Here is a 144,179-nt window from a genome sequence, read left to right as displayed (position 1 = left end):
GTTGAGGAGGAATGGTGGAGATGCCCCCCCCCCCTTTCTACTGAAGCTTCCAGAGAAGAGAAGGTGGTATTGAACTATTGCAGTGGTTTGAGGAAGGTCACAGCTCAGAGACAGGTGAACAGAAGAGTTGGGAGGTGTTGGGAGAAGGGAGGGGGGACACAGAGCAAGAGCAGCCAGCTGACACATTATCACTGGAGAGTATTTCTGACCCCCCCCACACACACACACTTTCTCCCAAAACACAGCGTTCATTGAGAGTGCAAGAGCAAAGGGCTAAGAGACAATTAGCCACTGACAGCCACCGTAAGGGGAAGTGATGTTGCTAGGAAGGGGGAAAGGAGGAGCTCAGTTGGAGCAATGCCATTAATGGGAGGCAGACTGCATTCCTTTGTCCCTCGCTGTGATGACTGAATAAACTCATTAGTAAGAACTCTTCCTTGCTTTTCTCTGCTCCTTGCTGCCACTGGGGGAGGGATAGAATTCCCCGAAACTTGATATTGTCTATATACATTTGTACAAATTTCAAAATAGTGTCCATCATTTAAATGGTAACACATTGCCTTCATGCAAATTTTAAGCCACAAATGATTTCTTGTGGGTTTGAATGCAGAATTACAATTCCAGGACAATCCAAGCTAAAAACAGCTGGAGAATAAGAGAGTCCTGACACACCCATAGGGGAATATTTCAGTTTAGTTCACATTTAAAGGCAAAACCTACCTAATTCACATGTTCTAGAACAACGCAGGAAACTGAACCACAGCAATCCTTGAAAAGCTGCACTTTTCTGGATTTTGCAATGCAGTTCGCCAGGCATGTAAAGTGTACTAAAATGCATATCCTGACGCAAAGTGTACAAAAAACCCCAAACATAATTAGTAAAAACAGCATACAAAAATGTATTCTGTTAGCGAAATTGCATTACAATGCAAAAACATGTACATATGTTAAGAAAACTCACACGGAGACATGTATATTAAGAGAAACTGGCACAAAAATGCTGATGAATTTTCATGAGGTCTTTAAAAAATGATGTGGAAATGTGAGCTGAACTTTCCTAACAGAAACTGAAATTGACAGGTTTGCCCATTTCTATGGCAGCGCGCACATTTTTTGGTTATGATGTATAATTCCTCCGCACCCTTAACAGTAAAAAAGGTTCAGTATATATTAAGTGGCACATGTCATATTGGAAAAATTACCTGAAGGGGGGAGGAACTGAGCATTTAAACAGTTGCGGCAACCAAAGATAATGGCTTGCATCTGTTTTTTCTGGGCTTTCGTTCCTGCAACTTGGCTTCAGAACATAGATCTTACACCCGTCGGAGGGAAAAGCCATCTGGCCTAGTCTGACCACCCACTGAGTTGCACTGGTTCCATTGCAAGGCAGACCTGTGATGCGGCCTCACCCTGTCACTCAGGAAAGAGGACCAAAATCTGTGTAGAGGTAGGAAAAGCCTTCTGCAGAACATTTTCCATTGTGAAGGAAGCATTTATCGTGCACTAATTCAGGAAGAAACAGCTTGCTTAGCGCTTAGGCTGATGCTGACAACTTACTGTGACTTGCAGCCGCCGTGATTTGTTTAGCAGTAATTTACCTCATTGTATTAATATGTGCAAAAGGGGGAGAGGAAAGACATCACTACCAGATGAGCTGCCCCTTTGCCCATGGTGTGCACAATCTTGTTTTCAAAGCAAAGGCCATGCTAAAAAAGGCCAGCCTTGTATTCCAAAAAACTCACAAAGCACCCACTCCGGAAAATGGTGGCATTGCCAGGACAGTGCCAATTCTGAATGTATTGGAATTGTGACCATTAAGCTCATTTGCCTTCAGTCACAGTAAAGCTCTGCTGGATGAAATATTAATTGCCTCTGGTCTATTTTTTGGGAATCCTGCAACGTGTTTAAGTTGTTACTCTGCTAACTATACGCTGGAATCTGCTCTGGATCAATACTGAGTAGAATTTCATGACAATTAAGTTAATTAGAATGGAATACATCTTACTTTAAATGGGGAAGACTGTGACAAGGTGACCTGTGTTCCTTCTCAGTTTGCAGGGCCACTGCAAAGAGTCCTGCTTTTCCTTCATTTGGCACTTTATCCTTATACTTAACTTGGGATTGTCCCCTGGCAGCACTATAAACAAAAGATTGTCCTCTGCAAAGTAGGGCACATGACCACCCAACTCTTGGCGGAACTCCCTGCCCACTAACCTTTCCCTCAAGTCCCACAGCAAGGCAAATGTAACAAATGTATTTTCCATTCAAGGGTTGTTGTCAAATGTTAATTTAAATACAGTGGTACCTCGGGTTACATACGCTTCAGGTTACATACACTTCAGGTTACACACTCTGCTAACCCAGAAAAAGTGCTTCAGGTTAAGAACTTTGCTTCAGGATAAGAACAGAAATCAGGCTCCGGCAGCGCGGCAGCAGTGGGAGGCCCCATTAGCTAAAGTGGTGCTTCAGGTTAAGAACAGTTTCAGGTTAAGAACAGACCTCCGGAACAAATTAAGTAAACCTGAGGTACCACTGTAATTAAAAACAATCAAAATGTTGCAAATGCATTGAGGGGATGAGAAAGATGGGCTTGTTCCATCTTGGTCAATTCTGTGAGCAAGAAGAGCAACAAATGACCAGACAGGACAACAAGTGTTGCGATGAAATCAGGCCAAATCTTCATTGTTGGCAACAGGCAGAATAAGAACTGGCCTAGCAGTAGGAGCAGGAGCAGTTCATCATTCCGCTCATCTCATGCTGGTGGAATGTGATCTGCTGGGGCTGGACAGTGCCAAACCTGTTCCATGGGCATTGGCCAGTGTTCAACCCTGGCAAGGTGCAATCCAAACTGGCAAGGTCTCAATGGACAACCAGGGTGAGGATTCCAGCCAGACAGAGACCCCCCCAACCCAAGCTTTCTTATATCTGTCTCTCCTGCTACCTCCCAATAGTTTGACTTTGCCCCCGAAGGCGCACTCCTCCATTGTTTCCTGAGACAGATAGATGCCAACAACAATAAGGCTGCAAATCCTAATCCCACTTATTTGGGAGTAAATTCCATTAAATTCCATAGGACTTACTTCTGAGCTGACATGGTTAAGCTTGCACTGTAAGCCAGTGAAAACATACATACGCAAATGTGTGATTACTAATTTTTCAGGAATGTGTGTGTGCCACCTAACCTGCTTTTGTTAAATTCAGTCTGTTAGGAGTCTGAAATCATTGTCAACAACAACAATTGCATATGTTAATTGATTGATACAGAAAAAGTCTCAAACACAAATTGATTAAATCAATTAAAAGCCAGAAGATTTTAAAGCAACAAAGAATTCAAAATTCCAAAAACGCTCAGCCAACAACACAAGAAGGGCAGGTTACACCCCACTCCAATGAACGTGGAAAACTGTAGTAGAGGCTTACTTCACCAGCAGAGGTAAACTAGTAAAATGGTTTAGCCTGGCACCTAAAAACTGACAATGACGAAACCTGGTGTATTTCTCTGGGGAGAGCATTGCACAAACAGGAGGCTGCTGCTGAAAATTACACATTAATCTATGGTAATACCCAGAGTAAAAAGTATACACTTTATAAGCTTTTGTTTTCAGGTTACATATTAATTACTGTTTTTAAAACATCTGCACACTTGCTTAGAGGGGATCTGGAGCCACTGGGTGATTTTCGTATGGAAAATGTGCTTTCAGAAAGGGTTTACTTTGTACAGCCTGAAGCCAAGCAGTTACACTACTAAAAATAAAAGCTAAAGTCTCCGGCTGCCATATGTGTAAAACAGATTTAGGGATGAGTGACTCACTTTCATACAGACTGTAATTTCCCACCTGAACTGTCAACCCATCACGTCATTGTTAAACTTGCCAGATACCACCAACTTTATATCACCAACCTGTGCTCTCTTTGTATAAGAAAATCAACATGAGAACACAAGAGCCCTGCTGGAAAAGCTCGAAGGCCATTCTAGTCTAGTAACCTGTTCTCACAATGGCATGCCAAATGTCTAGGGAAGCCCGCAAGCAGGATGAGTGAACCAGAAATAAAGGCAAACATATTTGAAAAGTGTACCAGTCTCACTTCAGCAACATCTGAACATTTAAAGGTAAAGGGACCCCTGACCATTAGGTCCAGTTGTGGCTGACTCTGGGGTTGCGGCGCTCATCTCGCTTTATTGGCCGAGGGAGCCGGCGTACAGCTTCCAGGTCATGTGGCCAGCATGACTAAGCTACTTCTAGTGAACCAGAGCAGCTCACGGAAACGCCGTTTACCTTCCCGCCAGAGTGGTACCTATTTATCTACTTGCACTTTGATGTGCTTTCAAACTGCTAGGTTGGCAGGAGCAGGGACTGAGCAATGGGAGCTCACCCCGTCGCTGAGATTCAAACCGCCTACCTTCTGATTGGCAAGTCCTAGGCTCTGTGGTTTAACCCACAGCGCCACCCGCGTCCCTCTTAACATTTGTGTATGTGCAAATATACACCTTATTTTAAATTTACAGATTTAATTTGCCTTCATTGGTTTGTGTAAGACGAGTGAGTCATGAAAACAGTTGAGACTATGCCAGGCTGGATTTGAGACATAAGACCTTTTTGCACCTTCACTTGAACATGTGAAAGGGAGCAGGATTGCACCTACTGACCTCAGCCTCAGTCTCTGTGCATTCAGTAGAAAGTGTGCAAGAAGGGGTGGCTTCTACACAGCATGTGATTCTTTTTTCCTGGTATACATTCAATATAAGCTACAGTTTTAACCTTTTCACTGTTATTAAGCACTAAGAAATTTTGTGTTTTCTTTGTGCCTAAAGGAATAGGGTTGTGCATGTGGTAGAGAATAGCATCAGAGTTTAGGCTGCAGTCCTAGACACACTGGACTGGGAGCTGGTTCCACTGAATTTAGCATTGCTTAATTGTGAGTAGACACAGACAGAGTTGTGTTGCTAGCTCCAGCTAATGAAACTCAAATTCCCTCATGTCTCTACCTCTGCAATGTTAAGTATCAGTATAAGGAACCTGACACCTATTTCACTGCCATTGTAAAGAAGAGCATAAGATACAGCTGCAAGTCTCCCAGATTCAAGCCTGAGACTTCCATCTGATCAGCAAGACTATGCATGCAGGCACCTGCACAGTTAGAGCATTATTATTACAGTCGGAAATAAAGAGCAGAGAAAGAAAAAGTCATTTTCCTGGGAAAGCAACAAGTGAGTTGCGTGTCTTGCAAAGACTTAAAGCTTAGTTTCTTATCACATGATCTCCAGAGACAGATATTGAAGAGAGTCATTTAAAAGAAAGTCATCGACTTTCATTCTTCCTTCTTTCACCCTCCAATGCCATACCCTCCAGCCTGTCACGATGAAAAACTGGGATGCCATCTTCTGGGGTCCACACTCCCAGGCAAGGCACATGACCCCTGCGAGATCACAGTCCCGAAAAGTGTTTTTTTAAGGGCCAAAATTGCAGTGCTAAATTGTGCCCTCGTGAGGAAAAAATGGGGTGTCCTGCTTGTTTTGGGAGCATTGAGGGGTATATAATGCTGCACCTGCATTGCACTGAGCTCCCTACTGCCTTCCCCTCCCTTTCCCTCTCTCAGTAACCAGCATGGTATTGGGTTGCTAAGTTGACAAAACAGTCCTGCCTAACAGCAGCTATTGGTCATCTCCAGCTAGGGAGAAAAGTCTGTCTGAAACCTCGGAGAGCAGCTGCCAATTTGTGTGTGTGTGTGTGTGTGTGTGTGTGTGTGTGTGTAAATAGGTAGCTAGATAGATGATAGATAGATAGATGATAGATAGATAGATAGATGATAGATAGATAGATAGATAGATACCCTGCCCATCTGGCTGGGTTCCCCCAGCCACTCTGGGCGGCTCCCAACAGAATATTGAAAACACAATAAAACTTCAAACAGGGCTTCCCTAAACAGGGCTGCCTTCAGATGTCTTCTAAAAGTCAGATACTAAGCTAGATGAACCAGAACTTTGTTCAAGGCAGCTTCCTATGGTCGTATCAGTGCACTAGACTTGCAAAACAGTCTTCTATTAAATGTACCATTTGACTTGAACCAGTGAGAAGCTGCTGAACCTCGGCAATCTGGTTCATTTTAAAAGCCACAGGTAGCAGCATCTCGAAATAAGTTCTGCAAGAGATTTTAGTACTGCGCAGAGTTAGCCACGTATGGCTAAACATTCATTCCAAGACAATGCATGAGCAGCGGAGAATGCTGTGAGACTGGCCTTTTACTGATTAGCTTGCTAATATGAAAAAAAGAGATTTTTAATTAAAGCTAGAGGCTTTGATGGCCAAAGATCACAACCATGAGGTCCCTTTAGTGCAAAAACCAAAGTCCTTTAAAAGAAAAGGGAAACACTGTATCTAGCATAGAGAGAAAACAAGGAGTTTTGAAGTCAGTTCCCTTTTGACACTGAAAAAAGAAAGATAAAAAAATAACAAGCAAAAGCTCTGATGGAGGAGGATTTCTGGCTGGTGCACCCAAACCTAGCTGGTTAACGAATAGTTGAAGGAAATTAAGGATTTTTCCTGTTTGAATGTGGTGAGTAACTCACTCTATTTAGCTTTAAAAAGGAAGTGAACATTGCTGAATTCCTCCCCATGACCACATTGGAGAAGAGGGAAGGGAGGATCGATGTTTTCTCTTGCTCATCCAGGTGACAATAAAGTATGGCTATTGTCATATCCAAAATGGGCCACTGTATTCCAGCTGTCAATTTCATAACAGCTTGCTACTGGTCCTCCTTTTGAAGGGCAATCTGGTCCACGTCCAGTTTGATGATGAAGACCATAAGAAGGGAGAGTAGGAGACTTGAAGCTTCCCATCAATAGTTCTCACCTGGACAACAATCTGAGTAGACACACAGATTGTCTGGCCATGGTCTTCTCCATTCTGATATGATATACTGTATTTATAGGGGCAGATGCTGCCTTGTGGGATAGGAAAGGCTTTGTGTGTTGTTGCCCAGAAATGCTGAGAAATGCTATATTTCAAAGAAACTGCTGGATCCTTGTCTGCAGGCCTCTAGTTTATATATGTTCAAATTATTTGTCTCCTGCTCCATTTATGAGTCCTTTTCTGGTAATAACATTTTATTTTTTAATAAAAGGAAGAAGAGCGCCTGTCCTCGCTTCCTCGTTAACAGTCTGGTTTCTCAGAAAATGAGCCTGCTCTCCATTTCGTTCTGTGTTAAAGGAAATTTAACCTGAATCTTTTTTATTATGTGCTTGCAACTATGTTAATATTTTAACCAGAAAATATTCCACTTCATAATTGCCCATTTAGTGGAGCTATTTAGAAGAGGTTTCTGAAAGCATCTGAATCATTAGAATTTCAGAAATTCATTATCTTTCTTTTATTCGTGCAGCCTTTTATACTGGAGACAATCTGTCCCTAAATCTGCAATCTAGGCCTGGATGAGAGCTGAAAGAAGGTAAAATGAAATCTATGAATCTTTATTCTAATCTCAATATTTTATTAGAACAGATTCTTTCCTCGCTGGGATGCGGTCATCAGTGCCAAAGCTTTGCCAATACGTTGCTGTGTTTTCTGTCTCCACCGCTTTTAGGATAATGGTAACTATGGTAAGTACATAAGCAAAGAAGGAGATAGTGGAATTTAATGCCAAGCTTTAAGAACTTCTTCTTCTTCTTCTTCTTCTTCTTCTTCTTCTTCTTCTTCTTCTTCTTCCTCTTCCTCTTCCTCTTCCTCTTCCTCTTTTGCTTTATTAACAATCTCTTATATCATATGACACATTTCATATAGCATATCTCATATAACATATACCACCAAGCTTTAAGAACTTCAAGACCTTAACATAATGAAGAACTGCTAATCTTTAGAGGGCCAGTGTGGTGTAGTGGTTAAGAGCGGTAGTCTCGTAATCTGGGGAACCAGGTTCGCGTCTCTGCTCCTCCACATGCAGCTGCTGGGTGACCTTGGGCCAGTCACACTTCTCTGAAGTCTCTCAGCCTCACTCACCTCACAAAGTGTTTGTTGTGGGGGAGGAAGGGAAAGGAGAATGTTAGCTGCTTTGAGACTCCTTCGGGTAGTGATAAAGCGGGATATCAAATCCAAACTCTTCTTCTCTTCTTTTGGGAAGCTGGGTAGAGTGTTGCATTTCTGGCCTTTAACTTTAGTTCCAGAAAATTCATAGACTCCATAGAAATGTATAGAAAAGAAACCGCCTAGGCAGCTGTCTTACAGTGTCAGACCATACTTCCATCTATCTTCCATCTGTACTGATAGCAGTAGCTCTCCAGCATTTCAAACAGGGGATATTTGCAACCCCACCTGGAGAATGGCAGGAATTGAACCCAAGACCTTCTGCATGCAAAGGCAATGCACTACCATTGTCTTGGAAGCATAGTACTGTAGAATTGGAAAGGACCACAGGGATCATGTAGTCTAACCCCCTTCAATGCAGGAATCTTTTGCCCAACATGGGGCTCAAACCCACAACCCTGACATCATGAGTCTCATGCTCTGCCAACTGAGCTATCCCACCTTGCAGCTACCTTACTGGCTTACCATTCTAGGGAGTCTCACTTACTTGACTCCTGCTCCATGCACTGACAGAAATTCATTGAGAATTCTATACATATCTATTCCATGGCGGTCATCTGATCCTCGGGGCCACATTCACAAAATGCATTTAAGGTACGATGATACTGCTTTAAACAGTAATGGCTCCTCCCTAAGATTTGTAGGAGCTGTAGTTTGTTAAGGGATCTGAGAGTTGTTAGGAGAACCCTATTCTGCTGCCAGAGCTGTGATTCCTAAAACAGTTTAACAAGCCATCTCTCATCACAGGGTGAACGGGAAATACTAGCTCTGGGAGGTGAATAGAGGGTCTTTCAGCTCCCTTAACAAGCTAAAGCTCCGATAATTTTTTGGAGGAAGCCATAACTGTTTAAAGTAGTGTCACCACTCTTTATGCTGTGACTTGGCATTATGCTACATACTGCTGCTCTTGGTGGGTTCAAGAAGAAGAAGAGTTTGGATTTGATATCCCATGTTATCACTACTGTCAGGGAACTGCCATCAGCTCAGAGGCGAGAGGGGGAAGGGCAGATGGATTACAGAGAGCCTCCAAAAATCGTGGGAAGCAGCACTTCCTCAGCGGAGGAAGGAAGCCACGCCTCTAGTGGGGAAGTGCTGCAGGGCTTGGAGGATGCAAGGCAGTGCCAGGACACCTTGCCTGAGCAAAGCGGGGAGGAGGGAGGTCCCCCTTTACCCAATCCTTCCTTGCGCAGTAAGCTTCCGCACAGAGAGGGGAGGCGCAGACTGGGGGTCAAGAAACTACTTTGCTGGGGAAACTTTAAGGACTGCCCACTCTCAGATTCTGCTAGTGAGTGGGCAAGACATGGAATAGAGGCGTTCTGCATTGTAAAGGTTTTTGCACCAATAATAAAGCTTTTGAAAAGACCAGTGAGGGATCTTGCCTGATCGCTCTCGAGCAACCACCCAATAGCCGTAACAACTACCTTTAAGGAGTCTCAAAGCAGCTAACATTCTCCTTTCCCTTCCTCCCCTACAACAAACACTCTGTGAGGTGAGTGAGGCTGAGAAACTTCAGAGAAGTGTGACTGGCCCAAGGTCACCCAGCAGCTGCATGTGGAGGAGCGGGGATGCGAACCCAGTTCACCAGATTACCACTCTTAACCACTACACCACACTGGCTCTCAAGCATAGATGTGTATATATGTAGCAACACACACAGTTGTCTGCAATTTAGACTCTCTGTGGTGGGGCAGCAATGAGCTCCAACACTTCAAAATTTGCCATTAAACTACTTCCCATTTCATCTACGTGCCCGTACTTTGCTATTCAAGCATTTGCTCACGGATGCTGACAACTGAATCCTGAATGTAACAACAGATGCCCACAGCTGGTTTGTCAGAGGATGAGAGCTAGCATCTACCAGCTTCCTTCTCCATGCTGCTATGCATCCAATAGTTGCATGAATTGACACTTAGAAAACATTTGTGAAAAGTGTTTCTCCAACTACTCAGTTCCTACCTGTGGGACTTGCAGTGTTGCATGTTGTTCAAACTTAAAAGGACAGGAAAGAAACTAACTATACTAAGGTGTTTTTTCAATCTGTTGTGGCTCGTTTTCCTTCAGAGGTGTGTATGGCCTCTTCTATAGAGATTTTTGGAAGGTTTTTTTAAATTCTTCTTTTCCAAAAGGCTTTTTCCACAGAGTTGTGTTGCAAAATACAGCTAATGTGGCTGCCTTATTCAATTTTGATTGTTTTGGAGCATTCTCTTTATTGCACTGCTATAATTTTGTGAGCCACCTTGGATGTGCCATGCCTAAGAAGGCAGCTTATAAATAATGTTTAAATAAATAAAATATAACAAATAAGATAAGCAATAGCAATCTCTCTTTTTTGCTGTTTATGTTTCATTCAGCATCTCTCCCTGTAAAATATATTTCATGCCCACCCCTTCCAATGAAATAATTGAACTTTTGCTAGACATTTAGCTTTATTTGACTCTCTACATCATGCAATTTGCTATTTCTTATTGACAAAGGTAATTTGAAATAATTGAGATATTAAGTCTAAATAGATACCAACACAGGAAGTTGGCCTGGATGCCGACTGGCATGGTATGAAATATCTATAAAGAAAGTGAAATGTTTTATATTTAACTCTTTTGTTTCCAATCATTAATTTTTAAATTAATCAGTCTACACCTAACTCGACAAAGCCTTTGTCAGCTTTCAACTGTAGTTCAATGTTGCCCTCTTCTGGATTGACAGAAGGAATAACTAGAATGTTCAAACCCTTTTAAACCTTAATTTAAATTGTAAATGTGTGTAGCTTGTAATTTGTGTTTGTGACACAATAGCTTCAGAGATACTGTGATTACAGTAATCAAATTACTTTAATCCATTTGTTCAAATCTATTATTTCTTTTAATTCCATTACATATTCAATACAGAGGAGCTTCTGTGGATTGCTTAAAAAAAACATTTTCTGTGGTGGCTAATGGCACATAATTGGAAGCACATAACATTCTGTGGTGATTGCGAATTCAGCTACATTTGAAGGAACTATTGGGGAGACCCAGCCAGATGAGTGGGGTATAAATAAATAAATTGTTGCTATTATTATTATTATTATTATTATTATTATTATTATTAAAGCCAAATCAAACAGGTGTTGTGATGGTGATCAAACTCAAGGATTCATACCTCACAATTGCTCACTATTTCCAGCAATCATGGCGCTAAAATAACTTAGAGCAAGGAACTGTACAGTGGTACCTCGGGTTAAGTACTTAATTCGTTCCGGAGGTCTGTTCTTAACCTGAAACTGTTCTTAACCTGAAGCACCACTTTAGCTAATGGGGCCTCCCACTGCCGCTGCACCGCCAGAGCACGATTTCTGTTCTCATACTGAAGCAAAGTTCTTAACTTGAGGTACTATTTCTGGGTTAGCGGAGTCTGTAACCTGAAGTGTCTGTAACCTGAAGCGTATGTAACCTGAGGTACCACTGTACCTTGGATGGCAAAATGTCACATCCAGTAACAATATAATTAATAGATAAGATAGAAACATAGTTGAAGGAGGGCCTTCCTGAAATCCACCCTCTCCTCAAACTGAGAAATTGTTGGGTAAAATGTTTCTATTTAGCCTATAGGCAAGAATATTGCTCCCATGCTGGATCTCGACACATCAAAGAAGTGTTTCAGTTTAAAGCGTTGTAAATTTAAACAGGGAAAACAGGTAGAGAAAAACAGGACTCCACATCACCGTCTGGTGGCACAATGTTATATCACACATACAACACATATCCATCGCTTTTTCTTTACCAGTCTAGCTGAGTCCTGGTTTGTGACATTGTTGCATGGTCCAATCTGGTAGATTTTGTGGAGTCATCAAGAATGATTTCTTTTGTTTTGGCTTTATGTCACTATGTGGCCAAATTAACTGGTTCTGTGATATTGTAACATCATTATGGTGATCCATAATTGTTTGAGATAATCTTAGAAGGAAGTCCTTGTTTCAACTAAGTATTGAATGGGGAAAGCAGCAGCTGTGAACAATTGGTGTCCAGTGTATCAAAATCAAAAACAAGGGTGTATGTAAAATTTTCTCCAGACATCCACCTTTAAACCCCCAGATTTGATAGGTGATATTCTGTGACAGACCTGCATTTAATGAAATTAGCTGATATTCTAAATGAAGCTCTTAGTAAGGAAGAACATGTCAAATTACTTCTGGTGTTTGCCAAATTCACATGAGTTCACATATAAATCTATTTCATTTCTGCCTAATCTGTGGGTTTATTTTTATTTTTTTAAGGAATCTACATGAAAATACATATTTAAATAGCACAAGAATATATGCAGATGCATATTTTGAATGCTATACAACTCCCTCATCCCATCAGTGCAAGGATTTCGGCTTGTGCAGCAGAACCTCCCCTCTTCTCTGCCTGTGTCCACCCTGCACCCTCCCCAAATTTGACCCAGAAGTTTAGAATTGTACCCAAAGGATAATCTAGTCAAACCCCCCGCAATGCAGCAATCACAGCTAAAGAATCCCTGACATGTGGCCATTCAATTTCTGTTTAAAAACCTCCAATGAAGGAGAGTCTCTGAGGTAGTCTGTTCCACTGTTGAACAATTCTTACTACCTGAAAGTTCTTCCTAATGTTTAGTTAGAGTCTCCTTCAAAGGAATTTTAATCCATTGGTTCAGGTCCTACCATTGAATTGGCATAAAAAAGCTGGAGACATCTTCTTTGTGATAGTCTTTCAGATATTTGAAGATAGCTATCATATTACCTTTCAGTCTTCTCTTCTGCAGGCTAAAAGATGCAGCTCCCTCAAACATTCCTCTCAAGGCTTGGTTTCCAGAACATTGATTATCTTGGTTGCCCTTCTCTGCACACGTTCAATATCCGTCTTAAATTGTGGTGCTCAGAATTTGATACAGTATTCCAGGTGTGGTCTGACCAAGGCAGAATAAAGTGGTACCATGAGTTCCCTTGATGAAGCCTAGAACAGCATTAAGCCTTTTTTTTGCTGCTGCATCACACTGTTGACTCATGAGAAGTGGGTGGTTTAACTAAGACCCCTAGATCCTTTTCAGATGTATTACTGGCAATCTTATATTTATGCTGCTGGCTCTTCCTGCTTAAGTGCAGAACCTGACAATTGCCCCTATTGAAATTCATTTTGTTAGTTTTGGCCCAGTTCCCCAGTCTATTAAGGTCATTCTGAATCCTGATTCTATCTTCTAAGGTTGGTAGAACCTCCAGAACAGACTAGGGAGTGGGGTGAGGAGAATAGGGACAAGGGAGTTAGCATTATATTGGATCCCACACTTTATCACAAGATATGCATTTCAAAGCATATTTTATCCCAATACATTTTGATACTTTTTTGAGCTCCAAACAGTATTACAAAATTCAGAAAAGTGCAAAATCACATTATCACATTACTCCAGGAGGTTCAGATCAGGGAACTTAAAATTGGAACTGACAGAAATTGAATTTGTCGGGAATCCCTAATATGTTAATCCCATAGCAAATGTTAACTCCATAGTAAAAGATGAATTGCAGTGATGACTTTACAGTAACTCCTGTGTGTGCCATAATCAGGCACCCTCATGTTAAGCTAAGGTAGTGTAATAAACTTCAAAACAGGCCTTTGAACCAAGCCTGAATGCTGACAGTCATCTTGTGATATGTAAAAATTCACACATTGTTTCACTGAGCACCATGTTCCAAATGCAAATTCTTAAGCATTTGTGAACTTGAGAACATCTGCAAATCAATCCACACACTCATTAAGAGAATAGTTATGCTCTCCCTTCCAGTGACAATGAACAATTTGGTATGAAGGAATGTCAATGAGAACAAAAATAGAGCTGAAATCTTTAACCCCCCCCCCCCCAATTGTGGAAAAGAGAAAACAAAAATACTAAACCAAGAGTGTGAATTGTTTTGAGCATTGTTGAACTTCACATCTGCATCCACATCCAAATTTTACCGCAATATATAAAGCCAAAACCTCATTCCCATCAATTTTAAATTTTGGGAGAAGCATAGATATGAAATTAGGGAGTTGGAAATGTGTTTTCTAAAGGCTTTCCTTTGAGGAAGATGGGTGTTAAAAATCAAGCGAATAGCCCAGTGCAAACAGGGTCATAGGGGAACCATCCAGGGGAAACATCTGGAAGTAGTAAGGAAGGACACTGAAAAGAAAATCACAAGACGAGGCCAAGTGCTCGTTTGCCAAGGATGAAAACAATGTTAACAGTAAGAGAATTTCCTCCTTCCATCACAAAAGGAAGATTTTGTAACTAATACAGTTGTGTCGCCAAAGAAAGACGGCCCTCTCCCAGCAAATGTGTGCACAGCTGCTTTAAAAAGGGCATTGGAAAAGAACTAGTGGGAGCGGGAGGTGCAGTGCTGGATTTATGTATAAGCTAACCAAGGTATAGCTTAGGGCCCCACTCTCTTGGGGGCCCTCCAAAAAATTAAGAGTACTTCACTATTAATATACTTCCTCCTAATTGTATTACTTTTACACTTACTTTGATAAAATACATATATTGTTATGTGCAAGTGGCTTTAGATACCTATGAGGTCCATAAATTACCATATAGCATATATTCAACACAAAAACAGCGACAATTTGTTGTTGACAGAGGACAGCTGGACAGATAAAAGGCCCCATTACCTTCAGTAGATTAGGGCCTAATCAAACCAAAATCTGGCCCTGAGGAGATGCATCTTTTAGGGTGCAGTCTGTCTGCGACAGGCTGTCTTAATTAAATAGGATTGTCATATGGAAGGATCGTCATATGGAAGCACCTGTACCTCTATCTCAGAAGATGGGTCTTGCTTTCCTGGAAAGTAGCATGAAAATCCCACATTCGTAAGTGGCGTCCATTGGCAAACTTCCCTCCCCTTGAGGGGTGTGTGAGCTGTGATGCTGCAACAAACACGTTGAAAAAGTTCCTGAGCGCAATTGCAGAACCATCTCAAAGTCACCAGAGTAGCATATTTGGCACACAGAAGAAGCTTTTAAAATTCCATAGTGGGTGGAGCGAAACCCTTTTTAGTCTATACAGAAGTTTTAAAAAACGAGATGTGATGAAAGAGACAAATGGCTTCTATAACCGGCATCTTGAGTCTGATGATCTTCCTTCACAATTTGTTCATGAGCCAGTATTCTTAAGCTTTGTAGGGAACAGATGATATATCAGCTTGCACAAAAGAGGCCAGCTGTAGATTCTGAAGTCAAAGACGCAATTATGTATACTTCAAATGCACTAGGGATCATTACTATACGGTTCACGAGAGGCCCCCTGTATAACATTTTCAAGAAATCTGGTAATTTAAAAGTTCTGTATACTCCAAAGGGGAAAAAAATAGATAGCAGCAGAGTTTAGTTGACAAAGTAGTTCTATTCTTTTCTTTTTTCACATCTGTTGAGAAAGGCTTGCTTCATCTTTATCAGGCTGACCAAAGCTAGTAATTATTATCTTACCATTTGTTCTTCCTTTTCTCTCCCTTCTAGAACTGGCATAAATGCTCCCATTTAAATGTAATTCACTGTAGAATTTGTTTTTGAAGCTATAAAGCTACAAAATCATGATTTCTGAGAGCAATTCTATAGAGGTGATGGCATAAATGTGAAGCACCAGTTATATCTTAACACAAACTATGGTTCTCAGGGCAGGATGCCATTTTCTGATTCGCCTCAGGTGGCAAGATGTCTTGGGCTGGCCCTGGGTGCAACCACCCTTCCTGACCATTGTCCATGCTTGCTGGGGTCTGATGCCTGGGGAGTGATGCTCAGAACATCTTGGGATCAAAGGGTGAGGAAAGCTGGTGTAGACAGACATGTCACAAAGAAAAGAAAAAGATGAAATTCTTATTCTTATTCTTATTCTTATTTTGTAATTTATACCCTGTCCATCTGGTTGGGTGTCTCCAGCCACTCTGAAAAGACAAGATTGTCCATTTTCTCCAAACATTGGGGGTGGAAGATGGGTAACAGAGAACTGGCAAAAAATGAGAAGAAACAGACAACCAGACAGTGTGTATTTGTTTATAGCACTTCCTTTTTGCCAGGACTTAGTGTCAAAACTAGTGCTTCACTTTCACTGAAAATGTATCTGTTGGCTCATTCCTCCCCAGGCTTTGTTTAGATTTGTTACATAAGACATGCTAAATCAATTCTCTGTCATGAGATACATTAATCTGCTGGATGCATCTAACCGGCCGTTTTAAGAAGGGCATGTAAACCAGCTAATCGCCATTTAGGAGCTAATGACTACGAGGACTCCTGCTTTCCATTAGCATGGATTCCAAAAGCAGCTTTTTGTTGTTGTTGTCGTCGTCACAAAAAAAGTGGTTTCTCCCATAGCTACAAAATTGCTGAATGGCAAAAGGCTGCATTTTCTGTCCTCTTATGACACTGTCTGAAGGATCGGCCATGCCGGTTTCATTTTGCATTTCCAGAAATGGAAATGCTAGCTCAGCTCCCCACAGGAAAACCTTTCCAATCCTTGCTGGTAAAAGTGCTTAATATATTCAAATTTACAACCACAGCAAGATTTTCAACATGCAGCTTAAATCTCTCTCTCCCTGCCCCCACCACAGCCACCCCCCCCCCACCACTCTGTTGGAAAAACAACCTCAGCTGATTCCCTTTACTATCTATAACAAGAAGCACAGGATACCTTCACTGCAGAAATGTTGTGCTTTGTTCACATGTAGTCTGAGACTTTTTCTTTAAAAAAAAAACATTTTAAAAATACTGAAAATTGGATATTAACACTGTTGCTGTCTTTGCTTTTTATGTGACTGGTTACTTAGTCAGCATCCGAAACCAATTCAGCTTGGTCACATAACCTGGCCACCAGGTGTAAGTTAAGCTAGAAAAACGGACAATGTGAACCTCAAACTCTATTTTAAAACCTTATTTCCCCCTTCCAGGCTTAGTCTGTCTCAGCCTGAACTGGTGTGCTTTACCCTAGCTTAATTTAAGGCAGCATAATTTATGTTAGCTTTCCATTTTTAGGATTGCTCCCTTCGTGTGCACCCATAGTGCGCACATTGAAATCAGTGGGCATTACTAACTTAATTAATTTGAACAAATCTACTATAAATACAACTTAGTTGAATACTAAGGCTAGTGTGCTAATGTGCAAATCACTCTGTTCTGCCAAGGGGAGTTGTCCTTATGCATCTGGAGGTAATAAGCACACTTTGCAGCAAAATTTTACAAGTTCTATTAGCTACACAGCAAATACTGGACATAAAATGTTCATACACAATAACTAAGGCAAACTACTAAACGTTTATTGGATAATAACCCTTCCCAGACTATTTCATTCATAGGTTCCATCTCCTGTCAAAAGTTCTATCGCTCTCCATCACAAGATTTTGTCAGGACCTCCATCTAGGATGAAATCGTTACATGTCTCTGGTCTCTGATCGCTTCGGTGCTCCAGTCTCCTGAATTCATATTATTTGGGCATGAGAATTTGGCAGGCAGCCATCTCCCTGTGGTCAGCCAGGGCAGGTACCAATGGCATCATCCCAGGTACATCAAAGGCTTGGCAAGATGCCCTCCCCACTATCAGCATGGAAATCACTGGCTCCTGTCATTCCCATGGGCTTGATCCTGCAAATCCATGAATTAATCATCAGTCTTGGCATTCATCCCAGACTGACCTCATGTACTAATAATTCAGGTTATGCCACCACCTTATCTTTAAAAATAAGCTCACTTTCCATTATATGGCACTTTATACACTGTTATAATTAACTCCTTAAATGATGCTGCCTAAAAGGTCCAACGTGACTATTAAGCAGATTCAAGGTCTTTCACAGCCCCTAAATAAAGCCTCAAAGAGATAATTGTTGGATATCACATTATCACAGTATCCTACTGGTTATTTCCATACACGCTCTTGCATCATTCAGAAGATGTTTGTGAACTGACTCTGTGAACACACTCATAGTATAGGGTGATGTTATGTTATTGCGGTGATGGAGATGATACTGAGCCTTATTAGGAACAGCAGTTCTGTTCTGAAACTTATTATAATACTAGAGGTGTCTTTAGTCAGTTGCCTTAAGACAGGAGATTTCTGACTTCACTTGTATTCTAGACAAATAACAAGCTCTTTTAAATAGGGACAGTTTTAGACTCTTTAATAAGGCTAAGAATCTCATACCAAGGGAATAGCAAAAGAAAGTGTGAAAGAACTCTGAATAACAAGATGCACAGAACTGACCACCTGAGATTTCTTTTTCGTTTTTGGCTTGAATGTAAACAGAAAAATCTTTGGGGGCCTCCAGCCTGTGGAACAAATTCCACACAGTAGACAGAGCTAATGACTCAGAATCAGAACTGGGAAGCTCCAGCACCACTCCAAGTTTCAAAATTCACGCCAGTTTTCCAGAAACTTTTTGATGCCTGCAAACCAAGTGTCTGCATACGCATAATTTGCACCTGAAGGCAGCCTTGCCACAATTTACAGCCAACAGTGTAAATATCCCTGATCAAGAACACATCTGGCAGCCCAACGATGCCTATAAACAAGATGTCCTTAGCCAATTTTGCACAGAATCCGTATTTCACACAGAGGAATGTATATACCCCACAGAAACATAATCAAATGGCACGGAGACAATGGCTTGTTCCAATTGCACCACAAACCACAGAAATTGGTTTCCAGCACTGGATCCAATCTATCCCTCAAATTTCTAAGAATCCAATTTTTAAAAAAGATTGTGCTATAGTTTCAGATTGAAACTGTGGCATCAATAACAATTCCAGACATTCAGCCCCCCCCCCCCAATTAGAATTGCATGAAGGAGAGAAAGGACAGGCCGGCTGTTTTGGTGCTCATGTTCCACACATGGTTTTAAATTGCATGGTGAACTGCCATACCCAATGGAGGCCAGAGATGACAATGTAATGGAAGGGGGTGCAGCCACCCTCTTCTTCTCTGATCTGTCTCTATCACATAAAAAGAATGCTTGAATAATAATAATAATAATAATAATAATAATAATAATAATAATATTTTTATTTATATCCCGCCCTCCCCAGTCAGGACTGGGCTCAGGGCAGCTAACATCAAAGTATATAATACATTAAAACATAAAGTCAATCAATCAATTAAAACACAGCTTAAAATCAAGTTAAGATCACAATGAAATCAGATGGCAACCCACGAATTATATCTATGGGGTTGAGGCAATTAAGTGCTCACCAACACTTTTAGAGGATGGGGTCGAACAAGATGACCCTCTCAGTCCCTCCCAACTCTACAATTCTGTCACACACACACACACACACACACACACTGCAGGAAAATGCAATGGAGAAACCACTCTAACCTTAAAAAAAACTAATGAATATCAACATTGTTAAGTCCCTCTCTGTAAGTAAGACTCTCCTTGACCCAGCATTTCAGTTGGGCAATGTACTTGTCAGGAGAAAGAGAACTGATGAGTACAATAGATCGAAAAACCAGATCTAGCCTATGACCTCCATCTCTCCTGCTGATACAAAATAGCCAGGGATTGTATGGTATGGTATGGAGTGAAATACAAAACATTCCAGTTTTGTTTTATAAGGGACCTTCTCTGCACTCTTTCAAATATATATATTGTGGCAGCACTACTCACTTAATTGCTGACTCTTTTTTCTTTTAAAAAGTTCAGCAGGGATGAATTGGGAAACATGCCAAAAACAATCCCAGTAAAGCAGAAATTCTGTTTGAGCAACAGTTCAATTGATGCAGGCATGTACAATGAAATGAGCAACAGCCTCCAACTGAATATTCTCCAGTTGACTGGTGAAATTCCTGGAGAAAAGCTCTTTATATCAGCCAGGTTGTAATTTGCAAAAGTGTCACTGACAAGAAGACATGGCCATGATGGTTTATTCCGCTGTTGCTGATATATTGTGAAAACTCTGGCACCTCCTAAAATGAGAAAGCCCAGCATTGGACAGACAATGTACAATGTCTACTGAGGCAGTCTTCTCAATATATCAAGGCTTCTCTTATTTTCCAAAGCTAAATGTGGGCCAAAGACATGAATTTTATTCATGTAGTTCAGCCTTCCATGGGCAAGAGAGATGAAGGGAGAGTGAACCTTTTGCCCTGAGTCAAAACTGGGGCTCTCTGTGTCTTCTATGGATTAAGGAAGGGAAAAAGGCTCCCATTGGTACAATCCACTCATTGAGAAGAACAGTTGCACGGAGTCTCTGACTTGGATTGGGACAATAGCAGGAGCAAAGAGTTCAAGACTCCATCCTTCATGTCATGATTTTGAACTGGGAGGCATCCTTGCTAGATATTTGTTGAAAATGAAAATATCAGCCATGCAAGGTCAGACAATAGGAGTAAAAGCACACCTAGTTGGCCCTAGAACTGATGGTCTGTTTGCCTCTTCTTCCATCACCACCACTTCTTCCTCCCACTAATACTCAAGGAAGGCTGTAGTTCGGTGGTAGAGTACCAATTTTCCATGCTAAAGATCCTGTGTTCAATCCCTGGTATCTCCAGGTAGGTTCTGGGAGAGAATGCCAGCATCCTGTTCTCACTGTGGCCAAAATGATGCTTGTGGGAAGACTGAAACTGGGACATGAATGCAACAGTGAAATGGACTGCAAGAAGATCAAACCTATCCATTCTTAAGGAAATCAGCCCTGAGTGCTCACTGGAAGGACAGATCCTGAAGCTGAGACTCCAATACTTTGGCCACCTCATGAGAAGAGAAGACTCCCTGGAAAAGACCCTGATGTTGGGAAAGATGGAGGGCACAAGGAGAAGGGAATGACTGAGGATGAGATGGCTGGACAGTGTTCCCAAAGCTACCAGCATGAGTTTGACCAAGCTGTGGGAGGCAGTGGAAGACAGGAGTGCCTGGCATGCTCTTGTCCATGGGGTCACGAAGAGTCGGACACGACTAAACAACTAAACAACAACAATTTTTTTAAAAAAGCAATAAAAATACAATTAAAAACCATACAGCATCTAACACTGGGTACTGAAACTGTAACAACAACAACAATTTTTATTATTTGTACCCCACCCATCTGATTTGTGACTATTATGCTCATTTGCCTTCAGTTAATAATACTGGATGAAGCTGATTGCCTCTGAATTATTTTTTGGAACCCTGAACCATATTTACTCTGCTAACTAAGTGTTGTGACTTGCTCTGGATTGTTATGGAGCAAAACCACGACAGCCTCAGCCACTCTGGGCAGCTTCCAACAAATATAAAAGCGTAGTAAAACATCAAACATTAAAAACTTCCCTATTTATTTATTTTTTACAACAGGCAGAAAAAAAATCATTAGGAGATCCACCAAGACCCCCAGCAATTTACAAGTGGTCTGTGGGGGCATTTGGGAACCACAGGACTACATGATCTTTGAGGTCCTTTCCCAATTTAGAATTGTAAGCATCTGGAATCCCAACCTCAGAACGTAGCTTGATGGGGTTCCTCTGCCAACAGAAGCTTTTTTAAAAAAATCAGCTTGCCAATTGCAGTTATCAAGATGAAGGAAAGAGCTTTCTAATGTGCTGTTTTTGAAACCGTGTTTTATGGCTCCAGTCAAAGAATTTTAAAAAGGTAATGGAAATCAGATGATCCACGGTTAACAGCAATTTCCAGGCATGACCCCAAAACTGATACTATTATTTGTTTTACATTGAGCATATTATCTTTGTTGTGGACAGGCTACAATTACTAGTTGTTTATTTTACACTTAACAGAGCTTTTCAATGCTTGCCATGGTAATTTTTTTAGCAACCACTAAATGAATTAAATTAAGACTATTATTGTAGCATGTTTTGCTTGACGGCTGTACCCAGTTTGCATTCTTGACGGCAAGATCAAGCTAACCCAAAGGGGTACCAACATTGATTTTATTTTATTTTATTTTATTACACAGCTCAGTGTGATAAAAAGAACTTTGATGTATTCCTTCCCACTGTTAAAGTCACATTAACAGTGCCCCCCCCCCACACACAAACCTTTGGCATGTCCAAGGGCTTAGTGAGCATAATTTTGACTATAAAATCCAGAACAGCTACAGAGGGAAATTTCTCAAGAAAAAAAATCCATTCAACAGAATATTAATGTGCTCTTCTTTGCATTTGTGCTTAAAAAGACAAATAAACAATGTTGGGAAGTCACTGAAGAAAGACCCAGGCATTTTCTTTGGAAAATTAGATGGGTTTTCCCTATGGAACACTGGTTAGAAGACTTCTAGGTCAAGAAGACAGTGGTAGCACACATGTCCTCAGATTCTGGCCACATCTACACTATACATTTAAAGCACTCTTATATCACTTTAATAGCCAAAACTTCTCCCAAAGAATCTGTAGTTTGTTAAGGGTGCTAAGAGTTGTTGAGAGATCTTTCACAAACTACAATTGCCAAGGTTTGGAGCTATTTCAATTTTTACCTGTGCTGGACATGCACATGATATCACACAACTATTTCGTCATTATTTGTTTTATGTTCTATTTTGAAGAAAGTTCTGTGAGTAAAGCTTTTGGAACATATTTATGGATCTGGGCAATTTTTGTTCCAAGAGGAGTCAGCTTTTATTCATCCAATTGCTTCAAGCTACACATTTTTAATATCTGAAATAGTTTTATCCTCATGGAATAAGACCTTCTCATGGTTTATTTCGATGCATCTTAACCTTTAATCCAGAAGCCACCATTTCCTTGATTTGAGCATCTCTGGGCACATGCTTAAAAAAAATGCCTTAAGTCAAAGCTTTCATATCCTAAAGGTTGTTAAATGGCCAGCTGCCCTAAACTGGTGAATGTAGAGTTTCTCTTTTGGAGGTGTTTCACAAAGAGTAGTTGGGAAAAGATTTGCTGGGGTCATACAGAATGCTGTGCTTTGAAGCAGATGGTTAGACTAGATGATCTATTGGGCAAAGATCTGGGTTAAAGGAACAACCCATCATCAAATGTTAAAAGAAAAAACCTCTGACAATTATCAGCAGATCTGAAGTGGACAGAGGGTTACTCTTGTCAACCCAACATTCAGAGCAATTGAAAGCAGCGGGCCTAACGTATAAAAAAGACTAATGCCTGTTAAATACTGCAGTCAATGAAATAAGATTATCAAATAGAAAGTAAATGAAAGAGAAATTCCAGTGGAGTTGATTTTAAGCATCAATGACAAATCCGAAGAAGTGTGCTCAAGCCTGGGGAGAAGGAGTTGCTGGCAATAAGCCTGGGAAAATGAGATTAACAAAGAAATTTCTCAAACGGTTGTTAACAAATTTAGCAAGTGAGCCGAAATGCAACTAGACTGAAAATACAGTGTGTTGTATTCAGAATGAGAGCAGTTACTTAGTTCTAAATGGAACCCTAGCCAGTAATCTGGCTGCTGCAATTTGGATCAGTTGATGTTTCCGAGCTGTCTTCAAGGTCAGCCCTTTATAGAGTGTGTCGCTATAATGCAATGTGGAGCACAAGGAGTACAGTGGACAAGTCACCTCTGTCCAAAGGGGACTCTATCTGGTGAACCAGGCATAGCTGAAAATAGGCACTCCCAACTACTTAGGACACTTTGGTCTCCAGGACTGTGCTGGATCTAGGAGTACCCACAAGCAACAGACCTTCACATTCAAGGAAAGTACTACACTATCCAAAACAGACTTGTGTTCCCACCTCATAGACCTGAGAATTTGGAACACATAGCACCTCTGCTTTTCAGGATTCAGCTTCAGTTAATTGACCCACAGCCAGCCCTTCACTGCCCCCAAACCCTGGTCTAGCACCTCACTTGCTTCAGATGGAACAGAAAGATGGTTGAACCTGTGTCCCTCAATAGTCATTTATGGTTACGTTCACAATATAGTCATGTTCTTGCTAATGCTCCAGTTACATTTAGCATTCATGTTTATATTTAGTGTGTGGCTTGTTAAAATAGCTTGTCATACATTTTGCACTGATCTATTTGCAAACTGAAAATGTTTGTGTAACTTTTCCTACATCCCTAGAAAGGGTTACAGCGCTGCCTCCTCCACAGAAACAGCATCAGGAAGGAAAGTTCCACTCCTACTAATAGATTCAGCAAAATGAATAAGAATCATGAATTTAATTATTTGGTTCTCTGGATCTATCCTCTGTAATAATGAGCTGAAAAAAATTCTCATTACACTGAGCACTGCATTTTACTACAGGATTTTAATTACTGCAAATCAACATGCAGAGAAAATCTTTAAATATGTAGAAAAAATTGATTGCAATTTCAATATTGTGCTTTTCCCCTCCAGGCTTAGGAAGCCATGCCAAGTCTCAATTGAATTTTAATATATTCTCTCCACTAAAATCATTTCCACGGTTAATTATTGGAAGGAAATCTTTTCAGATGACTACAAACTTTGCCCAATCACCCTATCCAGCAAGAGTGATCAATATGTGTAGACTGGATTCTCGCTGAATGCAGTTCCATAAAAGGGAAAATTGCTGAGTGAAAGAAGAAAGAAAAAAGAAACTTCCACTTACCACACCTCCCTAATTGTGTCTTTTCAGTGCAGTTTCATGATGATCTGGTCAAATCTGCTTTCTGGACATGCTATGAACCTGTCCCTGTCCCTGGAGCCAATTGCTTGCACAGAGTGGCTTCTTGTTGGCAAGGCTTGGTGAAGACCTAGAGAAAAGTTTGGTGCTTCTGGTCTGTACCGATATACGCTAAGGCCCAGACCTATGCAGATACATGGGAAGGGTACTTCACAGCTATCTTGCTGAGGAAACAAAGAGGTCAGTGTTAGTTCTGACAATATCAACAGGAATAGGAACAACCTCAAGAACACTTTTCTTCCCCTCAGCACATGGCCAGCAGCATGGGAAGATCTTACGATGGAAGAACATACAATGGACAGCCTGTTCAGTTATTTTAGAAGAGGACAGCTTATTTCATGGGTGTTTTCAATATTGAGATGCTGTTTGTAGTGCCTTTGTTCAATAATTGCACTGCCTTACTTGGATAGGGACAGGCAATGTTGTACAGGGGATAGGGTGTTGGACTGGATCTGCAGAGGCCTAGATTCAAATATACCCTCAGCCATAAAGCTCACAGAGTCACCTGTTACCCATTAATCCCCTTCAAAAGGATGAGTTTGGTTTTTTAAAAAAGGAAAATAACTTTTCTTAAATAACTTCTCTTGAAGAAGTGTAGGATATACAAATATGATCAACGATTGTTTTCTTTAGAGTCAGACCATGCAGAAATTTAAACTGGAGACCAGTTTGTGTCTCCAGAAATTTGAGTAACAGATACTCATTACTCTCCTGTGGAAAAACTGGCAAATATTTTCAATACAAATGTGTCCTATATAAATAATCTTGCTCTTGGAAAGCTCTCTCAAGAAAAAGTCTAATATAGGAAAGGGGTCAATGGAACTTTGTGGTGGCAAAATTCGGCAGCCTGTGAAGAAATTCTATGCCCAAGAAATATATATTGAGGATAAGATAGAGGCTAGCTGACAGGACTTGATTTACATGTATCTCTTCTTCTAGATGTCAAAGCCATTCATTTATTTATGCTTGATATTTGCAGTCAGTTTCATACAGTTGACATTTAAAAAAGCACACACTCCAACAAGGAAGTTTGTTGCTTGTTGTGTGAGCTGCATGCCAAAACAGAGCACCCCATTGGTCAACTTTTTGGATTTCACAGCCAACTTCCAACTCAGAAGATCCCTGGCCTCAGCTAATCCTTATTTGGGGATTTTGTTATTGTTGATCATCAGTGAACTGAAGGTCAGTCGGTTTTCATCTCCTCCTGTACTTGCATTTTACAACATTGTACTTGCATTGCTAGACAATTTCCTTAAAAAGAAGGTTTAATTTAGTTGGAGGAAGTGAAGTCTGACCCTGGTTGTGCAAAGAAGAAAAGGCATGTGAATGATTTTCAGCAAGAGGAAAGCTGAGCTGTTTGTGACACTTTGAAATAATAATAATAATAATAATAATAATAATAATAATAATAATAATAAAAGTTTTACTTGTTGTAGATGCACCCAGTGATGCTTATTGTGTTGGAAACAATTAAAAGGCAAGTCTTAGCCCAAGTGGGATGTGCTGTGTGTGTAAGTCAAACTAAATCCTAATGTAGACATTAAGGTTTAATCTGTAGCAGGTTGTAGAGTTGTGTGTTCCTTCTTGAAAAATTGTTCTACTTTACCTTCACATCATGTCTGACATTTCTTAACCCTGCTGAAAATGAAGGAGACTTCCAAACCCCTTTTCAAAACTGACTTTTTAAAACATAGTACAGTAAAGCCATGAAATATAACAAAAATATGAATAAATGGTTTGGAAAAGCTTTTTTTGTGTAGTTATTGGGTTGAACACCTGACTTCTTGCTATTAAGTTTAAGCTTGTTTACTTATAAAACTTCACCACAATGCAGACAAAGGCACACACTTTTAAATACTATTGATTTTATGAGAGAGTTAAGTGTGTATTTAACTTTCTCAGACTGAAAAACCAATGGAGCTGAAAACTCCCTTACTGTGGGTGGATCATGCCCTTGAATTTGTTCAAAATAAACCAAGCAGGAATAGGCAGGTAGCAAAAATAAACCTTGCAAAATTGATGTGGTTCTTCAACTATATTCCTTCCGTACCTTTTCTGGGCATTTGGTCATGCAATAGTTCCATTCATCTGTTCCTGTGGAAACTATGAAACTTTCACATTGGGTCAGAAAATAGCTTCTTTGAAGTTATGGGAGGATTCTGATTTTCTTCTCCTCAGGAGCCCTAAATAGAAATGTATTGTGCCCCACCTCCCCAATGCTGTGGCTTGGTTCCTTTTAGATTTAAAATAAATACAGAGGAATGATTTGCTTTTAGTTCACACAAAAATTCAAGAATTTATTTTGCTCACCCTATTCCTAAAGCTCAGATAAACCAACACTGTGTGAACTCAACCTCTATATTTTTAAAACTCTGTATAGGTGTAATGTCTGCTCATATTTTTATACATACTCATATTTAAATATAAACGAAATGTACCAAACATAAATATGTACTAGGAATATAACTGCAGTCATTAAAATGAATGTTTCACATAAGCCAAGGGGAACCTGTGGCCCTCCAAATGTTGTTGAACTACAACTTCCATCATCCCTGACCACTGTTTTCCTCTTGTCCTTCATCATGTCTGGAAGAGGTACAGAAGCAAAGGCTGATCTAGGGCAACACAACCAGTTTGGTCAAATCAGACACAGGGCTTCTGGGGTGCTGCAGTGAATGCTGCAACTATGAAGTCCAATGGACTGTGAGAGGCAGGGGACAATGGATTTTGGCGTTGCACAGGACACCACTGAAATTTGAGATGCCAAGGTCCACCACTGACAAATGTCTTGAGTTTAGAGAGTGGAGGCCTCCATGATTCTTGCATCAGGAACCTTTCTAGAGCATGGTTTTGGTGCAATTGCACAGACTTCAGTAATGATATAAAGGACTGGAAGCCAGCAAGGAGGTCAGCTTAGCCATTGCCCACCCTCCCTGCCCCTCTTTTTCTGTTTGATCCTTACCTAGAAGCTGTGTAACAGATTAGACGAGATAAAGAGGTTTTCTAAGGTGCTTGCTACAGAATGACATCATGTTTCTTACTATTCTTGGGATAAGTTTGACTTGAGGACTGCAGGTTAAAATGTCATATGTGGTGACCATGGAATTACAACTTTGTTTTCTTCTTCTTCCTCTTCTTCTTCTTCTTCTTCTTCTTCTTCTTCTTCTTCTTCTTCTTACCTTAAATCGGGTTCACAGCATCCATTTGGAATCAAGGCCAGAAAAGTGGCAGACCTGAGGCATCTGTGCCAGGAAAACATGCAGACTTTTCCTGCTCCTCACCTTCCATCCTAAGCCAGTGCAAGCAGCCCCTCCCCACCAAGTATTAGGACTGAGCCCTTAAAGTCATTTGTGAGGAAGTGGTGCCAGACAGGCCAATAGTTCCACCATTTGACTACACTGGGGGATTTCTGTACAGTGCATAATTAAACCCAGGCACTTGGTCCCACAGGAGGCAGTCAATGACACCAACGTGGATGGATTTGAAAGAGGATTGGGCAAATTCATGGAGGATAGGCCTATCAATCGCTACTTGCCATGATGGCTATGCTCTGCCACTGTGGTCTGAGGCAGTAATAATAATAATTTTTTATTTATATCCTGCCCTCCCCGGCCAGGGCGGCTAACACCAAATATGAATTACAATAAAATGTAATAGGAAAGCAAGCAAGCAAACAAACAAACAAACAAACAAAAACAATTAAAATACGGCTTAAAATACAGCTTAAAATGTCAAATCCCGCAGGGCCCTAGTCTCTTGTGACAGAGCATTCCACCACATCGGGGCCAGTGCTGAAAAGGCCCTGGCCCTAGTTGAAACTCCTTGAAGCTTGGGACCTCCAAAGTGTTGCTATTGATGGACCTTAAGGTCCTCCATGGGGCGTACCAGGAGAGGCAGTCCCATAAGTATGAGGGTTCTAGTGCACATAGGGCTTTAAAGGTCAAAACCAACACCTTAAACCTGACCCTGTACTCTACCAGAGTAATGCTTCTGAATTCCAGTAATGCTGGAAACCACAGGAGAGGAGAGTATTCTTGTCCTTGAGTCCTTCTTGAGGGTTCCCCTCAGGAATCTGAGTGGTCACTGTGAGTACAGGATGTTGGCTTGGATAGGCTACTGACATTATTATTATTTATTAAATTTGTTCACCACCCTTCATCCGAACATAACAGGATGGTTTACAGCATAAAAATACAAAATGAGATAAAATAAAGCAAAACCAATAAACCCTCCTCTCACAAACACATTTAAAATGCCATAGAATGTTAATCAGCCAAAGGCCTGGTTATAGACAAACATTTTCACATGGTAACCCAAGGTACCTAAGCTGATCCAGCAGGTTCTTATGTTCTAATGTATTTTTCTTGAGCAAAACAAAATAACACCTGTGGAACATAATATATTGGAGTCCTGCCTGGAATGGTGATTGGCAATGGTGACTGAGTCCCTGTCAGGGAAAAAGGTAGGGAATAAATTATTAAATGATAATACTGACTAAATGGCTATTTGGTGACTATGCAGACCATCATAGCCCACAGGGCTCTGAACCATTATTGTAAAAAGAAATATATTTTGAATTACTAAATGCAGAAGCAAAAGTATACATCATAAATCACTCGTACTTGGGGGGGGGGATGTAAATAAAATTGTTCATTTTAATTTGGGAGCTCCAACGGTTAATCATTAGGGCCTGCCCAAGCAGTCTGAAGCACTTTGCTTGGAGTTCAGTAGAGATTGTTTTAATAAATACAGTTCTTTTACGGTAACTCTGCTAGGTGGGCCACCACAGGGTGCTGCGCTACCCCAGCAGATCACAGTGTAATGCCAAAAATAACCTCATGAAAACAAAGATCACTTTCACGATCACACAGAGATGTTTGAGTTTCATAACTAGCAGCATAAATCTTATTAAAAGAGGCCAGTCATTTGGTAGAGTTCACATTTAAAGGAATCTGGCCAGAGCTGAGAATCCACTAAACCAGCACTCTTTTGCAGTCTGTAAACTAGGAAATGGTAAACTAGGAAACAACCAAGCTGCCCTGAAAAGTACCGTAAGTTAGGTTTCTTCTTACTGCAGTTTTCAGCAAGCTAAACTACTGCATATTTTCCACAGTGGTGGCTGCTGATGTGGGGGATGCAAGACAAATAGCTTTTCTGAAAAGTAAAACATTTGTTAAGATGTAAAACATTTGTCAGGGATACGGGTGGCGCTGTGGGTTAAACCACAGAGCCTAGGACTTGCCGATCAGAAGCCTAGACTTGCCGATCCGAAGGTCAGCGGTTCGAATCCCCGCAATGGGGTGAGCTCCCGTTGCTCAGTCCCTGCTCCTGCCAACCTAGCAGTTCGAAAGCACGTCAAAGTGCAAGTAGATAAATAGGTACCGCTTCGGCGGGAAGGTAAACAGCGTTTCCGTGCGCTCCTCTGGTTTACCAAAAGCGGCTTAGTCATGCTGGCCACATGACCCGGAAGCTGTATGCCAGCTCCCTCGGCCAAGAAAGCGAGATGAGCGCTGCAAACCCTAGTCGGTCACGACTAGACCTAATGGTCAGGGGTCCTTTTACCTTTACTAAAACATTTGTCAATTTACTTAATACACTCCAAAATGTAATAAAAGCTATCATACTCTGCTTATAAAACAGAAACCAAACACTGCATATTTTTAAAAGCAGACACACCAAAAACTTTTCTTAATTTAAAGACTTCTTTATTTTCCATAAAACTTAGAAAATATGTGCATTTTAGCACCTCAGGTTTCATGCTTCAACATTCTTTTTTTTTTCAAGTGTAACCTTTAAATTACAAACAGTAGGCACAGCAGGAATAATTTTAAACTGATCCCTTAAAAAACAAAGGCAAGTCAAAACCCTGCACGTTTTATAAAAGAGCAACTTCAACTTCTTGATCTCCTGATACAAAATTCAAGTAGTGTTAAATAAGAGTAGACAAATTTGGTTTCCCAAGACATTTTGGTATTAGAAAGTTTGCAAAAAAGAGAGCTTGGATTTCCAGCACTGAACTGATGCCAAAAAAAAAAAAAAGGTGCAGAATAGTTCCCAGCCTGATCAAAGGACACTTGGTAAGAAGAAAAGATTTCCAAGTTGAGGATTTCTTCTTTTAAAGGCTTTTTTTAAAAAAAGTACCCATATGTGTATTTTTGCCAATGCTTTGCATTTATCTATCATGCACTTCTTTCTTAGAAGAATATTCATAGATAGCTGGATATGCAAATATTTCTTTCTTTAATCAATATATGTACAAAAGACATATTCATAATGTTATTGTAATGGATGGAAAACCCATGTGGAAAGTTTTATGGATCATCGGCATCAATGATTTTCCCCTTTCCTTTTAGACTCCCTTTTCACAAGGGAGCGAAATTATAATTACTTAACTTTGCAACTCAAGGCTCAGATCAGATGCTTGAAGGTTTATATTATTTTTTTAAGAGTTTGGGTTTCTTTTCCTGCTCATTCTTTTAGCCCAAAGCGAAGCAGCAATCTAGAAGAAGTTTCTTTTGTCACCATCTTCTGGGAGTAGAACTATAAATAAGAGTTTGTCATAGATTGCCAAACGTTGTCTGTAACAGGCCAGGGAAATAAGATTAAGGGTCAATAAATGATACTGCGATGTATCTTGTTCCTTTCAAAATGGGAAGTCCTTCATGTAAATGCGTAAGTCTTCCTGGATGCATGAAACTCCATCCTTTCCTGGGTGATTCTATGGAGCAGTTGTACCTCAGAAATTTGCATCCACCTCCCTATAAAAAATCAGAAACAAAAGTCTTTAAATCACCATCTGGCAAGAAATCAATAGGAACTAGGAGGGTTTTTTGGTATAAAGCCCAAGACAATAATAAGAAGTGCAATCAATCCCAAGTGCATTAATTTGCACCAGGAATACACTGCATTTGAACAATAACACACCTTAACATTTCCCCATTCTAATTCATATGTAGGTCAACATCATTGTGGAAATTGCATGATAGATGATACTGGCCCTGTTTGCATCAAATATTAAGTCAAACCATGCCTTAACATGTGTGTTTCGGGAGCAAAAGTTGCAGCTACTACTACTCACCTGATCCTACAGTTGTTCCACCCAGGCATAAGCCATGGTTTGGCTTAGTGTTGTATTCAAACCTGGGTGTGTAGTTTATCTACCCCAGAAAACCCACAAGCAGTTAACCAAGAACAAACTTTGGTTACAACTCATGGTTTGTCCGGAGTGAAACAAATCATGAGCCTGGCTTTGGAAGTAGCACTAACACAAACAATGACTTAGCACTGGATAGCACAGCAGCAGCAGCTGTGATCTGCATGCCAAGAATCAACAAATGTGCTTGTTTGTGCTAAGCCAGGCTTCCTCAGCCTTGGCCCTCCAGATGTTTTTGGCCTACAACTCCCATGATCCCTAGCTAGCAGGACCAGTGGTCAGGGATGATGGGAAATGTAGTCTCAAAACATCTGGAGGGCTGAGGCTGAGGAAGCCTGTGCTAAGGCATTGCTTGGTTTAGCGTTACATGCCAACCAGGTCAATAGCTTTTCTAGTCTAGGCATCAGTAGTGGGAGGTCGCTAGGCCTACTCCATCCCTTCAAATGCTGTATCTGAAATCAGGTAACAACCTAGAGGAAAAAGAGGGTGGTTTCCGAGGCAACAAGTCTTACCACTTGGAGAGACAAGGGAACTTTGCCTCTATTACTTAAACCACCCTGTGCAAAACTGAGGGATGTGGTATCTACTTTGTTTTTACTACTGCCATGTGCCAGCTACTGCAAATCATTCTGCAATCTACCTTCTGCTGGCCACTGTCTTAAACTATTTGTAACATGATCCTTCAAGAAAGCAATTTTTTTGGTGAGGGATCTGCTCCATCTCCTCCTCCAACAAGACACTCCTCAGAGGAAAATATTTCACCAGCCATACAAAATAATCCTATCACTGATTTCAATACTGAATACAGCTGTCTGTTTAAACTGCCGTATCACCGCAGCTTGATGCAATTATACTGTCACTGAAAGAAATGCTGTTCTAATACTTTAAAAGAACCAAGAATTATCATTGTGGTGTCATTTTCTTATTTGGGACTTCTAAGCAAGCTTAGTGGGAAATGAGTCAGAGAAGTTGAAAGCCATTGCTGGAATAAACAGATTTGCTCCAAACGTACTTCAAAATCTCTTCCCACTTTGTTGAGAGCTATGTTGATAGTAAATGTTGAGGAGTCGTGATGAGGTCTGAGGGAACGTTGCCTCTCAGTAGTGTATTTCACAACAAAATTCAGCAAGGCATGGCCCTATAAAGAAATAACAGGACAGTTAAGAAAGGATAGCTCATGGGAATCCCTCAAGCCTACTCCCTGTGATGATAAATATCTGTGATTTACTGTCATGGATCTCCTCCCACCCACTGTTTATAATAACTCCTTCACTTCCAGATGTCCTCAACTTTTGTCTCTCTCTTCCTTTTTTAAAGATTCTGAGCCTGCAGACACAGAGTTCACCTAGCACATACTTCATAGGAAACTATTGATAAATGGAATAAATAATAAAGGTAAAGGTACCCCTGCCCGTACGGGCCAGTCTTGCCAGACTCTAGGGTTGTGCGCTCATCTCCCTCTATAGGCCGGGAGCCAGCACTGTCCGCAGACACTTCCGGGTCACATGGCCAGCGTGACATCGCTGCTCTGGCGAGCCAGAGCCGCACATGGAAACGCCGTTTACCTTCCCGCTGGTAAGCGGTCCCTATTTATCTACTTGCACCCGGGAGTGCTTTCGAACTGCTAGGTTGGCAGGCGCTGGGACCGAACAACGGGAGCGCACCCCGCCACGGGGATTCGAACCGCCGACCATGCGATCGGCAAGTCCTAGGTGCTGAGGTTTTACCCACAGCGCCACCTGTGTCCCAGGAATAAATAATATTTAGCGTCTAACGTTGGCTCCTGTGCATGAGAACATAAGAAGAGCCTACTGGATCAGGCCAACAGCTCATCTTAGTCCAGCATCCTTTTTTCACAGCCGCCAACCTGATGTCTGTGGGAAACCTGGACACAGGACTCAAGCAAAAGAGTACTCTCCTCTCCCGTGCTTTTCAGAAATTAAATAATTTGCATGGTACAGAAGCTGAAGTAGGGATAGTAAAGGTAAAGGGACCCCTGATCATTAGGTCCAGTCGTGACCGACTCTGGGGTTGCGGCGCTCATCTCGCTTTATTGGCTGAGGGAGCCGGTGTAAAGCTTCCGGGTCATGTGGCCAGCAGGACTAAGCCACTTCTGACGAACCAGAGCAGCGCACGGAAACGCCGTTTACCTTCCCGCTGGAGCGGTACCTATTTATCTACTTGCACTTTGAGGTGCTTTCAAACTGCTAGGTTGGCAGGAGCAGGGACCGAGCAATGGGAGCTCACCCTGTCGCGGGGATTCGAACCGCCGACCTTCTGATCGGCAAGTCCTAGGCTCTGTGGTTTAACCCACAGTGCCACCCACATCCCGGAAGTAGGGATAGGAGAGGCCTGAATAGCTCTCCTAGTCTCTGCAATGCCCCCTCCTGTTGCTTGCATGTTCTTGGTGCATCCACATTGGCAGAAGGACCTGTGGGGTGGACATACTGGGTCTGTCGTGACTACTCTGTATTTGGGTACTGCACCTGTGCTTGAGCCTTTAAGTCTTACTTTTTAATAACCATTTTAACCTACCTTTGTATAGTAGCCAGCAAACACTTTTAGTGTTACAGGCGCTATGTATTCTCTAATGAAATGTAGCCACACACTTTCCAGCCCAATTTGTTTCATGTGAATGTCATCAGTTGGAACGTTTTCATATCCTCCAGAAATGCGGCTGTCCTAAAACAAGACATCACAGAGATGTTCAGATACATAGGGCATAAGGTTATGTTTTCAAATCATATGGGACACTTTGTAAAGTAGCACATGCCTGTCTAATTCTAAAGCTTTCATACTCCGGTACCTTGAGACACATCCCAGAAGAAATATACTCGTCATATGGCTTATTTTATGGGACCAAAATGGCAATCTCTTCTTCCATCAAATGTATTGTGTAAGGAATTGGTACAACAATACATTGTTTTGCTCACCAGATAATTCAGTAGTGGCTGAATACATCAATACATGTTTCATTAAAAGAAAACAGCACTTGAAACTATCAGCTGATTATTAAAACCATCTTAGATTAATGAAAAGGAGCTTTTCAATATACAGAAAGTGTAAACTGCCTTACAATGTTAAAGAAAATAGTAAAGATGGCCTTTCTTTTATCATTTGCTATAGTAACATAACTGGACCCACCCTGGGAACTCAAGCTGAAGAGTAAATAAGAAACCTAATAAATAAAAAAATCACAATCTAACCCTTTATCAAATTTATCAAATTTACAAAGTCAAAATGTCATATGGATTTGGATCTAAAACTAATTGTGCACTTTGAGGTAGATCTATTATGAATGGACTTGTAACAAAAATAACACTGTATCTCCATTATTTCTATAATACTGTCATCATTGCATTGTATTTGGTATTTTTTCCATAAATGAAAATAGTGACATAAAAGCCAAAGTGTTTTCTTTATAAGGTGGCCCAAAACTCTTAATATCACTGATTAAAATGAGCCCTAAGCTTCATTTGCCAATCTAAAATTAAATTTTGCAGTCCTGATGGGCACAATCCTGCCCCAATGAACTCCCCCTTGGATGAGTGTATGTGTGCACCTGCAATGACAGTCCCATGGGTGCCTTCCACAGGGGACATCTGCATGTGCATTGTGCTCACCTTTTGTCAGCAGCACATAATTTACTTTCAAAAAACCCATATAAAAAATAAATTAAAAGAAGTTTCCAACTATTATGCTTACATGGTGTTTTCCACCTGACCAACGTCCATAATGTTCCATCTCCTGGACCAGTTCATCACAGGCTGTCTCAGAAAATATGGGGAACCAAAACACATCCGGGCATGGCTATAGGTGGGAAACATAAACCTGCGTGTTAGAATGTTGTGCTCCTTTGTGTGCCAGATAAGGCTGTTGCGTAGCTTATGCTTTACATCTCTGAATCTAAGGTGGAGGAGGGCTGCAGGAATACTTGGTCCATCACTACAGCAACTAGTCTGACCCCTTTGATTTTGTTTTGTTTCTTAAATGTCATTTCTTGTCCTTTAGCTTGTGGATACAAGAGTTATGCAGCAGTTGCTCTGCATCATGCACTTGGCCAGCTACGTAAGAGAAAACACAGCAAAATCTCTAATTATCTGAAAGCAGAAACCATTTCAGTGGCTGCTTGGGTCAGTCACTGTAGAGCAGTTTCCTCTCATGTGCCCACAAATACCCACAGCAGAAGGTTACATTTGTACTGATCTACCCAGTGTTCCCATACTTGAGGAAAGGAACGTTTTCGGCTGTGGTAATTTGGTTTCCCCTAGCAGGACTGGCACTACAATGTAGTGAAGGACAGCTGCCCAGGCTTCCAGCAACTCCATTCCTCCAAGCTTATGGGACTCTTGATGCTAACCTGCTGATTCTTCCCACATGAACATGGGAGAGAGAGAGCACAAATTAGCATGGCATGGAAAGCCAGGTCTGCTGAAGAAGAAATGGTTTTTCAGTGTCAAAGCAGAGAAGTATTGGGCCACCCCAACCCCAGGTGCTTTCCATTATTAGTGGTGCTGCTGCCAAGTTTAAGGTGGGTGTGGGAGTTACAGAAACACATACAGAGCCCATAAATAATTAGCTCACTCCAATCCAAGTTAAAAGCCATTTGTATTTTAGTTCAGCTCATCAATGAAGTTCAGTTCCTTTGTGAGTCCCCAAATAGAGGTTTTCCTTACCTGTTCTACTATGTGCTCAGTGAAAATTTTTGAATAGTTGGGGTTTATGTAGGTTTCCTTCCAATCCTGAGAACAAAGATTTGTTTGTTAGATTAAAGAGAGAGAGAGAGAACAACCCACACAGAAGTGCTTAGAATGTAGGGTTTCAGCAAAGGATAGTCCTACTCAAAGCAGACTCACTAAAATTGATGAACATGACAAACTTTGTTCCATTTCAGTGGGTCGGGTGAGTAGGGCTTAGCTGGATACAACCCATAGGATTATTTTTTTTCAAATTGAGCAATGAAGGTTAATGTTGAAAAATTAAATGGATTAAGATCCCCATGTAAAATAGCATTTTGTGATTTGTTTGCTCACAAAAGAAAGAGGTTATTTGGGGTTTTTTAAAAGAGATGAAAATACCAGTAATTATATTGCATTCTTTGATACATACCACTGGATTTTCAAAGATCTGCCAAAGATCATTGTTGTAGTGAGATATATTGTAGTTGGCGGTTGATAGAAGTCTTCCAAATTCATGTCTGTTTGTGATGTACATAAAAACACCCTACCACCAGACAAAAAACATCCTTATGTTAGTTTACATTTAATATTTAGAAATACAAAAGAAGTTATATTATCCAGTCTATATTAATACTCATCACCCAAACTCACTATCATCCCCATTCTGAATATACAAACTACTGTCCTCTTTATCTGAAATTCTAACTAAGCTGTACTGCCAACTGACCAGATATAGTCAGTAAACAAAGCATGGATTCTGATATGGGCTGAGGCAATTTGTTTTTTTTTCTACATGCAGTCCATGCATACAGAGCATTCCCAATTCATGAAAATGTAGGGAGGAGAAGCCCTGAACATAAGGCAATCCATACCTGTATCAGAGACCCACACACAGCAATCTTGGTTATGTTCTTAATATCTATATATTTATATAACTGATGATGAGTGACCAGATTGATTTATGAAGGAAAAGTGGGTATATTTCCTTCTATACATTTTTATGTAGTTGTCTTACGTCCTCGTCCTAAATATTTAACTAGTATTGATCTGTTGAATTCAGGTAAAGACATGAATAGAGAAGCAAGTGTCAGAGCTCTATAGAGTGCCAATTTCAGCCCATTTCCTAGCAGATCCTTTGACGAGTTGACCTGTAATGAAAATGTTCCCCTTCAAATAGTTATTTTGATGAATATGATGAAAACAACAAACCACTGTGCAATGCTTGAAGAAGGATGAAAAGCAAAATAGACTGGAACAGTAGCAAAAGCCACATGATCCTTGTAGGGCTGGTTAACTTCATATTAAATTGAACAAATCAAATTAAGTAAATTGGGAAGGTATGTTGTTTTCCTTTTCAATATAAACAGGCCTACATTTTCAAACTGATCAAAGATACTGTTGCGTTTGTCACAGTCCAATCGCTTGCCATTTTGAATAATGGTGCTTCAAGATATTTGCTGTTTCTGACACTTGTGGTTTTCTGAATGGCCAGCATGCTGGTCACCTACAAGCCACACATCAGCCACACCAGTCCTCATGTTGATGATGATCTCTGTCCAAGCAGGCTAGTAGAACTAGCCAGGGGCAGCACCAGTTGAACAAAATATGTGATAGTAACTTCAAACCTACATGGCAATACAGGCCTATCCTATAATGAGGTACTTCCTGGTTTGCTTCTGGGTCTGTGGCTACTGTCTCTAAGGAAGCAGATGTCTCTGAGTTTCCTCAGTGATCAGGATAGGGCAGCTTTTCAAACCTGGAGCTGCTGTGATTGGCATTCCAAAACGTCTGAAGGCTACCAGGTAGACACAACAAATTCTGTCGCAGACCATGTTGTATAAGTAGTGAGGCAGATACACCATCTCAAGTACATAAGGGTTGTGTTTAAGTCTTTTGGGGGGATATTTTTTTTAAATGTTGTAATGTTCTTTTTAAAAATATGAACATAATAAACATGTACTCAACCCATGGCTCTTATTAAACAATAAATACGAAAAGCTGAATCAAAAAAGCTCTGCCAAAAACAGTTAAGTGATGATTATGTAACACTTCCCTCTGCTACAAAAATACACCACACCACTGTCCAGTTTTATGCTCCATTACTTCCAATGGAGTTGCGTCAGCACAGAACTGTAGAAATACAGTGGTAAAGCATGCTTTTGACAGTGGGTGTATTGAAAACCATGTCATTGCGTTAAAGACATAATTTCTCATGAGAAGTGTAGGGAAACCACAGTATGTTCTGTTTTTACAGCATGGGCGAGCTTCAGTTTTAATCATAACAAGATATTGAAAAATGTGCATTAGGGGAACAAGGAACAGCAAGCAACCCTTATTAAGCAATGGATTTTCTGGTTCCTACAGCTACAGTGGATAACAGAGTGTGGGTAACTTTGTCTCAACAACAAAAAGCCATTGAATTACATCCAGTTTTAACTAGAAAGAGCCCATTAAATTGTATGCAACTGTATGCAGTTTACAAATGACGGTTTGGTTCTTGACTTAAAGACTATTTTGGCATTATATTTCATTATTTTTTCTACTCTTCCATAAAAAAAAATCATTCTGAAATTTGACTTTATTATGCTGCTAACAGCTGTGGCTTCTTCTATTTGCTAATGGTGGGACTACCTCTTGAATGATGTGGAGTGGCCCCAATCATAGATTCATTCATTTATTTATTAATAGGGTCACATAATTTGGGTTCTACCAGCTGACTGTAAGGCTTCAGGGAATGAAAGAGTCTCCTACAATTAATCCTCTCCCTGCAGCCTCTCTTCCCCTCTAAATCTGGGTTAAGAGTCTCTCTGGGGTTTCTGGAAAGTGGGACAGCGTGGGAAGGGAATTTCCAAAAATCCATTCCCTTCCATTCTGCCAGCAGAAGCTTTACTGTCACCTGAGTGAAACCCATTGGATGCAGCATTTTGACATCCAAAACAAGTGAAAGTGATATAGCTAAATGAAAGACAAAGAAAGTTCAGAAATAAAATCCTCAATCTCCATTATTTTCAATGGAACATGAGCAGATGCCCACAATGAAATTAATGGAGATTGAATCTTAGAAGCAATGGTCAATGCTAAAATGAGTTATTACTTAAGACGATACCACAAAATTTGTGATTCTCACATGTATATAACTAGGAAGCAGGGACTTGTAGCACAAGAATGATTTGCATTAAAAGAATGAGGATAAGTTGATTTTTTGTGATTATGGCACATCAGGATTTTGGGTGTATGTTTAAGTACACTAGCATATTGGTTTACAAACTCAAAAATGTGGAAAACGTGCTACTGTTTGGGCTGAAATTTGCCCTCCTGCATGCAGAAGGCATCTTCTGCTCACTATTTTACGTGAAACACAGAAGAAGCAAAAAGCATGTTCTTCCATCTGGACAAAAGGCTTCACAAGGCTTTGGGCAACCTCCTATGCAAGCATAATAATGAAAACTGCCGATCAGCAGTGGTCGCTGGAGTGGTGGCACTTTCCTGACCTCCTGACAGCCCCATTGCTGGGGCATGCCACAGAGTAGGGACAATGCAGAGGTGAAGTTGGTTTGGTGCACACCAACCAGGCAGAGAGTGCTAAATTGGCTTTGCCAGTATGTCTGCATCACAACGGCCTTTCCTTTCCTAATACACTGTAGCGATGAGGGTGACAGGAGGTCAGGTAAATGCCGGCAGCCAATTGACTGCCATCTATAGAACCTACTCAACATATCCCTGTGTGAATTCTTGTACACAGGTTTGTGTGGGGCAGCACTGATAGCTGTTTTCCTTCCATTCATGAGTTAATCTTTTGAACGGCCACAGAAGGAAAAAAATAATATTATTTTTTGCAAAAGTTGTATCCATGGGGCTAAAAGCTCAAGACAAAACAATGCCCAGTTATCACTGGGATACAGGGAATGGAAGGAGACACCTCCCTCTAGGAGAGTAAAACCACATTGTAATAAATGAGTAAAAAAATGAAAAGAAAGAAAAACCTTTGGGGGTCTGAGCATATGGAATGTTTCCGCAGAAGGGGAGCCTTTTTCCCTTTGTAAGGTCTAAAACGAAGGAGGAGAAGGACCACATCAGTTGACCTTTCATTGCTCTTTCGCACTGTTAGAGCTGCATTCGCTTTCTGCTGCCATGTTAGATAAACAAGATCCTTTAATCAAAAGCTGGTATTCTGAAATACCATTTACGGACACCATGCAGCTCTAAGCAAAGCTTAAAACGTACGGGTTAAAAGCTTGAACTCTCAGCCTCTTATCTGCTGCAACAAATATATACATATATATGTATATGTATTTTTAAAAACATACACACAGAGACAAGCTCGTACCAGGCTGCTTCACAGCATAAGAATGAGAAAAAGAAGACTTTTTCTGATGAGCCACCAAGTCAGATTAGTTGGACGTGAGCACATGGTAAGCACAGATTGCAATAACTGATGCAGGAAAGGTTGAGAACAAGAGAATGTTGATTGGACTATTCTGCAGAACGAGTACAAACAAAAGAAAATCATGCCTTGTTAAAGGAGGGAATAAACTTCAATACTTGCCAACTTTTCTTGTTCAATTCAGCAAAATTATTTTTCAATGCTACATTGCCTGGAAATAGCTGTCATTTGATTCTGCTCTGGAACTAGTGTAGATATCAGTACAGATACAGATTTACATTTGTATTGCAATGATATTCATATATGTTCTCATAATGCTAGCATCCATTAAACACTAATAACGACAAGGAGCATTGGTCCTGTTTAGCAAAATTTAATCTGCCTTGAAATAACAAGATCAATCATTCCTGCCCTTGAAAAAGACAATTCTAAAATGCAATAATGTGACATCAGTTCTATTGTATCCTTCATACAATATAAAGCATTTGCGATGGTTTATTAACTCAAGAACAAAATTTAGAAAAAATAGAAAATCAGTGCTGAGCTACAATTACCATTTGAAATAGGTATTGATTAAGTTCACAAGTAATTTTGCATTCAGAAACAGGCAGCACACAATATTTATGAGTGTTAACTATACTCAAAGCCAAAAAGTTGTGATGTGAATTGGTTTAACTGCTGCCATTGTGAGGAGGTAACAAAGAGTCAGAAAAGTGATGGTAACTCACAAAAAAATTGGCTAGTACTTTAAATTGGAAAGAAAGAACAACCAAAGTGTAGCGAGACATTTTCAAAGCTCATGCAACTCACCATTTCCCTGGCATTCCTGCAGAGGGCCATATCAGGATCCAATCTGTCCCTTGCAAAATAATTTCTCTCTTTCATCTCAGATCTGAGGGTTTGTCCTTTGATCAAATATATGTTAGCCACATAAGGGATGTTCCATACACCCCTGGGGGAAAATGGTAAAATGAGTTGGGTGTAATATACACTTGGATGAATTTCATTCAAGTTTCATCATTTTTTCATCATTTGTTTCCTATGGTGAAAATTTTCCACTCATGAAACAGGATGAAAATACTATGGAGCATAATTCTTTTTTTTAATCATTTGTACTCTTGTTGCTAGGGATGCGGGTGGCGCTGTGGGTAAAACCTCAGCGCCTAGGACTTGCCGATCGCATGGTCGGCGGTTCGAATCCCCACGGCGGGGTGAGCTCCCGTCGTTCGGTCCCAGCTCCTGCCCACCTAGCAGTTCAAAAGCACCCTTAAGTGCAAGTAGATAAATAGGTACCACTTTATAGCGGGAAGATAAACGGCGTTTCCGTGTGCTGCTCTGGTGCTGGTTTGCCGGAGCAGCTTCGTCACGCTGGCCACGTGACCCGGAAGTGTCTGCGGACAGCGCTGGCTCCCAGCCTCTAGAGTGAGATGAGCGCACAACCCTAGAGTCTGTCAAGACTGGCCCGTATGGGCAGGGGTACCTTTACCTTTACAAAATGATTGATTTTGCTTGTTTATTGTTTGTCCAGCTTTAGAAACCTGCCACAGGGTCAAGTAGCATTCTGCTACTTGAGAAGCTCAACAAAGCTCCACTATACAGAACTGAGAGAACATTATCCATTTGTAAACAAGACTAAGGAGACCAATAAGTTACTGTGGAATATTTGGTAATGCAACCACATGGAGAAAGGCACAAACTGAACCATTCTAAAATTATATTTAACACCCAGCTGTAGAACCACATGTCCCAGAACGCTACTTGACCCTGTGGCAGGTTTCTAAAGCTGGACAAACAATAAACAAGCAAAATCAATCATTTTTTGCTTGTTTTTCAGGTCAGGTTTCTCGCTCACAGACCCATATACAAGAATAAAATCAGAAAATAGCTGAATTGAGAACATTCACTTTTAAATCTCCCTTCCATTTTTTATTCAATTAAAGCTATTGACAGAGCACATAGTCTTCAAAATCAGCTTATAAATTAAAATATATGGCAATTACAAGGAAACAGAATTAAAAGCAGCCTTTCCAATAACTAACGTCTTTATATGTCACTTCTTTTATGGTTGTTGTTTTTCCAAATAAATTTTTATTAGTTTTCCAATATTCCCCCAATAATAGCCAGCTTATAACAATATCAGTTAATTCCTTCTTTTATGGTTTCTGGCTGAGGAAAAAGCCAGAACTGAAATATGTGGGAAGTATGGGGAAAGTAAATTGTTTGGGGTATGCTGAAGGAATTTAATACACAGTCAATGCAAGCAGTTCAAAGTAAGTGGGTCACACTATCGAGAGCCCCCCCCCCTTTTTTGCAACCCAGGGTTATGAATAACTTTACAAGCATTAAATAAAGTCCTTCTTACCAGATTCTTCTTTGGTTTTTATTTTTTTACTTTTATTGTGGGGCATGCATGGAGACAGGTTTTGAGGATATCCACAGGGTATTTCAGCACGTTACAGGGATTGGTTAGCCGAAAAGGGGCTGAAAACCACTCACAGCTGACTGTGTCTTAGAAATACTTCACTTTAAGAAATGCTCACTGAAGCAATAGTCAATAGAGCCACCACAATTGTGTCCGTCCGTCCCCCAGAACCAACTTATTTAACACATACGTTGATGTGGCATGTTATGTATGTTTTATACCCCACCATTCCTCCAAAAAACTCAAGGTGGCATACATGGTTCACTTCCTCCCCATTTCATCCTCACAACCACCATATGAGGTAGGTTTGGTGGACTATGACTAGTCAAAGGTTACCCAGTGAGTTCTCTGCTCAGCCACGAAGCAGCTCCTTGCAGCAAAGCTGGAATACAGTGGTACCTCAGGTTACAAACACCTCGGGTTACAAACACTCCAGGTTATAGACTCCACTAACCTGGAAGTAGTACCTCGGGTTAAGAACTTTACCTCAAGATGAGAACAGAAATCGTGTGGCAGCAGCAGGAGGCCCCATTAGCTAAAGTACCTCAGGTTAAGAATGGTTTCAGGTTGAGAACGGACCTCCGGAACAAATTAGGTTCATAACCAGAGGTACCACTGTATAGACATGATCAATACTTACATACGTGCCAAATCAAAAAAAGTATGAACAAGGTGGTTTTTCAACAACTACTATTGGGATAGCTGTTGGATGTCTGTATGTGGAATTGCATGTGCCCAGGGTGTGCTCATGTGCAACTCTGGCACACTCGCAGTGTGCCAATGTCACTCCTGCACATCACAGGGGTGTGTCAATGTGACATCAACGTGCTCCAGAGTGTGCGCATGCCACCAAGTCAAATCAGGGAGGGGGGGGTAGCAGCCCTTTCATTTAAAATTTGTGGGTGCCCAGGCACCCAGGGCCCCACATAGTCGGCACCTATGCAAAAGAGCAAACAGTTAACTTACACTCTGTTTCCTTGGACAATATCCACGTAGTCTTCAGACCGAGCATAGTATCCATCAGGGCTCAGCGCTCCCCAAAAGTTTGACCAAAGCTTCCCATGGCGCAGTACAAGAGGGGCAATCATCTTTCTGTTTTAAAAACATGATTGCATTGAAAGTTAACAAAAAGATTGTAATGTGAGGCAATCACAAGGAGGAACTCTATAACTGGGGAAGAGACGGATGTTAATAGCTGTCACTTATTCTAAATAGGCCTCTTTGCTTCCAGTCACTGCCTCTGGGATAGTGAGAAAAACCGAGTCTTTCTGAATTCTGAATTTGTAAAGCAACAACTGCAACGTGAATTTTCAAGGGCCATAGCTCAGCGAAGAGTATATGTTATGCATGCATAAAGTCTTATATTCCATCATTCGCATTCCCACTGAAAGGCTTCTGCTAGAATAGCGATGAAAGATCTCTGCCTGATGTCTAGGAAAGGGGCTGCCAATCAGGATAAAATGGATTAACGGTGTGAATGATAAAATAGCTCTTTAAAGCCTTAACTGACACATAGTGAAACCGAGTCTCTCTTGTAGGCACATTGTCGTCAAAGTCAAGAAAGTTGACGTGATCAAAAAGCAAACATGCCTTTACTCCAAGATGCACAGAGAAGCATTGGGGGGGGGGGTCCTCCATCCCAGCAGCACATATCCACCAATGACAGAGCACTCACATGATTAATAAGAGCCGCCTAAATCAGAATTTTTAAAAAAGACTGGGAACCTTTTATCATGTATTTACAGAAATACTGTAAAGATATGGACTCACTAGCAGGGTTTGATTGAACAGTAAGAAAATAAGATCAACGGTTAAGTAAGGACAACATGGAATGAAATTGACTGTAAGATGTAATCATGAAAGAAAATTTGGTATAAAACTGATAAGAAAATACAAGTATTAAGGTAGAAGATTATAAAAATAAGTTAATAAATACTCAGAAGTAGTAAATATTTAAAGAACCAGAAGGGGAAGTTGAGGGAAGTCACAGGGAGGGGGGGATTTCTTTTATATGACAAATGTTATATTGTGTTGTTTGATTGAATATAAAACTGTAAAAATCCAATACAATATTTTTTATTTTTTATTTTTTTAAAAAAGAGCCCCCTAAGTCATAATGGAAGGCAAGTCTGCCCATAAAGGAGTGCATTAATATTCTCCTCTGCCCGGACATAATGGGTGATATCCAGTGATGCAGAAGTAATTTTCCTCTCCTCCCCGACTGCAGCTCTCCACAGTTTTTAGGTACAGAGATAGGAACGGGAAACACCGCTGCGCAAATGGAAATCTACTCTACCGGCAGATGAACACCACTGGATGCCACCTCTTCTTTCATGAGAAATCTATTCCAAGGAATTACGAAACAAACCTGTAGTAGTCACTGAAACCAATAAAAGAACCTAGAATGGATAAGTTCCCCAACCCCTCCTGCCATAAGCGTACCGATTCTGTTCTATCAAGAGTTTTAAAGTACTGGGGTTCGTTAAAACAACATCCGCATCTATGCTGAAATAATAGTCGCATCCTTCATTCTGCCGACAGATGTCCCTTGAAAAGGAAGAGACACACAAGGCATTAGCATTGCAAACATGTTCCATTCCAAAGAGATGATAATAGTTTTAAGCATACAGCTGCAGTGTGCATTTAAGAAGTTCCTTTGCTTAATAGCTACCTGAATTGGAAACTCGACTCCTGAAACAAGTCTACTTAAAGCAACTGTTAGTAGTTGAAAGTAATAAGTTTTATGGCTAATAATACAATCTGGGTTTTGCTTGATTTAACTATCCACCAGAAGGAAGTTTTTCAAAATATCAGTCTCACTCTTTGCTTGGATGTCTTGGATTTTTGAAGGTGATGTTACTACCAATTTGGGGAAATTTGTCCATCTTCTGGAAGATTTGCATAGTGAAATTCCTCTATTTCTCCCAGATTTGAAGAGCTATATTCCCAATATTTTCAAAACCCCAGATATTTTCTAAATTCACATTCACTGTCATTAACTTGTCCCTTCCTAGTAAATGAAAAAAATCATTCTTAATAACAATGCCATCAATTAATACAAATATTTGTTGAAAATTAAATCTGACAATACAATAGCAATTTATGGATACCTATTTACCATACCTATTCCTGAATACATGAATGCAAATATAAATTACATATTAATACAACCATTGTCCTCTATGTACAACTCTAATTTCTGATCACAATATTATCCCCCATGTGACAGACAGGTAGGTAAGTGGTAAACATAACCCTAGTTTACTGTTTTACTATTGGACTGGAGCCTCACTCAATAGCTCAGTTGGGAGAGCATGAGACTCTTAACCCAGAGTCATGGGCTTGAACCCCAATAGACGACCCTATTGCAGTTAAGGTGTGGATGTTAACAAAATACTGACGTAGATAGTTGGCTGGTTTAATACCAGGGAATTCTGTTGGAAAATAAAATGTGATATTAAACGGCTGTGCTGCACTGTTAAAGTAAATGGCCAATCCAGTGTGCATGTATGTGCGCGAGAGACAAAGAGATGTGATACCGGGACCTGATTATAAAAGCTATGGAACACAGATCATTTTGAAGGCTATGAACATTCTCGTTCCCAGAACTTTCATAATTTATAACAGCTGGATCTTTTTTTTTTCCTATGGTGCAACCTTTCAGTGAAAGAGGAGCCAGCTGTATGTTATCATCCCAAACATATGTTGCAGGTCATACAATGTTGAGGGAGCTATTTTGTTCAGTGGAAAGGCTGTTTTGAGAGTGAAAGCCACATAGATTTTTTTTTCCAGGACGCAGCCCCACTCCACAGCAAAAAGACACTCTGTTGAGACCTGGCAGCATCCACCTCTGCTAGAATTGCAACTAGCTTCTCACGTCCCAGAGGCAAGTGTCTGGGCCTTGGGAGAGGCAGCGAGAATTCACAGGATCAAGGTGTGCAGGCCAGTGAATGCTTGGAAAGAAGAAAACCACAGCTCACAAGCATGATAACAGGTGCCTTACTTATGAACATCTGAGCAGGGCAGCCCACATAACACTGTTAGAGATGGGTAGAGATTGGAGAGAGTAGCTTGGGGAGGGGGGTTGGTGGTGCGGACCAGTTTAGAGCAGGCATCCCCAAACTTGGCCCTCGAGCTGTTTTGGGACTACAACTCCCATCATCCCTAGCTAACAGGACCAGAGGTCCTAGGGATGATGGGAATTGTAGTCCGAAAACAGCTGGAGGGCCGAGTTTGGGGATGCCTGCCCTAGAGGCACACAGCTGGTGCCTATGTTGTTAGCTTCTTGGTGCCAGATCAAGACACTTTTATCATCCTGAACTTCTAAGAGATGATTTATTTTATACCTGCTGTTTCCCTAATGTTATTGCTAGTCTTTCTGCTTTTTAAATGGCTTTTACAATTGCTTTATTACTATTACTATTTTTATGTTACTTGAATGTTAATGCTAGATGTTGAATTTTAAAAGAAGTTAGCCAACCTTCTTAAAAAAACACACACCTAAAAATAAAATAATGATCTTAACAGAGAGGCTGATGAATAATCTACAACATCTGCTGAGTTTCAACATGAACTATTAGTCTCAGCACTTAAAAAACATATGCTGGAAGTCTCAATGATGGATCATTAAATCTTTGCCAACAAGCAACAGCCCTACAAGAAAGCAGCAGGAATTGCTCATAAACACAAGACATTGTTGGGGCCACTGCATCAATGATTTGGTTGTGTGTTCATTTTAATTAGACATCTTCCCGTCTAAATCTACACATTTCATTCCTGTCCATATACAGATCTGAGGAGATAAATCGTTAAAAATAAAATTACATTCCCATGTTCCTGGCATCAGCTTGACTCAGATATTCTTCAGGCCCCACAATTTGTATCGTTTTGAAGATGTGCTTGGCTTTTTCCCAAAATGACTTGATATGTCTTTCATGGTGAACTTCCTGAAAAAGTAATGAAATAATTAATAAATGAGAAATTGGTAATAGAGTGTAAAAATTAAACATGCAACAAAGCAGTCCAGTACTAGCCTGTGGTATAAGTTCTCCATAGAGGTGTAGCAGGTGCCTACACTATACCTCCGCAGAAGGGCATCCTTGACCTACAGACATTTGTTTCAAGGTCCAAAGTAAGGCTAGTTGCATAGACTTGCTTCAGACACTGAAACAGATGCACACAGATTGGTGGTGGAGCCCCAGGCAGGAATGCCTCCCCTCCCCATACACAAGCTTGTTTCCACCAGGGACACCAGAAATCAGGAATAGTAAGAGAAAGAGACCCAGAGGAGAGGAAGATATACCGTATTTTTCCATGTATAAGATAACCCCTATTTTTGGAGACTCCAAATTAAGAAAACACCCCTCAGCACTACCCATGTATAAGACGAGCCCCAATTTCAAACCTAACTTTTTGGTAAAAAACACACCTAGTCTTATACACGAAAAAATACGGTATTTTGTTTAGCAAGCAAAAAAAGAATCAGAAGAACACAGAGACCAGCGACAGGAAACTACCATACCTGAAAAAAGAAGGAAATAACATTTTAAAGTACTTTGTTTTAGCTGCAACAACTAAATCTCTGACAAGGGAATTTATATAGTTACTCATTTTTATAATGATGGCGAAAAAATAAGAAGACCAACAACCATTCTAAAAAGTCAGTCCACCTTTACAGAGTTCCTCTTTAAATATTATTTCACCTCAAATAAGTTCCACTTTGAACTTGGATGTTAGCACTTACTAAAAATATTATGATAATCAGCAGGAACCGTCACAGTAAAAAATAACACTGGAAATTTAGCAGCAGAATAAACAAGCCCAAGATCAACTACTATTTTAGGTCACTCCTGCTATTTTACAGATGTGTTAACTCCTTAGGCTACAATCCTATAACAGCTCAACCTGGGTGTATGCCCCATTGAACACAATGGGAGTAAATCTGAGTAGACATGCATAACATTAAGTTGTTAATGTATTGGATTTTCTTATTCTTAAAAGAAGGTGGGTGGAAATGGAAGGTTGTAGCCAGTTTTTGTTAATTAATGTAGAATATATGGTTGTGATCTTTTGCCCATGGCATTACCTTCTATACTATAGAGTGACACTACATATTAAATATTCCCTAACTGGGATTTATTATTCCTAGAGAGATCTTATCTTTTTACACATCAATCAGAGTAGTTAAAAAGTGGTAAAGGAATGGACCCATTGCTTGTGAAAATTCAGTTTCATTGGATAAGCTCTAAAATCTAGTTTTTTGGGGGGTACAAAACTATTTCAGTATCTTCCCTGAACCACTAAATCCATACTAGTTAGCCAATAAAAAATATGTGAAATTGTGCCAGGCATAAATTTATAAAACTGTTTGTTTTCAGTTTTGTGACTCTATTTGAGTTGCAAGCCTCAGTATATATAGAATTGTTTGCATTTGTAAACATGAATAGCAACGGTTCTCCATAATTCATTATTTGCTCATGAATAAATTGGGATGTAACCTAAGCAAGGTCTTTCATTGGACAAACCTTTTTTTAGGTGTGGCAGCACACAAACATCAATTCCACAGAACTAACTGCTCATCAGGGTGTGGTGGTGAACATTGCTGAGGTCAACCCTATGTAAATGTGCTGTTGCCGGGTGGATAAACTGCCCCAGCATGGGTGCGGGTGCCAGAAGTCATCAGATGTGAGTATCCAGCCATACACTTGAATGGCGCAGCTGCAGCAACCCATTTCTCTACTTCTCAGCAATTACAGTGGTACCTCGGGTTAAGTACTTAATTCATTCCGGAGGTCTGTTCTTAACCTGAAGCGCCACTTTAGCTAATGGGGCCTCCTGCTGCCGCTGCGCCGCCAGAGCATGATTTCTGTTCTCATCCTGAAGCAAAGTTCTTAACCTGAGGTAATATTTCTGGGTTAGTGGAGTCTGTAACCTGAAGCGTATGTAACCTGAAGCGTATGTAACCCAAGGTACCACTGTATAAAGTTAATAGAATTCTTCTCCCTCTCTATTGCCATGCAGTTGCCACCAGGTATCGCATTGTGAACTGCCTCATCAGTCGTTGCTTGCTCCCCTCTCAATATTGACTACCCTAAACTTATTCGGACAAAATAAGCAAAAAATGTAAGATGCGCCTGTTGGACCAGGCCAATAGCCCATCTAGTCCATCATCCTGTTCTCTCAGTAGATGTCTGAGGGAACCTGCTAGCAGGATCTGATCACAAGAGCATTCTCCCCTCCTGGTATTCAGAGGCAGTGGCCTGAGCTGTGTATACTTTCTACGAGGAATAGGTGACAGTGAAGTTAAATGGAAGGGATAAGCAAGAGATGAGGAACCTTTTTAACCCATTGGGCAAAGATCCTTATCTTCTACTTAAAACATTTAGAAATGGACTTCAAAGTGAAGGTTGTGCCTTTACCTCCTTCCCACTGGACATCAAGGGTTGAAGAGGTGGGCATGGTTTGTGGGAAATGGCCTCATGGGAAATTAGGCCTGTGGGCCATTGGTTCCCCATCCATGGTATAAAAAGAAGAGGGGCACAGAAGAGAGAAAGAAAGAGGGAAACTTTCAGATCTGAAGGTATACTGGAAAATAAACTGGAGAAAAGCATCTAGAGGCCACACAAGGAGAAGACCAGATAAAATGCTCTTTCACAAGTGAGGAGCTATACCCCCAACACACACCAACATTTCCCCCCTCTGCTTATACTTATAGATGCCAGAACACAGGAGCTTTAACAGCTGCCCTTAAAAATTATTTGGAGGAGCTATTTAATATTTATTGGTAGATGGTGTAATGCCACCACTTTCAAAAACCAAAAGAACAAGTAGTTTAAGTCATGGTGGCATAGCTGCATGTCTTATAAACAGTATTGCATTGAGGAAGAATGGAGAAGTTAGCATGCTTTTGATGAAATTGTATTCTGAACTTGTGTGTTGCATGTACATACATATATGTACACAAACATTATTTTTCTGTAATAAAAGATCCATTTTAATGTTAAAGAACTTAACTTTGTTCTCAATCCACATAACTAGACCAACTTCATTAACTAATTTACAAATGTAACTGTTCAATTACCACCTAAAGTACTTACATTATTGTGAATGAAGAGGGTAATTTTTTCCTTTGCATAGTCCAGAGTCAACAATCTGTCTAGAAACTTAGGCAGGAAAGGAGTTGGTTGTTCAATGAAAACACCAATTGTTACTGTTGGAGTCTCCTAAGAAAAAAAGTGCACAAAAATAAAAGAAAACCACAAAAAGCTTTTACTTTAAAGTTTAAAACAGTATGAACAATCTTACATTTAACCAAAATGATCCATATTATATATCTTGGGAAATAACCTCCACTTTTACACAAGTTATAACTCTGAATACACTTTTAATTGCTGTTTTGAGATACTAATAGCTGAAATGAAAAGATACACTAAGAATCCATGAATTTCCTCCTGAAATAAGTGAGCAAAATGGTGTCTGAGAAATTAGTAAGTTTGATGCTGCATTCCTATACCCATATTCCTGAAAACAAGCAGATGTTCTACCACTGAGCTATGGCCCTTCTCAGACTGTATATAAGTGTATTAATGATGTAATCAGAATATATAATATAATAACTAAGGGGTAGAGTATGAAGGATGGGGTGGGAAAACTCACTGAGAATTTTGAACAGTGGAAGTAGTTTCCTGGAGTTCTAAAGTTCTTATGGGATCAGGTTTTTCCCCTGAAGACTACGGTAGCCTGCCAAAGTAGCTGACCCAGATGGCATTCAGGAGTTATCTTACCCCTGACACTGATGGAAAAACTGCTGCCAGATATTACAGTGGACTGCAAACGTATAGCCAATAAGCTTAACAATCCAATTAGCCAGTAAGAATCCTGACGGTTGCATATGTAGTGTAAGATTTGATGATGTCTATGAAATGTCAGCTAGCAGTTGTTTCTCTTTGAGTGAGTGCAAAATAGCTTTGTCAGCTATTTCCCCCCCAAAATGATACTTTGAATCATGACTAGCTGTCAGTGCCAGGAAAAACATTCCGTATATTATCTGAATCAATGAAGACGAAGAATGTACTGTAACCTGCACAAACGTGTGCCAAAAAGACAAAAAAAAAAAATGTTTCTACCGCTGTACCAGACATTTTATATAAACATCTGGAAACTGTGAAGCATTAAGTGATTCAGACCAAAACTAAATATGGGCATGAAGGGCCTGGAAGAAAACTGTGAAAATGAGGGAAAGGTAGGCGGTAGCAGGATGGGAAAGGTTGATAAAAGCAAGGAGGGAGAAGCTGGAGCAACAGTCCAGGTACACAAGGAGATAGACAATGCCATGATGATCAATATGTAGCTCAACATTGAAAGAATTCAGCCGCATGCAACAGATACTTACCTCAAGTGTGGCGAAGTCTAATAAATCTGTATCACAGGCACCACATCCAGTTTCACGGGTCCAGCCATTAGGGATATAATTTCCAAAGTAATTGAGATTAAGCTACAATTGGAAGGTGGGGGGAAAAACAGCCCTAATTAATTTGGCAGTATAATAAAATCTTGTTTCTGTGCCTTTCAATTAAAGGCCAGTTCCACAAGGCTCTGCTGTCGTGCTCACTCAACTTAAATGAGTGGAAACCAGGGGTGAAACAGAATGCGATAATTCTGCCCTACTGCCACCGTCAACTAATCCTCAGTAGGCTGCTAGTATCCCAGTATCATTAAATAAATAAAAAACTTAGCTGAAACAAAGTCACCGTCACTCACTTTGGTTGGGCCGTTTCCATGGAGAGTGACTGGCAAAGTGTCATACAGTGAATTTCTCGCTCTGGCTCTTCCATCTTCAAATTTCAGGAGCACTTCATCTGCAGCCCACCAGGAAGTTAAAGATACATCATCTGTAGTTTACTCAAACAAGACTCTCACAGCATTCTTTGCATTTCCCTGAGCATCCATTTTTTTAAAAAAAAAAAAATCTCCATATTTCCTTTCATTTCAGCCTACGATCCACAGGCAGTTAATTTCTACGTTCACTAGGAACATTTCCAGTTGCCAAATAAGAACCACAATATTTTGTTTGTTTGTTTTAAATATCATCATTATTCCTATCCCAAGATCATATTTATGACAATGGGACCTCCTGCTTCCTCAGAGGAACTGGGTGACTATTTCCCAACACTTGTAAGTCAGGGCCTGTCAGTGGCGTAGCGTGGGTTGTCAGCACCCGGGGCAAGGCAAGTAATTTGCGCCCCCCGCTGCACTGTCCCTCCCCCAGATAGTCCCTCAATCTCTCTCCGCACCGCACCGCACCGCACCGCACACCTGGCACCCCCCCCCCTCGACAGTGGGCGGCAACCCAGCGGCTCGGATTGGATTCGCACAGCCAGCACTACAGTGAGAGAGAGTGAGTGAGCCAGGCAGGGGCAGAGAGCTGCGAGCACCCCCCCCCAATGTTGCGCCCGGTGCGGCCGTCTGGCCCCCCCTGCACCCCCCACGCTACGCCACTGGGGCCTGTCCAGATACAATCTTTCCCCCTCAGGGCTGTTCTGGAAACAGTGGAGGCAGACTTTCTTCTGCCACCTCTCTCCCTCTCCTTTGCCTACTTCTATTGTGGGGAGAAAAAAGCTGGGATATCTTTCTAGGTTTTATTTTTCTGGGATGAGGAGTGATGCAATGTTCAAATAACTACATGATCTTCCAGTTGGTCAGTCACTTCTCCCACTGGGAAGCCAATGAAAGACTACATAAGCCAGGGGGCCTGTAACCAATCTCCACTTGATGTTAATTCCATATGAAGTATAAATGTACAGAAAGCCCCTTGGATGTATTGTATTATATAATAGGTTATGCAGAAATGGTAAGGAAGAAATCTGAGAGGCATATCCTTCATCACTCAATAGACACTTCAGAATACATACCAACTGCTCCATTGAGAGTCTGGAAAATGTTGCACTTGTGATCCAACGTGATATTAATGCGTTCCTAAAATGTAAGTATATAAAATATGCTAAATGAGGCATTATAAAATCAAGGGCAGTACAGTGGTACCTCGGGTTAAGTACTTAATTCGTTCTGGTGGTCCATACTTAACCTGAAACTGTTCTTAACCTGAAGCACCACTTTAACTAATGGGGCTTCCTGCTGCTGCCATGCCGCCGGAGCACAATTTCTGTTCTCATCCTGAAGCAAAGTTCTTAACCTGAAGCAATATTTCTGGGTTAACGGAGTCTGTAACCTGAAGCATATGTAACCCGAGGTACCACTCTACAAACAGAATTCTAACCATCTTGACAAATGTAAACTATCTGCAAACATGACTGGATGTTTTCGCTGACAATTCATTTTAATATCCTTAACTCTTATGCCAGATGTTTCCCAATCCCTCATATATCTTCATAGTTCAGCGTGTCATACAGATCTGTCCCTCGTCAAGAACATACAATTCATTTAGCCAACGGTTTCTATCATCCTACAAACAAAGGCTTGCTTTCTGTTTTGTAAGCCGAGCAAATTAAGTTCATGACTTCTCAAAGAATGATGAGTCAGCGGTATAGGAGAAGAGCTGCCAATTGACACTAATACATTAACAGCTTGAAATAAAGAAAATTTGGAAATATACCAGGATATATACATAACAATTTGAGTGACTTCAGATGTTGCTGCTATACGTATTGACTTTCTTGTTTGTGCCTTGCTTTGAAAAAAGAGAACGAGCAGCAAACCATGTTCTTCAAAGGGACCACAGCAATAGAATTCTCACCCAAAGATCTGCTAAAATCTCCACTAAAATCAATACAACACCCATGTAATACTGGAATTGTGCAGGAGTTTATTTCCTGGATGTCCAAAAGTCCTTAGGCAGACTACCTCTAATTTAGGTGGATGACAGCATGAAACTAAACACATCGAACCTACAACAAAATGTTACAGTGAGGGGTGTTCTTGTCTAGGTTCCTATTGACCAGGTCCTTTTCTAGAATACTCCCATATGCAACCCCCCCACACACATAATCTGCCAGCATTCCACCTGGCCACTGAACATGCACAGTCATCACTGGAAAAAAGAATTCCATCCCAATGAAAAATCTTGAAATTTTGGGGTTCCAAAATTTTCCAAAACCCTGCATCCAAACCCTCTTGTTTGTAGATGCCATTTGAGCTAATATAGGATATTTATAGAAGATAGAATCATTCTTTCAAGTGACCTAAACATAGCCAGAATTTTAGCTTGGTTCATCACTCATTTTTCACAATTGTGTGCAAAGCTGATGTACTCCAAGAGTCATAAAAATGATTCATAAAGGGGTTCAACATACCCTCTTTAATTGGTCGATATAGATTTTTGTATAAAAAAGCTGATCGTCATCGTTATCTTGGAGGTTCCATTGTTGCACAATACTGTTTACAGCTGGAGAATATCCAATAAATCCTGAAAGAGACCATAGATTGAACTAAATAAAGACATCACTGTTTCCACTTGAAAATGAGCTGCCTGCACCGAACATCTAACTTCAGGAAGTACCAGTAGATGAAACTAGATAAAGTTTTCCCATCCATTTATGACCAGAGACCTGTCTTAGTACAATTTCCCTGAATCTCTGTGCAAGTAAAATCCTCAATGATACACTGGGCAATAGATATCAGTTATAATATAGACATGGAAGCATGGGAACAATTGTGGAATATGGATATAAAATTTACAGCATGTAAATGATATAAAAATGATATAACATTGGTATCTAACACTGAGTAACCTAACAAAAATGTATAAATCTAAATCAAACAAGTGTTGGAAATGTAAAGAGAAAGAAGGTTCTTTTTATCATATGTCTTGTAGTAAGATTAAAGCATACTGGGAAATGATATATAATGAATTGAAAAGGATGTTCAAAATAACCTTTGAAAAAAACAGAAGCTTTCCTTTTGGGAACTATAGAGACAGAACTACCTAAATATATGTATGCTACCATACTATATGTGTGCTACCATATGTATGTGTCAGGGAACTGCCATCAGTGCCAGAGGGAGAGAGCAAGATCCAGAGGGATTCCAGAGAGCATCCCGGGATTGGGAGAGGCAGCCCATCTTCTGGGGAAGAGAATCAGCGTAGCACCAGTGGAGAAGGGGGGCAGATGGGGGAAGCGGCGAGGCGGTCCCATGACTCCTTGCCAGGGACCAGCGGGGAGAGTAGGGGTCCTCCGCTGCCTACGCCCTCCTTGCACAGAAGGCTTTCGCGCAGAGAAAGTAGGAGAAGACTAGGCGTCAAAGAGCTTCTTTGCTGGAAGAAGTTTAAGAAACGCCCACTGACGGATTCTGCCAGCGATTGAGTCAGCCACGGGTGAGTGGCTGTCCAGACAGGAAAGGTTCACTCAGGCAACCCAGCCAGGTGTTTGCACCAGCTTACGGACGAGCAACCCCTAGAACCACTACAGTATGCTACCATACTATATGTATGCTACTACAGCGGCAAGAATGCTACTTGCCCCAAAATGGAAAGAAGCAGAAGTCCCAAAGGGAAGAATGGATACCAAAACGTATGGAATATGCAGAAATGGCAAAAATTACTGGAAGAATAAGAAATCAAGATAACAAACTTTTAATAAAAGAATGGAAATGGTTTATTGAATATTTATAGATAAATATAACAGATAAAAACATTGGCAGGATTATTGTAATAACCTGTAGTTTCATAAGAGTATGTATTTAAAGTAGATAATCAAATGAGCAAATTAAATGAAGTTGGATATGCAGAAGATGTTAAAAAATAAATTTAAGGAACTGCAGAAAGAGAGGGAAGGAAGTCAAACTTTGAAATGTTAAAATGATTGTAAAATTAATGAAATATATAAATTTGAAAATATAAATAAATTAAAAATAAGAAGTGGTGTGGAATCTGTGGTCTTCCAGGTAATGTTAGACTCCAACTCCCATAATCTCCAGCCAGCATGTCCCATGGAGTCAGGAGTGATGTGAGTTCTAGTCCAACATGACATGGAGAGCTTTAAGAATGGCATCAAAGTGTGAGAGTATGTCAGAGTTCATTAGCTGCTAGGTAAGTCCTGCCCTGGATAAATAGAAAACATCTAGTTTTCAGAGTGGGTGGATATCTGGAATATAGAATCACAGAACTGTAGAGCTGGAAGGTACCACCGGGATAATCTAGTCCAACTTCCTGCAATGCAGGAATCTTTTTGCCCAATGTGGGACTCAAACTCATGACCTGGAGTCTCATGTTCTACCAACTGAACTCTGGGCTGGCCACCTGCCACAGACCCTCCAGAAGCAGAAGGAACACCATCAGCACTAAAGAAGATGTTTTGTCAACTGTTTTTGAAGTTTCATTATGATCAAGCATTAAATAAATATTGTGAAATAAATCAAACAGTTTTTATGAAACTACCTACCTCCTGCATTAAGGTACCGTTTTCCACTGCGAACAACAGGGTACTTGTCTGCTAGTCGTTTATCAGGCCATATCAATCCATCTGCTGCAAACACTACCTTGTGATTAGCTTGCTGGAACTTCTTTAACAACTCTTCAGGTCCCCCAGCAAATATAACATCATAGCTGAAGTTTGGAGGGATAAAAAGATGAGCATTAAGGGCATTTCTAGGCTTAACATAGACATTCAAAACAGGAGTGAGTGAGTGTGTATACACACACACACACACAGAGAGAGAGAGAGAGAGAGAGAGAGAGAGAGGAGAGAGAGACTTAGAATAAATCTCATTTTCAAAAAGTTATTTCATGTGCATATTTTATTATTTAGAAAAGATGATGCATGCAACCTCAAAGAGATGCATACGATCCATTTACTTCGAAAATCTGGCTAATTGTCACCATACCATTCACTTGGGCTGCATTCATACTGCCGTTTATTCCATTTTCTTGACATGTTATTTTGTGCATTATATTTGAGCTTTTCACACAACATAAAATGTACTTCCAGAAAACTAATTTTCTCGTCATGTATCACTTCCCAGAATACCCTCACTGGATGCCCTTTTTTCAGCTCTTCCTTTCACCACCACACACCAAAACCAGTTTGCTTCGACTTACATAGGGCACACTGAAGTATGCAAATCTAGTTTCCTGCAGTGAGCACAGATGAGCCTCCACAAGAAGCAACATATTGGGATATAAATAATAAAATTATTATTATTACTACTACCTATACACTACACCAGGAATAGCCAATGTGGTGCTCTCTCTCTCTCTCAATCCTTGCCAGCTTCACCAATAGTCAGGGTCCTTGGAAGTTGTAGCACAACAACATGTCGAGAACACCAGCTGTTTGTCTATGCCCTAAAAAGTAACAGCCAACTATTACCTCAGTCCTCTAGATGAGGTTTAGGGCAACCACAGGGACAGCCAGAAAGAACCAATTAGAAGCCATTTTTCTTCTTCCAAGTTTGTTTTAAATTAAGTGAGGTTTGTACTCTAGAAACTGGTTTGTATTCAAAAGATATGGTGAAGTGGAAAAAGAAAAATTATCTGTGTTCTCCACACCTGTACTTGACATAGTAGAAGTCCTAAGAAACATTTGTGGTCTTGTCTCAGAAACAGTAAGGTTTTTTATTATTGTTATTTTAAAACATTCGTTTTCTTGTAAGAATGCCTTGTCAATCTAGAAGACAGCTGCAACAGATTTAGGAGAGCCATCCCTGTGTGTCTCTTTCCAAATTTTATGAAGGAACTTTTAAGAACAGATAAGCAAAATCATTCTAACAGAATGTTCTTTCACAGTCATTTTAACCTTAGGAGTCAGCATAACGGTCATTAATGTGATTAAGCTTAGCCCCAAACTTTTCCATCCATTTAACGATATTGTTTTGTTTTTACATATTTGTCTTAAATGCAGTAGTGGGAAAGCATTATTTTCTGTTGAGGGCAGCATCTCCTTTGTGCTAAGGCAATGTGGCCCTCAACAGAAAAGGCCAAAGCCAGTAGCGGGTGAGGCCAGAGTCGGAAGTGGGCTGGTCCACTCTTTCTCCTTCTCTGCCCCCTGCCACTTCCCTCCATTTTCTTTCTAACAGCCACTTCTCTCCCTTCCTTGTCTCCCTCCCTCCCACTCTTCCGCCTTGCCTGTCAAGGAAAGGACAAATTATTCTGGTCAGAGATTGAAACTAATCACTCGCAGAGAGCTATTGAAATTACGCAAAGCCTCAGGACGTCAGGTTCCCCACCCCTGTCTTAAAGCTATAGCTGCTAGGTTGATTTTAATAATATTTATTTATCACTGAAGAGAAATGAATTTCACTCTTCACCTTCGTAGGAAGAGGATCTCCACTTAATGAGAGTGCATACCCCACAGTAATGGTTGTTGTTAAATAATCTTCTTTGATTTTTCCCTGAACTTCTCACTTTCACCTATTTTCTTCTTCTTTGGCGATCACATGTAGCCAAGTTAGATTGTCTTCCATAAACACGGTTTTAACAGTGAGTCCACAAGTGACTGTGGAGGCTGATTCTGGATCCACACATCCTTCCACAGTGGGGACATAGATTTCAGGACGGGAGTTGATCATGGTGAAGGTTTGCCAAACGTGCCTTTCTCTTAGCTCGTTTCGTTCCTGCTCTCATGTCAGTTTTGTACACAAATGGGGTGCCTGAAAGGGGCAAGTGCAGGCTTCCTCAACCTCGGCCCTCCAGATGTTTTTGACCTACAACTCCCATGATCCCTAGCTAGCAGGCCCAGTGGTCAGGGATGATGGGAACTGTAGTCCCAAAATATCTGGAGGGCCGAGGTTGAGGAAGCCTGGGCTAGTGTTTGGGTTTTTGTTTTGTTTTTTGTATCAGATTGCTTGCTCTTTAAGTGCCTGCATAAAATACCACAGCCTGGTGAGTGATTACAAATTCCCAAATATGTCTGCTCTATCATGGTTGTACTTTTACACACCAGTTCCAAACATCAGTGATAATATTCACAGCTGGCAATACCAGTTCACAAACAGTTTTTCAGAGACTGAGACTCACTGCTGATTCCGCTGCAGAAATAGTTTTCTGCTGAATGTTGTACCGCATGATATCACAAACTATGATATTTTTGCTGATGCTGCTGAGATTTTACAACTAACTGGAGACATATATTTGAGAAGCAATGTTTTAGCAGTGCAGCATTCAGTATATACAAAGCATTACTATGGTCCTTTGACAAGGATTGATACCAATACAAAAGGGCAGCAGAGTGCAAAATGGGCTGCTTTCATTAAGGTGGTTTATAACAATCACTTGTTGTGTTCTTCCTTTGCCAATGCATGTTCCCTGGAAGAAAACCGATATGTAGGCTTTGACATGCCAACTTTCAGTAGAACAAGGTTATTATAGACGCTACCGCAGGTCTTAAGACACAGGGCTCTGTCACAACACACACGGTTTGCAAAAAGAAACCCTTGATTTCTGTATAAAACCATGAAAAGGGCTAACAATGAATGAGCCCCTGTTGGAATCATTGCACTGCAAATTCATTAACTCAAGGAGGCCTTTGTCTAGGAACTGGAGCAATTATTGACTTGATTCCACTCAGGCAAATCTCTATTCTGCCATCACCATGCCCTTTTCATCCAATGTCTACCTTCTTTGCAAACACAGTTAATAAAACTCACTAGTCAATAAAACACAGACTACTTGCCTCTCTGAAAGTTACTTAGCTCAGTCATTCCATCCAGTGCTGCTGGATTACATGTTCAGCTGCACCTATTTTAATGGCCTTTGGAAAGCTTAAGATAACAGAATTGCTCTTTTGGATTTTAATAACACTGTTTTACAGCTTGGTGTTACATGTGTGCATCTGCACTCTCTTATTACAGGGTCCCCCTCCCCCCAAAAATAAGTTTCGTTCCAGGTTGTCTCTAGTTCTCCCTATACAGCACTTCAAATATTTTCTGGACACACGGATCCATTACCAGGGAATAAAGAAGACTTATGCCTCCTTTCATTTTCCTCTCCCCGACCACAAGCTTGCCAAAGTGTATTCCCCTGCATCTGGTAATTCTGCAGTCCACTGTATCTTGGCTGCCTCTATCCTTCCCCTCCTTGACTCCCCAGCTCCCTTTCTCCTCCAGTCTCTCTCCAGAGAGTGACTACCACAAATGCATAAGCTGTAGAGGTCCTTGTCATCTGGCAGCTTTAAACCCCATAAGGGGAAGAAAAAGAAAGCCTTGTTCTTTTCATTCTTTTGGCAGTCATGAATGTGCACTCAAACAGGTTTCCTCTCTACTAAACTTTCAAACGTAATCTGTTCCAGAAGACCATTCGACTTCTGAAACATTTGAAAACCAAGGCACAAAAGGCAGTCTGCAAATTTACAGAGAAAATTGAGAAAAATACAATGCCCGTTCGACTTCCAAGATGCATTCGAAAACGGAAACATTTACTTCTGGGTTTTTGGTGTTCGAGTTCTGAAATGTTCGTCAACGGAGACTTTAGAAAACTGAGGTACCACTGTACACTATTCTTCATTTTATGTTCTGCTTGTCATCTTCTCCACAACCCTATATTTTCTTGCTGCTGCCACACCTTGGTTTCCTCCATCATCAGCCTGGTGCTTGCCAGATGTTTTGCACTGTAACTCCCATCAGCCCCAGTCAGCATGGCCACTGGTTACAGACTATGAGAGTTGGAAACCAAAACATCTGAAGGACACAAGGTGTGCTTTCCTTTTTTGCTTCCTTCTATATAGACTTCCCAGACAGCTAGTGCAACAGAGGTAAGAGAAGGAAGCCTCATCCATGGGGCCAACTCAGCCTAGGGAGAGAAGACCTATACTTTCTAGGACAGCAACTAGAAGTGCTGGCAATGTTTGTGGAATCCCCAACCAGCCCTGATGGGTAGAGAAGGAGCCAGGAAGCATTTCTCCAGGAAATGGGACATTCTAGGCATCACAAAGGAAAACAATACCTCTTCAATGGGGCTTTCCCAAGAACAGGAGTGGAGGACTGAACAAGAAAAGGATTTGAAATGAGCATGTCACATTATGTTTAAAGACAGGTTATGTGAAAAACAGCAGGCACAGGATCATGGTCTGGCTGCGTTTCAGTGACAGAAGCTTTACAGCAGCGTCAGGCAGAACTTTGCATTGCAAAATATTATTTTTTCTCCTCATACTACCAGACTGCTTTTTTAAATTATGAAGTCCTCTTACTTTTTGTTAACTCCTTTTATGTTTAAGCTGGAAGCATTGCCCAGCTGCATAAAAGGATGATGTCACTGTACCAAAGTAGGTAGAGTTACATTTCAGACATCTGTGAGCTACATATGCAAGTTATGTTTGTCCTTTGGCTACAACTGCATGTTATTCTGTCCAGCTCTGGCCAAGCTCTCTCTCCTGGGGGTGGGGGACATTGAACTGCCACTGGAGGAATAGAAACACTCCAGCAGCACTTAGGAAAGGCTTAAGGGCCCTACTTCTCCTTGGCAATGCTACAGCACCTGAGGGCCATTAACACAAGTGCTGATCTAACAAGTCCAACAACATCTAAGTGAGCAGAGCATTCAAAGAGACAGAACCAATGCAAGACAGCAAGGCAACCCCTCACGGTGTGGGGCCCTTCCACCAGACATTATGCTTGGATATCAATCTGCTTACTATAGAATCAGATGGTGATGGGTTCTGTTAAGTTGTGGGTGAACATATCACATGACACAGCGATTCTTCAAACAGCTCTTGTTTATTCACAGGCCAGAACAGAACTGAACTGAAGGGTTCAGCCAGCCTGCTTATATAGAGCTCCGCTACATTGCAACTGTAACACTTTCTGTAACTATCCAATCACTGAATGTCACTTTCAATCCCTTAATTGCATATGTGGACCTGAGTGAAAACTATCTACAGTATCCCCCTGCTGGCCAAGGGTGAGAACTTCAGTACATAACAGGTTCAAAAGAGGAGGGGGGACCTTGGATCACAGAACAAGGGGCCTATGTCTGAACATCTGTGCCTCACATATAAAGGACTATTATCCCACTTTGACAGTCATGGCTCCCCCGAAAGTCTAATGTGGCCTGAAAAGAACAAAGAAAAGCAATGTGATGTGGGCAGGGGTGTCAGACTAGACCCAAGGAAACCCTCATTTGAATGGCTACTCAACCACAAAGCCTAACTTGAGCAAGTCTCTATTTTTATCCCAACCTGTCTAACAAGGTAGTTTTGAAGTGGGTGATGGTACCCAAGCATGCAGCCTTCTGCTTTTGGAGAAAACTGGGATAAAAATCTGATAGGTGCAGAATTGGGCCTGTAGGAAATGTATAATGTGATCCTTCAGAAGGTTTACAACTGTTGAAGTAGATAAATGCTTAGCAAAACATAGCAGACCTAGAAAAATGTCCCAAGGAGCATTAGCATTCTCTGAAGAGTTGAAAGATATAAAGAAATTGAATACAGTGGTACCTCTGGTTACAAACTTAATTCATTCTGGAGGTCCATTCTTAACCTGAAACTGTTCTAAACCTGAGGTTTAGCTAATGGGGCCTCCTGCTGCCACCGTATGATTTCTGTTCTCATCCTGAGGTAAAGTTCTTAACCTGAGGTACTACTTCCGGGTTAGCGGAGTCTGTAACCCGAAGTGTTTGTAACCCGAGGCACCACTGTACTGTAAATGCAAGGTATTTCCTGAAGAGTGGGGGAAACCAAAAATTCATTCCAATCAGGTCAAAGAAGTACTGTATAATGAAGCCCTGTAAGAGCAATGTGTGAAGAAAAGTTTTTCAGGGTTACCTAATCTGAATTAAAACCACTGGCAGCATGACAGTAGTGGATCATATAAAAAAGCCACACTGGCCATGGTAAAGTTCCACTGCCAAAGGAATGCCTTGCTCAGAAGTTATGATTTGGCAATGTATTTTCTGGCCTTTACGCTTTCTTTTTTAAAAAAGAAATCCTTTGTTGGTAGGAGAAGAGGGAAGCTTAGCTAGCAATACAATATTGATTTCACTCATAGACTTGAAACATGATATTTTAGTTTGAAAATCTATCCTTCCTTCAGCTTCAATACTGGTGTCATCTGCAAACTCAGGAACACGTTTCTGAAATGGTGTACTTGAAGTCCTTTATATAGAGCCATACTGTCAGAATTCACTACTGTAGTGGAATAAATTATTGCTGTAGCCCGTCTCCATTTCCCTGAGAGGACTGAAACCTGTGTGAAAATGCACAGAAGCCTTTTACATAGAAAGATAAAGCTTTTAATGGTTTCTCCTGCTATTTTATTGTATATCACCTTGAAATGATTATAAAGGTGAACAACAACAACAGCAACAATCTCCACACTTAGGTTTTAAATACTGTACTGTGAATCAGTGGATTTGAGGCACCAAGAGGACAATAAATTCAGCACAGAATGGCATAACTTTATAGAATATATTAAAGATCACTATAAACATTTAAAAATGTTAGCAGGATTGATATAGCACTTGTAATTTAAAATGATAAAGGATAAAAAAGAAAATGTAATAAGTTAGATAAATGCAATTAGATGCAGCAAAAAAGGAAGGAAATTTTTGGAAGCCATGGGAGGGGTAGAAAGAAGTACGGGGGTTCAGGGAACCCCAAAAATGCACTGACATGCATTGTGGTTTTAATGTAAACAAGTGTCTCTGTGTGTAAAAAAATGTTGTTTGCAAATTTTAAAATAAAAATTAAAAAGAAAAAAAGAATGCTGATTCGAGATTTGGGACACACACACACACACACACACACACATAATTACATACATAAATATAATTCAGAAGTGGTGTTATTTCTGTCTCTATAGCAAGGAAGCTGACATACCATCAATCAAGTATACAAGGCTACACTGATTATTCGCTTCAGAATCAAAGTCAGAGACTGAAGAAATAATTGATCCATTGATTTATTGTAATGTATACACTGCCTTGGGACGCGGGTGGCGCTGTGGGTTAAACCACAGAGCCTAGGACTTGCCGATCAGAAGGTCAGTAGTTCGAATCCCCACGATGGGGTGAGCTCCTGTTGCTCAGTCCCTGCTACTGCCAACCTAGCAGTTCGAAAGCACGTCAAAGTGCAAGTAGATAAATAGGTACCGCTCCGGCGGGAAGGTAAACGGCGTTTTGATGCACTGCTCTGGTTCACCAGAAGCGGCTTTGTCATGCTGGCCACATGACCCGGAAGCTGTACACCGGCTCCTTCGGCCAATAAAGCGAGATGAGCACCACAACCCCAGAGTCAGTCACGACTGGACCTAATGGTCAGGGGTACCTTTCCCTTTATCTATACCCTGTCTTTGGTTGCTCCAAAAATATACTGAAAATAGCATCTCTCGCTTAAAAACAGAACAGAAAATAAAGCACAAGAAAGAATATAAATTGGCAGATGGGTGCCAAGTGAGCCTCTCTGGAGAGTATGTTCTAGAGTAGAGGCACAATCAAGGAAAAGGTCCTTTTCCCTAGTAACCACCTCCCCACCCCCCACATCCTGTATGATGGCAGGGGAAATGGTGAAGGGCCTCTCATGTAGATCTCAGAAAGCTTAAACACATGGGAAAATAGGTAGCTGTTACACAGGTAAGGTTGACTGACATGCTGTGTTTTTCGTAGAGGCAAATAATCTCACTGCAAAAGAAAGTTGGAACAGAAAGTTGCTGATTTACAGGAGGAAAGGGGGAAAGGCAAAAGCTCATCTTTTGCTCCAAGCGGAACGGCAGGTATTTAGGAACTTTGCAGGGAAGCCTATTAAGTAAGCTGTATAATGTTACCCAGTGGGTTTATGAAGACTCCCACTGTTTTGCTTTTCCCCAAAGTTTGGCAGAAGAAATGTGAAAAGTGTGCCTTGGAGTTTCTCCAGCTCTCAACAAAAAATATAAAATGAATAAATGAAAATGGCTGGCTTGTGCTCCAGACAACCCTCCATTCAAGCTGGCTAACCCCAGAGTTGGACCTAAAGCACAGTGTGAAACAGGGGGTGCTCTGAGAGGAGAAAGTGGTGGCTGGCTCAGAGCGGCATTTTCCCTTTTTGAAAAGTTGTAGCAGGAACTTTCAGTCACTGACAGGAACCAGATGCTCTCTAGAGTATGATCTCCCAGACAACATTTTTCCACCACAAGACGGAATGACCTCATGTTATTCCTTTGCTTTTCTGTGCCCCAGAGTGGCAGCATATTAAGGCATTCAGACAACTTTTGAAGTGGTAACAGTAGCAGCCATATGACAGAGTGGAAGGGCTTAAATATTTAAAGTATGTTTACAAATTCCAATTCCAGATTTGTTATCAGTTATAAATAGCTATATTAACCATGAGGTTTAATTGCTTTGAAATTCTGCCTGCTCCAAAGTGGCCAAAGTGAGTATTTTTCCTATCATGAAAACATTTGTCTTATGGCAAAACACAATTGACCAGGCCATACTTTTTGTGTCATGAGCTACCGGGAGAATCTGCAAGTCATTTGAGGTTTTTTCTACAATCAAGGGGTATATAAATTTCATAAAATAAAATAAAAAATAAATTATTGTTATTATTGTTGTTATTAATTCATGTGTTGCCTTATACTCAAAGATCTGAAGGTGACATACATAGTAAATATTGAAAATATACGACATCTAAAAATGATGACATTAAACAGCCACCACAAAGTACACATTTCCTGCCACAACTCTCTCTCTCTCTCTCTCTCTCTCTCTCACACACACACACACACAGAGAGAGAGAGAGAGAGAGAGAGTGCGTGCAATAAAACAGAAAGCTGCTAAAAACCACCAGATATCAACATTCAAATGCTTGAGGTGTATAAAAGGTCTTTAGCCTGAATGTACCTAACAATATAAGCAAGACTCGAATAGGTTTTTAAAAAGTAAGAATATGCATCTAATTCTTATGGACAGAAATTGAAACTCTAACAGCATGAAAGTTTCAGAAGAAATGTGCAGCTCATTACATTGCGCATCAAGTCTTCCACTTCCTTATTATTTGGGTTTCTCCCCTTGAGGATGTCTTAAAACCTGTTTTGAAGTCTTGGAGAAGCTGCTCTCCTAGCTAATTGTGGGAAGCAGAGAATGCTGTGCTGCGGTGTTAAGTTTAGCCAGAGGACCTGCCATTTCTCCCATAGGAAGGAAGTTAGATTGGCAGGCTTCCACAGGCCATGTGCAAGTGACTGAAGCCAAGTCCAGACAGTTATTCCCCATAGAGCTAGATATTCAGGGTGGGGAGGGCATTACCAACTAGGTTGGCTCATTCATGGTGCCCAGCCTCCATGCTTTGGAGGCGATGTCACACACTTGAAAAATGAAGGTTACGCAAGGGGCTTTTTTGAAGAGGGAACTCACAGGAACTCATTTCTGGCATCTCTCAGGTGGGTGCCATTGCCATTCTAAGGGAGGTGTTCATGGTGAATTCCGGCACCTCTTTTTCTAGAAAAATAGCACTGGATATTCATCATTAAGAATCCACACCTGCTGACATGTATATGCTTAGACACTTTTGTGCAAATGTCATCTTCAACATGTGAAGGTCAGGTGCAATAAGTGAGCCAGCAGGCAGTATTCAGACCTTTCCCTTCCACACTCACCACTGTAGCACAAATACCACATGCAAAGGGTCTGAATCTTTATGCTAGTAAACCAAACAGAACAGACCGGGAAATGGCCGGCTGTCCCATGCTGTTAAGACTATTACTCCCATCATCCATGACTATCGGTTGGTACTGGCTAGGGCTGATGGGAGTTGTAGTCCAACATCGTATGAAGGGAATAGACTTCACTGTGATAGTCTTTATTGCAACTCTAATCCCATTAAACATTTCCTCGGGATTAATTGCCTCTGATTCTCTACTCGCAAACTCCAAACTGGGTGAAATTCTGACTTTAGCTATAAACCTGTACAGAATACAGGGGAAAATGTGTGTGTGTGTGTGTGTGCGCGCGCGCGCACGCGTGTGCACACACACACAGAGAGAATACAAAAGAATGTCTAAAATATTTTTGAAAGGCGACACCAATTAATTATAAAACATGCACCCTAAGAGTTAGGGCTCCAAAATAACAGCTTCTACTTCTGAGCCTCATATGAATTATGGATCACCAGGCTCAGCCCCGAAATTTTCTTCAATAGGAGGGCCTGGAAAACATGGGGCTGGGGGAGAAGATCTAGGAGCATGTATGAAGGGCATCATTGAATAACTTCAGCCAGTTTCCACACAAAACATCTGAGACTGGTGGAGGAAGTCTGCCAAGTCAGAAAGAATTACAACATCAGGAAAGCTTGCATCCCAGCACTGGACCTCTGAATTTTAGAAATTAGCCAATATGCTGTCTTCCAGATGTTGTTGGACTTCAGCTCCCATAAACCCCTGCCAGCATGGCCACTGGTCGGGCATAAGAGCTTGAGGGCACCAGGTTGAAGGAATCTGCTGTAAGTTTAACATAAATTTGCTGCTACCGCTCACTGTGCATTCTTTATAAGAACACTTTCTTATTTAACTGCCAATTGTGCAGGTCATTTACCCATTTACGTCTGACAGGAATTTCTAACTCATAAAGCAGGAATGTTTATTTTAGACTGCGTGTCTCACAGCTTCTTGAAGCTAGATAACATCCACTCCCCCCTCCTCCCTTCAAGGAACACAACATGCCGCTGACAGTTTCTGCATCTGTAAATCTGTTAAACAAACAAAGCCTGCTTCTTATACAGCCTAAAATCTCTGGAAGTGGAAAGAAACACTAGCTTTCCCCATTTAAAAACTAGGACACAGGGAAATATATGCATGTTAACCAACAGCATGTCACAACATAACTGATTTTCCTCCACAGTCCAAAGTACAGGATCCAAAATAAATAAGTTATCTTACCAGTCAACATACATAACCACCAAATCCTCTTGATCAGCATACGATTCCAATGCAGACTTCAACAGGCGTACTTTCTGGCCTCCTCCGATAGAGTTTAGAATATCTCCTCCTTTCCACTCTTCGCCTTTACCCAGCACCTAAGATAAATAACGAAGGGTCTTGAGCAGAGTGTGCTGTCACAACCTGGACCATTATTGATCAGCAGTGAGATAGTATTTGGTCTTCATCCCATAAATTAGTGTCAGCTCCAGGGGGACTGGCTAATGTGTCCTCTGATGGGCTTCTTCCTCTGCCGGTAGGTCTTGGTATCTCCTGGTATTCTCCTGATGGACATCTGCTACAACTGCAGACATCTCCAAGCAAAAACACAAACAACTGTCAATGGCAAAAGCCACTAGCTAGGGCAGTCCATAACTCCAACTTGCTTGTTACAGGTACCAGAGAATGCATTCACCCAGTGAACTGGCTGTTTGTCCATCAATGGATTTGACTTTGGCGGGGGGGGGGGGACCAATACCTGCTGCTGGAACTAAAGGCACTGGTTGCAGTAAATCACCACAAGCCCTACTGTCAGCAGAGGAGGCTGTTAGTGGCGTTGCTGCTGTCTCCTGCCTTTTTGGCACTGACCCATGACCCATTGGTGGAATGCCTCCCTGGTGAGCTATGTCTTTCTTCCTCCTTATCAACTTTCCAGAGAAATATAAAGACATTCCTGTTTACCCAGGCATTTGACAGCTGATGGAACTTTAAAATTAGTAACTGTGAGGGTCTGTGGTAGCTTTTTAATGTTTTTAGATGTTTTAGATGTTTTTAAAGGTAAAGGAACCCTGACAGTTAAGTCCAGTCGCGAACGACTCTGGGGTTGAGGTGCTCATCTCGCTTTACTGGCCGAGGGAGCCGGCGTTTGTCCGCAGACAGTTTTTCCAGGTCATGTGGCCAGCATGACACTAAGCCACTTCTGGTGACACTAGAGCAGCACACGGAAATACTGTTTACCTTCCTGCCAGAGTGGTACCTATTTATCTGCTTGCACTTTGATGTGATTTTGAACTGCTAGGTTGCCAGGAGCTGGGACTGAGCAATGGGAGCTCACCCCGTCGTGCGGATTCGAACCGCCGACTTTCCGATTGGCAAGCCCAAGAGGCCCAGTGGTTTAGACCACAGCACCACCCGCGTCCCCCTTGGATGTTTTAAGGTGGTATTTAATTGGATTTAAATAGGGGGTTTTTATTTTAAATTGAATTGTTTGCCACCCTGGCCTCCTTTGGGGAAAAGAGTGAGGTACAAACACAATCAATCAATAAACTGCACAAGACAGAGCTGCAAGTGGATTATGGAGGGCTAGTAAAAAGTCAGCTATCATTTTATCAGCCAGTTTCTCAGGTCTTATGGGGCCTGTCAAATGCTCAACCCTTTCTAAATCAGACTTTTTCTTAAATATGATTACTGTTGTCCTATCTAGTGGATTAGAGGGGGGGGAATCCTCAATTCACTTCCAAAGAAGAAACACTGTTTCCCTATCACATTTTAATTCTCAGTGCATTTCCTGTATGTCAATGAGTAGAAAAGAAACTTATTTTGAAGTGAACATGTTTAGGCTGAAAACAAGTTACAACAAAGCTCAACACACACCTCCCATGCCTTCCAACAGTTTAGACATATTAAAGACAGGATTTCACTGCCCATAAATTTTCCATGTCCCAAGCAGTCCTGAGCACTATGACATCACTCTAGAAATATGTGAGGCGATTCCTAACCAAACAGTAACCCAGCAATTACTTTCCACCACATAAGTCGCTCAAAGCACCAACTTGCTGAGAAAGAGAGGGGAAAGCTTTTGATTCTTAAACTAGATAAGTAGAGTATTTCCAAGGATAAATCACAACTGGACTAGGACACTGTGGACAATGGAGACAAACACCACTAATCCGCATGTTGGAGGAGTTTCATTGGGCAGTGGTAATTGTAAAGTTTTGCCTCATTTGCAAAAAGGAATCCTGCACTTCTTGTGTTTCATTCCTGGCCATCGCAGTGGGATAAACATTCATGCTATCACAGCTAAAGCACCTTCATAGTGTTGAGGTGCCAGAACAGATGGTGCATCCAGGATGGAATAGTATTTGTTTAGTTGGTTGGCCAGGATTTCTTTTTAATCTATTTTAGCTGAAGAAAAGGGATAAAGGCTCTGGGAACTGAATTAAGAGAGCTGCGTGTTGCCTACACCAGCCTCTTCCTTCCATGCACAAAATAAATTGTGCATGTATAGGAAATGTCCACACAACTGGAAATTACCTTTTGGGGGGTTGCTGAATCCTGATTGTGTGGAGAGACCTTACATATACAAAAGTTCTTAGCCCTGTTCACAAAACAGCATGCGGAGCCTGTTTGTGATGGCAGGCACGACCCAGCTTCTTTGTCACATATTAAGTAGCAAGCAAATACTGATGGTTTTAAAAAGGGCTTTTAAAAAGAGGCAGGGCCATAGCTCAGTGGTACAATAAGTCCCAGGTTCAATCTCTGGTTGGGCTGGGATTAAAATCCTATAGCTGTTGCCAGTCAGTGTAGACTGCATTGAATTAGATGGACCATAGGACTGACACGGTGAAATGCAGTTTCCTAAATTTCCTACATTCACTGGCAGAGTACAGGCATTGCATGCAGAAAGTTCAAAGTTCCGCCACTAATGTCTCCAAGTAGGAGTGAGAAAATCTCCTGTCCAAAACCCCTGAGAGCTGCTACTGGTCAGTGTAGCAATACTAAACTTAGATTAGCCAGTAATCTGACTCAGTACATGTCATATCTCTATGCCTTGCAGTCAGGCCCGTGGGAATCTGCTAAGCAAAATATTTTTTATTGACCTCCATTGCTCTGGACCTCTCTGATAGGAAATTCCCTTTAAAGTTGAAGTGCTAAGTCCTTTACAGCCTATTTCAGTTATCAGTGTTTTCCTACAGAACCAAGTGGAGGAGCACACATTCCCCGCAGAAGTAACTTTTTTAAAGCAGCAGTTGGGATAAGGCCAAAAATAAGGAGGAGATATAAATTCCAAGAAATGGGTGCATTTTATTCTGAAGATGCAGAATATAAGGGGGATGCTTTCGGATGAAAATAGTTACCAAGCATAAGCATAAGTTAACTGGAAAGGAAAAGAGATAATATTTACACAGACTGTGGATAAAACCTTGCCAGCCCTTAAATCTATAAGCCTGTGGAATAGCCTCCTGAGCTAAGTAGAAAACTCCACCATCTGGAATATTAAGAGCTAGACTAGGTGAAAGATTACTAAGCCTACAGTAGGGAGTAATTCTGAATTGGCAAAGGTATGCAGCAAATGACCGAAGTGGTATTTTCCATGACTTCATTCTACAGTGGTTTATTTTATGAGTGTGTGTGTGTGTGAATTCACACACAGAGAGAAACTATTTTCCATATTTTGAAAGAGGAGGAGGGTACACAATACCTTTACAGTGTAGTTGAAATGCTTTGCTGATTGCATGAATCTGTGAAAGCCATCCGTTTCCTTTGTTGCAACAGTTAGAATTAGTAGCTTATCTAGAAAAAAGGGGGAAAGAGAGAGAGAGAGAGGTGTGAGTTCTTCACACATGAAATAACAACAACAAAAATTAATGGATTTCTAGCCTGCCTTATTAGGATATGACATATTGGAAACATTGGACTGCCCAATGCAATATATGGCAGCTTCATACATGGCATGCCTATGGCATGCGTAAAAAGTAGAGCTAATTTTCTTCTGATTTACAAATAAATATTCTTCCCTTCTCACCTGGAGGCAGTTATTGCCATAGGCAATGAGCAAGGTAGGTATTTACAAGTGACTGCCATATTTCCATTTTGTGAGAACGGCCACAACCCTGTGGTACAGTATCTGCTTTGCAGAAAGTACCATGTTCAATCCCTGGCATCTGCAGGTGGCACTGAGAGTTCCCTGCCTGAAACTCCGGAAAGCTGCGGCCAGTCAGTGTAGACAGCACTGAGCTACTTGGAGCAATGATCTGATTTGGTATAAGGTAGCTTTCTGTGTTCCAAATTAAACCTATTCAAAGCAGTCGAGGAAGCCAAGCTTGTGTCTTTCTTTTGCCCTGTAAAGTGGCATATAAACACTAGGAATTATAGAGGGAAATTCACTAGGGAGCTCAGAGCAGTGCAGAAACCTAATCACTACCACCCTGTGTGGTAGGTTAGGCTGACAGATAAACCCTTGGCCACTCAGGAAGCTCAGCTGAACAGGAGTTTGAAATTGAATTGCCTACTAACCACTGCACCACATTGGCTCTGTGTTACACCATTTACCGTACTTTCTCTTTGATTCAATCTGGATACAATAGAACTAAGCATTTCAACAGCTCACAAGAGAAAGTGCAGCCATTCAAGCTCATGAACAACTTTCCCTTTAAATACAGTACTGAAAAGCAAGTTGTCAAAACCACATGGCAAGAAGGGCCCTGAGGCCCCTGAATGATGGTTTTGGAAATAAAGTTGTCTAAATGAATGTCTGTGTCCTATTATTCAGGATGCAAGGAGTCACAAGCCCAGGCCAAAATCATTAATTTGTTATCCCTAATGTGCCACTGCTGACATAAAGACTTGGAAATGAAGCCATTTGGAAACCCTTCGAACTCATGGAATATTATACATTTTCAATAAGCTAGATTTTATAGCGCAAAAGAGAAAATCCAGTTTGTGCAATAAAAGTCTGTTGTTTCAAGCTATTATGTCACCAGCTTGAACATTATTGGGGATTAGTTAGTTAAAAATGCATCTCTGTTTTCAAGCAGTATTTTAAGATAGGATTGCTACTTATAGTGGGTATATTTCAGCAGCAGGAACAAATTAGGTTCACAACAGCATCCTATAAACATGATAAGAAAAATCGGTATTCTGTCTAACAGATATGGCTGGAAGTTACAAAGCAGATATTGGCAGTTTTCCCATATCTTTCCCTTGTCCTCTTATAGGCTCTGAGAAGGCTGAGCAAAAAAAAGTAGCAACTATGAGAAATAAACTTGCGACCAACCCACCCCCCCCCCTTTGATTTATGGAGCTTTTGAAAAGAAAGCACCAGTAATATACTGGAAAATGTGATCATAGAAGACTAAGTAAGCCAAATGAATTCCTTATTACATTTCCCTGTGTGAACTATTTTGATTTGAGAGCAATTTCAGGTTTGGATTTGGGAAGCTATACCGTTTTTTACAGCTACACTTGCCAGCAAGTTGGAACAAATGTCAAGACGCTTTATAATCACTCCAAAGGAAATGATCATAGGCATAGCAGCCAACACATAAACACTCAGTAGGCACCTCTTGTGACAGAAATGGGGAAACCGTGGCCTTCCAGATATAGTGGTACCTCGGGTTAAGTACTTAATTCATTCTGGAGGTTTGTTCTTAACCTGAAACTGTTCTTAACCTGAAGCACCACTTTAGCTAATGGAGCCTCCTGCTGCCCGATTTCTGTTCTTATCCTGAAGCAAAGTTCTTAACCTGAAGCACTATTTCTGGGTTAGTGGAGTGTGTAACCTGAAGCGTATGTAACCTGCAGCGTATGTAACCCGAGGTACCATTGTATTGCTAGATGGACAGAATCAGACGCACCCTCACATGAGACCTAGTTCATCCCAGAAACCGAGCTCAAAGGGTCACTCCCATGACCTGCTGTATATACAATCTGCATTTTGAAGGCACGTTGTGAAACCAGACAATTTTAAAATATAACATTTTAACAAATCTTTCTGAGAGATCACTGGTGCTTAGTGATAGAATTCATCTCTTCATGGTTAAGGAAAGCTCACAAAACCCAAGGAATCTCGCATCCGAAGGAAGGCATTTTGTACAATTTCATATTTGTGTGAAGGTTATTACCTCTCAGTAGGTTCATTTCAGCTTTAAAGCTAATAAAATGTTTATGTTACAGTACTTCAGCTGTCATCGACCAGCTCTATTATGTAGCAGAGAATGTTCATGAATACACAGTTCTAAACTTTGGAAGAAATTATTCTGAGGGTGCTTAAAAACTGAATGAGTTTATAGGAACTCTCTCCTTAGACAGATACAGAGCAGACAGAAAATGCCGTCATCCCGTCTATTATTGTGTCTGGAATAACACTGTAATAAAGAATTAAGTTGCAGTTACATTCCCTCCCCCAGAGTGCATTACTAACCCTCTGAAACAGGGAACTGGTTCTCCAAATAAGCTGTAGAAAAAACACTTTGCAAATTTCATGTTCCTCATCCATGGACTTCCTTTACTTTCATACTGATTTTCCAGCACACAATTCTAACTGCAACTAATACCATTAAAGGCAGAGCAAAATACAGAGTGTGCTTTTCTTTACAAATATGGAAGCAAGCTGATATTTGCAGTTTTCTCCCAGCCTGGAATTTGATAAATCTCGATGGCATCCCTGTAGCTTTTTCCAAACATTTACCATGTGTGTGTAGACAGGAACTAAACCAAGCAGAAGAGCCATAATTTAACAAATAATCAACCATTTTGCCTGATTTGGGCACAGCAAAACTCTATACCTTTACTGAAAAAACTCCTGCTTCTGTTCCTAACCAAAACAAGGCTCTTCCAACATTTGATTCTAATGTACCACCAGTGGCGTAGCGTGGGTTGTCAGCACCCGGGGCAAGGCAAGTAATTTGCGCCCCCCCCCCCGCTGCACTGTCCCTCCCCCAGATAGTCCCTCGCTCTCTCTCCGCACCGCACCGCACGCCTGGCACCCTCCCCTCCACAGTGGGTGGCGACCCGGCGGCTCGGATCGGATTCGCACAGCCAGCACTGCAGTGAGAGAAAGTGAGTGAGCTAGGTAGGGCAGAGAGCTGCGAGTGTGAGCGCCCCCCCCCCCAGATGTTGCGCCCGGTGCGGTCGGCCCCCCTGCACCCCCCACGCTATGCCACTGTGTATCACCACTCGGTCCTTGGGGCTAACAAAGCATTGTTCCATATGCAACGCTCTTCCATCACATAAGGGAGAGATGGGGAGCCTATGGTTGAAGGTTGCATTAGCCTAATTTCATGCAGGTGCCGAGAACCCAGAAAAAAGGAGAGAAGATGAGAGGATGATCAAGCAATCTCTCACATATTGTGCATTTTTAAGGCATATTTACTTAGGCCTTTCACGGGTGCTGTAGACTGGTATCGGTGGCACCACATTGGTGACCCCTGTAAGGGCTTCCCTCAGTCACAGCCAAATTCCAAAGAAAACAGATTCTTCCCTAATAGTCCATTTCTCAAAATGTTTAAAGAAGTTTTATGTGGTTCTGTACATTCACAACTCAAATTCATTTTTTTAAAAAATGATAACCTAAATGGAAAAAAACAATGATAAAATCTGACTGATTTATTCCAATCTAATTTTCATTTTATTTAAGAAAGACAGACAACTGGCAACATTTTCCTTAATTATGGCTTGTTCAAAGGAAGACCTTTATCCTTCCCTTTGATGACATTTCCATTGACATGGAAGCTGAAAGCAGAAGCATACCCCTGAAATAAATACAAGATGTGACTCATTTATTCTGTTTAGAACTGGCAATTTGTATGCCCACAGAACTTCGAATTACAAAGCTCTCCCTACTGCAGATTTAGGGATGAGAGAAGATTAGCCAGAGGCTTTACTTCTGCATTCCCTACCCCCAACATATTCACTTTCTAGAAACAGGAAGACTGAGATTGTCATGGAAAAGCATCTCTCCCAGGGAAACACACTTGCACTCTGAGATGACACATGTCTGTAATGGTTAGACTATATCCATATGTATTTACTGCTCATTTGAATTCACTGCTGCGGATTTCCATGCTTGAGGTAGGAAGGAACTGACAACCCCGAGGATTCATGTTCATTGTACTATTGATTTAATTTTCCTTTGTACTATGCCTTATTTGCTTGATGTATTTCACTGAGGTGCTGCTTGAATTTGCAGATTGTTCTGGTCTGTTGCATTCATTTCTGCCTAAAAGATCCTTTGAGCCTGGTATGCTGTTTGTATTTCGGTCCCACCCACAAAAGGGACGCAGGTGGCACTGTGGTCTAAACCACTGAGCCTCTTGGGCTTGCTGATCAGAAGGTCGGCAGTTCGAATCCGGGTGAGTTCCCATTGCTCTGTCCCAGTTTCTGCCAACCTAGCAGTTCAAAAGTATACCAGTGCAAGTAAATAAATAGGCACCCTTGCGGCAGGAAGCTAAATGGCATTTCTGTGTGCTCTGGCTTCCGTCACTGTGTTCCATGTGCCAGAAGCAGTTAAGTCATGCTGGCCACATGCCCTGGAAAGCTGTCTGCGGACAAACGCCGGCTCCTTCAGCCTGAAAGTGAGATGAGCGCCACACCCCATAGTTGCCTTTGACTGGACTTAACCATCCAGGGGTCCTTTAGCTTTAACCCATCCACAAAGCAGTATGATCACAAATTACACGACATCTTTCTCAGCTCTGAAGGTTCAATTGTACTTGGCTTGAAACTTGGGTGCACCCTATCATTAAAATTTGGTTCATACAGATTAAGCCTGGTTGACACATCACACTAAACCAAACTATGGCTTAACATGCCCTTACAAGCTCTGGAAGAAGAAATCGTTGCTGCTTTGCCTCGGTCCAGTATATCCGAAGGCGCATCTCCACCCCCATCATTCTACCCGGACACTGAGGTCCAGCATGAGGGCCTTCTGGCGGTTCCCTCACTGCGAGAAGCCAAGTTACAGGGAACCAGGCAGAGGGCCTTCTCAGTAGTGGTGCCCTCCCTGTGGAATGCTATCCCACCAAACGTCAAAGAGAACAACAACAACCAGACTTTTAGAAGGTATCTGAAGGCAGCGTTTAATGGTATTTTAATATTTTTTTGGAAGCCGCCCAGAGTGGCTGAGGAAGCCCAGCCAGATGGGCGGGGTATAAATTATTATTATTATTATTATTATTATTATTAGGCCATTCTGCTGCTGTGAGGTGCTAAACCATGGTTTGATTTAGCAAGTCTTCAGAATGCAGCTCTCCCAGATAAACCATGAACTGCAAACCATAGGTTCAGGCAGCGTGCTACGGGTGTTCCGGTTCAGGCAGCATGCTAAGTCAAGCTATGGTTTAGCGCAGGACAGTGTAACAGCAGATTGACCAGAAGAGGAGGAAAGTTGCCATATTTCAGAAAGTGAAAATCCAGACACAAAAGTTGTTGAGCTATGGGTTGCCATAGCTCTGGATTTTCCTGGACATTTAAGCAATTTCTGCATGGACACTGCTCCTGAAGGCTGAACCAGGCCTAAAAGATGGCCATAAATTTATCTGTAGCAGGGGAAGGGTAATGGTTTAGCAGCAATGCATACATTGCATGGTCTGGCTTGCATAAAGTCTTTGTTTCATTCCCTGCCATTTCCAGTTAAAAGGCCCTCTGGTAGCAGAGCTGTGAAATATATCTTTCTACATTCCTCTGTGGATGCAAAGAGAGGATTCCGCTTCAAGTCTGGCTCAGGATTTTAATTTTATGTGCCGTTAAATCCAGAGCAATTCTGGCAGGCAACCAAGTACTGATTCTTGAATGGTGCAGCGGCTAAACTGAATTTAAAGTTCATAAGTTAGGATCACACTCCATATCTCCATGCAATGTGAGGTCACTTTTTGGAAGGCAGCCAGGAAAGCCAATATGCCTCATGGTATTTTATATATATCAAGCTAAATAATCAGGATTTTAATAAAAGACAGATTTAATATATCCTGGGTATTGCTTTTCTTACTATTTAAAGGGGGTGGGGAGTGAACATTTGCTTTTTCTTTAGCATGAATCCCATCTAGGTTCACTTTTGCCTGTGTATTTCATGGAATATCATGTTACATATTTGTTCACTGGAACCTTGGGTTGCGGACATAATCCACGACGGAGGCACGTCCACAACCTGCAGCGTTCGTAACCTGCAGCTCTGCGTGATGCGATTTGGCGCTTCTGCCATGCCACTCTCCAGGCCACAGCCCTCAATGGCCAGTTCTGTGCCCTCCTTGAGTGTCTACATTGGCTCCCAGTATGCTTCCAAGCACAATTCAAAGTGTTGGTGCTGACCTAAACGGCCTCGCCCCAGTATGCCTGAAGGAATGTCTCCACCCCCATTGTTCAGCCCGGACACTGAGGTCCAGCTCTGAGGGCCTTCTGGCAGTTCCCTCACTGCGAGATATGAGCTTACAGGAAACCAGGCAGAGGGCCTTCTTGGTAGTGGCACCTGCCATGTGGAACGCCCTCCCATCAGATGTCAAGGAAGTAAACAACTATCTGACTTTCAGAAGACATCTGAAGGCAGCCCTGTTTAGGGAAGTTTGTAATGTTTGATGTTTTATTCTGTTTTTAATATTTTGTTGGAAGCCACCCAGAGTGGCTGGGGAAACCCAGTCAGATGGGCAGGGTATGTATGTATGTATTATTATTATTATTATTATTATTATTATTATTATTATTATGCTTGGGTGCAATGTGTCCTAGAGCTGTAATCATGCTTTTCGCTTGCCTGTATGGAAGACTGAGAGTTTTGTGTATGCAGGTGTGTGTGTGTGTGTGTGTGTGTGTGTGTGTGTGGAAACACCAGGCATTTTTATGGATGCAAAGTAACCCACTGCAAAAATGTAAAGTCACTCCTTTTTTTGCTCCACCCACTATGCACCTCTGGCATGAGCCCTCACTGGAAGAGAATGAGGCCCCCGTTGATAAGGGGTTCCAGCCACCGATGCAGAGCAAGCCTACATTTGGGTAATTTTTGCAAATCAGATACTGAGCAAGGTGCTTAAGGATTTGCCCAAAAGCGCACACCCCTATTAAGAACCAACAGACATGCCATGTCTTTTAGTGGAGAAAATGGGAAGGAATGCAAAACAGACCTTACATGGTCATCCCACAGTCAGTACTATCATGGGTTTATGTGTTCATAAACATGAAAGTTGTTTACTCAGATCTGTCTACGCGTATATAGCAAGACTGACGAATGTGAGCTACTTCTGCACTGACTAACAAACGAAACAGAAAATGTTCAAATCAAATGCAGGGCTTATAAGGCTGAGCGTGGAAAAACACTCTACCAGAACATATTCTTTCCCTGGCAGGAATCTGAAGCGAACGGTGTATACTCCTAAATTATCAACGGCAAAATATGGTGCCTTCTTCCTTCTCTGTCCTGCAACCTGCCTAGAATCCTATAACTCATCCCACATATCTAGTATAGAGTGGTGATAGCTTATTCAGGACTATACCTTTGGATATGAATACATTAGCAAAGAGACAAGGCTGTTTATAATGCCTTGGAATCCAACATATAGATAAAATGGAAAGGGGAGATCAGGTACATTACCTTGAGCTTCTTTGAGGAAAAGTGGGATATATTGTAAAAATGAATGAATACTACATTACAATTCAAATTTGTTATAACATAACATAAAACGTGGCTGTGTTTTATTTTAGGACAGAATTATAGTGGCCACTAGGTCTATCTTGCATTTAAAGCACCATTATACCACTTTGAACAAACAGAGCTTGCCACAAAATAATCCTGGGATGTTCAGAGTGCTGAGAGTTGTTTGGTGACCCCTATCCCATTCACAGAGCTACAATTCCTGGTTTAGCAATCAATCCCTCTTCCCAGGAAACTCTGGAAACAGTAGCTCCATGAGGAAAGTAGGGGTCTCCTAACAACTCTCAGCATCTTTAACAAACTTGCAGTTCCTTCTAATTTTTTGTGGGGAGCCATGACTGGTGCCATAGTGCTTTAAATGTATGGTGCACAGATGGCCTTAGTTGTGGGAGACCTCTAAGTTAGTCATTCTTAGATTTACACAAAGAAGGCCACGTCTCTGCAGTACAATGATTTAACTATTTTGTTTCGTGTTAAACATGTGGATCACTGATGTTAGACAAGCTTTAAATCTGTCAGGATTTTAAATCAAGCCAGCTTAACAAGGAGCATATTATCTGAAAAATGTACATTTTAGCAGCTTACTGGGTTGGAAATAAATTGCTGGCACACAGCTGCATTCCAAATATTAAAATATGACCTTCAGTTTCCTACCCACTCCCATGTTTACAGAACTGCCTTGTGAAGAGTAAGTCCCAAAAGGTGGGCAAGAAATTCATTTGGGTTTGTACCCAATGGGTTGTGTGCATGGGATACAGCTCACACAACTGATTTCTCTTTTCCCCATCTCTCCCTATCACCATGGCACCATCCCAAAATCTTCAGAGGGTTGATGAGGGGTTCCCCCTGAGAATAAGGGATTGTGTCACATGGGGCTGCCATGGAAGTGGACAGTTGACTGAAGAGGTTTGCAGCAAAATCCTTTCAACCATATTCAGATGATTTCTCTCTCCCACCTCAGACAGGTTTTCTTTTGGGAAGGGGTACAGGAGGAAGAAAAAGATGGATTGAATGAGTTGGCTTCCAATTGTACAACCAATGGATACAACCTTTGATCATTAATAATAAGTAACATACAGAATAAACACACTCCTACAACAAACATACTCCTACCCAGTTCGTGTATTTTGCAGGGGCCCAGATCTAGGATAAGAATTGAAGGAACAGTTCCTTCGCCCTTTTCAGAGCAAGCAAGATGTGATGCAGGGACCACAGTCATAGACACAAGAGCCTATTTTGGAAGAAGCAGGGATTTATGAATTAGACCTAAGCAAATATAACAGGCAAGGCGCATACACACCCATACCATTTCCATGCAATGCAGATCCTCTGCCAGAAATTGTTTATTTATTTATCACATTTATAGATCGCCCTGCATCCAAAGATCACAAACACAAACTACATAACAACAAAACAAAAAATGCAAGCCAATACACTGCACAGACACATTTAAAAGGCCATAGTATTGTGCATGTGAACTGCCATCCAAAAGAGAAACGTCAGTGGGGTATGCGTTTACATCTGTAAAGCAATACTAAGAACTCATTCCATTTGCATACCTAGAGGACAAATCATGTCCTAATCACGGAGGGCATGTGTTGCAGTGTGATCACCAAGACTGACCTCACCGTTTGTGTGGTGGGATCGTTTGGATAGCCACAATAACCCAATTGGGTCCCTCGGTTGCTGAGGTAATTCTGGCCAATGGGGTTGAGAGAATTTGCATCCGGGGGACCTACTTATACCGCTCCATGTTGCCTCTTAGCGCCTCGTGCATCGGATCACCTGCCCACCCTCCCTATATTTAGGGTCTTGCTATGCCATTGTGGGTCATCTGCTTTTGGGACAGGGGCCCGGTAGGAATTTTCCCATTTGGTTGATTGGCTGGTGCCACTTGAGTTTCTCCTGCCGCGTAGCAAATCGTCACAACTTTGTAAGGTTTGGTGGTTAGACATTGGTTCAAGGTGTGGTGGAGGGGAGATTGTCACACCTGCCACTCCCAATGTGTGATAGGGTATTCCGTTAAAGGAATCCAGGTGCTCGCCATGCTTTTGTCTGATCCCCTTCCAGGGGTTAGGGCCACACCAGAGCACCTGGGAGCATTTTGGGGTGAGGTTGTGTCTGTGGTAGGACCAATGATCCCCCAGTATGTTTACTCTTATTGACTTCTGCCGGTGTCCAGTTGTCAGTGCTGCCCTGCTGGAGATGTAGGTGCAGCTAGTCAAACTAATGCCTAAGCAAACCACTCACATTCTGTAATCAATAAAGTTGTGGCCAAAATTATGCCAATAATCTTAAACTAATACAGTGATACCTCAGGTTAAGTACTTAATTCATTCCGGAGGTCCGTTCTTAACCTGAAGCACCACTTTAGCTAATGGGGCCTCCCGCTGCCGCTGCGCCGCAGCTGCACGATTTCTGTTCTTATCCTGAAGCAAAATTCTTAACTATTTCTGGGTTAGCGGAGTCTGTAACCTGAAGCATATGTAACCTGAGGCGTATGTAACCCGAGATACCACTGTATTGGTGACAACTGTGTCTTTCTTTGGGAGGTCTTCACATGCAATGAATGTTTCAAGTAACGGACGAAATAGCTTCTGCTCTACTCAGAGCCAATGCAGCGCCAGCATTGCAAGCTATCAGTTACACGTATGCTCAAGCACTGATCTTAATTCTTCTGGGGTGCAACATCTGAGGAAATAGATAATTTTAGATAAGCACATCATTTGCTGCTACTGCTTATTGCAGTTGCAGCTCCACATTGTATCAATGAAACATCTACTGTACGGCTGAGAAAGTTCAATCCCGGGTGCTGAAAGTGGCCCTCCAAAAATCATTATCTGGCCCTTGGGATTGTCCCCATGTCACATCCTTTTCCAGCCTTGCTCTGCACTCTTTCTGAATGCTTTTCCCTAGCTGGAATAAGTCTTTGAACTGAGATCATGCCTCTTATTTTCCTGGATGCCTGAAAATTCAGTTTGACTTTTGTGTGGCTGTAATGTAGCCTACTAGAAAAAGAAAAGAGGTAATGAGGCACATCTGTTGTGCCACCCACTTCTGCCTCTGGGTTTGCTGACCACTGTCCTGCCACCACTGCCACGACCACAAAGTCTGCCACGAGGAAATGGAGACCTCCGGCTGAAAAAGGTTTCCCACCTTTTAGTTACAGTGTAAGTGGCGAACATCCTTGAAATGTGGGTTGATATGATTAATGGTTATCCCTGATATAGCTTCCAAAGCTAGCTCAAATACCACGCACATGCCAGCATTGGCACAATAGTTCTTTGTATTGGCTCTGCATTGATCAGAAGCATGACCGGAAACACCCAAAATTATCAGTGTCAGGCACTTAGCATCAATTATATTCTGCAGCTAGCATTGGAGACAAATAGCTCCAAAAGGAGTGAGAAACCTTGCCAAGCCACATCTTGCCTTCCCTTTCCCCACTTAGGCATGCTGAAGTCATGGTGCTGAGTTAAAGTAAATAAGCTACAGTTCTCTGGTGAACACTGCAATTACACACTGGCAATTTAGATCCCACATATATTGCATCATAAGCCCAGTACATACTACCCCAACAGGAAATTGAATAAATCCATGTATGCAATAGCCAAATGTGTGTTTTCATAACCTTTTGTGCTTTCAAAAGCTACATCCGTAAAGTCGCAAAAATACCATACGAATGTAAGGCTATTATATGGAGTCAGACTACTGGCCCATCTAGCCAGTGTTGTGTGCCCTGATTGGCAGCGGGTTTCCAAGGACTAAGATTTGTGAATTTTAACTGAAGATGCCATGACTGGACCTGTGACCTTCTACATGCAAACCTTATATTCTTACCTTGTGAGTTCCCGTAACTAAATCTGAAGCCAGATATTTCAGTAACATTTCCAAGCACAGAAAAATGAACCACCAGGAAATTACTGTTTTGGCCCAAGTGTCTCTTTGGGTCTGGAGGGGGTGGATAAGACTGGAACTGTCAGACAACCAGTTCCAGTACCAACACACGGTTTGTTTGGCCTAGTGAGGTACAAAGACCTTGACTTCAACTTTGCCGCCTCTGCTCAGAAGCCAACAGAACAAGACTAACATCGCTGCTGCATTCTTCGTTTAACATTCTGTTCTGTGTTTGTTTTTTAAACAATCAATATGACTACAGTTTCAGCAACTGGCATCACTTTTACAAAGCGAGAAGAGTTTACTGGCACAGAAAGCTTTGTGCCCTCAAGGTATTTTCTTCTCCTTTTTACAGGGCCAGCTGTTTAAACAGCAGCTGTGAAGCAAGATCCCCAGAACACTTCAAATTACTCTTTTAGCGCCCAGTTTATTGACTTTTGACCGGGAGTATTTTTGTCTGCTTTCACATTGATACTTGATTACTCACCCAGCCAGACATTTTCCTTTTCACTCTCTTCCTTGCCTCTCTCACTTCACTCTAATGTCACACATATTGGCTAAATCATAGTTAAGATGTGAATGGAGTACTCACAGAATCATGCAGCAACCAGATGCATAAGAAGCCACCTCAGACCTTAGTCAGAACATTGATCCATTGAGCCCAGTATTGTCTACACAGACTGGCAGCACCCCTTCACAGTTTCAGGAGTCTTTCCCCTGGAGAACCCGGGACCTACCACTGAGTTATTATAGATACAGATCTATGGAGGCAGCAACTTTTGAAGAATACAAAAGCACTACAGTTCTCCTGTATCTCAGTGTGTCAGTGATGCATTAGAAGTGAAAAGGTTTTTTCTTCCTATAGTAGATGACATAAAAGGGATCTCTTCTCGCATGCTCCCTGCAGCTTGGAAACCACTTCTGAGCTCCAGGAGTGTTATATATTAATTCAATCGCAATCTCAAACCTTTATTGGCATATAGACAAAATTCCAAAAGGTTACGTATTATAAAGTCACACACTGCATCTAACAATTAAAATACTGTGGTATAACATTCACAAATGTGCATTAATAAAACACCTACGTAAGTGGGATTGGCAATGTGTTATGGCCCAATCCATGCCATCCATGCTCTTTGTACATGCTTTTAGACCAGAGTTCAAAACCCCACTCATCTATGAAGCTTGGACCAATCACTGTCTATCAGCCAAACCTACCTCACAGAGTTGTTGTAAATATAAAAGGGAGAGAGACAGCTACTTGGAGGAAAGTTAAGATATAGATGTAAAATAATAAAATCACACTAACCAATCTGTCTGCCAACTACTGCCATCTGTAGGGCAATAGGCCCTTCCTATGACTTATTCATGCCACTCATTTTGTTAAAGTTATGGTGAATCTACATGGTTTAATTGTATGCTGTGCTCTTTGCTTATATTTTGGTAAATTGTCTCACTGTTGTTGCTAGCCACCTTGAGTACAGGAAAAATAAACTACAAAATACTTTAATTAATAGTTATCTAAATGAAAATGGGCTGTTTTCAGTTACAAATTGCCACATTACCCACAGTGCAAAACAAAATAAGACATTCTTAGTCATATTAAATTGGCTCATGTTCTGCTAACTTTTAAAGTGTCCAGTATTAAACATTTACCTAACAAATTCTACTTTTTTTAAAAAAAAGAGAGCTGCACACATATTCTATACTTGTTCCAACTCTATTATGAATATTCAAAGCCATTTAAAATGCAATGAACACAAAAAACCAATGTTGGTATTTTACAGAAGTGGCAATAGTTTTCTGGATGAAGGAGGAAAACTAAGAGCCTGGTGTGCTTCCAGTCAAGAATCTAAGTCTCTGGAATATAATAGGACTGTTAGTTTAGGTTCACATGCTTCAGCAAAACTTTTTGTGGGTCAGATTGGCACTTGTGCAAGCAACTAGAATAGATAACTGAATTTTGGCATTTCAAAGAGGCAGAATGCAAATCTACTGAAGACACACCAGCTTTCAAGTTCCACTCAATTTTGATCATGTCGAGAGACAGGTATAAGAGACAGCAAGAGAGAAGGAGGTGTAGCTATGCATATAAGTGTGGTTTTATCAATAACCACAAATTATTCCATGTCAGAAATAGATGTGAAGTTTACAAAGGAGACTTTGTAACTCAGTTTTTGCTCTGTTTCTGAGTAGCTTTTCAGGACCAATAAGGTCTCTTCTAACAAACTCTAGCTTTCATAGACTCAAGAGAACTTTTGTCACATAAATCAAAAGTTAAACAGTAATCCCTGAATGTTACGTATCTCTTTTTAATGAATAACACACTTCCTGTAGGTTTTCACATCAATCAAACATGCTCATTTGTTTTAATTGCTATAAGATGGCTTGGACAGAAACCTTTATTATTATGGTTACATCAACATTGAAGGACCTTGTCAATTTGGGATTCACCTCACAATGTGTTTCTCCTCAACCATACAATTGGGGGGGGGGGTTGTATAAGGAAAGTTCTTTGTAGCTTAAACGCTGCTCAAATCAGACTTAGAGGCATTTTATTATGTATGAATAGGATATAAATTATGCAGAATAAAACAGAACCTACATCAATGTCCGTCTCATTAGATTTTGAAACGTCTGATCAATGGCAAAGAAGTGTATGTAAAACAACTCAGAAAATTAAACAAGGATTAAAACTGGAGTCTGTTATTAACAATCCCTGCAATGTCTGGGGTCCTGGCAGAAGTGGAGTTTGCACATCAGGAGAGTCTGCTATACATCAGTGAAGATTTTCTTACTGTTTATGTTAACCAGAATCCACTATTATTATTTTTACTCTGTAACATGCATTTTATTAGCACTCCTTCAGCATTCTAGACCATTGACTCTTCATTAAGATGGCTTGAACAGTGCTATTCCATAATAATTTACAAATAATAAATTTGTTTGGGATTAAGTTTTTTACTCCTGTTCTGTTTATTAGCCTGGGATGGACTCCAGGGAGTTACAAAACAACGTCCTGTTCACACAAGAGTTCCTTCTGCCATGGGGGGGGGGGACATGTGTTGGGGGGGTTATTAACAAATCTCATGCACAACTCCCCCCACATACAGAATCTGCCTGTATATGTGTACAGCCCTAAAATCTGTAAACTTCAGTAAAGGGAATGGGCAAATGATGCATCCATGAGACATCTGGATATCTGCACATAGAAGGCAGATTGCAAGCGATGTTGTACATCTGTGCCTGCAGAGATAAGGAGATAGAAGCTGCGCACACGAGTCACTGTTCTGTATTGCCTTCCACAAACGGGACTGTGTGAACCAATAAGTTTTCACTAAGGGTCACATTTCAAGTTGAGGAAGTGATGTGATGTGGCTTTTATGATACATGGGTACCTTGGTTCTCAAATTTAATCCGTTCCAGAAGTCCGTTCCAAAACCAAAGCATTCCAAAACCAAGGTGTGCTTTCCCATAGAAAGTAATGCAAAATGGATTATTCCGTTCCAGACTTTTAAAAACAACCCCTAAAACAGCAATTTAACATGAATTTTACTATCTAACAAGACCATTGATCCATAAAATGAAAGCAATAAACAATGTACTGCAGTCACACAATCAATCAATCAATCCATAAGTAGTTGAACTGGGTTCCACACAGTCTCACACAAAAAAAGCCGCAAAAACAAAAACGCTAAATAAATAGCAAAAACAGACCGACTTCAGTGTAGCACTCAAAATGGATGTGTGACACTCAAATCGGAAGCATAACACACAAAACAGAGCACGTTCGGCTTCCCAAAAAAGTTCACAAACCGGAACACTTACTTCTGGGTATGGAGTGTTTGGTATGCCAAGTTGTTCGAGTAACAAGGCGTTTGAGAACCAAGGTACCACTGTGCAGTGGTACCTCTGGTTACGTACTTAATTGGTTCTGAAGGTCCGTTCTTAACTTGAAACTGTTCTTAACCTGAAGCACTACTTTAGCTAATGGGGCCTCCTGCTGTTGCTGTGCTGCCATTGCCCGATCTCTGTTCTTATCCTGAAGCAAAGTTCTTAACCCGAGGTACTATTTCTGGGTTAGCGAAGAGTGTAACCTGAAGCGTATGTAACCCGAGGTACCACTGTACTTATATAAGCCCTTAGACAAGTTATGTGGTTGAGCGGAGAAGCGATTGCCCTAAAAGTATTTTAGAGAAGGAGAAATAAAGCTTACAAATGCTATTATTCCTTATAAGACACAGTACTCACAATAGTGAGTAATCAGACAAACTACATTACATGCAAACTACATTACATTACATGCAAACTATATTACATGCAATCAGGCACACCAATTCTATGGGGATGAGGCCTCCACAGCCCCCCTCCCAATTCCAGAAGGATGGGGCTCGGTCCCAATCTTGAGGGGGCAGAGGAGACCTGATGGGAAGTCGCCCCATGCCATATATCATCAGGAGGTGCAGCACAGCCTGGTCAGAATCACCCCAGGCAGCACAGCACTGGGAGGTGCCATGCAGAGCAGCACGGCCTTGAGTGCAAATGTTGCATTGGGAAGAGCTTCTTCAACCAAGCAATGGGTACAAAAAATGCATATGCTGAAGTAAAGTGTGCCTTAAAAGTTATATATTGGTGAAAATAAAATTTTGAAAAGGCATCATATAAGGGGAAATTGTTTTGCAAAAAATGGGTATATTAGGCAAAATTGCATATCAACATGTGTAGATTATGAGATAATGTGCAGAAAAATACTGATGAATTTTCATGAAGACTTTAAAAAAAAACAAGCCACAAAATGATGTGGAAATGTGAAGTTAAGATTGGGGGGAAATGACAAACTGAAAGAAGCAACTGTGTTCCTTCTGTGTGGCAAAACAATCACGGCAGAGTTTTGAAGCGAGCCATTTACTACCTCAAAGGTGTGAATCAAAACTCTGAGCTCTTTTTATTACCATGTGAAAATTATAAATCACAGATTATGGTTGATTTCCCAGGACTGATGCGAGCGAGAGCTGGGAACGCAATCAAAGGCCTGCTCAGGATCCAAGCAAGAAGCAGTGTATGGCAAGCAACATGATGTGTATTTAAAACCAATTGTCTCTTTTGACTGGAAGCACTAGAACACATTACGGGCCCTTTTCTTTAAACAGATTTTATGCATGTCTTTCCTCTTCTGTTTTGCACATTGAGGATTGAATTTCTTTCTGCCTTCCAGCTCCCTGGAACAAGCACTTTACACGACCCAAGGAGCAGAATGTGAACAAGGCTGGGAAGGAAACTGGTTGAAAATCTGGCCAGAAAAAAGGGGGGGCAGGGACACAAAGTAACACCTTTCATGTTTGAGAGACTATCAAATGGAATAATCATGTCTTCCAGGTGCCAGGTCTCTTCCGCCGAGCATCATGACTAACAGTGCAGCTGTATATTGTCTACTCAGGAGTAAGCCCTGCTATGTTCAATGGGGCAAATAGGCAATGGTGTCCCTATGGCGTAAACTCCATTACATACAGTGGGATTTACTTCGCGCAAACATGCACAAGATTGCACAGTAAAATACAGTGGTACCTCAGGTTAAGTACTTTAATTTGTTCCGGAGGTCCATTCTTAACCTGAAACTGTTCTTAACCTGAAGCACCACTTTAGCTAATGGGGCCTCCCACTGCCACCGTGATGCCACCGCACAATTTCTGTTCTCTTCCTGAAGCAAAGTTCTTAACCCGAGGTAATATTTCTGAGTAAGCGGACTATGTAACCTGAAGCGTATGTAACCTGAGGTACTACTGTACTGGAAATGAGAGAAGCTTCTTGTAGGGCAAACAATCACGGTTGTATTTAAGGCTTAGCGGGGAAATAGACATTTCCCAGCGATGCCCAGCTCAGAATTTGCATTTCTATATCGCTTGCCTTCTCAAATGCATCCTAAATATTGATCATCGCCAGTATGAAAGTCATGATTAAACTCTTCACCACAGACAGGAAAAGACGGCTCATAAGGTTACAAGGTGCTTAGAAGTAAGGACTCTTTTAAAGGATTGTTGAGATATCACAAGGATCGTTGGGAACAGGTTTTTCAAGCTTATCACTCACCCACCCCCCAGTAAATTCGGATTAAATTAAGGGGGTACAAGCTGGAATTCTGATGGCAACAGCATTGTGTGTGAATGCTGCAGAGAAAGAAATGAGGAGCACAAACCTCACCCATCTGGAAGTAGCACCCAGTCTCCCTATGCTAACTCTCTATGCATTTTCCCATGTTAAGGAAATTGCCAACCTACATGAGAATGCACACCTAGTGAAAACGGACCTAAGCATCTCGGAGAAACTGTTTTCCTCTTGAAACTTGGAAACTTTGTTTTTGACGTTACTGTATCTCAAACTGACTCCTTTTAAAAGACTCAGCTTCCCAACGTAGAACGCTGCTTGCTGCCTGTAACTTGTGTCTGGGTGGGCGGCCAAGAAAACCTTCGCCAGACGTTTATGTTCCACATGAATGTTACAAGGAAAGTGACAGGGAGAAGGGAAAGAAAGAAACACACACAAAGCATGTGCAACAAATTCAGCACTCAAGAGGCAAGCCAGACCCGCCTGAGAGCTGGGGAAATCAGCTGCAGTTTGAACAACGGGGCTTTTGTCTGAAGATCCCGAAGCGGGGTCTGAATGAGAAGGTATTTTTTTTCGGGGGGGGGGAGGGTCTCACTCCCCGTCTCTCAGAAAGTAACGGACTGGCAAAACTCGCCTTGCAGCAAAAGAAACTCATTTCCCCTAGGGATATTTCCTCTCTCTTCACGAACCCAAGCTAAAGAGAATCCACTTTCAGATTAAAGGGGTGGGGGTAGCGTCACCTTTTAATTTTAATGTAAGAAAATCAGGATTTTCACCAGCAATCCATTCATTTACTCGGTCATAACGTGGACGTAATCAAATGTTAAAGTGTGGGGGGTTTTTTTTGGGGGGGGGATGGGTGGATTTCATATAAAAGTACCGGGGCGCAAATCCACACCCCAGCCCCTCTCTTCTAGAAGTGAACCCGTCTCAGAAATCAACTCGGTCTATGCAACAACTCTGCACATGGCAAGGAACCCTCTCGCCTTCTGCCCTGCTCGCCGCGCGCGCGCTAAGGTTAAGCTTCGCAAAAATAAATGGAGGAGGCCCGGCTCAAATGAAAACGTGGGGGCGTCGGGGAAGCAGGAGCGGGTGCGTCAAGTTACCGGTGGGAATGGGCGATCTCTCGGCCTCGGCGGGGTGGGTCGGCTGCAGGAGATGGATAGCGAAAGCCAAGAGGAGGGCGAGGGGTCCAGCGCTGCTGCCGCCGCTGCTGGCCATCTTCGGCGCTCCAGCCAAGCCGGGAAACGAAGCAGAGCCAAGCAGAAGACCCGGAGAGGCTCTTTCCCTTCTTCCCTCCCTCGCCTGCTCTCCCACCCGCGACAAGAGTCCTGCGAGGCGCTCGGCCGGCTGGCTGGCCCGTTCCCTTGTTCCAAGCGCGTGGGGCCGCCGTGAACTCCAGAAGGGAATTGCTTCGCGGGGGTGGAGATCCTCCAGAAGAAGGGTCGTGATGAAAAAGTGCCGGGAGGAGAAAGAAAGAAAAAGATCCGCTCGATCCACTCGCCGAAGGAGCAGCGAGGAAGCGTTCCGGAAGATGCGATCAGGTGGAGGCAGCGCCGCGGATCCCGCCGCCGTCTGGCCCTCGCTGAAGGGCACCAGGCAAAGGGAGCCGTCGGTGCGCGCTAGAGCCTTTATAAGGCGAGCGGGAGGGGTGGCCGTCGGGGAGCCCCGGGAGCGGCCAGAGGAGAGCTTCTACCCAAAGTGCTGCCGGGTCCTCCCAGCTATTGGCCGGGGGGCTGGCAGGGGAGGGGGAGCAAGCCCGAGGGGTGGGTGGGGTGGGGAAAGGGGTGTCTCCCTCCTTGCGTGTCCCCCAGGCGCGCCTGGACCCTGCCGGTGCGAGGACATCCTCTGGCGCCCTCGCAGGAGCAAATGGGAAGCCTCCGCACATGCTCGGTAGAGACGTGAAGCCCTTGCCCAGACCCGGACTTGGACTTTTGGCAAGCGCCGTCGATCCTATGGCGCCGGGCTGCTTTCCGCATCCTAAGAGGTGCTCTTCTCGGGCTCTGCATCTTTAAGGGGACACGAATGGCGGCGAGCTAACAAGTGACAGCTACTGCCTAGGACGGCGTTGGGACGGAACTGGTTGTCGTGGGATGCTTTAACCGTCGGTTGATGCAGTTACGTTGGTGTTACTTTAGAGGAGCAAAGTAGCGCGTGGAGAAGAATAATAGAATTGCAGAATTGGAAGGGACCCTGAGGATAATCTAGTGCAATGCAGGAATTTGCGGTTGCCCCGTAGGAGAATCGAACCCGCAACCTTGGCATTATCAACACCATGCTCTAACCAAATGAGCTATCCGAGTAGGATGTGCCTGCGTTGCAGAATAAGTACTGTTCACGTAAAATGTGTTGCAAATGATAAGCAGTTGTTACTAGTTATTGTTGCCTCCCCTCCCCCCCTTATGGTTGTTCTAACAGTGCCAAAGATCTCCGACGTTAGTCATACTAAGAGTAGTTGTTGTTTAGTCGTTTAGTCATGTCCGACTCTTCGTGACCCCATGGACCAGAGCACACCAGGCACTCCTGTCTTCCACTGCCTCCCGCAGTTTGGTCAAACTCATGCTGGTAGCTTTGAGAACGCTGTCCAACCATCTCGCCCTCTGTCCTCCCCTTCTCCTTATGTCCTCCATCTTTCCCAACATCAGGGTCTTTTCCAGGGAATCTTCTCTTCCCATGAGGTATTGGAGTCTCAGCTTCAGGACCTGTCCTTCCAGTAAGCACTCAGGGCTGATTTCCTTAAGAATGGATAGGTTTGATCTTCTTGCAGTCCATGGGACTCTCAAGAGTCTCCTCCAGCACCATAATTCAAAAATACTAAGAGTAGACCCATTGAAATCAGTGCATTGATTTCATTGGTTCTAATACAGTATGACCTGCGTGCACACCATATATTATACATTTAAAGCACACACTAGAATCTTGGGAACTGTAGTTTAAGGGTGCTGGGAATAGTAGCTCTGTGAATTCCAAGAATTCTTTTGGCGTAGGGGGTGTGCTTTAAATGTACAGTGTACACGGGGTTTTAGATACCACCCCCAAGTCTCTTCCTGTAAAGAGTTTCAATATTTGTTTAGGGATTTCCTGGCATTAATTGTTACTGTTGCCAATGCATTTATTTATTTGTCGGGTTGATACCCCGCCCTTCCGCCACAATTTAAAAACATTCCAAAACAGTTGAAACATTCTAAAAACATGTACAATTAAAACATTTGAAAGCAGTTACAGTTTACCAAAGGCTTGCAAATCCAAACATTATGATATCTGTGCACAGTCCCTCAATTTCAGAAAATTCTTACAGCCTAGCACTCCACAGAACAGCCACTTCCAACATTAATCCCATTTTACAAGTGATGCTCAGGGCAGTTTCTGTTTGCTTGTATGCTTTTTTGCATTTTGCATATCTGAAAATGGAATGCAAAACCTGTTAGGTAGAACACACATTCTCAGAGTGTGAATAGCGGTGTCTGAATTTGCAAGCCTTTGGCTAGCTTTCTCAATAAAGCTGAACGGGGACTGCGGGGCATACTTGAGTTTTTTTGTGCGGTAAGTTTGTCTTGTGCGTTAATTTGCTTATTTGAGGGATCACTTTTTACGATGTCCTTCAGTAAAATACCCAGGGCAGAGCCCATGTGCAGTTGTACCTGAATAAAACTGTACAAATGACTTCAAATTACTCACTCCTATTCTGTTCGGCAGTGAATCACATGTTTACTGTTTTCACATGGCATGAGAAATCTATGACCACTCAAAGCAAATGTGGGGCTCCTGATTTGGATAGGAGACATAGATTCCCCCTCTGTTTTTGACATCTGTCTGTCTTGAGCAGGCTTCCTCAGACTAGGCCCTCCAGATGTTTTGAGACTACAATTCCCATCATCCCTGACCACTGGTCCTGCTAGCTAGGGATCATGGGAGTTGTAGGCCAAAAACCTCTGGAGGGTCGAGTTTGAGGAAGCCTGGGCTTTAGAGACAATGGAGTGTGCTTCGGGGGGGGGGGGGGAATCCAAACGCCAGTGTTTGCAGCACCGAAGTGACCTCCCCATGGTGGAAACTGGGGCAGTGTGTATGGGGGTCCTGGGCTGCCCAGACGACAGGACACCACTCTCAGCCTTGCTCTGCCAAAGGAAAGCAGAGCAATACGTTTGGCACCAGCTTGGCTGCTGGAGTTGCTGGCATGAGGTGTAGAAGGTGCCACCCAACTGTCATGGGGACTCCACTGCAGATTTGTGAAGAGTTTAATATTTAGCCTTTCTTCTAACAAATATATCCTGCAAGGCAGTGGTGATTTAGGATCAGAGTTTTCCTCCTTCTAGATGGGCTACCTTCCCAAGTTGACAAGCCCCATCTACCCCTCACTTCCCTCGTGCAGAAACCACCTTCTTGATTAATTGTTGGACCCCCTATTGTCCCACTCAGTGTGCCAAAGCCTGTGTGTGTGTGTGTGTGTGTGTGTGTGTGAGAGAGAGAGAGAGAGAGAGAGAGACTGGAGTACCATATGGCCCTCTGGTAATAGCAACATTGAGCTAGAACTTAAATTGAGCAAATGATCCAAGGGGAAAGGGTTAAACAGTCTCTCCTTGTGCCATGGCCCTAATAAAAATGACTTTTTGTGGAAGTGAAAGATATTGAGAGATTGAACTGTGGAAAAAAGTGTGTCTTATGGAGTGAAAAATACGGTGCCATACATATAACAAGATAGGCTGCCACAGTGCTCATTTGTAAAACTGCTCATCTATAGAGCGGTGCATTCCAGAATTTATTTATTTTTTTGGTTAATGTTACTTGTGAAAATGATATTAATCACCTGTGTCTGCTTGCCACGTCCCCATGATATACATTACTTTATGTTAAATATTTCATAGTGCAAAAATATTTACACAATATATAGTCTGAAATTTGCTTCGTGGCATCTTGGAAAATTTCATAAAAATGCAACACAAATTAAGGCTGGTGGTTGCTGTTGGCTTTTTGTATTGTTTTTACAATGTAGGCTTCACATCTGAATGCAACTACTTCTGTTTAACTTCCATCTGCTTTTCATTGTGAAATATAATTGTATTAATTTTGTGCTTCTGAATGATGTGATGATGACATTTGTTTAACTGATTTCAGAATGCAGCCCAGAGTTTTATTTTGTTGTTGTTTTCTCTCAAAACAAGCACTGGTGTCCTAATAGGTTATGGCATGGTGCACAATGTCCAGAACCTTATTGTCTATTTTAAAAGAATAAACACATTGCATGCTTTTCTTTCTCCTTCTCCTCTTGCTTTCCCACATCAGGACGACTGTTGCTCCTCCAGAATATAAACCATTGCAGAATTTGGCTGGTGGGCATGAAAAGAAGCTGTGCTTTGCTTTCTGGCAGCATCTTTCGATATAAATGCTTATTTTGCATAATTGTATCAGATTAAATACAAAACCATAACATGTGCACATGGCAGAGGTTTTTGGCTCTCTGCATCATACTGCCCCAAGCACCATGGGGCCAAGATTGCTATGGCTCCCTGCCACATGATTACACAATGGCAGATGTGTTGTCCAACATGGAATAGTTAATATAGCTGTCAGAATACGAAAAACCTGCAAAAAAAAACCCCTATCAGCCTTGGAAACTAAATAGAACCTCCTTGCTCAGAGATGGTAGGCCAGTGAATACCAATTTCAGGCAAAGTGAACAGAAGCGAGGAGCCCCTATCTTTATGCCCTGCTTATAGGTTTCCTGGAGGTCTCTAGCAAGCTGCTGTTTTTCCTTGTTACAGTTGGCAGAGCATGAGACTTAATCTCAGGGCCATGGGTTTGAGCCCCACATTGGGCAAAAGATTCCTGCATTGCAGGGGGTCGGACTAGATGATCCTTGTGGTCCCTTTCCAACTCTTTGGTTCTATGATCTACTATGTTATGTATCTTGGTGTTTTATATTGTAAACCTCCCTGTGCTGCTTGGATGAAGGGTAATATAGGCAAAAAAACAACAATCAATCAATCATTTGGACTTCAGATATGTGTGTAGAGTATTGCAACCTTAGCCCTGTCCAGATGACAGCTCTAGCAAAAAATAAAATTAAAAGCATGGTGATAGAATCAACCATTCCTGGTTGATAATAAGGCTATTATTATTATTAACATCTTTATTGAAAATTCAAAAAGTTCCTAATTATATGTGCACTAAACATGGTGAGATGTAAATAAAAGAGAAAAAGAGAAGGGAAAATACAGGGGGGGGGGGAGACCCAAAACTGTATATTTTACAAAGTTGTTATTGTACTTCACCAGATCTTAACCTATTACAGTATTTGTAATAATGGAATTCCACATATCATTGAATTTGTCCATGGCAAGTCTATGTTTACATGCAAGTTGTTCATATGTTGCGAGTTTGTATAAGTCTTCAATCCGATCGTAGAAGGGAGCCTCGTTTTTATTTTTCCAGTTCATCAGTATCAGTCTTTTTGCTGTGGTAAGGACACCGAGAGTCCACTCATATTGACCTTTTGTAAGGTTCCATGTGCTGGGTATATAATTCAAGAGGTTATTTTGCTCTGTAAATGTAAGGCACAGTGGTACCTTGGGTTACAAACATTTCGGGTTACAGACTCCGCTAACCCGGAAGTAGTACCTCGGGTTAAGAACTTTACCTCAGGATGAGAACAGAAATCATGCGGCAGCGGCAAAGTAGCAGCGGGAGGCCCCATTAGCTAAAGTGGTGCTTCAGGTTAAGAACAGTTTCAGGTTAAGAACAGACCTCGGGAACGAATGAAGTTTGTAACCAAAGGTACCACTGTATAAAGCTTTACCACAGTTGGTGGACGGGACAGGGGGAGTCAACAGTGTTGCTAATAGTGACCTCCCTTTTCTCTCCTACCACCCTTACCATACCACCAGAGCTTTCTTCACCACCCTCACTTCTCATTTCACCTGATATGACTAGTGGAGACAGTCTGAGATATGTGCTGTGTGGAGGGAAGATCCAGTGTGTGTAAACAGCTAAGGGGAGAATAATTAAATTTCACAAATAATTGGTGCTGCCCTCAAGGAAGCTTGTTCTAGATGGACATCTTTATGGTCTGGTGATCCTAAGTCTGTTTACTCAAAAGTAAGCCTCGCTGAATTAAATGGGACTTCCTTCCCATGCAGTATGGCTAGAATTGGAGCATTATATTATTGGAAGCAAAGGCCGAGTCAGCCCTACTGAGATTTGAACCTGTGGTTCTGGGGAAATGTAGAGAGGTTCCATAATTGAAGCTTAGGCCACCAAAGAAGCCTACAGGAAGTTGGCAGTTTAGATTAATCTTGGAAGAGTAAGAGTTGTATATATAATACACTACTGTGCTGCGCAACTCAGACATGACAATGCCAAGAGCAGTCTCTGTGCAGATCCGCTGAGAAAAAAATACTGGATGCAAACCTGTTTCTACATGTCTTTTTCATTTGGTCAGAGGTTTTTATACCCCCTCAGACTCTTCAACCCGAAACCTCTCCATCCTCCAACCAGGCAAGCAGGATCATTCCAGCTCAGCAAAAACATATGATAAGGATGCATGGCTGGTGTAGAGGCTAGGGGGCTTGGCTAGGGTAGAGTCAGGTGGTCTGGGTAGAGGGGAATGGAGGGCCAAATTTGGGTCTGAGGCTCCCCACCCCTGTTTAATGTCCCCCCCCCCATTAACATAGCAAGAACATCACCCCTACTTGTTTCCCTTCCAGGCTGTCATAGCCAAGATAATATCCGACCTTCCTTTCCAGTTTTCGTTATTTACGTTGTAAGCAGTAGGAAGTGAATCCTTCATGCTAGAGTTGCCAGCTGACCTGTATTTGAAAGAGTCATGTCCTTTGCCCATTCAGGGCTGGCCCAAACATCTTTTCTGCCCCAAAGGACACATTGCCTCTCCAGTTTCCTATGTACAGAAATAAACTGGACTGGCAGGTGACTCTCACTTCAGCACTGGCAACAGCAGCACTCGCTGCTACATCAGAGGGCATCAGGCTAGCTGAAGAGGTTCAGGGGAAGCTGCGTGGTGCAAAATGGCTGTTTCCTCCAACAACTCACTCACTGCCACCCTCTGCCTGGCACCTGCTTGCTAATGAAACAAATGGTGCAATAGCCTTAGTGCATGGGTTGAGCTAGCTACCTCTCTTCCTGTTTGCAATTTGTGTGTGTCACTTTCAGTAATATATGCATTTCTGTGCACGCTTTACCCCAACGTATGCATTTTTAAACACGTTACATGACTGAAGAACTAATTTGGAGAATTGTACATTTTGAAGGGTTTCAGTTCTCTTATTGTTTTGGAAAATGTGAATTACAGTGGTACCTCGGGTTAAGAACTTAATTCGTTCTGGAGGTCCATTCTTAACCTGAAACTGTTCTTAACCTGAGGCACCACTTTAGCTAATGGGGCCTCCCGCTGCCGCTGCGTTACCACCATGCGATTTCTGTTCTCATCCTGAAGCAAAGTTCTTAACCCGAGGTACTATTTCTGGGTTGGTGGACTCTGTAACCTGTAGCATGTGTAACCTGAGGCACCACTGAACATAGGTTCTGTTAATGTGAACAGAATCTGATTTTGTCTCCATCCTTACAATCCAGAGCCCCATACACAACCCGATGCTTGAAAATGCAACCTCGAGGTCACATGAAGTGGTTTCTCCCATTCTCTTCACTGTAGGAGGAATTATTTGTCTACATATCTGCTGGAACTCTGACACCAACAAATGGTCAGTGGAGTGGGATGAAGATTTCTCAGCACAGATTTCTCCGGGGGAACATAAATCTAGTTGTGGTTTGGCCTTATCTGTTGGGAGCTTTGAAAACCAGCTTCCTGTGTCCAGCCCAGATTGATATACTTTGTCCTTTGCTTACCCTCTTCTTTGGATGAACTTTTAAAGAGCTGCTAAATATCTGTTTAAATGTTTTTAAATTAACACATTACATTTTTTTAAAAAACTGACTAAATATTTTATGAGCAAAGCAGGCCTGCCTTTGAGGCAAAAAAAAAAATTGAGTTTCTGTTTTGGCACACTTCTGACAGTGAAGAGCTTTTTTATCATTTCACTCCCTTTCCCCAGCAGTGCCCTTATAAAATATTCAATATACAAAAATCTTAATTTGGCAGAGATTTAAATCCACAGAAAGGCACTGCTCGCACGCCTGCCGCTAAATACCATGAGATTGATGGAGGGCAGGGAGAAGATTTTAATGGTAGACCTTCATCTTTGCAATCCTTTCCCCCAGGAGGTGGACGTGGTACCCTCACTGATGGTTTTTAAGTGGATGGATGGATGGGTGGGTGGATTTATTTATTCATTCATTCATTCATTCATTCATTTATTTAAAATCACCTTTGAATTTCATCCAGCTTTTTACTGCTGGCTTTATTTCGCTTCATGTTTAATTGCTTATAATTGTTTAATTTCTTAGTTTAGGAGCAATCCTATACTCATGAGGCTGGTGTAAAGCAAGTTTGATGTAAATTAATCTGGTACACCAAATCCAAACTCCATTCAGGAGCAGGGCTACCACCGGCTGTGTCGGCCTAAACAAGCCTTTAAAATAGTGTCTGAGATGCACCGCCGTTTTTGCTGACTTAACTTAGTCCAGATGGCCAGGTCATGTGACTGAGTTGAATGGACTTAGGATCCAGCCTAAGTTCTCTCTCTGGTCCCACCCACAGCTTGAGCTCCACCAGACCTGGCTTAGCTGGCAGCAGCCTAGCTGAGCTGGGATGGGGAAGATACACTGGGAAACTCAGCTCAGCTAGATGTTTGATTAATTTGAACCCCATTCATCCTAGCAGATCTTGCTATAGGACTGCCTCTTTAGCTTTTAAGCCTTCTATCTGTCTATTGATTTATTTCATTTAAACCCCACCTTCCATCCAAGGTGCTCAAGGTGGTGTCCATAGCTCTCCACATTTCATCCTTCTCATCAACCCAGTGAAGTAGGTCAGGCAGAGGGACAGTGAGTGGCTCGAGGTCATCCAGTGTCACAGAGCGAGCTGGCAGTAAATCATACTGTTCAACGTTGGAGTTAACGATTTACTAGCAAAAATATCTTCACAGGATTGTCAGGCCTAATGATTACAGCAGCTCATCTCCAGTAGGTATTACCCCATGAATCAGTTGCCGAGACTGAAAGTCCCCCCTCCCCACAGCCATCTAAGTCGTCGCCTCTTCAGGGTTTTCCCCATGCAATCTGAGACTGGGCCAGCATGCCATCCTTTGGTCCTCCTGCTTCCTGCATCTCCTGGCCCTGGAAGATCAGAGGGGAGAGAAGCTTGTCAAAGCAGGAGAGGGTGAGCCCTTGTGCTTCTTCACCAGCCTGACCCATCTCTGTCTCTTGGCCACCCTCCTCCCACTTGCCAGCTTTGGCTTCATGCCTCTCATTCTGAACTTCTCTCTGCCACAGACTCTCCCAGCTCACTAAGCCCTGTTACCTCCTCAGCTTCCGGTACCTCCCCTTCCCAGTCTTCTCTCTCTTCTCCCTCAGACCACTCATCATCATACCACCACCACTCCACAGTCTCTGGGCCTTCTTCCCTTGGGGGATCCTCAGCTGGTTCCTCCCACCATTCCTTTGCATCCAACCGATCCATGACATCGAGTGAGGTTTAGAGCTAAGTAGAGATTTGAACCCTGCCTCCCAGTTCCCAGTCCAACACTCTGACTACCACACCACACTAGTTCTATATACTGTACAGTGGTGTTGTTTGTTGTTTAGTCGTTCAGTCGTGTCCGACTCTTCGTGACCCCATGGACCAGAGCACGCCAGGCACTCCTGTCTTCCACTGCCACCCGCAGTTTGGTCAGACTCATGTTTGTAGCTTCGAGAACACTGTCCAACCATCTCGTCCTCTGTTGTCCCCTTCTCCTTGTGCCCTCCATCTTTCCCAGCATCAGGGTCTTTTCCAGGGAGTCTTTTCTTCTCATGAGGTGGCCAAAGTATTGGAGCCTCAGCTTCACGATCTGTCCTTCCAGTGAGCACTCAGGGCTGATTTCCTTAAGAATGGATGCATTTGATATTCTTGCAGTCCATGGGACTCTCAAGAGTCTTCTCCAGCACCATAATTCAAAAGCGTCAGTTCTTCGGCGATCAGCCTTCTTTATGGTCCAGCTCTCACTTCCATACATCACTACTGGGAAAACCATAGCTTTTACTATACGGACCTTTGTTGGCAGGGTGATGTCTCTACTTTTTAAAATGCTGTCTAGGTTGTCTTTGTCCATGGAGTTTTCTTGGCAGGGATACTGGAGTGGCTTGCCAGTTCCTGCTCCAGGTGGATCACGTTTGGTCAAAACTCTCCACTATGACCTATTCATCTTGGGTGCCCTGCTCGGCATAGTTCATACAGTGGTACCTCGGGTTAAGAACTTAATTCATTTGGGAGGTCTGTTCTTAACCTGTAACTGTTCTTAACTTGAAGCACCACTTTAGCTCATGGGGCCTGCTGCTGCCACCGCGCCACTGCTGCGCAATTTCTGTTCTCATCCTGAAGCAAAGTTCTTAACCTGAGGTACTATTTCTGGGTTAGTGGAGCCTGTAACCTGAAGCATCTGTAACCTGAAGCGTATGTAACACGAGGTATCACTGTATTTACTAATTATTGCCAGCCACCTTGTGAGGGTTTTATCTTTTAAAGGTAGGATATAAATAAATATGCAGTACTTTTTTGGGGGGGATGCAGGGGTACCATACCTCTAAACATTTTGTGAATCTAATGGGAGAAGAAACTAAAAAATTAGTTACCACTCTAGCATGGTGAATTGTCAGTTCCATTGCTACCCCCAATGGTGGCCTCATTTCCTTTCCCTGTGTTTCTTGAGTCTCAGACGGAAGCAAGCATTTAATGTGTGAAGCAGTGTGAAATGTGGATGTGTGGTGTTTTACTGATGAAAGTCAGGAAGATGTTAGTGGACACAACCCCATGCCAGTGTGGAAATTACTGTGAGGTGTCAGCTGTGTAACATGAGATAATGCATATTCTTTGTACTTTTGTCCATTTACTGTATTTATTTTCCCCGATTTGAACTATAAAATGGTGATTTTCTTGAGTCAAAATGAGAGTATCCCTAAACATTTTTTTAAGCGCTATAAATATATAGATTGTATACCCTCATGCCCTATATTAGCATAGCATAGCACCTAGCTTGGTTCCCAGTCTCCCCCAGTTTGTTTTCCTTTGAGGTGGAGATGGAACTGGAATCTTCCATTCTAACAGCATGTGCTCTGCCACTGACTGATGTCATGGACCAAGACATCTGAAAGCCAAACATCAGCAAAAGTGGAGTAACTAGGGTGGCTTAATCTGAGCTTAGCCTCTCAATAACTGCACATATTTGAATTAAACTAGCATCACAAACAAACAATGCTACTCTTTTCCCTTGGTCAAGTTGGGAGGTCCAGTTTGGAATGCATGGACAAGGGTCAACAGAAGATGGATGAAGTCAATGACTGAGGTCAGTGCTGGGAGCTCTGGCACACAGCCCAGAATGAAACCAGGAAGTGCCGGAGCAGCAGGGAGGAGGTGTGTGATAATGTATGCAATATAAAGCATGCATTCTCTATTTAGTACTGCAGGATTGTAATGAAAAGAAGTGTACTTTCAAGTACTGTACAGTCAGCAAAAAGTCATGTGACATCATTGCCACCCTCCCATTGAACATGGCCGCGATTCAACCCGTGTAGAGTTGGTAATGTCTCTTGGCCCAGAGTTATGTGTGGATAGGATTTCCCTGCCCATCTATGTGTGACTAAGAGCAATACTTCTGGGGTGAAAGTTTTGTTTTCTTTGCTTTTAAAGGATCAATATCCATGTCATCGCAGGCAGCATCTAAGAAGACGCATGCCTGTCCTGTCTGTAAGAAAGGGGACAGCACTTCTTCTTAGATGACATGTGGAACCTGCAGGTTTTAGAAGCATTTCTATAATGCTACCACTTTTCAGTCAACTGTCAGATTCATCAAGGACAACTTTTTAATAAATGCTAAGGTGTTAAGTAATTGACGAAACGTTTTGGCCCTTTGAATGTCAGCGGGGGACCTTTTCATGTATTACTACAGTGGCACAGGAATCACTTTTCTCACTCTGTGGTAATAATATTTGAAAGCCCAGCTCCACAGCGACAGGAAAGCACAGGTAATTTCCACTCGACCACAGCCAGGAGGGGGAAGTCAACAAATGTCTAGAGAGGAGTCATACAATTGGCCCTGTCTGTGTAGTGCTGGGACTTGAAGCATTACCACAGTAACCCCATCTTTCCTCTAAGGGACAGCAAGCATGGTTCTCCCTCACATTTTATCATCATAACAACCCTGAGAAGTAGGCTGATCTGAGAGTGGCCCAAGATCACCCAGTAAGCTTTGAGCTGAGTGGAGATTTGAACCTGGATTTCCCCAGTCCTAGTCTGAGACTCTAGCCACGCTACCCTATTGACCCGAGAGTAAGCCCACACCACTATGAGGACATAGAAAGGGGCTCCAAGTCACATAAAACTCTGAAGGCAATCAAACAGTGTCTGTATAAAGATCTGAAAAGGTACAAATGCTTCCTTAGCAGGAACATGAAGTGGGGCGGAGGTCAGCACTATAGGAAAACATCTCTCATGATGGCAAACTACATCACCTCTGTGCTATGAAGATTCTTTGAACAGATGGGGAATCTGACATGTCTGGTAGAAGTCAACAGGCCTCGTGTTGTCTGGGCGGTGAATCATTCTTCATTCATCTCCACTTGTCTGATCTTTAATGGCTTTTATGGAATGACGCAGCTTATTCTTTTTCTCCTGCAATTCAGCCCACATTTTCTGTTCCCCCCACTCAGTGGAAAGTTACCCCCCACCTTTCTATTAATGTTTGAAAAGTTAGTACAATGAACCCATGATATCATTAGTTGGCTGCACTGAAAGTGTGGCATTTTGTCAAGACTGGGTGTAAATATAGTTATTTCAGTAACCTAGTTTGACTCTCTATTCATTTCTTTTCTTTTCGTTTTAATATGACCCAAGAGGCATTTATTACAGGATATGTATTTGGCTATTGCTTTCAGTTAACATGCCATGCCTGATATCTGAGTTATTAAAACACTTCCTCAGCAGGGCAGCTGAAAATAAGATTTGCCAATTTTAGAACGAGAAATGGATTTTGCACATGCAAAGGTTGACTTTGGTCAGTAGAAACATCAAGCTGGAGTTTGGCCATGGGTTTGAGAAGGATGTGGATTGCATCAATTATAACAACAACTCTCTCATTCAGAATCGGGCAAATAAAAGTGAACAGACTGAAATAATGGAAAGTTCAGAACATTCTCTGTTTCTCCCGGTCTCATGGAAAAAAGCCCCTTCAAATATTATTCAAAAATATTTCATTATGGCGCTTTTAACCTTCTCCTCAACATGCCTTGGAAACACATTATTAACGTGTCTAGCGCTAAAGAGATTTCTGTTTTTTGTGTTCAGACTCAAAAGTCAAAAGCATATCAGAAAGAACAAAAGCAATAGGAGGCACACCATGATTTAGCAAACTGTGTGACTACACAAATGTGCAACCTCTAATAAACTTGTCTTAAGTATCTGAGATTACAGCCTCCTGAGCAATGAAGTGCTAGACTGCTCATTTTAAGTCTGATTATAACTGCTGCCGTAATTGTGAGCTTGCCATCTAAAAATAGATTTCTTCTTGTTACATTCCTTTAATCTTAAACTTCAGTCAACCATTACCTCTTAATTGATGGCTAGAAATGCTATTACGGGATTTATTTATTTTTATTTTTTTAAAAAAAAATCTTTGTGTATGGTATTCAAAACCTTTTGCTGATGATTGCTAGCACCGACTCCTTATGCCAACAATACCCTTCAACATTCTACATAGGACAATCAAGCCAATCCCAACACAAAAGAATAAATGGGAACAGATCTGACATCAAAAAGCTCAGTATGCAGAAACCGGACGAAATGAATCCCAGCCTTAAGTGGCCATTCTTGAACAAAGGAACTTTGAAAAGAGACACCAGTGTGAAACTACTAAGTTTGATTCTATCATCTGTGGCCAGAATCAAGATAATGGACTTTTATCCCTCTACAGGTGTGAATTAGCTTACCAGTTCCAGGATGTTTGTGTTATGGTCACTGCTGTGTGAATGGTCACTGTAATAAAGTTACACACACTTAAGCTTTAATATAATTGTCTGAACTGTCTGCATTTTATTTCCCTCTAGCCTTATCTATACATGCCAATTTAGGATTGCATCTGATGAAATGGACTGTGTCCCATGAAAGCTTATATCATATTAATTTTAAAAAACTAAAACCTTAAGGTGCCACTTCCTTGTTTTTCTACAGATATTGAAGTATGTGTTCAGGATCTTATGTAACAGGAGGCTCTGGCTACGATCCATTATACTTGCCCATTTACAACAGACCAGTCATAAGTAGCTGTAAATTGAAGCTGGTGTGATATTTTCCTTGCTGTTTAATTTCTGAAGGTGCATTTTGAAAGCACATACCGTATTTTTCGCCCTATAGGACGCACCGTCCCATAAGGCGCACCTAGTTTTTTGGGGGGGAAATAAAGGAAAAAAATTATTTCCCCCCCAGGCGCGGGGTTGGGGAAGCCCGAGCTTCCCCCGACCCCAGCCCCCAAACAGGCAGCTCTCTGCAAGCCGTGGGAGCCCAGTGCTGGCTCCCGCTGCTAGCGGAGAGGTCCGCGAAGCCTGGACGCGCTGAGCTCAGCGCGCGCAGGCTTCGGCATGCAGGCACCTCTCCGCCAGCAGCGGGAGCGCTCCCGCTGCTAGCGGAGAGGTCCGCGAAGCCTGGGCGCGCTGAGCTCAGCGCGCGCAGGCTTCGGCATGCAGGCACCTCTCCGCCAGCAGCGGGAGCGCTCCCGCTGCTAGCGGAGAGGTCCGCGAAGCCTGGGCGCGCTGAGCTCAGCGCGCGCAGGCTTCGGCATGCAGGCACCTCTCCGCCAGCAGCGGGAGCGCTCCCGCTGCTAGCGGAGAGGTCCGCGAAGCCTGGGCGCGCTGAGCTCAGCGCGCGCAGGCTTCGGCATGCAGGCACCTCTCCGCCAGCAGCGGGAGCGTTCCCGCTGCTAGCGGAGAGGTCCGCGAAGCCTGGGCGCGCTGAGCTCAGCGCGCGCAGGCTTCAGCATGCAGGCACCTCTCCGCCAGCAGCGGGAGCGCTCCTGCTGTTTGCGGAGAGGTCCGCGAAGCCTGCATTCGCCCCATAGGACGCACCCAGATTTCCCCTTCATTTTTGGAGGGGAAAAAGTGCGTCCTATAGGGCGAAAAATACGGTAGCTTGTCCAGCCCACTTTGAGCCTGATTAACAACAATGTTAAACCAAAACAGCTTAAATGCCACTCTGGCTATTTGTTATCTCCACTTAATTCATAGACTCTCGGGTATAATTGGTGCTTAAGGAATGCTAGATTAATGGCATGTGTTCTCAAGCAGCTAAGGGTAGTGTCAGCTGAAATTTGATAACAGCATAAAAATGGTTTCAGGAATCTGATGGGAATATACTTTCCTTCACTCTATTCTGGAGCCAGTGTAACACAATGCTGAGGCTGATAAAAGGCAGCATACTTCCCCCCCCCCCCCCGCTTGCTAATCCTTTGTTTGAAATACATCATTATAGAGTTTAGCTTCTTCTCCCTAAAAGCCTTATAGAAAATCTCTCCAGATCTGATATGGGACTGCCTGCATATTTCAATCAACATAGAATCATAGAATTTATTTTGTCCAGCCGTTTGCAATGCAGGAAACACAGCTAAAGAACGCCCGACAGATGGCTGTCCAATCTCTGTTTCAAAACTGCTAATGAAGGACAGTCCACCACTTTCAAAGGTAGTTCGTTCCACTGTGGACCAGCTCTTACCATCAGAAAGTTCTTCCTCGTGGGATAGCTCACTCTGGGATAGCTCAGTCGGTAGAGCATGAGACTCTTAATCTCAGGATCAGGGGTTTGAGCCCCACACTGGGGGCAAAAGATTCCTGTATTCCAGGGGGTTGGATTAGATGACCCTCATGGTCTCTTCCAACTCTACAATTCTATGTTTCCAATGTTTAGTCAGAATCTCCTTTCTTGTAATTTGAATCCGTTGGTTTGGGTCCTACTCTCCAGAGCTGGAGGAAACAAGCTTGCTCCATCCTCCACGAGATATTTGAAGATGGCTATCATATCACCTCTCAGTCTTCTCCTCTCCAAGCGAAACATGCCCAACTCCCTCAACCATTCCTCATAAGGCTTTGTTTCCAGATCCTTTACCATGAGGGCATCACCCACCTTTGCACATGTTCCAGCTTCATTATCTTCTGAAAAGAGTTTACGATGTGCATTAGTGGTAGGGGGTATGGGTCGGGCCGCAGTGTGGACCTGGTTTCCTGATTCCAGGCATTGTTCCTGGAGAGAGAGAGAGAGAGAGAGAGAGAGAGAGAGAGAAGGGCAAGGTGGCAGGAAAACAGTATACAGTGGTACCTTGGGTTACAGACACTTCAGGTTACATACACTTCAGGTTACAGACTCCGCTAACTCCGAAATAGTACCTCGGGTTAAGAACTTTGCTTCAGGATGAGAACAGAAATCGTGCGACCGCGGCATGGTGGCAGCGGGAGGCCCCATTACTTAAAGTGGTACCTCAGGTTAAGAACAGTTTCAAGTTAAGAACGGACCTCCGGAATGAATTAAGTTCTTAACCTGAGGTACCACTGTAGTCACAGCAGCAGAGCCAAACTGATGCTCTTGCTGTGCCGTCACCACATCAAGCTCCCTGCTGCCTTGCCCCTCTCCAGGTCAGCCATGCAACCCCACCCACAGTGCAATGACAGCTGCTGGTGGTGTCACAAATGTTTCAGTGCATAAGCCATAAGCCTTTTTTGGGGTGCCTGGTGAAGACATTTCTGTTTACTGTGGAGTAGGTAGGACTGGATGAGCATTTTATTATCAATTGTCTTCACTGTTTTATTTTAATTATTTTTATCTGTTGCGTTTTATCAAATCAAGTCACTCTGATACTTTTTTTTTTAAGCAACTCACAAATATGATGATAATCAACATCTTTCCTTTCTGGATTTTAGTAGGCACTGCTTTGTAAGATAATGAAATGGTCTTGCCCAGTCCATGGTTTTGTTTCTCTAGTGCCAGAACAGTTTGAGAGAGCTACTGCTTTTCTTGTGTGTGGTGTAGGAGTAGATGCCTAGAAAGAGGGTCTCTCAGGAGAATTGAATAAATCTGCAAACCACACAGGTCCCTAGATAGAACATCTGGCCATCTGGAATGCATCTGGAGGTGGGAAAAATATCCCATCATTGGAAGCTGAGGTGAACCTTAACAGACATAAATTAATCATTATTGCTTACACAAGGAAGCATATTTTTTTATGCAGCATGGAGTTAAAGATGGTTATTTCTTAATCAGGCAGTGCTGGAAATTGTGCTGCAAAACTCCAATCAGGATGTTTGTCTTGAGAGCTGAATGCAGTCTTCCTGAGAGAAATGTTGAGCAGTTGACCTCTTGCACGTACACCATCCACACATATTTTCCATGCTGGCTGCTTTCCCTTCAGCCAGTTTGGGTTGTGTATTTGGAGTTGACTCAGCTTGAGCTTACTTCATACTTTCATGAGGGAAACCTGCTGGTCTGCAGGCCTGTGATTTCCAGTCAGACTTCCAGAGGCCTCAGGTTGGGTTCAATCTTTTTCTTTCTTTCTTTCTAACCTATCACTTATGCCCACTGAGACATCTGTATTAAGTTAGTCTCCTTCACACTACTGAATAAATGTACTGCTGAATTTAAAGCTCCTGCAACTGTGTGACCAAGGGATCAGGGGATCTTGGAAGCAGTTACTCCCCCGCCCTTTCCCGAAGAGATCCAGAAAAACAGAAGTGATTCATTTGCAGTTAAATCCTGATTCTGTTTACACATCTGTTCAGTGGGACCTACTCCTAAGTAAGTATGCATAGAATTGCTACCTGAATTTGGGGACAAATCACACAGGAACAAAATTCATCTGTTCAGTTACTTGTGGGGCAGCTGGCTATGCTTCCAGATGGTTAAGGCTGTAATCCATTTATCTGGTAAGAAATCTCAATGAATTCATTTACATTTATTTCTGAGTAGGAATCTACAGGATTATACTGTTCATCAGAAATCTTCTCTGGACAGCATAGATCAGAGTTGGAAGGGACTCTGAGGACTATTTAGTTCAACTCCCTGCAATGCAGGAATATGCAGCTGTCCCTTAGGGGGATTGAACCTGTGACCTTGGTGTTATCAGCACCAAGCTCTAACCAAATGAGCTGTCTGCTCAGATGTGCATTCCATGGAATTCAATGAGTCTTACTTTCAGGTAAGTGTGCATGGTATTGCAGCCCAAAAGGTGGGGGGGGTTGCTTTTGGGGGTGGGTGGGTAAGTGGGACAGATAAATTATCTGTCATTCAGTTTGTCTTGTCTTTTTGTCTGTCTCCACTGTCATGAATTTGTTTGTTTACATATTTAAAGCCCGCTTTTCTTGGTCTTTATATTTTTCTTTATCAAATAAACCTGAACAATCTTACAACCAGCACCTGCATCATTGAAACAATCCAAGCAGCAGTTAAAATAGGTCAAGCTTTAGTAAGCATTTCAAACATCTTATACATGGAAACCAAGAGGAAGGTATAACAGTGCAGGATAGAAATATCAACTCCATTGAAAAACTTGGTGAAATAAAAAGGTCTTAGCAGCTCACCTGAAGCTTAAAGGAGAAGGAAACAACTGAGGCTCCCTGGGAAGAGAGTGCCACAACCTGAGGGGCACAACACAAAAGGCCAATATTTTGATAGTCTGAAGTACAAAATGCACCCATACAATGGTAGATATTGTACGAATAGCCTTCTCTTTCTCTCTCCCCTTCCATTCTCAATGATGAGAAGCACTTGGTGCTCCCTAGCATAACACGGGTTGGTAGGTTTCAAAACAAACTGACTTCCAGCAATAGGTTAATGGAAGCTGGCTTGTTTGGCTAAGCAAAGTTAGTTGTAAGCCAAGATTCCTGGTTCATACCTCACAAGCTGACATTCTTTGAAGGTAAAACTGACCTCCAGTGAAGTCTTACTCTGTAGTTATGGGAAGACAGGAGGGGAGGGAAAAGCCTGCAAGCCTGCACTTAAGGTTCATTGCAGATTGGGCACAGAGCACTAAACTGCAGTTCAGCAATGGGGGGGGGGGGGGGCAAACTATTGTGTTATTGTTATCTTCTTTCCCTATCTCACCTAACCATACTATTTAAGGATGACAATAGACTAAAGGAGAAAAGGTTAGGCTGACAACTGCATAACTTGCTAAGTGAGGTGGGAGGCCCTGATGGACTTCTTGTTGGGTTTAATGAGGGTTCGGATTTTCATAGTCTCCAAGTTCTGAGATGAAATTGGGTGAAGAGTAATATATTGAAAATGGCTCAAGTAATTCACTGAAATTGCACTTGGGTCCTGCTTTGGGGCTACCCATTGGCATCTGATTGGCCACTAGAAGAACAGAATGCTGGACTTGATAGATCTGTGGCCTGATTTTGTTAAAAAGCAGAGAACACAGGTCTCGCAAGATACAAGTATGTTGTTCTCTGTTCCACCTTTCAAATAGAAGTGCCTGTGTTTTTTAAAGCACTTTCAGTGTACAGTTTCTATGTTCACACTATCTGAGTTCCCCGAATTTCTCTAACATTTAGATTTCAGGGGTTAAGCTTCAGATTCCTCAGTAATTTTCTGGCTCTCTTTAAATCAGGGGTGGCCAGACTGTGGCCCTTATATACACTCCCATCATCCCTGACCACTGGCCATGCTGAAAAAGACTAATGGGAGTTGGAGTCCAACAACATCAGTAGAAGCACAGATTCTCCAACCCTGGTTTACATCTTTACAGCTGCAATCCTATTCCTGGAGTAAGTCCCATTAAACTTAATAGAACTCTGACTTAGGAATCTTAAGGTGAACATGTGTTTATTCCAGTTGGAGTCCTCCAGTGTACTACTGGTTTGTTTGTTTTAGAGTTTTGTGTTTTGTTTTGCGTGTTTTTTGAACATTTCCTCACTGCTGCCCTTGTCTCCCTACAGTTTGTTCAGTGGAAAAGGCAGACACAAGGCACACTGAGCTCTTGTCTGCATCCAGCAGCCCAGCTTGTATTTATTTTTCCAAGTTGGCAACAGGTAGACTTGGCATAATATTAATGCAGGGCTTGAAGTTGTTGCCCTAGTGTAACAGTTTCATGAAGCCATGCATTTTGTATGCTTTAGGCTTGGAAACGTATTTATTGAGGCCCTTGAGAAATGTGTTATCCAGTGCATACTGCAAACTTAGGTAGATTTTGGTAGCCTGAGCTTTGAAGACTCTGAATTTCAACCTCCCCTTACTCTACTTCCCAAAGCTCCACTGTGCATTATGTTCAAACAGTATAGTATATAGAGAAACGTTGCCCATGGAGAAAAACGATGGAACAGTCTTATTTTGGAGATTTGATAAAACGTGAAGAAATGCATATTCCATTCCAACGTTTGCTTTTCCTTATGTGAGAAAGCAGATTGATTTCAACTGATTCAGTTTAGCTCATCCTGATTTAGTCTAACACATCTGATACAGAGTTTTGAACTGCACAGAATGTTCACTTATTCTTTCTTTCCATTTCCAAGTTGGCCCATAACTATCATTCTGGATGCATTAGTCTTGTTGAATCTGATGCTGAGGAACCATATCGCACAAGCCCTCAGAGACCTGTGTTGACTGCCAGTCAGCTACTGAGTCCAATTCAAGGTGCTGTTGACTAGAAAAGGGCAAATCTGTCAATTTCAGTTTCTCTCTATTTCTGATTTTTCCAGTCTTAAATTCAGTTCTCTCCACATTTCCACATCACCTTGCTTTTTTTTAAAGGCCTCATAAAATCTCATCAGTAGTTTAGTGCAGATTTCTCCTAATAAACTCATTTTTGTATATTTTTTGCCTAACATACACATTTTTGCAAAGCATATTTCTCCAATAGAATGTGTTTGTGTATGTTATTTTCACTAGTATATGCATTCTTATATACACTTTGCTACAGTATATGTATTTTTGTACACATTCCTTGGCTGAAGAACTGTATTGCAAAATTCAGAGAAGTGTGATTTTTATTTTTATTTTTAAGGATGACTTTGTTTTGGTTGACATATCATTTTGGGCATGGTGGGAAGAAGGTTGCAGGATGGAGCCGATCCAATCTCATTTTGTTTATTTGCTTAAAATATTTTAAAGCCCTTCATCCAAAAGATATCACAGTGGTGTACGACATGTATGAAACCACAACGCAGAACAGTAAGTTAAATATGAAACAATCAATAAGATTTAACAAGGCTGAGCATAATCTATTTTAAAATACCATTTAAAAAAATGTGCAGCAGCAGCCTTTACAATAAACATTCTGATTAAAGGACAAATAAGACAGATAAGTTAAAGCCTTCTTTAAAACTGGAACAGACATAACTTTTGAAAGAGAATTCCATTGGGTAGGAGTCACCACTGAGAAGACAACTACCCACACGACTAATCAGGAGTTAGTACAGTCTCCAACTCACAACAGATTAAAAAGACCTACATTGGCTCCCAGTACATTTCCAAGCAAAATTCAAAATGTTGGTGCTGACCTTTAAAGCCCTAAACGGCCTCGGCCCAGTATACCTGAAGGAGCGTCTCCACCCCCATTGTTCAGCCCCACTGAAGTCCAGCTCCGAGGGCTTCACTGCGAGAAGCGAAGCAACAAGGAACCAGGCAGAGGGCCTTCTCAGTAGTGGAACCTACCCTGTGGAACCCCCTCCCTTCAGATGTCAAAGAAATAAACAACTATCTGAAGGCAGCCCTGTTCAGGGAAGTTTTTAATAACTGGTGTTTTAATGTACAGTGGTACCTCGGGTTACATAAGCTTCAGGTTACACACCCCGCTAACCCAGAAATAGTGCTTCAGGTTAAGAACTTTGTTTCAGGATAAGAACAGAAATCGGGCTCCGGCAGCGTGGCAGCAGCAGGAGGCCCCATTAGCTAAAGTGGTGCTTCAGGTTAAGAACAGTTTCAGGTTAAGAACGGACCTCCGGAACGAATTAAGTACTTAACCTGAGGTACCACTGTATTTTTAATCTTTTGTGGGAAGCTGCCCAGAGAGGCTGGGGAAACCCAACCAGATGGGTGGGGTATTAATAATAATAATAATAATAATAATAATAATAATAATGACACCCACCTTACCCCCACCCCATAAAGCCTACTAGCCATTTTTTGTATGGGAGCCCATTAGAAATTGAACTCCTCCTGTGTTTTCTTGTTCTGTTTTTTTAAAGGAAACAACAGCCACCAAGGATCAAGTACCTTGTGGACCATGAAACATGGATTGTGGGCATCAGTTTGATGGGTCCTTGTCATTTGTGGAGACCGACTCCAATGGGATTTAGATCAGCTGAATATAGGATGGCAGCATCAGCAACCACATACTAAAACGCACAAAGCTTAACAGAGCTCTGACAGCTTCTAGAATAATAGTGAACAATCTCCCCTGCCCTAATACCCTCTTATGAAAATTTAGACCACACATGACCCTATAGCCAGTAAGTTCTGTGTTTGGTTGGTTTATTTATTTATTTCAAAATGAGGTTTTGGACCACACATTACCAAGCACCACAAGGAGGGGAAACTCACTCTGAGAGCCACAAACTACATCAATTAACCCTTAAAATAGCAAATATGAAGAAAGTGAATATGTCAATCGATTAAAGCAGCTGAGACTAAAACTAATAGAATAAATAGAAGAGAATTTTTAGGAAAACTGAGCTGGAAATGGAAGGATTCTCTTCCCCCATGACTTGTGGGCTATATTCCTTCTTCTGAGACTTTGATGCTGTTCTCCCCACCCCCCTTTTATCCATGTTTTGGAGGTTTAGCAAAAAATAAGAACATATGAAGTATCTTGCTGGATCAGACCTATGAACCATCTAGTCTAGTTCTCACTGTGGCTAGCAGGAAACCTAAGGAAAATTCAAGAGCACTCTTCCCACTTGTGAATAAAAATATAAAATTAGACACAATGCTGGCTGACCATAACCATGGGGCAGGCTCAGGATTCAATGGCCCCCAGGCTGCCTCAGCCCTGCCCACCCTTGGAAAGCCCCATTTGGGCTGATAGGGATTCCCACACGGTGGGTTTAAGGTTGCCAGCCTTCACATCACATTTGCAGACATGTTTATGACGCGAGTTGGTTTGGTGCCTGAAGCCAGCTCCCTGTAACGCAAATCGGGGATTCTGCAAGGCACAGAAATTTACACAGAGAAACAAACAAACAAATGGGAGAGGCAGCAGTGCAGATTTTTGCCCCCTATGGCAAAATGTGTAGATCTGGCTCTGGTCAGCACCATTCAAGTGATGCTGGAATAAGTCTTTTGGTGGTAACCAGCAGCAGTTTGGGGATGCGGGTGGCGCTGTGGGTTAAAGCCTCAGCGCCTAGGGCTTGCCGATCGAAAGGTCGGTGGTTCGAATCCCCGCGGCGGGGTGCGCTCCCGTTGTTCGGTTCCAGCGCCTGCCAACCTAGCAGTTCGAAAGCACCGCTGGGAGCAAGTAGATAAATAGGGACCGCTTACTAGCGGGAAGGTAAACGGCGTTTCCGTGTGCGGCTCTGGCTCGCCAGAGCAGTGATGTCACGCTGGCCACGTGACCCGGAAGTGTCTTCGGACAGCGCTGGCCCCCGGCCTCTTTGAGTGAGATGGGCGCACAACCCTAGAGTCTGTCAAGACTGGCCCGTACGGGCAGGGGTACCTTTACCTTTACCTTTAGCAGCAGTTTAGCTCAACCAGGGTTGTTGAGTGGAGAGATGGCCCTGGTTAATAGAAACCTCACCCACAACCTGGCCTAAGGGTTTGCAGTTTTTTCAAGTTCTGCCTATTTCTGTAAGCTGCTGTGAGCATTATGTAAAAGAAGCGTTGAGATCCTTTAAGTAAATCCTTTTATGTTTTTCTCTTTTGACTGGTGAACAACACTGTTTACTAAGCTTCACCTTCATCACATCGTTGTGATACGCAGTGGCTGTAATGCAAGCTGGCACTATTTTGGCATTGTTGTTTAGTCATTTAGTCATGTCCGACTCTTCGTGACCCCATGGACCAGAGCACGCCAGGCACTCCTGTCTTCCACTGCCTCCTACAGTTTGGTCAAACTCATGTTGGTAGCTTCAAGAACACTGTCCAAACATCTCGTCCTCTGTCGCCCCCTTCTCCTTGTGCCCTCAATCTTTCCCAACATCAGGGTTTTTTTCCAGGGAGTCTTCTCTTCTCATGAGGTATCCAAAGTACTGGAGCCTCAGCTTCACGATCTGTCCTTCCAGTGAGCACTCAGGGCTGATTTCCTTCAGAATGGATAGGTTTGATCTTCTTGCAGTCCATGGGACTCTCAAGAGTCTCCTCCAGCAACATAATTCAAAAGCATCAGTTCTTCGGGAATCAGCCTTCTTTATGGTCCAGCTCTCACTTCCATACATCACTACTGGGAAAACCATAGCTTTAACAATAGAGACCTTGTAAAATTCCTCTACGGAAGTGGAATTCTATTTTATTTGTTTAGTCGAGTGTTTGGGGCACAGGTTTCTAAATGTTTCTGAAGAGCTCCAGCACCTAGAGATGTTAACTTTGTTGCTCCAGTGGGAAGAATGCTTCTTCGTATCATTCCACTTGAGAAATACAGCCTGTTTGTTAAAGAGCACAGATGCTGTAACTCTCTCAGTGAGGAGAGGGGAAGGACAGACCAGTGGTTCAAAGAAGCTGGAAAGGTATATGCATATGGAAATAAACTAGGGTGTTACTGCCCTCTGTTGTTCACTTTGGTAAATAGTAAAGCAGTACAGTATTTGAGTTTTAAGTTTATTTGAATCCATGTCTGAATTAAGTTTTCTACAATAGTATTGAAGGTTTTTTTGGGGGGGGGGTTGTTGTTGTCACTTCATTATGCTTCCTTACCAGTACTGTATATTTAATTTGTAAATTTAATTTTGCTAACAGGCACCAGGCGGAAACGTTCCTGTTTAACCACAATCCTTTGGCTGATTTGATTTATGATGCCCTTTTAAAATGTTACAGGAGTGTGTGGAGGGAGGGGTTTTGGGGTTGCTCTTGTTTCTATTTTGATTGTGTATTTTGTGTTTTTATATTGTGATTTTGTGCTGTGAACTGCCCTGGAACTTGTGGGTATAGGGCAGAATACAAATTTAATAAATAAGAAAATAATAACAATTGTTGTTGTTATATTAAGTTTGTATACCGCTCCTCACCCACAGACCTCAGGGCACTACACAATCTAAAATTACAATATAAAAACACAAAATACATAGTAAAAAAAAATTCGCCGTTTTGTACTTCTACAAATTTGGGGGCTATTCCAAGCTTGTCATCACTTCTGTCTTGTGTGGATGGCGGCATTTGGGCTACATAAGGATTGATATGGAAAGATTAAGGCTACACAGCAGTTTATTCCATTCCTGATGTTCCCCTAACTGTTAATTTCTACATTCCACTTGATTTTTTACATGACATGAAAACCACCTCCAGAAATATAGTGGAATATAACACAACTTTAGCACTTATATCTGTGTTATTTGCTTCCAGAAAATAATTCGGTTTGAACATCATGCAGAAATGAATGCTAAACTTGTGCTGTATTCCTCTATATTTCTGGAAGCGGCTTTTACATCATGTGAAAGCTCAATATGTGGAAATTCACAGTTAGGGAAACATTGGGAAAGTAGAATAAACTGTCATGCTTGAAACATACAAAGCATTTGCCTCTTAGACCATAAACCTTTTATGGTACCTGTAACCAAGACCACAATGTATGATCGAAGGACTATGATATTTTAATAGGTCACAAGGCATGCAGGTCTGGTGTACATCCTACCTGTATGGATGTTTTAATTGGGTTTAAAACTATCTTCTGTCATACTGGAGATGATTTACAAATTCACAAACAGCAGCTACTGTCAGCCCATACTAAGCTGTCTGAACAAATGGACCTTTATTTACAGTAGCTGTATTAGGTTGTTTGGTTTTGGCAAACACTTCAGGAATCAGTCAAGTTTATTTTCAGGTCCTATAGAGAGATATTAAGGTTTAAATAAGTATATAATGTTGGCCTATATGCAGCAAGAATTTATAGCAATGGCACAGCTGACAGAGAGAGAGAGAGAGAGAGAGAGAGAGAGAGAGAGAGAACCATCTGGGAATCTCGTACTATGAATGTTTTATGTAATAGTTTTATCTAAATCAGAAGGAATTAAATAACACATTCTAAGCTGAAAATCTTGTAATATTTTCAAAAGCCTGGATTTATGAACAGGGAAAGACTGAGCTCTGTTGTTGTTGCCTAGCAGATAAGAGAAAGATCTCCTGTGTTTCCGACATTGTTTTAAACCTCAGTGCGCTTAAGATTCCACCTAAACATTAGGAAGAACTTCCTGACAGTAAGAGCTGTTCGACAGTGGAATTTGCTGCCAAGGAGTGTGGTGGAGTCTCCTTCTTCGGAGGTCTTTAAGCAGAGGCTTGACAACCATATGTCAGGAGTGCTCTGATGGTGTTTCCTGCTTGGCAGGGGGTTGGACTCGATGGCCCTTGTGCTCTCTTCCAACTCTATGATTCTATGATTCTAAGTCCTCCCCACCTCCCCAAAAAAGAAGCAATATGTCCTTCAAAATAAGGGAAACACAAAGTTACTCATGAGGTATGCTTTCTTCATAATCTTCTGCTATAGTGGCGTTTGTCCATCTGTTTTCTATGCATTTGGATGCCTATTAGCATAAAACTTGGCATGACAGTTCCTGAGATGGAGGAACTGGTTTGGATACCATTGGACATCATTTTGAATCGAGATGGTGGACCAAAACATTCCAAACTGCACTAGTTAGGACACTTCTGTAGATACCATCACTGTGGTTGGTATGACTGATTAAGAGAAGTAGCTTTTGCTCTCTGTTTGGAAACCATCAAATGCCATTTCGATTCAAGTTGGTGAACTGTCACTGCCCTGAATTGGACAACTTTCAATATTATGGTCACTCAATTTGGCAGGATGATCCCTGAGGTGATGGTTTTGGATACCATCAGACACTATTCTGAATCAAGAGGATGGGCCGCTAAACCTTTCAAAACTGAAATGATTGGACCAAATTTGACAGGAAACTAGTAGGGCCATGCCCAAGATTTGGCCAAAGCTTGAATCACAAACTGAAGCAGATTCAGGCTTCTACCAGGTTGGGTCACAACAGCCCCAGGTCACCCCAAGTTGGGCTGCCTGGAGTGATCCAGAGCTGTCAAGGAGTGGGGTGTTAGGTGAGAAGGCAGAAAGGCAGGCAGCCTCGACAAAGAGCACCACGGAGCTGTTTCTTTTTTAAAACAAAAATTTATTTAGTTTTTCAGATTTTAAAAAAATTACAATTATCAAACAGCCAACATAAAAAGAGAATTCCAAAGAGTTGTTTCAAGGGGACTCTCAAACAGTCCCACACTGTGTTTTGGTAGTGTACAATCCATATGTATTTGCCCTGTCGTTTCTTAGGAAATACTGTGTCTTGATTCATTTCCCCTTAAGCCAGTTTAATCCATATTGAGAAAAAGAACAAGCTGGTTGTGTTTTAAGCCAGTTTTGCACACACAGTCCTACACTGAGTGCACAGTCATAGCACTACTAAGCTTCATTGTCAATTATGTTATTTAGTGATTTGGTAGGTTAGATAACTGTGTTACCATTGACATGCTCAATGTGGCTTCCCCAAAATACACAACTGAACAAAACAGTTGCACAACAATACAGCATGAAATAATGCAGTACAAAATCATAGCAAACATCTTTCTTTTTGTTACACTTGCAGCATAAAATATAAAAAAGGCAGACATTAGGACCATCATATAGAATACAATCCTTAAAAGGCACTCGGAGAGCAGTAATTTGGTCACTTTCTAGGCTTTTCGACTGCAGCAGTGAATAAAGGGTTGGATTTCTGCTGCTTTGCTACTAAGCCTGTTGGTGATCTGGAAAGGATGTGCAGTACTGTAACTATTATTTATAATTAATACTTCTATTTATACAGTGATTTATTAGCTGAATCAAAATAGTATTTTAAAGCAGTGCAATTTTTTTGGCAATATTTTGAGTTACCTAGAGGGAATATTATAGCTTCTAGGGTATGAAGAATACAGCGGTAGTTGCAAATTACCAAAATAAGCTACTATGGCAACCCAGTCAGATTGGCTTGGTATAAATGATTTTAAAAAGTATTATTACTACTACTACTTTAAATGCAAAACAAAAATAAAAAGTAGAATCCCTTTTACAAGTTGGATTGGTAACTTGTTTTAGTAAACAGTTATGGGAGCACACAATTTCGGATATTCACACTCATATTTCCATTTTCACATTGCAAAATTGGCCTGAACTAACGACAATGTCTCCCATGATGCATCCCTGCATGATGATGCATCCCATGATGCATCCCTGCATGATGATGTATCCCATGATGCACCCCAGCACGATGGTGTGCTCCATGATGCACCCCAGAACGACGTTGACGGTTTCTGTTTCCCGCACGTTCAAAAAACATGAAATCCTAAGTAGTAGAAAAAAGAACTATTAATTATATGAACTCTGGACTCAAATCCATAATTTACTTTATATTTTACAACAGCTATCACACAATTATTTAAATGGAACTACTGGAGAAAACATGACAAGCAAGAATAAGGAACATACAACCCTCTAGATGTGTCTGAGCTACAGCTCCCAGGACCCCCAGCCAGAAGATCTCATGCTTGAGGACAATGGGCGTTCTAGTTCAACAACATCTGCAAAGTCACACCTTTTCGATTTCTGCACTAAAGTATGGCTCACTGAACCCACCGCGGTGGAACGTGTGTGCAAGACTTGGGCACATGCAACAATATGTCCAGCTTGTTTTCATTCTGCTTTAAATTCAAGGACTTGCATCCAGTAGCAGCACATGTCCCTAGGTCTGGTCCCTTTGTATCTTGAATGCAACTCCACGAGGCCGTAAGCAATTTATCATTTGAGGGTTGAGGAAATGTTTCCATGCTTGGAAGTTTGTACTTTGGGGGTGGATGCTTCTTCACTGTTCCTTTTATATCAAAAATGCTAAGTCAGGGGTAGGTCAGTCAGTACAGCATCAGACTCTTCATCTCAGGGTTGTGGGTTCAAGCACCGCTTTGGGCAAAAGATTCCTGCATTGTAGCATGTTAGATAATCCTCCTGGTCCCTTCCAACTCTGCAGTGCTATGATTCTATGATACTAGGCCGAGCATCAAAAAAATAAATAATTCAAATGCAAACTGAAAATTGTACAATGCACATAATCCTGTGCAAATTTGCATTGGGTCCTTTTCTTTTTAAAATTCTGGATTGTTTTGTTAACACACATCACTAGGCATGACGGCCCATCTTTTCTGGCACTCCAGTTACAGTAGTGACCGTTCAGTACTCATCAGAAATAATGCCTCAGAGTGACATCATGCGGCTGCGATGGCTACTGAAAACCACAGGGTGGCAGAGGACTTGAATCCTGCTTGCTGGTTTCCCACAGGCATCCGGGTTGGCCAGTGTGAGAACAGGACTGTGGACTTGATGGGTCATTAGTAGGCTGTTCTTACGCTCTCAACACAGTCATAAAATCTACACCCCCATCATTCAGCTCCGAGGGCCTTCTGGCGGTTCCCTCACTGCGAGAAGTGAGGTTGCCACGGAACCAGGCAGAGGGCCTTCTGGGTAGTGGCACCCGTCCTGTAGAACACCCTCTCATCAGATGTCAAGGAAATATGCAACTATAATAATAATAATAATAATAAATTTTATTTATACCCCGCCCTCCCCAGCCAAAGCTGGGCTCAGGGCGGCTAACAACAATCAAAATAATCCAACATTCTAAAAACCTTTCATTATATCTGAGTTTTAGAAGACATCTGAAGGCAGCCCTGTTTAGGGAAGTTTTTAATGTTTGATGATTTATCATGTTTTTAATATTCTGTTGGGATTTTTAAAAATATCATTACTACTACTAATTTAAAGGGAAAACAAATTTAAAAACTAAAATCCCTTTTACAAGTTGGATTCGTAACTTGTTTTAGTAAAGTTATGGGAGAACACAATTTTGGATATTCACACTCATTGCAAAATTGGCCTGAACTAACGTCGATGTATCCCATGATGCACCCCAGCACGATGATGTATCAGTCATCACGGTTTCTTTTTCCCGTACGTTCGAAAAACATGAAATCCTAAGTAGTAGAAAAAAGAACTATCAATTACATGAACTCTGGAATCAAATCCATAATTTATTTTATATTTTACAACAGCACATGTCCCTAGGTCTGGTTCCTTTGTATCTTGAATGCAACTCCATGAGGCTGTAAGCAATTTATTGTTTGAGGGTTGAGGAAATGTTTCCATGCTTGGAAGTTCGTACTTTGTGGGTGGATGCTTCTTCACTGCTAAGTCAGGAGTAGCTCAGTCGGGACAGCATGGGACCTGATGGGTCATTGGTGGGCTGCTCTTAAGCTCTCAACACAGTTATAAAATCCATTAATCATGCAAAAAGAATAAATAATCTAGCAACATAACTATGGTTCTGCCACAGCTGCAGTGGCTGAGCCCAGTTCAAAGTAGTGACCTAGAAAGCCCTATGTGGCTTGAGGCCCAAATACATGAAAACAGCATCTCTCCCAGCATGAAGCTACCTGGACGCTACATTCATCCCCCCAAGGCCTCTTTTCCAGCTATGGAAGGCTCTGCACAATGAGGGTGGCCTCAACATATTTTCAATGCCAGGTTACTACTTACCTTAGGCATTTGTTGAATTCTGATGGGTTAGCATAACCCATAGAGGTTTTTATAATAAGAAGCAGTTTATAAATTCTTTAGGAGTAAGTAAAAAACTAAACTAAAATATACAGCTGGAGTTTTCAAAGTTGCTTTTGCGGTTGCTGCTTTGTGAAGTGTCTTGGTAATTGGTATGCTTTTAACTCTATATTTTTGCATTGCCTGGAACTGTATTAAGGGACAAATAAATAAAACAATCATAGTAATGCTACTCTGCTTTCTTTCCACATATATCTACAGCTCTGGATTCAATGCATGTTTTGACCAGTTATCTTCCAGTAATAGCAGCTGGCAATGTGACCTCGTGTACAGCTTAAGCTACCTCAGAATAAGCAATGAATTTTGCTGCTACGACTGAGCTGCAATTCCTTCCACATGAAGCGTGCTTGCAAGAAGCCACCTTCTTCCTCACATCATTATCCCATTAGTACCAGCCTCTCTGTCTTCTGTCAGAAATAGATTACCATTTAGTTCATGCCCTTGGTATAATATCCAAGGAATTGGCAGGTATGGAGATCCAAGAAGCGCAGTTATGAATAAGTATGGATTGCAAAGAATTCTAGAGCAAAGAAGCTTTCTTTTACTTGTCAGAGCAAACCATCCAAAGCAACTGAATTTTGATGACTGAAAGAATCCTTTCTGCCATTTGTATTGTTGGAGAAGAAAATGTTCTGGACAGAAATTTTAGGAGTTGAAACCACTGTAGCTGGGAGAAATACTTGTGGGTGGTTCTCTACCCTTGAGAATCATGAAACTTTGCAATAATAGTCTGCCTGCCTGCACTTCATAAATGCCCTTGTCACTTTCTCCTTAAGATTTCAATTTTTAGTATACAGTGGTACCTCGGGTTAAGAACTTACTTCGTTCCAGAGGTTGGTTCTTAACCTGGAACTGTTCTTAACCTGAGGTGCCACTTTAGCTAATGGGGCCTCCCACTGCCGCCGCCGCCGCGCAATTTCTGTTCTCATCCTGAAACTAAGTTCTTAACCCAAGGTACTATTTCTGGGTTAGTGGAGTCTGTAACCTGAAGCTTATGTAACTTGAAGCATCTGTAACCCGAGGTACCACTGTACACTTGAAGAATTGTTGCTGGCTAAAGAAAATATGGCCTGGCCTCAAAGGTAAGAAGAATGAAAAACTTGATATTGTTGAAATCATCTGACGAAAAGGTTGTAGATGTATAGGCCCACTGTCTCAGCAACATCCAAGCGGAAATGGAATGTCTATATTATCCATTTTCTCAACTACTTTGTGATGGCCTGGGATTTGGACTCGGAGGCTGAACCTGAGGGATCCCAGCCTGCACAGGAGACCCCGCCTCCAGAACCAGCTGAGCCGGGGCTGGGGCCTGAGCCTGAAGGGTCCTCACCTGTGCTGGATCCTCAGGTGCAGGCATCAGCTGAGTCTGCTCTGGCTCCTGAGGTGATGGAGGACCCATTGCCTGCAGGTGCTCCAGTCTCAGCCCTGTCAGAGGAGGCTGAGGTTGCCTCTGGGTCCAATAACCCTCCAGCCTCTCCTGAGCTGCAGAGGCTCAGGGCAGAGAGGCGGAGGGAACTAAGTTCCCACAGGAGGATTGCTCGCCTCCAGGCCAGGAGAGGCGAGTCACCTGTGGACTGGGGCCGCCCTATGCCTTAGGGCAGATAAAAGCCAGCCAGCCCCAGTCCCAAGTTGCGGGAGCAACATTGTTGGTAGCCAGTTCCTGCCTGCACCTGTCCTGCCAGATCTCCTGACCTCACTCGACTCCCTGCCTTGGACCCAGCTTCAGCTTTGACGGACTGCTCCCATACTGCAACCTCGACCTCAGACTGGACTCGGATCTCGCCTCACGGTTAGCCCACGGGACCAGCACATACTTCTTCTTCAGCACACTGTCTACTTTGCCCACTTATGCTGCATTCTCCATCCATCCAATATTATCTCCTTATCTTCTCTGCTGTGAAGTACAGCACTGTTTATAAGAAAAGACTGCTGGATCAGGCCAATGACCCTTCTAGTCCAGCATCCTGTTCTCACAGCGGCGAGCCAGATGCCTGTGAGAAACCCACAATCAAGATTCAAGCACAAAAGCATTCTTCCCTCCCATGGTTTTCAGAACTGGTATTCAGAATCATTGCTGCCTCCAACTGCAGAATAGCCACCATGGCTAATAACCATCAATAGCCCTCTTCTCCATTATAAGTTTGCTTGTAAGGTTGAGTGGGACTGCAGTCTTAGACAGTAGCTTCTTCATTTTAAATGAATTAAACCATCAGTGTAAAGGAAATAATTTACTATACTCCTAACACCAAACAAACTGGATTCTTGTTTGGTATTAGGAATTTAGTAAATTATTTCCTTTATGATGACAGTTTAATTCTGTTGCACATGGGCCCTGGGCATCCAGTTGTGAGGAAGAGCAGTGTAACATTAAAACAAAGGTCCCTGTGCCAGTTCCCCTGAACCACTGCTCCAGTGCAGTGGACCTTAATATCATACTGTGGAGTCTGAGGTACAGTATAAGGCTTACCAGGAGCATGCAGGCCCCCATGGTGATTGCTTTCATTTTGATATCAAGGTCCATGGGGAACTGGACATCAAAGTTGCTTGCATCTGTGGCAGCCTCTCTTGCCATGCCTGTCCACTTCCTATTGATTGTCCCGACTGTAGAGTTCCCATCCAGTGTCTTCACCTGGTTTTTAATATGAACAGAAAAAAATATTTTATTTGCAAGGTGTTTTTTTTTGTTTTTATTTAACTACATTTATACAGTGCATTCAATAAAATACCGTATTTTTTGCTCTATAAGACTCACTTTTCCCCTCCTAAAAAGTAAGGGGAAATGTGTGTGCATCTTATGGAGCGAATGCAGGCTGCGCAACTATCCCAGAAGCCAGAACAGCAAGAGGGATTGCTGCTTTCACTGCGCAGCGATCCCTCTTGCTGTTCTGGCTTCTGAGATTCAGAATATTTTTTTTCTTGTTTTCCTCCTCCAAAAACTAGGTGTGTCTTGTGGTCTTGTAGAGCGAAAAATATGGGTAAGCACACAGTATAACATAAAGCACAAAAATAAGGCACAGTACTAATAATTAAAATTATGAAATGGCCCTAAGTATAGAGAGTTCATCATCAGACATAACCTATCAATAAATATACATCAACTTCAACATCAATTAAAAATTACACATCTTAATAACAATAAATGCTATAGTCATTTAAAAGGGTCCAGCGGATCTCCAGCTGAGCCATGAGGTTCCTGGTTCAAGCTGATCTACACTGGTGAAACTCCCTCAGCTGGAACACCCCTAGCCAGCTTGAGCTGAGCATGGCAGATCTTAAGGTGGCGTAAGCCTTGAAAGCAGGGAATTCCAGGGGTGAGACCGGGGCGGGGAAAACCTCGGGCTGGATCCTAAGCCTATTCAGCTCAAGTCACATGACCTGGTAAATTCGGCATAAGTTAAGCCAGCAAAAAATGGTATAACTCCAAACCTTTGTTAAAGGATTGTTTTCCCTCTGCCAGGATTAGGTTTGGTTTTAGCCAGCAGGAACCCTGCTCCCTAATGGAGTTTGGAACCAGTGTACCTTACGCTGGCTTAATTTAAGTTGGCATACTTCACATTAGCTTCCCATACTTAGGATTAATCCCACCCCCATCTGTCCCCTTTCAGTTTCTCTGCCAGCATATCACAGGCATAAGCCTGTAGTTTAGTGGAAGAGCTTTTGCTTTGCAGATTCACTCCCCAGCATTTACAGGTAAGTCAGCAGATTGAGGCTGAATCTCAACAAGGCAGAAGTATTGTTTCTGGGTGACAGGGGGTGAGCAGGTGTGGAGACTCCCTGGTCCTGAATGGGGTAACTGTCCCACTAAAGAACCAGGTGTGCAGCCTTGGGATCACACGTCAATTCTGCGTCCAAGCCGTCTGTCTACCAGCTCCACTGGCACGTAAGCTGAGACCCTGCCTGCCTGAGCACTGTCTCACTGAGGTGGTACATACTCTGGTTTACTCTTTTTTGGACTACTGCAATGCGCTCTACATGGGGCTACCTTTGAAGGTGACTCGGAAACTACAACTAATCCAGAATGCAGCAGCTAGACTGGTGACTGGGAGCAGCCGCTGGGACCATTTAACACTGGCCCTAAAGGATCTTCACTGGCTCCCAGTATGTTTCTGAGCACTATTCAAAGTGTTGGTGCTGAGATTTAAAGCCCTAAATGGCCTTGGCCTTGTATACCTGAAGGAGCATCTCTACCCCCATCATTCAGCCCAGACAGAGATCCAGCTCTGAGAGGCTTTGGGCAGTTCCCTTATTGCAAGAACTGAAGCTACAGGGAACCAGGCAGAGGACCTTCTCAGTAGTGGCACTCAGGAAGCTTGTAATATCTGATGTTTCATTGTATTTTTATATTCTGTTGGAAGCCGCCCAGTGTGGCTGGGGCAACCCAGTCAGATGGGCGGGGTACAAAAAAACTGTTGCTGTTGCTGCTGCTGGAAGAGTCTGCCTGAAACCCTGGAGAGTCAGTCGAGACGTTACTTAAGCTAAATGAACCCATGTTCCCACTCAATATAAGACAGCTTCCCTATGTTCCTGTGTACAGGTTTTTGCTCAACCTTATGTTGTGCTTGCAGGGGTTCAGCAGTCTGATGCTTCTAAGTGGCTATAGCATTTATTGTTCTTGCTTTAGGATTGCCCCCCCAAATCACATATTCCTTCCATCCACAGCCCTGCCACAACCCAGGCCTGGTGCAAGACCTGATGCAAGGTCCCCCCAACACAACACACTTGCCAGACTGGAACAAAGCAGAGTATGGGGATGCAAGGAAGGAGCCAATTCTGCACCGTACTGTGTATGTCACTATCAGCGCTTTCCCCATTCTAATACAGTTTGCCTTCCACTAAAACCTACACAGTTTGCCTTGCTATCCCACGGTGAGCAAAATTAACACAATTAATTAATTATGTGATCAGCGTCAATGCATTTCGATGGAAGGGAAATATCAAAAACAAATAGAAAATATCTGCTGTGTGCACAACGTTTGCAGACAGCAAATGCCCATCATATTTGCTTTTATGATTTCCATTCCTGACCTTGAACAAAATGCTTTGGACAGAATTATCCAACACCCCTAGCCCTGAGACGCTAACACCTGCTCCTATGAGTAAATTCAATGCCCCAATAATGAATGCAATTAGTGTTCTGATACAATATACCTCAATAACAATGATCTGGCAGGGAAACCTAGGAATTTAGCTTTTTAAGGATTGACTTACCTCGAAATGAATATCCTGGCAACAGCGGCATGGCACACATGGCCCAGTCATTTTAAGTACGCTTTCTCTGGCCTCGTTTTGGAGAACAAATTTCGGGAGAAAGGGATGCCACTTCTGTTTAACATAACCAATGACTGTGCCTAGTGGGGCCTGAACTTCAAGCTTCAAAGGAAAAACAGCACAGTAAGAACAGGACCTTGCACTTTTGTCTAGTGCAGAAATACACAAATAAGAATTTTCAGGTTTATAATACAAGCTGGAGTATGCCCAGGTTGAAAATACATGGGGAAAATAGGTTAACCAAAGGTATAGTGTGTCCTCACATACATGGCATGTATTTTCTTGAGGAAAGAGATGTGAAGGTATATGCTGGCATAAATGGGTATTTGCAAAGACATAAACCTGAAGAGGTCTAAAATAAACAGACACACTCTTGCTAATGGTAGAGAGAGATCCACTTAAATTTGTCACTGTGGCTTCAGAAAAAGAACGGTCCCTGTCCCTACTATAATGGAAAGTTTCATAATTCTAATGAATTGAATCTCTGTAATTAAAAATATGGACTGAAATGATGGGAGCCACCTGAAAAGAGCCACAAAGAAATATTGAGAATTAATAAGTAGGTATCCCTAAAGACGCAGGTGGCGCTGTGGGTTAAACCACAGAGCCTAGGACTTGCTGATCAGAAGGTCGGCGGTTCAAATCCCCGTGACAGGGTAAGCTCCCGTTGCTCGGTCCCTGCTCCTGCCAACCTAGCAGTTCGAAAGCACGTCAAACTGCAAGTAGATAAATAGGTACTGCTCTGGCAGGAAGGTAAACGGTGTTTCTGTGCGCTGCTCTGGTTTGCCAGAAGTGGCTTAGTCATGCTGGCCACATGACCCGGAAGCTGTACGCCAGCTCCCTCGGCCAATAAAGCGAGATGAGTGCTGCAACACCAGAGTCGGCCACGACTGGACCTAATGGTCAGGGGTCCCTTTACCTTTACCTATCCCTAAAGAGTATCATCTTGAAAGTTGGAAAGACTAATTTGAGGAAGAAAATCAGAAGATGGGCTCCTAGGAAAAGTGCAAGTTTACCTCTTGCAAGCAGCAAATACAAGGGCAGCAGCAAATGGAACACTGGAAATCTCTTGTCAGCTGCATGATTGGCTGGCTTGCACTGTCATAGAACTTAATGGTGAAGGGGCGTATTGACCCATAACAATTCAGGGTGTAGTCGTCATTTTCCTCAGCTGCAAAATACACCATCTGCCCCACAGAGTTTTTGACTTCATATCTGTTGCAAGTTTCAAGGCCACTTATCACTGAAAAGGAAGCAACATCAGTTTGAGTGCTTACGTAGTTGATCCAAACGCTTGTCATGAACATTATGAACAAAAATTGGAGCCATCAACTTTAGCCTCAAATCTAAAGTACTAAAGCCTTAGATTGGGGGTCAGCAAACTTTTCAGCAGGGGGCCAGTTCACTGTCCCTCAGACCTTTGGGTGGCGGACTATACAGGTATTTTGGGGGGGGAAATGAACGAATTCCTATGCCCCACAAATTACTCAGAGACGCATTTTAAATAAAAGGACACATTCTACTCATGTAAAAACATGCTGATTCCCAGACCGTCTGCGGGCTAGATTTAGAAGGCGATTGGGCCGTATCTGGCCCCCGGGCCTTAGTTTGCCTACCCATGCCTTAGAAGAATATTCAGCTTCTTGCCTGTCTAGTAAAATAAGACAACATGTAGGTATTACGCTGCCTTATTGTCTGTCCAAACACTGAACCAGTTGAGCAAGCAGCAAAGAGAGGCTGCCGGGCCTCACTACAGGTAACGTTAAGGACATGATTAGCAACATGTATTTGTAAATGTTAATATACTAGGTTCAGAGGGGATGGTTAAAGATTTCAGCAGGAGGAGATGTTTAAACCTGCCTCTCCAGTTGCAGTTTCCACAAAATCTAACACCTTCATGGGCAGTAATTAGCACTGGAGGAACGTTCCTCTTGGTTCCAATGAGAACTTTTCCCCCTAATGTTAACTGCTGCAGGGTGGGGCATGATTTCAAATGAAATGGGCCTAGAGAAAAGATGAAGCCTCCACTCCACTCATGTCTAGGTAACAACCTGGTCCTTAATATTTTTAAGGTACAATGTGATTGCTCATCATGTCATTAACATTACATGCAGTCATGTTTCAGGATGTGAAAATCATTTTGTACAAATAAGGGAAGAAAAGGAAAAGAATGCTCTCACTTGGATTCTTAGTCTTTTTTGCACAACACATTTTTTTTTTTTTTACTACTACTATTTATTATTATTTTTGATCTTTGGGTCAGCTGGCTAATTTGCTTTTACAAAAGTGCTGTTTCACCCCATCCCATTTTGGCTGTTTTCCCCCCAATTTGTTTTATTCTGAGTTGTTGTTTATCACACACCACCTCTAATATAGGGAAGGTGGCTAACGCATAGCTTTAGTAATAGATATATGTTAATTTGCCACCCATGAGAACATCCTGGATTTTAAAAAAGCACAGCCATCAATTTGAAAGTCACTCTCAATTCTGAATTAGAATTTAAGTAAGATAGCAAGATCATACTTTCCATGAGCTCAATCTGCTGTTGAATTGATAGGTGATCAAGCTGTTGCAAAGATAAAAGGCAAAAGACAAGAGCATACATGTTAAAACAGAAATGCATTACAAAACGATTACATAGGTGCAATTATTTTAATGTAACATTGTACGTTTTTGGTAATATTTATGGTCATTTACACTGCCACCATTTTCGTTTTCTGCACACTTGCTTAGAGGTGCTTATATCCACTGTTGATATTCATCTGTCTCAAGAGACAATAGAGTGTGCCTCCAGGGGTGAGGCCAAACTTCTGCATTAGCCAGCTCCTCCTCAATGAGGAAGGCAAAGCAATGCAGCTCCTTTTGAATGGTATGAAAGGGCAGGAAACGGCTAATTGTTCTTTTTATCATTTATTTTATTTTTATTGCGATGGTGGGTGTCTGCGGAGAGTGGTGGAGGGAGATGGTAGGCAGCTATCCATCTACTCAAATCAAGAGAATGTGATTTTGAAAGTTTGGGTGGTAAGAAAAGAAAAGGAAAGGAAAGGAAAGGAAAAACCACAGCTGGTTCTTGTGCATGGCTTCCCAATTATGATTGCCAGGATCAAGGCAGGGTTCACCATGGCAACTGTGGTGACCATATTTGTGGAGACTGCTGTGCTTGGTAAATGATGAGACATAGGGATAAATGGAGGGAGATACCTGGCTTAAATATTCCAATCCTGGAGGGCATTTTGGAATTGCAGGAGGTGGCGGCATCCAAATCACAGGCGCATTAGGCTGATACTGAACCGGGACAGAAGTGTAAGTTGCTGGCAGACCTAGGAAATTTGAAGAAAGTTATCCGGGAGTGTTTTGAAAGATCAAAACCTAATTAAAACATTATTTTAACCTCTAGAATTCTTGAAGACCCTAAAGCTGCAATCCTAACTCCCATTTACCTGGGAGGAAGATCCACTGAATTCAATAGGACTTGGTTCCAAGTCGACATGGCTAGGGTTGCACTGCAAATCAGAAACAACTGAAAGCAAACTGAGCAGCTTCAGAAGAGTTCGTGGTTGTACTGTATGTTTCAACAACAACCTTTCACCCATCAGTAAGAGCCCATAAGGGCATTCAATAAGGTGGAAGGGTCACTTTCAGTTTCCATACACTCTATGCCTCCGAACTACAGCCTTGCTGTATTATATTTGATCATGGATTCCTTTCATTGTGGCAAATCATTTTGGATAATTTCACAAATGTGATTTATAACTACTGAAAATAAATTCAATGTTAATTCTTCATCATGTTCCAATTTAATTCTGCAAGAATCTCAGTCAAGATCGCAAGACTTTCTTTTTTCCTTTTTTTAAGTCGGCTGTGTTACAGGAAAGAAAATGCATTTCAAATACAAGATTTTCACAAATGCAAGGTTTCACAAACTTGTCATCAATGGCTGAAAAATCCACTAGAGGGCGCACAGAGTATTCATCATACACACAGGGGTGTAAAATGAAAAATCAAAACACTGTACACTACTTTATACAATCGATTTCCACCACCTCATTGTTGATAGATGTGTTGGAGGCCTGTAAGGGATAAGGGGACAATGCGCTCTCCAGTTTCAATTCACCTAAATTCCACACTGAGAGCCAGTGTGGTGTAGTGGTTAAGAGCGGTAGTCTTGTAATCTGGGTAACTGGGTTCGAGTCTCCACTCCTCCACATGCAGCTGCTGGGTGACCTTGGGCCAGTCACACTTCTTTGAAGTCTCTCAGCCCCACTCACCTCACAGAGTGTTTGTTGTGGGGGAGGAAGGGAAAGGAGAATGTTAGCTGCTTTGAGACTCCTTAAAGGGAGTGAAAGGCGGGATATCAAATCCAAATGCTTCTTCTTCTTCTTCTTCTTCTTCAGTTCGAAACATAATTTAACTTCAAGCAAAATCACACCTGTTTCTTTGCCGCCCACTTCTCCCTGCTCACATTGGGAGGAAGCAAGCTATGATGTGCAAGCCAAGAACAAACTTTGGCTACGAGTTGTGCTTTGTTAGTGGCAAAACAAACCACAATCCCTGCTACGGACACAACACTAAACCAAGGTTCATGGTCTGTTTCTCCCAGCGGTGACACTTCCATCATCCACAGTGGGTGTGAGTTCACTCTCACACAATAAACCATGGCTTTTGGCTTACTGTGCGATGTGTTGATGCAACAACTCAGGTTTTATGCTGTGAGCCTTACCATTGTACTACAAAATTCTGAACAGATAACAGCAACTGAGTCGTGATTAAGGATAGCAAACAGACTTTCAAATCCCCAGGAAGCCAGGAAGCTTAGCCTAACTTGTTGGTTTTATTGGGGGGGGGGGGAATATGGGCAGGAGGTGGATCTTGGAGGAAAGGCAGGATATAAATGTAATAAATGAAGATTTAAATGAATAGTCATACAGCCACATTCTGAATATTTCACCTATCTAAACATCATTTTGTAAGCAAACTAAGAAAGCCTGCATAGACCCAACTGCTTACCTGGGACTGCGGGTCCAGGCACATTCGGAGGATATCCATATTGGGCTTGGCCAGGTGGATAACCTGGGCCTGGATATTGTGGAGGTGGTGGGGTAGGCTCAGATTCCTTTGCTGGAAGAAGAGAAAGACAGTCAGGTGTATGGTACGTTACACTTGTGCCCTGCATCTCCACTATCCATACCTAAACACTGTGCATGTGAAACATTATGAAGCCTGTTAATGCTTTTGGGGCTGGGTTATTGGTTTGTTTTCGTTTTAATTATGCATTTTGTGTTTTGTATTGTGTATTTTTTTATGTGAAGTGCCCTGAGATCTGTGGAGGAAGGGCGGCATACAAATTTCATAAATAAAAATAAAAAAAAATACATGAGAGAGGTGAGGACAAAAGATTATGGATCAAAATTCAATTGCCAATCGCTGGGGATCCTTACACCCCTATTTTAGCCTTTTTAGAAATGCTAGTTTGTTGCAATATTTATATTAAAATGTGTTAGGTTTACCATTTCTAAAATTTTTATAAATGTTTATAAACATTTTATAAAATTATTTCTTTAAAATATTAATAAACACATTGCCATTTTAATTTGGAAGTCAGCTGGTTGTAGAGAGAGAGAGAAACGTAGGCTGTGAGGTGCAAAACACCAAAAGTTGTCAACCTGCAACTTCTGAGTTTCATTTCCTTTGACCTCAATGCCACTGGGTGCCTGGAGGCAGTTGGAGGATGGATGGCGGCTAATGGATTGAGATTGAATCCTGACAAGACAGAAGTACTGTTCTTGGGGGACAGGGGGCAGGCAGGTGTGGAGGACTCCCTGATCCTGAATGGGGTAACTGTGCCCCTGAAGGACCAGGTGCGCAGCCTGGGAGTCATTCTGGACTCACAGCTGTCCACGGAGGCACAGGTCAATTCTGTGTCCAGGGCAGCTGTCTAACAGCTCCATCTGGTACGCAGGCTAAGACCCTACCTGCCCGCAGACTGTCTTGCCATAGCGGTGCATGCTCTAGTTATCTCCCGCTTGGACTACTGCAATGTGGTCTACGTAGGGCTACCTTTGAAGGTGACCCGGAAACTACAACTAATCCAGAATGCGGCAGCTAAACTGGTGAATGGGAGCAGCCGCCGAGACCACAAATAAAGATCTACACTGGCTTCCAGTACGTTTCTGAGCACAATTCAAAGTGTTGGTGCTGACCTTTAAAGCCCTAAACAGCCTTGGCCCAGTATACCGAAAAGAGCATCTCCACACCCATTGTTCAACCTGGACAATGAAGCCCAGCTCTGAGAGCCTTCTGGCAGTTGCCTCACTGTGAGAAGCGAAGTTACAGGGAACCAGGCCGAGGGCCTTCTTGGTAGTGGAGCCCACCCTGTGGAACACCTTCCCATCAGATGTCAAAGAAATAAACAACTATCTGACTTTTAGAAGACATCTGAAGGCAGGGAAGTTTATAATGACTGAACATTTTAATGTATTTTTAATCTTTTGTTGAAAGCCGTCCAGTGGCTGGGGAAGCCCAGGCAGATGGGCGGATTATAAATATTATTATTATTATTATTATTATCACCACCGGGTTCATCAGTCAGTGCAGACTTTTCAGCACCGGATTTATATGCTGCCAATACATAGACTGTCCCACCAACAGCCTATCTGCAGCATTTTCAATCAGCTTCAGCTTCTGATTTTCCTAATATAATGCATTTTTGTATGGTTTTTGCCCCTAAATATTAATATTTAAACGCACACTTTACTCTAGTTAATATAAATATTTTACACATTACTCGGCTGGAGAATTGTATTGCAAAATTCAGATAAATGTGAATTTCAAACGTTTGCTATATTTTGGTTTTGTATGTTATTTCAGCAAGTGAGAATTATGTAACTTTGCCTTCAAATGTAACCTGAATCAAATTTCTCTCCCAACTCTACCTAACAGAAGAGATTCCTGCTTCTGTGGCATTATTTTAAGTCTTGCTCTTAAATTGGAAACTTGAGCCCCCTCCTACATCAGACTGGAAACAAGAACAGAAGCAGAAGCAGAGAGGCATTCATGCAAGCAAAACCAAGGAATGTGCATATTCCAAGCTCAAAAGCAAATAAGTCACACACACAAACTGCTTTTTGTTGTTTTACTCACATGGCATTTCCATGATTTTGCATACAATCCTGTATGGGAAAAATATATATATATATATTTATTTTACAGTATGATCATTTCTCCCCACTTCAGTTTGCTCTTTGGGTTGATTGACAAAAACAAATGTTACATCTGATCAGCTGTTATGAAAAGATAACATAGTCCATGTTTATTTTCAAGGCACCCTTGTGGAGACAAAAAATATACAGCTATGGATGCTACAATCCTAAACACACTCACTATGAAGTAAGTCCCCTTGAACTTGCTTCTCTGAATATATATGTACTGGACTGCACTGTACAAAACTGCAGACAGAATTCCATTTTGGTTCCAGGTTTCTTGGTTCGAAATCAAAGAGAGGACCCAAATAATTACCGCCCAGTCAGTCTAACATCAATACCAGGGAAGATTCTGGAGCAGATCATTAAGCAAACAATCTGTGAGCACCTAGAAAGGAATGCTGTGATCACCAATAGTCAGCATGGATTTCTGAAAAATAAGTCATGTCAGACTAACCTGATCTCATTTTTTGACAGAATTACAAGCCTGGTAGATGAAGGGAACGCAGTGGATGTAGTCTACCTTGATTTCAGCAAGGCATTTGACAAGGTGCCCCATGATATTCTTGTAAAGAAGCTGGTAAAATGCGGTCTTGACTATGCTACCACTCAGTGGATTTGTAACTGGCTGACTGACCGGACCCAAAGGGTGCTCATCAATGGTTCCTCTTCATCCTGGAGAAGAGTGACTAGTGGGGTGCCACAGGGTTCTGTCTTGGGCCCGGTCTTATTCAACATCTTTATCAACGACTTGGATGATGGACTCAAGGGCATCCTGATCAAATTTGCAGATGACACCAAACTGGGAGGGGTGGCTAACACCCCAGAAGACAGGATCACACTTCAAAACGACCTTGACAGATTAGAGAACTGGGCCAAAACAAACAAGATGAATTTTAACAGGGAGAAATGTAAAGTATTGCACTTGGGCAAAAAAAATGAGAGGCACAAATACAAGATGGGTGACACCTGGCTTGAGAGCAGTACATGTGAAAAGGATCTAGGAGTCTTGGTTGACCACAAACTTAACATGAGCCAACAGTGTGACGCGGCAGCTAAAAAAGCCAATGCAATTCTGGGCTGCATCAATAGGAGTATAGCATCTAGATCAAGGGAAGTTATAGTGCCACTGTATTCTGCTCTGGTCAGACCTCACCTGGAGTACTGTGTCCAGTTCTGGGCACCACAGTTCAAGAAGGACACTGACAAACTAGAACGTGTACAGAGGAGGGCAACCAAAATGGTCAAAGGCCTGGAAACAATGCCTTATGAGGATCGGCTAAGGGAGCTGGGCATGTTTAGCCTGGAGAAGAGGAGGTTAAGGGGTGATATGATAGCCATGTTCAAATATATAAAAGGATGTCACATAGAGGAGGGAGAAAGGTTGTTTTCTGCTGCTCCAGAGAAGCGGACACGGAGCAATGGATCCAAACTACAAGAAAGAAGATTCCACCTAAACATTAGGAAGAACTTCCTGACAGTAAGAGCTGTTTGACAGTGGAATTTGCTGCCAAGGAGTGTGGTGGAGTCTCCTTCTTTGGAGGTCTTTAAGCAGAGGCTTGACAACCATATGTCAGGAGTGCTCTGATGGTGTTTCCTGCTTGGCAGGGGGTTGGACTCGATGACCCTTGTGGTCTCTTCCAACTCTATGATTCTATGATTCTAAACCCCCGGCCTGTTCCAGGGTTTGTTCAGTTGTATTTGCACTGCCATTCGCCGACCTCCTCTGCAATGTTATCAACTATGCAACTCCTTCAAGAGCATGAATATAATCTTTCAGTTGAAGTCACAATACATCAGGGGCTTTCTAATCTTACCAATGCACACACAGTATTTCTCAAAATGAGGGGGAGTTAGAACATGTTTTGGAAATCCTACAGCACAACAGAAATTTCTTCTGTGCAACCGCTGTTTGCAGTGTTAAAGTTCTTTTACGCAATAGGCCACTCAGAAGGGTTATTCTAACACATACTCAAGATGTATGGAGCAGGAATGAAGAATCTGTAGCTTCTGGATATTGTTGGACTCCAACTCTAATTGTCTATTGGCAATCTTGGCTGCAGCGGATGGGGTTTGGAAGTACAAGTTCCCTATGCCTGCCCTAGGGAAACCCTGCAGGAAGCCTGTGCTACAGAACCCAGCTAGTGTAGCATGTAGGGTTCTGATAATAAACTAGTTCACCTACCACCACTCTGTCTAGTCTGAAATGAGTTATTCAGTCCAACAGCCAATGGAAACACTATTCATTTCCTCAGGGGGTGACAGAGTTAAAATGAGGGGGGAAACGATTCTTGAGACAGGAATTTCCTTACTTGTGTTGAAGGATCATTTGCTAGACTGGGTGGAAAGATGGGGTGGGTAGGCAGAGTATATTGAGGGTAGATTCCCATGGTTGGAATTCTATGGCATGTTATTAGCAAATGTTCCATCAGCTTGCCAGGTGGAATGACCTCCTTCCCCTCTCCCTGTGTGCTATTCTGTGGGTTCCCCTGAGCCAATTTGGGGGGGGGGTGCATGGGGGAAGGAGATGGGAGAAGCTGCATGGCACAAGTGGAAGCCCTTATGAAGGTCTTCCTCTGATGGGGTTTGTCCTATATCAGCATTTGTCTGACAGCATTTGTCCTATATCAGCAGTGGCATGTGTGGTGGGGGCAGAGCCACCTAACAATGCCATCATCACTGTTGTTGACCTGGACAGGGTGATGGTGAGGTCAGGGCTTTATAGTTGCAGTGGCAGGAGCTTGTTGCAACCATGTGGCCCTGACCTTGTTGTTGCTCCAGTTTCACTAAGGAAAGAAGCAGAAATGCTGGTATCAAGAGGTAGCCTCACTCTGGAGTACAACTGAATATAAACAATTATAATTACAGATTGGGACCTAGTCTCTGGGCAAATGCTCTTCTCATCAATAGACACTGCAGCTTCTGTTTAATAAGATGCAGTTTGCTGGCAGAACAATGAGCCAGATTAACGTAAGGGCCACCATGTTCCACATGGGCCTGTCCAGTTATGGAGCTATGTACTGGAAAACCTTCTTCACATCCCTTTGCCTTCAAAAGTTAGATGGGTGAGGACTGAAGCGAGGCCCTCTTCAGTGGTGGTGCCATGATTTTGGAATTCACCTGGCACTGAGGGTGCCTCCAGGCAGGAGCATTCTCTCACAAACAAGTCATTGAGATCCAATATTTCTGTGTGAGCCAGGCATAGGCAAACTCAGCCCTCCAGATATTTTGGGACTACCAACTCCCATCATCCCTAGCTAACAGGACCAGTGGTCAGGGATGATGGGAATTGTAGTCCCCAAACATCTGGAGGCCTGGGTTTACCTATGCATGGCTGTGAGCAATGGGCATGCAAATATCTACACACCTTGTTTTCCAACCAAACTCATCTGCTATTGTGACCAGACCCAGAAATAAAGAGGCGATGGGTTGAAATAGGGCCACATTTTATTATTAACCAAAACTTTGAGCAAGCTCAACCTTGCCCATTTCAAGTAGCATGACAAAGCCTGGGCCTTATGGTAAGTAGGGAGGCCTTTGTGCCCCACACCCTCCCAGGGCCCCACAATTCCAGGCAGGTGTGCAGGTGAGGCTCAAGAATGTTCCAGATCTAAGCTAAGGGCCCCACAACCTACGGTATATTAGCTGGCCTCCAGAAACACCCGTCACCTTCAAAGGAGCCTAAGGGTGTTTCCACTGTTCAACCTTCAACCTTGGTTTATGGAGCCATTTGATGCCTAGCTTAAATATTTGAGTTTCTAACACTGTCTGTTCCCTTATCTAACCATAACCTTTCCCACACCTTCCCACCGATAATGTGACCCAAATAAAGCATGCAACCAAATCAACCTGTGATTTCCACCCCAAAATCACAACATCCCCTGAATACAGTATGGAGTGGGCAAAAAAAATCCCACCCAGCTTGGACAATTTGCAGCCAGACAAAAAAACACACAAAAATGCTGCTTAAACAAGACGCAGCTGGAAATCCCACACAGCCAAGGATGGTAAAGTCTATGGCATGGGTGTGGTGCAGAAGTACACCAGGCAACCTGGTTTTGCAACTTTGTAAGATGGAATCTTACAAGGTTGGGCAATATAGACCACCTGTCATTCACCCCCAGTCAGCAGTGCTTTTCAGGCAGTATATGTTTCCTCCTGTCCCATCCACCCCGCTTGTTTCATTCTGAGCATGGGCACACATGCCTTAAAAAATGATCAAAATGGCTGGGAGCATTTGATTTTTTGTAAGTTTTTTTTTAAAAAGGTTGATATACAAGTTTTCCAATATACCAACTTCCACAAAACTGCATACAAAACAAAACAAAAACTCTGTGTGTGTATGTGTGTGTGTGTGTGTGTGAGAGAGAGCTGCACCTAGGCCCACCAGCCATCCACTAAGGAGCACCTCACCAATGGAAGCAGAGCTGAGGGTGTGGTAACAGATGGCACCCTGAGAAATGTCATCGCCCACACAGGGGGGTTGGGGTAGTGGCACACAATGCACTCCAGTATGTCCACAGCTGGGTAACATACATTTTTTCCTCCCTTAATGCATTAACCATGCATTGGGCAAATCTTGATTCAATGTGGGGGAAAGTGCAGGCTGACATTTGGATGAGGACAATGTCACATTGCTGGCACACACGCCAAAACCCCATGTAGACATGGGATGTATCAAATCCACTTCAAATTGCCATGTGTACACCGCCTGGGAGAAAAGCAATAGCTGGGGGTTTTGGAGCAAAGAGCTGGGAATGAAAAGGTTAAACAGCCTCTCCTCCCTACAACTTCCAGTGCCTTTATCTGATTGCAGCAGATAAGGGGTATAGTTTCAGGGTATAATTTCAATAGGTATAGTTTCAGGAAATCTCTGTCTTCCCCCAAGTTGATGCGTTGCTTCCAGGCAACTTGTTCATGGAGCTTTCTTCTTGACTTGTTTTCATAGAGACACCAGTTAATTATACTGTATTTTAATATGGGGGGGATAGGATGGGAGATGACGTTTGATTGAGCAAATGTTACCCCACCACTTTCAGAGTGTTTCCCCGTCACTTACCACAAACAAAATGAAACATTCTTTTAAGAGAGTTTGTGCTTTTTTACAAAAGAGCTCCAAATCAGCAATGGTTGCATAGCTTAATTTGCTAGCATGGCTACAAGAACATAGAAGCTGCTTTGAAATGAGTCAGTCTATATAGCACAGTACTGTCTACACCAGTGGTGGCCAAAGTCAGTCCTCCAGCTGTTTTGGGACTACATTTCCCATCATGCCTGACCACTGGTCCTGTTAGCTAGGGGCGATGGGAGTTGTAGTCCCAAAACATCTGGAGGGCTGAGTTTGCCTAGGCCTGATCTAGGGCCCATTAGTCATCCTCTTTATTAGGAGTGGTTATCTGCCTCTCCCCACATTTACTGATAGCACAAAGGCTACATTCACATGACAGTTCATTCTACTTTCCCAATGTTTCCCTAACTATGAATTTCCACATATTGAGCTTTCACATGATGTAAAAGCCGCTTCCAGAAATATAGAGGAATACAGCACAAGTTTAGCATTCATTTCTGCATGATGTTCAAACCGAATTATTTTCTGGAAGCAAATAACACAGATATAAGTGCTAAAGTTGTGTTATATTCCACTATATTTCTGGAGGTGGTTTTCATGTCATGTAAAAAATCAAGTGGAATGTAGAAATTAACAGTTAGGGGAACATCAGGGAATGGAATAAACTGCTGTGTTGACCAGGCAGCTGATAAGGAGAGAGGGAGCAGCTGAAGCTGAAGCTCACAGAGCCAACAGGAGTTATAAAAGTGCTCAGAGTCTTTAAAGTGTTTTCCGCTTGTTAAAAATTGGCATCCGGAGGGCAATTAAGATAAGGTTTTAAAAGAATAAAAGTGAGCACCGGAGAGCGTGATTTGCCTCGGCGCCATCTTGGTCCTCCTCCGCCATTTAAAATAGTTTCCTCCTCCTTGCCTGTTAAGGATTGTAGCTAGTCCCAACACAGCTGGAGGGCCGAGTCTGACCACCACTAGTGGCGCTGTGGGTTAAACCACAGAGCCTACGACTTGCCGATCAGAAGGTTGGCAGTTCAAAGCCCCGCGATGGTGTGAGCTCCCATTGCTCAGTCCCTGCTCCTGCCAACCTAGCAGTTTGAAAGCATGTCAAAGTGCAAGTAGATAAATAGGTACTGCTCCGGCAGGAAGGTAAACGGCGTTTCCATGCACTGCTCTGGTTCGCCAGAAGCGACTTAGTCATGCTGGCCACATGACCCGGAAGCTGTACGCCGGCTCCCTCGGCCAATAAAGCGAGATGAGCGCTGCAACCCCAGAGTCGGTCACGACTGGACCTAATGGTCAGGGGTCCCTTTACCTTTACCTTAGTCTACACTGACTGCTGATGGCTCTCCAAGGTTTCAGGCAGGGTTCTCTCCCAGCCATACCTGGATATGCTGGAGATTGAACCTGAGACCTTCTGCATGCAGTGCAGATGTTCTGCAACTGAGCAACAGCCCCTCCCAAATGGAATCCCTAACTGGATCGAATCCCATTCAGAAATAACAATTATCTGGATGCATTCTTGGATTCCCACTTAGGAGCTGCTCTTGTCAGCATGCCATGGAAAAACAGGAACTGGACTCCAGGGTCTGGAAACTTTGATTCTGAAAGGGGTTGTTGACATCCAACTCCTATCATGATTAGCCAAGTAGGTGAGGCTGATGGGAGTTGTAGTCCAACAACATCAGGAGGGTCAAGGGTTAAATGACTGTGGTTTGTGATTATGTAATCCACCAATTCACATTAGTTAGTAAAGGTTTAACATTCTAATTAAATGTATGATTTTTTAAAAAAACAAAAACATCACTACCACCACCACAGCGTTATAATTCAGAATCCGCCACTTGGCATCTTGTTGTAGACAGCCAAGATTGATATCTAGGAAGGCTGGATAAGCACAGAATCGTGGAGTTGGGACACAGTGGGTCATCTAGTCCAACCCCCTGCGATGCAGGAATCAACATCTAAAACTCAACAGTTTCGCTTTTCTTGGCATGGATATACAATACAGTGGTACCTCGGGTTACAGATGCTTCGGGTTACAGACGCTTCAGGTTACAGACTCCACTAACCCAGAAACAGTACCTCGGGTGAAGAACTTTGCTTCAAGACGAGAACAGAAATCGCACGGCGGCAGCGGGAGGCCCCGTTAGCTAAAGTGGTACCTCAGGTTAAGAACAGTTTCAGGTTAAGAACTGACCTCCAGAATGGATTAAGTTCTCAACGCGAGGTACCACTGTACTAAAGGGGAAGTTTCACCGATGGTGTTGGTCAATGCCATCTATGGAAACCTGATTTCGCGTTTCCTGTTTAATTCCCCTCAGCCTGCCCTTACTTAACGGCAAAATAAAAAAAATTCCTTCCAGTAGCACCAACTTAGAGACCAACTAAGTTTGTTATTGGTATGAGCTTTCGTGTGCATGCACACTTCTTCAGATGCACACGAAAGCTCATATCAATAGCAAACTTAGTTGGTCTCTAAGATGCTAATGGAAGGAATTTTTTTATTTTGTTTTGACTACGGCAGACCAACACGGCTACCTACCTGTAACTTACTTAACGGGGCGTCGAAGGAAAGAAAGGTTGATGCCCCGCTCCCCGCGCCGCCTAACCGGGGCCCCGGGCGGAGACCTCTTTTTAACGCGCCTAGTCTGGAAGGTTGCAAACTCGAAACAAACTCACTAGGCAGCTACTAATTCGAAGTAAACACCCTTAGGGGTTGCTTTGCAACAGTCTTCACTCGCTCTCGCCTCCGGTGCCCATATTTGCTTTCTACCCCGAGGTGAAAGCCAATACCTTGCCGGTGGGTCTCTATTCGTTGCTTCTCCACGCGCCGCAGGCTCAGAATAGTCACAGACGAGGGACCCGCCCTTTAGAGACCCGCCCTTTCAATGCAGCGCAGGGGGACGAAGGAGGGGCTGGGAAGAAGAGAAAATGGAGCCGGCAGAAGGAGGGGAGAGTGAGAGTCAAAACAAGAGTGGACGGAAGGCGGAGCTGGACGCAGCCAGCGGAAGCCAAGGCTGACGCTCGCTGGCCGAGGTTGCCCTCTTGATAACGCTCCCCCGACAAAGCGCCTTTACATGCAGTTGTAGGAGCTGTCCAGTCCGTCTCCACATTAGAGGATCAGGAAATAAGCATTGCCAGGACGTCCAAAAGCTGGCTGTCGCGGCTGTCGGGGGAAAGGAACTCTGCGCATGCACAGGAGTATGCTCATTTTTATTACTCCTCACCATGTTCAAGGGCTGATCCTTGGGATCGGAAGAGAGCGTTTCGCAGCTGTACGCCTGCAAACTTTGCCCCTAAGCGAAGAGAGTCACGCTGCCAAGCGGCCGAGGAAAACGGATGTGCTTCTTCCAGAACAGCGAATGTGTTTATTAAGTACTAAGCGAAGCAAATACCTTTTCCTACAACCCAGAATGCAGAACTTTGAAATTCAGAACTACTACTGCTTTTTGTGCGGGCGTCAACAGTTGTCCAGTGCATTTTGGCGCTTGAGTTTACTGGGTTTCGCAGTGTATTCTGGCGCTGGAATGCGGAGTTTGAAATCCTGGCAACCTCCAGCTCGAGAGGCGCATGAATATTATTTGCTAGCAAGCCAAGTGGGAGAGGCATATTGGGTTCATGCCCTTAGGCTTGCCTAAAGAAACAGGACAAAAGAAGTAATTATAATTTAGCAGTTTTCATGTTATTCTATTTTATTAAAGCAACTAGAAAAAAATATAATGATGGGAAGATCTCACACAGGTGAAGGGAAGCAGTGGGGAGGAGCGGAGGGTTAGGTTGAATTTAGGAAATAAAATAATATATGGGACAGCAAAGGATATAATAGATTCTTCTAGAATAGAGATATATTGCAACCAGAATAGAAGTTCAAAAGGGGAAGTAAATGTATTTTTAGTATTTTCATTATTGTAATAGTAGTTATTATTTCTTATCGGTAGAAGGCAATGTTAATTTAGGCGTCTTCGTTTTGCTGTCTGTATAATTTTCTTAAGTCAATAAAAAGGGGGGGGGGGAGAAACAGGATGCTGGATTAGATGGCCTGGTCCAGAAAAACTCTTCTTAATGTTGCAACATAATGGTATAAACAGTGCGTGATCATGTCCAAAGCAGTGGCGTAGCGTGGGTTGTCAGCACCCGGGGCAAGGCAAGTAATTTGCGCCCCCTAACCCATGGATTTGCGCCCCCTAACCCCCAGATGTTGCGGCCGGTGCGGCCGGCCCCCCCTGCACCCCCCCACGCTACGTCACTGGTCCAAAGCAATCA

The 144,179-nt window shown here is 42.3% G+C and overlaps 2 protein-coding genes and 1 long non-coding RNA gene across 9 annotated transcripts in view; all 3 read right to left on the bottom strand.

The window, feature by feature from the left end:
* LOC310678772 overlaps positions 1-4,346 on the bottom strand; it is a 685,086-nt gene extending 680,740 nt beyond the window's left edge. Inside the window, exon 1 of the long non-coding RNA XR_014511958.1 lies at positions 4,269-4,346. This is a non-coding gene — a long non-coding RNA (uncharacterized lncRNA). The remainder of the gene's footprint in view (positions 1-4,268) is intronic.
* A 25,970-nt stretch (positions 4,347-30,316) lies between these two features.
* On the bottom strand, positions 30,317-92,344 carry PLOD2 (procollagen-lysine,2-oxoglutarate 5-dioxygenase 2). Of its 2 annotated transcripts, XM_083442687.1 has the most exons (20): positions 91,563-92,344; positions 72,520-72,611; positions 69,060-69,196; positions 57,668-57,831; positions 55,580-55,692; positions 54,182-54,245; positions 53,031-53,128; positions 52,663-52,764; positions 51,368-51,493; positions 48,096-48,217; positions 45,714-45,818; positions 44,238-44,363; positions 41,660-41,801; positions 40,449-40,511; positions 36,896-37,009; positions 36,463-36,528; positions 35,492-35,596; positions 34,322-34,468; positions 32,799-32,924; positions 30,317-31,391 (listed from the first exon to the last, which is right to left on the bottom strand). In XM_083442687.1, the coding sequence occupies exons 1-20, from the start codon at positions 91,675-91,677 to the stop codon at positions 31,236-31,238; spliced, it is 2,283 nt and encodes a 760-aa protein (XP_083298813.1). In that variant the 5' UTR covers positions 91,678-92,344; the 3' UTR covers positions 30,317-31,235. The 2 variants fall into 2 exon arrangements, with proteins under 2 accessions (XP_083298813.1, XP_083298814.1); XM_083442688.1 differs by lacking the exon at positions 40,449-40,511 and having other exon boundaries at positions 91,563-92,330.
* Positions 92,345-118,845: 26,501 nt separating this feature from the next.
* On the bottom strand, positions 118,846-142,813 carry LOC310678669 (phospholipid scramblase 1-like). Of its 6 annotated transcripts, none has more exons than XM_083442960.1 (10): positions 142,710-142,813; positions 134,797-134,825; positions 132,664-132,774; positions 130,858-130,976; positions 130,180-130,222; positions 128,672-128,898; positions 127,596-127,757; positions 124,855-125,016; positions 121,661-121,747; positions 118,846-120,069 (listed from the first exon to the last, which is right to left on the bottom strand). In XM_083442960.1, the coding sequence occupies exons 2-9, from the start codon at positions 134,807-134,809 to the stop codon at positions 121,700-121,702; spliced, it is 885 nt and encodes a 294-aa protein (XP_083299086.1). In that variant the 5' UTR covers positions 134,810-134,825; positions 142,710-142,813; the 3' UTR covers positions 118,846-120,069; positions 121,661-121,699. The 6 variants fall into 6 exon arrangements, with proteins under 6 accessions (XP_083299086.1, XP_083299085.1, XP_083299084.1 ...); XM_083442959.1 differs by having other exon boundaries at positions 142,455-142,755; XM_083442958.1 differs by lacking the exon at positions 121,661-121,747 and having other exon boundaries at positions 142,710-142,810.
* Positions 142,814-144,179: the final 1,366 nt, after the last annotated feature.

This window comes from Podarcis tiliguerta (genome assembly GCF_965153285.1).
Source record: "Podarcis tiliguerta genome assembly, chromosome: 5".
NCBI lineage: Eukaryota > Metazoa > Chordata > Lepidosauria > Squamata > Lacertidae > Podarcis > Podarcis tiliguerta.
Note: the sequence above shows the minus strand (reverse complement) of the source record. Positions and strands in the feature narration are given on the sequence as shown.

Bases quoted from the DNA above. Each gene is read 5' to 3' on its own strand.
- LOC310678669 (XM_083442958.1), bottom strand. The intron at 130,977-132,663 runs GTAAGCAGTTGG...CAAATTTCCTAG, and splicing joins GCCTGGACCCGCAGTCCCAG to GTCTGCCAGCAACTTACACT. The intron at 125,017-127,595 runs GTAAGTCAATCC...ATTAAAAACCAG, and splicing joins GCCAGGATATTCATTTCGAG to GTGAAGACACTGGATGGGAA.
- PLOD2 (XM_083442687.1), bottom strand. From the start codon at position 91,677: ATGGCCAGCAGCGGCGGCAGCAGCGCTGGACCCCTCGCCCTCCTCTTG. The intron at 35,597-36,462 runs GTAAGGAAAACC...TCCCACCTATAG, and splicing joins CTGAGCACATAGTAGAACAG to CCATGCCCGGATGTGTTTTG. The intron at 31,392-32,798 runs GTACGTTTGGAG...GATTTTTTATAG, and splicing joins AAGTGGGAAGAGATTTTGAA to GGAGGTGGATGCAAATTTCT.